We start from the raw sequence: 144,179 nt of genomic DNA, 5'->3' as shown, positions 1-144,179 counted from the left end.
TATATATATATATATATATATATATATATATATATTAGACATTAAGAGGAGATTATAGATAGATATATAAATTCCCGTCACTGATGAGGTGCAGTACATCGAAACCCACTTTGGGTCTGGCGTTGTCCGTTGTCGATGCAATTGCTCGATTCTATCTAATTCTGGGTTCTAGCTTTATCCTGTAAGGTGTATGTGAACGGGAATTTATATATCTATATATATACAGGGTGAACAGAAAGTCCTTGGACCAATTCAAAAGTGGTTTATTAATAGAAAATTACAAAAATATAAATTAAACATGAATGAAAATTATAAGTTAGGAAACCAAGAATAAATTCAAATTATCTATTTTCAATGTGATGTCCCTTCCTTTCGATTAGACGTTCAATTCTCTGTCTGAAGTTACACACCAAGGCACGCAGCGTTTCCTGAGGTATTTTAGCCCATTCACTCAGAAGAGATGTCTTCAAAGCATCAACACTTAGATGAGCAACAGAACAGACCTTTGCCTCCAACAAAGACCACACCGAAAAATCCATGGGATTCAAATCAGGCGATGCAGGAGGCCACATCTCTTTACTCCAGAATCTTGGAAAATGACGTTGGCACCAGTCCTGAGTTTTTCTGAAGGTGTGGGATGGTGCTCCATCTTGTTGGAAGGTGAAAGGCTGATCTTTGAAGTGTTTCTTCATCTCCTCAAATGCTGGAACCAAAATATCATTAATGTAGCGATTTGTGTTGATCTTAACCCCCTGCTCTACGAAAATCAGAGGCGACTTCCAAGATTTGGAGACTGCAGCCCACACCATGAGGGAAGACGGCTTTTGTCGGCGGAAAACTATTTTCACGGAGTCATCAATGTCTGCTGAAGATTTTGCGTAAACTCTGTCGTTCTGATTGTTAACAGTCGCTTCAATTGTGAAGAGTTTTTCATCAGAAAAAACGATCTCTCGTGCTGCCGTGCCAGCCTTCAGTTCTCCAAGAAGAAGCTTTGCTCTTTCAAGTCTCTTGTGCTTTTGGGCAGGTGTGAGGTACTGTCTTGTAGGGGGACAACTGGAGATCGTTTTTTACAATTGTTCTCATCGAGGTCACGCTCACATTCATGTCTTTAGCCATTTGTTTTGTAGATCTCTTCGGGTTCCTCCTTACCCTTTCTCGGACAGCTTTAATCACCTTCTTTGTTCGAGCAGTGCGAGGTCTTCCACTCCTGGGACGGTCTTCAGATGTACCAAGTTCCTTAAATCTGTTCACAAAAAGGTACACGATGGATTTAGCCACTTTCAAGAGCTTAATAATCTCTAAGTTTGTCCTTCCCGCGCAATGAAGCTGAATTATGGTCTCTCGTTTGCTCATTTTTCTGAAAGTTTAAACAAAATTATTTTAATATTTTTGTTGAAAATAATTAGATCAATAGTTAGACTAAATACTTACTTTATTCGAAAAGAGAAAAAGTGATTTTAACAATATTTAATTTTAAAACTAAAAATGGTCCAAGGACTTTCTGTTCACCCTGTATATATATATATATATAAAATATATTTTAGTCATCGACATACAGACCTGTTTCGTTGTTTCACAACTCGTCAGTGCCGCTAGACTAACACCTATCCCAAGCTGAGGATCGAACCTAGAACCGTCGTGATGACAGTCGGCAGTCCTACCCCCTGACTACGAAATCGGTGGCCGAAATTAACCTGTCCGAATGTCTATTTAAATAAACATCCGTCCGCCACTCGTAGAGGGCTCAAACGTTTGTTTGTAAACAAACCGCGAGCTTCGCATTTTTTCAGCTAAATTAAGTAGCGAGTAAGATAATTTACGATAGTGCTCTACCCAAGAGGGGGCTTTATAAAATATATTTTAGTCATCGACATACAGACCTGTTTCGTTGTTTCACAACTCATCAGTGCCGCTAGACTAACACCTATCCCAAGCCGAGGATCGAACCTAGAACCGTCGTGATGACAGTCGGCAGTCCTACCCCCTGACTACGGAATCGGTGGCCGAAATTAACCTGTCCGAATGTCTATTTAAATAAACATCTGTCCACCACTCGTAGAGGGCTCAAACGTTTGTTTGTAAACAAACCGCGAGCTTCGCATTTTTTCAGCTAAATTATATATATATATATATATATATATATATGCATATATATACACACACACACACGCATATATATACACACACACACACACACGCACATATATATTGTAGTTCTAACAGAAAGTGTTTTTTTATGAATAATTAGATGAAAAGAAACCGCACCCAAACTAGAAAATTGTTGGATCATCATGAAATGTTCAGTGTTTATTGATAAAATGAATTATTAAATTATATATATATATATATATATATATATATATATATATATATATATATATATATACTTCAGATTAAAATTATCTAGCAATCAACTGGCATGGAAACCTTTTTTGCCTCTGAAGAGATGGTAAACATCGAAATCCTATAGGATAAACAGTTAGAATATTTCAAATGTATTTTTGTCTTACATAGAATAATAAAAATCTTTGGATTTGAAATTTAACCATTTCACGTCATAAGTTTTTAAATTTATTGAATGACTGAAATTTTATATATATATATATATATATATATATATATATATATATATATATTATTTCCATGCCACTTAAAACAAGATAGGTATTAATATCTATAGTGAAACTAAAACATTCACGATAAACATGCAAATAGCGAAACTAGAATAGATGTCACCCCTGCGCTCGGTAGAAAATAATACTTAAACATAAGAAATTTAAATGCAATAAAAATGTCTTGAGATCTTTAAATATCAGGTTTTTATGGAAAATATATGAACATTAATTCTGTTTAAAAATGGTATATATGATATATGTTTAAAATGGGATTTTTGCATTTCTTCATTTTTCGATCTGAGCAATTTGTAAAGGTTGCAGCCATGGAAGAATGCAAGAAAAATTCTACAAGCATTAAAAATAGTTTTGTATTTTTGTTTTTCTCATATATTACTAAATGAGGAATCATTCCCATTAAAAATCCAGTTAGCATTATGCATCTAAAATTGAGAAAAGCATGCTAAAGAAGTGTTAGCATTATGTGAAAACGCCAAAGCAAAACAAAATGGCCACTAAATTTGATCTGATGTAATATTTATCTAAAAGCGAAACTCAAATTTTAATTCGAAATAATTCGACATTTAATAATATTTATTAACAGTAATCTAAATTAATAATATTTAACAAACACAGCAGCATTAAACCATTTTTAATGCCTAAACAGAGTTTTTGTTACATTCTTCCATGGTCCCAGCCTTTGTACATTGCTAAAAGATGTCAGTTCTTATTTATTTAAATAATATGTAATCATTGTAATATGTGACAAATGACCTATAAAGAAAATAAGTCTATGGAAGCACAGCCCAAAAGTTTTCATATCAAGCAATGACTGCAACGTTCTCTAATAACAATGAAAGCATAATAGGACATTTACTTGAAATAATATAATTGAACTAATTTAATTAGCGATATTTTTACTTGTTAATTGTACATTAAAAGAAAAATATTAACGCGCTTGATTTTCTTTATAATAATTTTTTTAAAAAGATACTGTACCATTCATACAATTTTCTACACTGAAAAAAAAATGTAGTTTTACATTTATGTGCATCCGTATTATGAAAAGATGGATGACAAGTTATTTATAGATGGAATTATTTTTTGAATTGTGAATGAAAATGAGAAAGTTCCTATTTGTTTCTTTTTTCTTGGTGCTTCTGCAGATTGGTGACCTTATAAACAAATGCATTTTTGGTGAAAGCATTATTGCATACTACTTCGTGTCATGTTGAAATTAGTAAAAATTCCAAACCAAAAATTACGGAAAATGATCCAGTAGAAAAATAATTCCAAGTAAAAATATCATTTATCAAATTTTCAAGTTTTATTGTATGTTTTAATGTGGAAGAGTCGTGTGATCAATTCAGTATGACAAACTGACTTATCTCCTTTGACTTAAATTAATTTAAATGAAACGTTCACCATTTTTGAACACAAGATTTAAGAACATAATTGTGGCTGATTTTATGTTTAAATTACTTCTAGCGCATCATCTACTGGATCGTTTTTCATACTTTTTGGATCGTATACTAATTTGGACATGACAAGTAAGTACGTAATAATGTTTTCACCTGAAATGCATTGGTCTAAAAGATCACCAATCTGCACAAGCACCTTTTTCTATTTTTGTTTTAAATTAATGGGTCACCACTTAAGAAAATCAAAAGCCAAGGATAAGAATTAATGAGATGGATGGATTGACAAATGAATGATGATGACTATTATGAGAAGATTGGAAATCTCCACATACCAGTCATTTAATATTTTAAGAGTTGACTAAATAAAACCACACTTTTTTATCGCTCATGAAAAGTGAGAAATAAAGGAGAATTCCCCTCTTGATTAGAGAACCAAAACTAGAATCAGACGACCAGGCCTTCATGCGTTTTAACATTCAACATAACATTAGCTACTTATATTTTCTCTACTGCTTTCCCTCAACCCAGGACTGTACCCTTATCAACCAAGTCTCTGACAGCATAAATACAACACTCTCCCTTGATACTAGTGCGCAAGTACATGTATTTTGGACTTTAATGTCCACCACATTAATTGGCTTGGTTTCTCTACTTACACAGACGCAGCTGGTAGCATAACACATAGCTTCTCCACATCTCATTCCCCATCACAGACAGTTACATTTCCGACCCGTCTCCTAGATCGACAGGACAAGCCTCATTCTAGATTTATCTCTAACCACAGTTCCCAATGATTCTGTAATGAAAGCCCATAGCCCAGTCGGGAATTCTGATCACATTGTGATAATGGTAGAAATCACCCTAAACTCTCGACCCAAAAGAAGCCATTGCCTAAAATGAGAAGGTACTATAAGAAAGCTGACTGGGAAGCCATCAGGGATCTCATCAGAGATGCCCCGTGAGGAAATATCTTTTCTCTTCCTGCAGAACAGTGTGCAAATGAGACCACTGAATGGTTCAAAGCGGCAATTGAAACACATGTTCCCACGGGGAAGTTCTATAACAAACCCCACTCTCCCCAATGGTTTACTTCTACTTGTGCAGCTGCCATTGCTCAAAGGCAGCATGCATACTGCAGATTTATCCAACATAAGTCCAGTATAAACATATAAAAATTTATAGAAGCTAGAAATAATTGTAAGAAAGAAATAGCGACAACTAAGAGAGAATATACTGAAACCACCAGAAAATGCATTGAAGCACAGAAATTAGGAACTCATGATTTCTTGAAAATCTACAACAGGGTAGTAAATAATGGGCAATCAACAATTCTCCCATTATCCAATAATCATGAGGTTGCTTGCACGGCAACCAAGAAAGCTCATATGCTTGCCTGTCAGTTTGTCTCAAACTCTACATTGGACCCAGCAAACCGTTCCTTCCCAGATTTTCCTTTGTGGACAGAAACAGCACTAGATGATCTGAAAATCACCCTTCTCAAGTACATGATATCATAAAAAACCTAGACACCTCAAAAGCATGTGGACCTGATCTCATCCCAGCTGTACTATTAAAAAAATGCTCCACTGGGGCTGCTCCAGTTCTCTCCAACATGCCTTAACGAATTTGCTTTCCTGGCTGTTGGAAAACTGCTTCTGTGTTACCAGTTTACAAGAATTACGGTGAAAGAATTGATCCATTAAATTATCGCTCCATTAGCCTCCTCCTTCTTTTCACCAAAATATTTGAGTTCATAATTAATCAATAGTCCACTACCTTACAGTTGCTAAACTTCTGTCCAACAAATAATATAGATTCAGGCAAGCCCGTTCTACTGTAATCTCTGAGCATATATACTATGCACTGGATAAAGCAGGGGAAGGTAGGACAATAGCCCTAGATATATCCAAGGCTTTTGACAGGGTATGGCACGATGGTCTTTTCAGGAAAATCAGACCATATGATATTACTGGACGAATACTTAACAATTAAATTCTTCTTAAATAAGAGAACAATCCAGGTAGTCCTCAATGGTCGTCGTCAAAACAATATGATATAAATGAGTGAGTACCTCAGAGGTCGATCCTTTGACCTTTATTATTCCTAATATTCATAACCTGATGAAATTGTCTCTGAGATGGATATATTTCCTGACGATAGCATGCTCTATAACAGGCATGAGGAAAAACGAATGAATACATATCCAAGGCAATGGCGGCAACTCTAGAGAAAGACCTCCAGTCTGTAGTGGAATGGGGACATAAATGTATGGTCACATTCAATGCTGCCAAGACTAAGCTTGTTTCCTTCAATAATTACAAGAAACCTTCTCAACCACTAATAGCTATGGTTAATAATTCATTACTTGAAAGTACTTTGTTCAAACTCCTCGGCTAGACGTTCACAGGGAACATGAATTGGAATAGATACATTGAGGGCATTGCCATGGTTACTGTGAAGAAGGTGGGCTCTCTCTACCATGCTAGAAGGTAACATGTCTGAAAGTATCATGTACCTCTATAAGGCTACCATTCGACCATGTATGGAGTATTGTTGTGACATTTGGGTTGGTGCATCTGCTACTAGTCTCTAACTCCTGGATAGGGTTCAAAACAGAGTTACTAACATAATAGAACCTGAACTGTCAGCTAGGCTTCAGTCTCATCTGCATCCCTCTGCCTATTTTACAAGTATTTTAATGGTAGATGCTCCAACAACCTATAAACCCTTGTTCTCCCTTGACATAAATACTCCCAACAAATCCGACAAGCAGCAAAATAGTAGAAATCCCCAGATGCCAGAAAACTCTAAAAGCTTCTTCCCCAGAACTGCTAGACTTTGGAATTCCCTTCCAGGTTCCTGCTTCCCCGACTGTACTTACATGCAGAAGTTCAAGTGTAATGTAAACAGATATCTTGCTGCTCAACTCCCTACATAGTATCCCTGAAATTTATTTCCCAGATAGTAGACTCATACATCAAAGTGGCACTGTGCCTTGTTTGGGGTGAAAATGCAATAAAAAAAAAAAATGGTAGCCACTTAACTCTCGCTTTCTCCTATTTTGTCCTTTAGTTTTCACAGTTCCTGAGCCCTGTTTCAATAAAAGAAAGAAGAACTGCTGTTTTATAAATTACTGTGTGTGTTTTTTAAGCTATCCTCATGGCATTTGTCATAATTTAACTTTTTATCTACCATCTCATTAACACTTATTCCTGAGTAACTTTTAAACTTGATAGTTTTTGACTCATTAGAAAAAAAAAAGGGCTCCTTGTGAAATCGCTTGATGTGCTTGTCATACAGTTTGAGAAACTGGGTATTTATTTCCCTCTCGCCGCGAGAAATGTGACACAAGGGTCGTAAAGTGGGATTGAAAAGAAAAGTCAGGCCTCCCAAGGAGGAACACTCTGACCTGTAAAAAATATCTGACCAGCTCTGTCGGCATTTTCCTGGTAGGGGCACCTTAGGCGATTATTGATGAACTAACTTCTTCTCAAAGAGACAAGATTAAGCCTAAAAGTGTGGACCTCCTAAAACTGCACAGGGCTGAATTATTCCACAATCAATAGGGGAAAAATGGTGGAAAATCATAAAGTGTGAAATTCAAAAGGATTTAAACAAGACAAACAATTAATTTCCAAGGTAATCTAAACTAAATTGTCATAAAAGTAAAATTCTCTAATAATCCAGAAATTATCTTAATGGCGACTGACAAGCAATTCTATTAGCAAAATGTACATATTTATCATGAAATCGTATAGTTATTCTGGGTTCAAATACATTAAAATATCTATTGATTGCCTAATTATTAGTGGATGAACTTTTGCTATTACTAACTAACAGAGCATTACCACTGCCAACAAAAGAAAGAGTCTCTCAAGATAAAAAAAAATAATAATAATAAAAACTACTTGATTGATTTACGTGATTTTTGGAATATGACATCTTCGTTCAGTGACAAGTATATACACCATAAAGATTTTCTGTGTATATGTTTTTTAATTAGGTTGAATTTCCGGCGCTGTTTTACACAAGTTCACTGTGCAGAGGGAGACAACTCCATTTTACTAAGAGATACGTTCATTTTTTTTCATCTCATAATTTAGGACGCTACACTAACGATATTTTTATTAAATCAAAACATAAAAAAGAAAGCTGCGACGAATTTTTATTTTAATCTAACAAAGTTGATAACATTAATAATATAAAATTTAGTCTTTACGCGACTATTAAGAGAACCGTTTTTGTTTTCATGTCAGTTTTTTTACGACTACATTACAAAAAATGAAAATGCAAAGATGATTGTAGAGGAATTATTTTTTCATCTCATAATTTAGGATCAGAAAACCAACGATATTTTATTAAGTCAAAACATTAAAAAAAAAAAAGAAGAAAACTGTGGCGTTTTTTTTATGGAACAAAGTTGATAACATTAATAATACAAAACGTAGTCTTCATGCGACTATAATTTCATATCACAATATATGACGCTAAAACCAACAATATTTTCATCAGATGAAAAGAAAGTTGCGGCAACTGTTTCTATTTTTTTTTTTTTTTTTTATTAAAAAGTAAATATTATGGTGAGGTAAGTTCTATATTAAAAAAATTAGTCTTTAAGCTTAAAACCCAAAGAATGAAAACATTACAAAAGAAATGGAATTTTTATGACTATGGTTTTTTGGGGGGTGTGGGGGGCGAGGGGGTATTACTTTTTTAAATTAACAAATAAATGTTATGGTAAGATTTTTTTTGGGGGGTATTACTTTTTTAAATTAACAAATAAGTGTTATGGTAAGATTTCTTTTTTTTTTTTTTTTTCGAAAATAAAGGAAAATGCAACGATAGTTGGAAGAGGAAATTGTGATTTTAACAAACAAACTCTTTAATAAAACAAGGATGAAACTTGTCTGTATTTTTGAGATGAGGTGTTTTCATTGATTGAGATTGTCGGACTGACTTCCTCATCTTGGTTGTTATTGTCACAACGTTTCGGCCGTTTTGCTCTCCGGCCTTCGTCAGGTGTTTTGTATCGAACTGGGGAACCGTTTGTTAGGAGTCTCGAACCCAACCCTTTATTATTATTACGGGGGTACCGTGTTCGGACTCCAGCTAGGCTTTGGGACATAGTTGCTGATTTGAAAACCGAAAGAAAGCTGTTACAAATCCTTACCAAAAACAAGGAACACATCGCTCCGATGAGATATAGACAGCTGGTCCAGCATTACAGTAAGCTACCACATATGTACGGTCTCCCCAAGATACACAAAGACGGTATTTCACTCAGACCCATAGTGAGCTGCCGAGGCTCAGCATGCCACCCACTGAGCAGGTACGTTGTGGATATAATAAACCCATTAGCAGGCAAGTCAGCACCACATGTAAAGAATTCTGCCCACTTCACGGAACTGATCAAGGGAGCACCCATCAGTACAAACCAAATGGTAAGCCTAGATGTGGTTAGCCTGTTCACTAAAGTCTCAACTAGTGAGGCACTAGCAGTAATTCAAGACAAACTAGCTGCGGACCTCTCCATAGAAGAGCACACATGTGTACCATTGCCAAACTTAATGGAAATGCTGACATTCTGCATAGAAACAGCCTACTTCAGAATGGGTACTGACCTATATCGACAAGAGGAGGGACTAGCTATGGGCTCGCCATTATCACCAGTGATGGCGAACATATACATGGAATACTTCGAAGACATGGCCTTAGGTTCAGCTCCCTTAAAGCCCACCATGTGACTAAGATACGTTGATGACACCTTCATACTCTGGCCCCATCAGGAAGACATCCAGGCTCTCCTAGACCATGTGAACTCAATAAGACCATCGATACAGTTCACAATGGAGAAAGAAAAAGATAACCAACTGGCCTTCCTTGGTATACACATATCACGCACAGAGCATGGGTTTAAGACATCCGTATATCGCAAGCCTACTTTCACCGGACAATACCTAAACTTCAACTCCCATAACCCATACAGTATCAAACATGGAATCGCACACTGCTTACAACATCGAGCAGCGACAATAAGTAGCGACACCATTACATATAGCATACTATCCACCAGACGTGTTAATAGTATAAGAGAGGAGAATGAAACCCAAAAACCTCCAATGGTCTGCCTACCATACATACGAGGCATCTCCAAAAAGATTCAGAGAATATGTACCCCCTACAACATCAGGACGGTATTCAAGAGTGAGTCAACACTCAGACGACACCTGGTACGTGTGAAGCCCCGCATGGAGGAGAACATGACAAAAAACTGCATATACTCCATCCCATGCAGTTGCAGAAAGGTTTACAAGGGTGAAACATGCCACCCCCTTAAAGTAAGGGTGGAAGAACACCGAAAAGCGGTAACTAAAGGGGAGACGGAAAAATCGGGTATAGCCAACCATGTCTGGATGGAGAAGGGGGACCATCTCCCCCTATGGGATGAAGTAAAAATAATAAACAGAGAGACCCACTGGAAAGTGAGAAAACTTAAAGAAACAGCTCACATGCTCGGACATAACAACCTACTGAGCAAGCCAAGCATAGAGCTGAATGCAATTTGGACACCTCTGATAGAGAGAGAAAACCTTGAATAACAACATAGGTTTAAGATTAACAAAAACCAACTAAGAATTGTCCTGGTGACATATGGCCGAGTGGTCCTAGACGTTGTATCAAAGTTTACAGTTACCCAAAGATGTCGAGTTCAATCTTGAACGAAGGCAGTGAAAAAGTAACATTCAAAACAGAGAATCCCAAAGCCTAGCTGGAGTCCGAACACGGTACCCCCGTAATAATAATAAAGGGTTGGGTTCGAGACTCCTAACAAACGGTTCCCCAGTTCGATACAAAACGGCCGAAACGTTGTGACAATAACAACTAAGATGAGGAAGTCAGTCCGACAATCTCAATCAAGGATGAAACTGTTTTTTAAAGCTCTGGCGACCTTTTTTTTTTTTTTTTTTTTTACTGTAATAAAGCTTATAATATTAATTAATAACACCAGCATTTAGTTTTTAAGATTACAAAAAAAATGAAAATGCGGCGATAGTTGTAGAGGAATTGTAATTTTTATTAAGCAAAATTGCGATTTATTTTATATGAAACATTTTTTTACATGAAGAATTTAAATTTCTCATCCTAAATTATGAGATGAAAAAATAATTCCTCTACAATTATCGTTGCATTTTCAGTTTTTAGTCGCGTAAAGACTAAATTTTATATTATTAATGTTATCAACTTTGTTAGATTAAAATAAAAATTCGTCGCAGCTTTTTTTTATGTTTTGATTTAAAAAAAAAAAAAAATATCGTTATGTAGCGTCCTAAATTATGAGATGAAAAAAAATGAACGTATCTCTTAGTAAAATGGAGTTGTCTCCCTCTACACAGTGAACTTGTGTAAAACAGCGCTGAATTTCCAAATAACCTTTTTATTATTATGTTATCTATGGTATTCCTATGCATGGGCAATGAGAAAGTCATTGATTTTATAAATGAAAAATAAACTAAAGGGCGATAACTCGCGGTCGTATAGAACTCTTCTATGTTGAGAGTCATTTAAGGTGAATGTGTATTCCACACCTCATTCTTGTTTATGTCGCCTTCTAAAAGGAGGTGGTTTATTTATCTATGCAGTCAGATGGGTAAATAATCTGATACTTTCATTCAAGTTTTATTTAGAAAACGGCTGACGAGCTGAAACAGAAAACAGCAATTATCTTAGATATATTTAAAAAAAAGTAACAACCTCAATTATAAAAAAAAAAAACAGTTGTTCTCCATCGATTTCTTTGTAAATTGATCATCGTAACAATAACATCGCAACAATTCCATGAAAAGGAAAAAATGTTGGATATAATGAAAGATTCACTTTTTAAAACTACCGTAGAGACGGGGGCCGCTTTAAACAGAGCAGATCCTGATCTCTTGGGCATGACCCGAAGCGGCGGTACCCCTATTTCGACGACTTTCTACAATCTAGTGGCCAAACTTGAAACGGCGACTGGTTTGAAGGCTGAGCGACTTTTGGCTAAAGTGTTGGCCACGTGCTGTTCATTCGCTGCCGTATATGTAACCTTCAACTGGCTGCTTAAAAAGATGGATCCGACCTACGAAGAAAAGAAGAAAGCTCACCTCCAAGCGAAAGTGATGCTGAAAAAATTGGGCATCGACGAACGATCCCTGGATGAATACGAAGTGGCTGTCGCTGCTAACCTCGTCGACCCGACCAGCTTCGATGTTAATTGGGAACAAATCGGCGGCTTAGAAGACATCAAAAGTGATCTCCAACAGACTGTGATCTTCCCTCTCAAGAACTTTGCGCTACTGGACAACTCTAGACTGATGAAACCCCCTCGCGGTGTCCTTCTGTATGGACCACCGGGTTGCGGGAAAACTATGATCGCAAAAGCTACCGCCAAAGCATCTGGGGCGAAATTCATTAACCTCGAACTGACGACAATGATGGATAAATGGTACGGCGAGTCGCAAAAACGGGTTGCGGCTATATTTAACCTGGCCCACAAAATTCAACCAGCTATCATCTTTATTGATGAGATTGACTCGTTGTTAAGAGTCCGAGACTCTCACGACCACGAGGCCACTAACATGATGAAAACCCAATTCATGAATTATTGGGACGGTTTATTGACGGACAACAAAAGCCAGGTGATCATCGTTGGGGCGACCAATAACCGTCAAGCCCTCGACCAGGCCATCTTGCGGCGCATGCCCTGCCAGTTCTACGTCGCCCCTCCCGACCAAAAACAGAGGCAGCACATCTTGGAGATTATCTTGTTCGACGAAGACGTGGACGAGGCTGTCAACTTGTCAGCTATCGCCGCTGGCACCGAGGGTTTCTCCGGGAGTGACCTACATGAAGCATGTCGGGTCGCCGCGTCCGTCCGAATCCGAGAATGTATAGACCTCATGAACAGTACTTCTTCAGACAGTAACTCGCCGACGCTAAGTGACGAAAAAATTGGCACGCTTCGACCCATCTCAATGAACGATTTGAAAATAGGAATTGAAAAAGTACAGGGTAACGCTATCCACAGTTTTTTGTCATAAAATCTGAGCAGATAATTTTTAAGCTTTAAGGGGTTAAAAAAAAAAAAAAAAAAAGAAATAGCACTTGCCACTTAGAAAAATTCTTTAGATTTTTCTAAGTACTCATTCCCCGCTTAAAAGACAAACAATTTTAATTATTTTTTAAAACAATTCTTAAAACCAAACTTGACTCAATATATTTATTACAAACTTGCAATGAATGCTGAATAATAACTCGTGTTTAATTCGTTAAAAAATATTTAAGTTTTTCGGGTTTGTTTTACGATCCACATATTCGAAAAAGTGGTAAAAATATCAACAACAAATAAATGTTACTAAAGGCAAGATAAGTTACTCTTCTACCTAGCTAGCAGGGTTTTTGGTGTCTCTCAATGTAAAATGTTTAATCGTTTCGAAAAACAAGCAATGTGAACCGATTATATTAACACAAGAAAAATAGCCGCAGGGTATTTGTTACGCAACCATTTTTTTTCTTGTGCTCGCGTTATAGGTTGACATTGCGTGTTTTTCAAGCCGAATAAACATTTTACATTAAGTAAAAATACTAAAAATCTACCGAGCTAGGTAGAAGAGTTACTTATCTTACCTTTGGTAACATTTATTTGTTGTTTGTGTTTTTTACCACTTTTTCAAGTCTCTGTGGATTGTAAAACAAACCCGGTTGTTCTTTAAACTTCTTTGTTTAATGTTTATTGGTATTTAGCCACTTTTGTTACCGTGCTGAAATAATGTTATTTTGAAAGCAATTCTTAACATGGAGAGGGGAGTGTGTTTTGTAACTGTTCTATATTTTCCTATAACCATTTAATAGAAAGGATAACGTGAAATTTTAACTTGAAAAACCTATTTAAAAAAGCACGGTAACATAAGTGCATTAGCACCTATTTGTTTTTAGACTCTTGTACAACGAAAGGCGACAGATCCAACTTTTAAAAACTCAGATTGCTTATTTTAGGAAGTATATTTTGGATTGTTTGATCTGTCGCCTCTTTGTGTACAGGCACAGTTTTTGACATATTGATTTTGTTTTTTCTTTGTTTGATTTTATTTGTTACGAAACTTTGTTTAAAAATATTCCTTCTGACACAGCGAAATTTGTATTTTTACCTTTTAAAAAAAATACTCTCTTTTTGGCGGACCTCCACGATAGTGTCCCCCCCCCTAAAATGCGTTTTTTTTTGTTTTGTTTTTTTTGTTGGTATTAGTGCACTTATTGGTCCGTGCTGAAATAATAACGTTATTATTTAAAAAGCCATTCTTAACATGGGGAGGGTGTTTTGTACCTTTTAACCTTACAATTGAAGAAAAAAAAACATAAAACTTTAATTAAACTTGGAAATACGATTTAAAAAAATAACGCCGATCAGTAAGTGCACTTTGCAACTTCACTAGTACCTTTTTTTGTTTTGTTTTTTCCACATTGACTTTTTTTCCGACGATTTTCATAAATTAGATTTACTAATCATATTAGTAGGAAAAAATTTGGGTGCTTTTACAGTTTATTGCCGAAAATGGAGACGCCATTTTTTTTTTCGGGCACCTGTCATTAAAATCAGAGGGAGAAATCAGTATTTTACACTATTTTAAACTATGACCGCAGTAGGAAATAAAAAAAAATACAAAATTGTTTTATTAAAATGATATTTTTTTACGTAGACTTTCAATAAATGCTTTTACAATTATATTTTGATACATTTTTATACAATAAATGTTTTGGATTTCAAATGGCGCTTGCCCAGTTTAAACAATTATGAATGTGTCGTTTTCAATTTCTGTTTTTAATAATAAAAAATATATATATACGTTTTATGAAAAACTTTTCCGTTTTCATTAATTAAAGCGAAACATTTCCAATTGAACAAGTATGGATATATGTTCTTTCACTTTCTTTATTTAGGCCTACTTTTTTCATAGTTCTTTCCCTTTCTTTATTTAGGCCTACTTTTTTCATAGTTCTTTCCCTAAGTCATTTAATATCTAGTTTAATTTTTTTTTGTTATTTATTTTCTACTTGGGCCATAGTTTAAAATATTGATTTCTCCCTCTGATTCTAATGGCAGGTGCCCGAAAAATATGGCGTCTCCATTTTCGGCAATAAGCTGTAGAACAGAAAATTATGTAAATAATTTTTAATGTGTTGTACATTACTCACCCTAGGCAAGGAATTTTTTTTTCCCACATACGTACTGTAAATTTCCTGTCCTAGGGAAGGTACAATTATTCCATACATATGTTGTGTAATACCCGTCCTAGGGTAGATAAAATATTATTTTACTCCAGATGCCAAATGATATATAGACATAAAAACTTCCTCTATTCTAAGAATAACAGGTATGTTCAAAATTTTTCTCATTGTCTTATACGATCCCGAGCAACGTTGGGTGGCCTTGCTAGTTAATAAAAATAACCTATTGGTCCCGTATTAAAAGACGCTTAAAATATATTTCGGGATCAGTAGGGGAATTTTTATTTTTTACCGTTTCTATGTACAGTAAGTCTGGGAGCAAGTAAGTAGAACGTTATAATGAGAAAGTGAACCCCCCTTCTTAAGTCATTAAATTTATTTTTTATCAATTTATTTTTTTTCATATGATAGTTAAGTTTGTAACCTACGATAATCGTTTGAAAAAAAAAAAACGCGTTTTTTGCGGGGGGTGGGGATGTACTCCCGTATAAGTCCGCCCCACTTTTTTAGTTAAGCTAGAGTAAACTGACTATATGAGATTTAAATATAGAAATTGTATGCATAAATAAATCGTATTAACCATCGTGTAAATTATTTGGAACGAAATGGGTTTCACTTTCCGCATAACTCCTATAATTTTCATTTTATTTATGTTTGAGCAAAATTGAACTTTAAGGATCCCTAAAAAGTTGAACGGTTACGAATGAAAATCGCTAACACACACTTGCATAGTTTTGGTGTTTCTACAGAATTTGAACGAATCGCACTAGGTTTTTATGAACTAAGCCTAAAACTTAGTTTAGGGTTTAAAAATATAAGTTTGGCTCAAATTCTATAAGAGTGAATGGCAGACCTGAAGAATCTTGCATCCTGGACTTAGGGTTAAGAAAGGGCTTTTTGTTTTTGTTTTTTAATTTCTTATGGAACTGACATTTTGAGGTGAATGTCAATGTCAGTCAATGTACCAGTCAAGAATGTGTAACAATGTTGAAGTATGCCTGTTTTGTTCCATTTGGTTAGTCTGATTTATGGAATCAGAACAAGAATAAAATTTAAATTTAGCTTTAAAGTCATGAAAACAAGTTTTTGCAATCGTCGTCATTGGGCTAAGAGGATAACTCCATTTTACTAAGATTCGTTCAGTTTTTCATACGAGAATTTAGGATGCTAATTACAGGAATTGTTAATTTTTCGACTACTGTTTTTATTTTATAAAAATTGAACTTCGAAGAATTGTAAAAAAGAAAAAATGCTACTATTTAAAAGTATGACGAAAATATTCAACAAGTGCGACGACTTATTAAAGGTTTGAGTACAACATTCAACTATAATGTAACAATTTTTTTTTGTTTGTTTCTTTTAATAACAAAACAAAAAATACAGCAATATTGTCTTTTTTACACAAAACTTATCCAGGTATGTAGAAGAGTAATTTATCTTGCCTTTGGTAACATTTATTTATGTATTTGAATTTTAGGCCCTTTTCTTCGAATATTTAAATATTTGTAAGATAACTTTATATTGTATATAATATTGTAAAAATATTTGTAAGATGTGTTCAGTTTTTAATGCAACGTTCTAGTAAATCGATCACACAATTTAGAACCGCGTGACGTTTTTAAGCCAAGTTTCGCGAATTTGGTCTTTTTTTTCTTTAATTTCAAATGAAATTAATCTCGTTTGTGGGTTAAAATCAAGTTTCGTATTTTGTGTATATTCTTCATCAGCTGATCTAGTGTGTGTGAATGGCCTGGAAAAGTCACTTCTGATTAATGTTTATCAGTTTTCAAATATTTTATTTTGAAAAAACAGCCAAGATCGTTTGCATATTTTATGATGGGGGTAAACATTAATCGGAAGTAACTTTTCCAGGGCAGTCAGCCAGATGAGGTCAGCTGACAAAGAATGTCAATGAAGAAGAACTTGATTTTAACCTTTTTGTGTTATTATTAATATTGAAATTTGAAAGTATAAAAACGTTTTTAAGTGGTTTGCCATTTTTTTAATTTCTTAATGCCCTGAGAACCCGGTTAAGGTTGATTTTTTTTTTTTTTTTTTTTTTTTTTTTTTTTTTTTCAATGTTGATATCGTTCTTGGGACATTCAACATCCCCCTCCCAAAATAAATAACAAATAAAGCAACAAAAGGAGGGTGGACCTGTAAATTCACCCTTGTTCGTTCGTCTGTCTGCATTCTTTTAAATTACTACGCCTTGGAATTTTTAAAATTTTGCACAAAAATTAAACATGATATAAGTAAAAAAAGTAACAGAACGGATTTTTCAGGAAAACTTCGGTTGCCCCCTTAGGGATACCTTTTTGGTTAAAATAGCTAAAGTTGACACTTTTGTGCTTATTAAAAAAATTGATGCCTTGGATTTTATGAAACTTTCTGAAAAGTAACTGATTTCTATATAATTTTGTTTGTCTATACTTCACAATAACTCTTGGGTGTGCCCCAGGGGCTCTCTTAGGACTAATAAAAACACTCCATTTTTGGGACTCTTTTACCATATTTGTCCAAAATTTTCTGTGTATGTCTATTTAGCAGTTTTCCGTCGTGCTGAACTCAAATTTAAATATGTTATGGCCTTGGAGGCTTTTGGGGCTAAATGGGGGGGGGGGGCAATGATGGGCTTAGTCATTTCTTTTTTTTGCATGGTGCAAAGCTCAAATTTACATATGTTGGCTGCAGCGTTTGTTCATTTTCACCAGAATTTGATGTCCCCTGGGGACTTTTGGGGCTAAATGGTGGGGTGGGGTGGGAATGCTGAACTTAGTCATTTTTTTTATGGCTTGTTCACTGTGCACTCATGGGGAACCATGTATGCTTCACTTGTTTTATTTTATTTTATTTTTTTTTTTAAAGAACACCTGATTAGAGACTGGACTGATTCTGTGAAATTACCAGTTTTACAATCAGAAGTTTTATTCGTTTAAAACATTTTCAAAATCTTGTATGTTACATGCTTCCTGAATGAAATCTATTTACAAAGAAAATCTTAATATTTATGCGTCGCTGCATTTGGTCAATAAAATTAAACTTTTGATGTAGACACCAATTTTCTTGGAAAGAGAGAAAAAAATTGTTTTCAAAGTATGTGTATGTATATACAGGGAGACCAAAAAAAACGGGCCCCAACTCTAATTAGGCCCCATTTTTTAGTGTTTTGTCCAAATGAAATGAAACTTTGGTCATAACTAGTTTATTATATTCAAAACATCACATCAAAACACTATGGTCTTTGGCCTTTTTTTTCTCCGTTCTACAGCATATATTCTAGATATACTTTCTATGTTTTTTGCTTTTTTTGGGTGAGGGTTACCCTGTATATATATATATATATATATATATATATATATGGGAAAATATTTCACTTTTTATTTATACCAATCCTTTAATTTATGAAGCTCAATATAACTGCAGAGCATATACAAATAAATGGCAAAAGTCTCCAAATTTCAAGATGTTTTCGATCTTACGTTTTTTTTTTTGTTTTTTTCTTTTTTTTTCTTTAAGTATATTGAAATACTGAAATTGGTACTAGTGCACTTATTGATCTGAAATAATAATGTTATTATTTAGAAAGACCTTCTTAACATGGGGAAGGGGTGTTTTGTACCTATGCTGTACTTTCACCTAACAATTTAATAAAAGCAGATATCATAAAACTTAAATAAAACTTGAAAATACTATTTAAAAATAAAAACAGTGCAGATCAATATGTGCACTAGCACCAAAATGTTCTTGACAGCACATTTCATAGCGCAGAATCATTTATGTAATTATGCCAATTTTTTTTTTTTTTATTATTCCACCTTTAAATCCTCAGAAGAAAAGAAACTCATTAACTTTAAAAGAAAATAAAGGAATATGAAAATGATTACAAAATTTGAAAATCGGAAGAGAAGTTGTAATTGTCACTTCACTTCCGATTTTTGGATTTTGTAATCAAGCCTATATTCCTTTATTTTCTTTTAAAGTGGAGGAGTTCCTTTTCTTCTGATGAATTAAAGATGGAATAAATTTTTAAAATCTACATAATTGCATGAATGATTCTGTGCTATGAAACAGGTACTGTCAAGAATTGAACATTTCAACATACTTTAAAAATAAATAAACAGTAAGATTGACAACATCTTGAAATTGGAATACAAACTTTTGTCATTCATATATATATATATTATTAAATATTATGTGCATAACCCTTGGACATGCATTTTTCTAGCTTCCAGCTGTCATCAGCATGGATTATAGCAAGGATTGAACTTATGAAACCAGCAATGAGCTACAATGGTTCACTACTTGAATGCACGGTTTTTTATCGCTTTTAAATTTAAGATTTGTTATTTACGGCTTTGAAACACTTATGTAATTTCGCTATGTATGAATAACAAAAATAGCTTATAGCTTTTTAAAAAAAATTAAAATAAATGTTTTGAAGCTGTTAATATCACTAAAAACAACAACAAATCTTATATACACACATATTTCCAATAAATATTAATATTTTATGCCTACAGTCACTAGTGTTTGATGATTACGCAATCAGCATTGCAGGAAGTGATAATTACTGCTGGTCAGGATATTTGAACACGATCAGGAAAGCCAATCTTAGCTTTGCAGGCTAGCATTTTTCCTCTCAACCACTAGCAATTAACCTTTAAATGGAAGTGAATTTAAATACTTCAAAGCCATATAAGCTGGTTGTGGTGATCAACAGCCTTGAGAGAATTCCATAAATGGAAAGCTCGAACTGATGCATGTATTGATCTAGTTTCTTTTTTCTTAAAGACTGCAAACTTTAAATTAAAATGAATTACAGAAATTTTTTTTATTTTATACAAATATGTGGTTCATTCCAATTATTAATTGTTAGCATTTACAACTGATAGTTGATAAATTTGCAATTAAAGGAAATATTTGTTCAATTTAAAGGCCATCACCTCTAAAGAAAAAAACGGTACTAGTGCACTAATTGATCCGTGCTGAAATAATGTTATTATGTAGAAACCTATTCTTGACAGGGGGAGGGGAGGATGTTTTGTACCTATTCTGTACTTAAACCCTACAATTTAATAAAAACAGATATAACATTTTAAACTTGAAAATGCCATCTAAAAAATCAATAAGTGCACTAGGACCGAAAAAAAAAAAAAACATCATACATACATACATACATATATATATATATATATATATATATATATATATATATATATGTTTCTGGCTGTTGATAAGTAATTTTGTTTTATGTGTTTATAATCATTTAATAGTACTATTTTTTTTTTATCTGAACCAGTAACAAAATCATAGATTTTTTTGTGCTATAGAAGGTATTTTTATGAAAATTTCTGAAACCTATGTAAACAAAAACATTATGGAATGTTTACATGATAAATTTTGTCTTTAGAGTTTATGGTACTTATGCAAAATAAGGACCATGCTGAAATAATATTGTTATTTAGAAACTCATTCTTAACATAGGGATGGTATTTTGTAACTATTCTGTACTTTTATCTAACAGTTTAATAAACAAGAGATATCATAAAAATTGAATTTAACTTGAAACTCCTATCTAAAAAAAAATAATAGAATAACAATAACAAAGACTTTCGCTGACGAGGACTACTATTGACCATAATCAGTCATACAGTCCTTTTGAAATTTTCATCTCTATTTTTCTCGTTATATACTGAATATTTGTTAATGAAACCTATATGAAATATGTTCCTTATTAAATTTTAAAGATTTTCTATTCTGAAAGAAGTTTAAAAAGATTTAATCTAAAAAAGTTATTTTAAAGTTTTTGTTAAAAAAAATTCAGATTTTCTCATTATTCAGACCTGTATTACAAAGAGGGGGTTGCAAAAATGAGTTGTGGTGTGAGGAGAAATACAAACTGAAATAGAGAGAAGGAGAGTTTTAAAATATAATCTTAAAAAGATAAGATACAAGTTAGAAAAGAATTTCACCCAAAGCATGAAAATTGTTAAACAAAATGTTTTTACTATAGGCTTTAAAAATAAAGGCACAAGATTCAATTTGAAATTTATCTTCAAAGTGCACTTTTATCAATTTTACAAAGTAAGGTATAAAAATTTAATTTAAATTGAATTAAAAAATTACCTTGAGTTTATTTTATGTAATGTACATTCTGTTGCACTTTTAAAAAAAATCATTGAAAATTTTATATCTATATCATTAATTGCTAGATGAAAGATAATATTTTAAATTGCAACAGAATGTACATTACATAAAATAAACTCAAGGTAATTTTTTTATTCAATTTAAATTAAATTTTTACACCTTACTCTGTAAAATTTATAAAAGTGCACTTTAAATAAATTTCAAATTGAATCTTGTACCTTTATTTTTAAAGCCTATAGTAAAAACATTTTGTTTAACAATTTTCATGCCTTGGATGAAATGTTTTTCTAACTTGTATAATAGCACAGCTCTTTATATGCTAATTTGCATAATTAGTCTTTAAACAGTTTATAATAAATTTATATTTGTGGTTATTCATTTGGAATTTGATTGTTTATATATATATATATATATATATATATATATATATATATGCAATTTTGTTGCTATGATTTCATAGAAAAAGGATAAATTACTAAAAAAACCATGTTCATTCATTTTCACGGAAAGTGCACAAAAATTAATTCTTCATAACTTAATTTGCATATCTATATCTTTTAAACAAGTTCAGTTTTAATCTTACACTACTCTATATGTACAATAGTTTTGTCAATAATTTAATTCTTATCAAGTCAAATAATTTAAAAACAAGGGATGGATTACTAAAACATGTTCCAACTTCTAAATTAGACTATACATACGTACACTCATTGGGGAAATTTATTTGACTTGTTTATTTGTAATTCGTACTCACCTCTTCCCACAACAATCGACAAGAAAAACGAGTTTTAGAGGAACACTTATTTTTAAAGCGTAGGTTTTCCTAGAAAAACACATTTTTAATTTTTGAAAGTTTTACATTTTCTGTGAAAAATGAATATAACTTTTTATAACTAGTGAATTAAATGGATTATTTGCAGAGTGTAATTAAAACTATATACTAATTTGCTAAATTTATTGTTTAATGTTTACATTATTAAAAGCTAAACTTACTTTTCACTATTCTAATTGACAAATAAAGACTAAAGTTGAGTAACTTCCTTCCACTGAGCTGTCAAAATTATAAAAGAAAAAAAAATCATATTTTGGTATCATTAAAAATTAGATTCTACATTTTTACATGATTATATGTTTAAAAAAAATCTTGGCAGAAAGTAAAGAAATTTAGAATTTAATGCATGATAATGAGCCATTTGCGGGCCATTCCAGCATTTTAAGTCAGTTAATCAAATTTATTTTTGCTGTGAGAAATAAATTCACTGCGTTTTTTTTTTGGGGGGGGACTCTTTACTTGTGGTTATATTACCTTAGTTATTAATAAAAAAATAACTAACTGTCCTAAAAGGTTGAATCGCCTGGTAATTGAAATATGAAACTGATCTCCTATTCTAAATTAAAAATAATTGTTTTTTTTTTTTTTTTGTTTTTTTCTTTCCATCAACATTTTCTGGGTGTTCATACGTAATTGCCTAAAAAGAAATGTTGAACCTCATTAGAGGGGAGGAGTAGATGAGGATGTTAAACTACAAACTTATTTACATTGTTTTAACACTCTGATATTTTTAAAACTGTTCCTACATTCTTTTTAGAAAATCGCCTTTATCTCTCTCCATATATATATATATTTTTAAGCTCTTGATTTGTTTAGTAGTGCTTAACTTTTTCCATGAGAAATAACTTGACTAATTAAATATTATATATTTTAAGACATAAATAGAAATCTTAAAAGTTTGTTGCTAAAATTACTGCTTTCAATATATTCCCAATTTGCCATTATTTCTGAAATGGAATTCACTGAATAAAAACATTGGGCTTTTTTCCAATAGCCAATAAAACAAATATACAATAAATGTTAACAAAGTCAAGATAAGTTACTCTTCTACCTACCTAGGTTGTTTTGTGTGTTTTAACTTATTTTAAAACGTTTTTTTTTTTAATTCAATACACAACTAATGTCAACTCTCTTAAGTCATAATGAAAAAATTGGCTGACATTAACCGGTTATGTGGAGTCTCGATGATTGTTAAAAAACTCGCAAATTACACAAAAATACTGATAATACAAATAAACAGTTCAGTTGGTGATGGTTATTAGCTGTGAGTTAGTTTTATTTTCGATTTTGAGTGATTATAGAGACTCCATGCGACTGCCTAATATCAGCCATTTTTTTTTTCTCGTTTTAACTTTCCTTTGCTAACATATTGTTGAATATTTGTTTTTGTTTTTCACCTTTTTTGTTTTTGTTGGCTTTTGTTAGAAATGCCCAAAACATTTTTTTTTAATTATAATCCCCATTTTTTGATTAATTTCTGTTTGTAGATGGGTAGACTTTTGCTAGTACACACACACACACACATATATATATATATATATATATATATATATTATACAAATCTGTAAAATTGTCCGGTGAACAGAGTAAATAAACTGTTACTCTTTTTTTTTTTTTCTATATTTAAAAAAAAAAATTGGGGGAAGGGGTTCTTGTCACATTATTACCACTACTATTCCCAGAATATTTGGTCAGTGTGTTTTTTTCAACAAAATTCCTTATTTTCTAAATAGTTCAACTTTTAATGTATGTTCTCCAGTAACCATGCACTCTTAGATTAAATTAGTTTTTATAAGAGGAAATTTATATAAGACAAAACAATGCAGAATTAAAATGGATAGATACAAATGTAAACAAATTAAGTGGAATAAGCTATGTAGATTCATCTTTTTATTAATATATATGTATTTTTTTTTATTTATTTATTTATTTTTTTTTTTTTAATATTTTATACTTATGTTATGATCTTGCTTGTGCCAGCATGGTCAGATGTATGATATTTCAGTAAAATTTTCCTTCCTCACTTATGTATTTGACTTTAGTTCAAGCGTACATATGTTATTGTAAATATAAGTTGTTTCATAGAAATTGAAAAAGGTCTGAAATTAGTTTTATTTCATTTTAAAAGTTATCATTCTTTCAACTTGATGTAGAGTTTTCACCAACACGAATTAGGATCTTCATTTTTAGTTTAATACACAGAATTCCACAGCACCCCAAGGAAATATAAAACACAAGTATAAAATATAAGGGAAAAAATACATTTATTGTATTAATAACGCTGAATTTGCATATATACCTTATATCTTTATTTGTTTTAGTTTGTGTTTATCCTTTTCAATTCTGCATTGTTTTGCCTTATATATATTTTCTTTCTATGCACATTAGATGATGCTTCAAACAAACTACATTAATCTCTTACATTAGATTTTATTTTAAAATTTCACAACGTAGTTGCATCATAATGTAAGTTTGTCTAGTAAAGTTATGGCAGTTAACTATGTTTAACATTCAGGCATCAAGACATTGAGAATGCTACTGCTATTGAGCAGTAACAACATTAAAATAGTGACTGTTTTGTGCTGCCATATTTTTTAAGTATTTAAAATATACTATATAAAGAAAATCCATGAAATTTCAAAAGAAAGTGTCAAATTTATGAAAAATAAAAACTGGCAATGGTGCATTATAGTTAACAAAAACAAATTTAAAAATAATTTTAGCCCCCCCCCCTCCCAAATACACTTAACTATTGATTTGCATAGCTTTTCAATGTTGACCATTTTAGTGTTTGTTTTTTCAGATTTTGTATCCTAGAAGACTTGTAAAAGGAAAACAAATTCAAGATGGCATGATGATGTGAGGTTGAAATCTTCATTACAGTGCAAAGAAGAACATAAAAAATAGTTTCAGTACGTTTTAAAACATATAAATCGAGAAAATAAAATTTTCGGCAGACTAGTAACAGTATTTTGTTAAATTTTCGATTTTTCAGTTATCATACATTAGAACTTCACATCAAATAAAATATGCCATCATCTTGAATCTATTCTTACAAGCTTCCACAGCAGTGATACAAAATCTATTTATTTCAAGTACCATTAATTCAATTCTTTTAATAGCAATCACATAGTCATGAATAATTAAATCCTTCAACTTACTTTTTACTTAAATATATAAGGAATAATATTTGGTTGATTGATACCAGATATATGCTAATTTCAAATGGATATACTTTTCATGCAATGACCATTTTGTTTTTTTTTTTGTTTTTTTTTCCTTTAGCAATGAGAGGAAATATTTTAAAAATATTTTATTGAATATGAAATAATTGAAAATGAAAATACAAAAATAAACTGACTGGAGTTGAAAAGGAGGATTATTTGTTCTATCTAACCTTTGTGTTAAGGATTAAAGTGTAGTATCTTTTTCTTATGCATTAATCCCGAGCTCATATGGCAGGGTCAGCAGTGATGGATTTTTGTTTCCATTTGGTTTCAGAGATCTTTGTGATGTTTGTTCATTGTCGGCCTATTCCTTGCTTATTTTCTGGCAAGTTTTGCAACAGTATCGTTATGACCCCCAGAACATATTCAAGCCATCTGAGTCACAATTTCCTCATCTTGCTAACAATTGGTGTAATACTGTAGCACCCTCGGATATCCTCATTGTAGACATGATTGAGCAGTGTAATGAAATTTGGAGTATGCAGCAAAAAAATGTTGTTTTCCATAACGGCAAATCTTCACTCGACTTTCCTTGTTGTCTGTAAGTACTTGGAGCTGTATAAAGCAACAGGTCTCAACAAACCAGTAGATCTTCAAACTTTAGATGGTCGCTAATCTGGCGGTCACAGGACTCCAGTGGTGGTGCAGCATTGATGTGTGCAGCAACTTCTCTGTGAATAATGCCCTCATCACTGAGTGACAAAGATATTTGAAGGTGTGTGTTCATGAAAGATCCTCTATCTCAACTTGGTTGATTAAAGTGTATCCTTTGTAGAAATTCATGACTAGAGGAAATTTTATACCATTCTGTGCACCTTTTAGTAGGAAAACTGATGTCCCCCTCCCCCATATTAAGCTAATGTTGTATCTGAATTTGTCCTTTATGGGGAGACTATAAATAAGGATAAATAAAATGTATGTCTTTAAATTCTTTTTAATACTGATGACTTCTTGTTCAAAGTCATTAAATAAATTTAATCAAATTTTAACTGATAAAATATTTTCACAAGATCCAATATTTTAAAATAATTTTCATTAGAATTTTTTTTAAAATACAGTTAAAGTTACATTGAATTGGAGTTTTTAATTTAATTTTGTTAAAATAAAAAAATTACTTGTGTATATGCACTAAGATTCTGAAAATTGGTAACTACCAGAATAGCCATTTCCAAAATTGGGCTACCTAAATGTTTTTTAAGGCAGATATTTTCCCGAAAAGTAGCTTCTCTTGGAAATTTCTTAAATTCTTATCTATTGAAAGGTTGAAATGATCAAATCATTTGAGAAATGATCATTGAAGCCAACTCTTATTTAAAATAAGCGATTCATACTTTAGTTAAATTACAAATCCGTCAATCTATAATTTATTGACACACTAGTAAAAAAAGTAAAAAAAAATTGTCTAAAATTTTAAGCAGATTATTTTGGAGAATAAATAACTATCCAAAAGGGGCTAAAAGTGAAATGTGAAGCATTTATGGTTCTAATGAGCAGCACTATTAATGGAGTGAAACTTACCCCTCCATTACAACTGCTTTTATTTTTAGTTGATAAACACAACCAAATTTTATTAATTTTTCGGAATCAAATTTAAAAACGTAAATTTCAATGCAAATGTTTTAATTTCGATATGACCATATTAATTTTTAAAATTTGTCAATAAAATGTGCTAAAGAAATGCAAAATGGATTATAATGATCAGTATATGATCTTTTTCTTTTGTGAATACATGATGAAAAAAAATATTTCAATGTTATCAATTTCTTAGATTAGTTCATGGTTTACAATCTAAATAAACCTAATACAGATGAAAACATCAATCCTAACCCTAAAATGCTAATAATAACATGGATAAAAATACTGGCCTTAACTTAAAAAAAAACGTTGTTCATTAACTCTAACACTAATCGTATATCAGGGGTGGTAATCACTAATCTTGTCTGAAAGATTTTAATTTCTAAATAAACTATTTACACAATTTATTTTTTTGTTCTGTTTTTATTTTTGTTGTTCCTATATATCTTTTCAAATTTTTGAAACAAGAAAAAAAATTATTTTTATGCAGTTTTGTTATTTAGTGTGCAAGTATCATTTCAAGGTTTAGTAGATACATTTTTTTAATTATTTTCTTTATTTTTACTTTTTTTTTTTTTTTTGCAAGATTTTCAAAAAATTATTGGGGACAAGTTTATAAATGACTATCATTTTGACACAGTCATTCTTTAGTATTCTGATTTCCACAAAAATTCAAAAGTTACTAATGACAGAATGAACCGAAAGCTTCATATTTACAGCTGATACAGTTGCAAACAAATGTCTGTTATTGTGTATAATACTCTCGCAACAAAATAACATGGACACTTGAGGTGTTCCATGTTCTTTGACAGGCAAAAATCAAGATGACATCACCTAGGTTTAATGATCAAAAATGTTGGAATGTAAAATGGTTAAGACAAAGGGAAAAGAACTAAAAAAATTTAGTGAGATATATAAAAATATTAAAAGAAATTCTTTTAACTTACTTTTCATTTCATTGTAATTATTCTACAAGCTAAGGTAACCTCCATCTTGCTTTTTGTCAAGAACAGCCAAGTGTTTGTTTTTGTTGGTCCGTCGACAAAAGGAGGGTGGACTTGTAAATTCACCCTTGTCCGTTCGTCTGTTTACACTTTTTTCAATAAGTACGCCTTGAAATTTTTTGAAATTTTGCACAAACATTAAACATGATATGAGTAAAAAAGTAACAATGGATTATCCGGGAAAACTTTGGTTGCCCCCCTAGAGGGTGCCTTTCAGGTTAAAATGGCTAACATTGACACTTTTGTGCGGCTTATTAAAATAAAAATTGATGCCTTAGATTTTTATAAAACTTTCTGAAAAGTTGTAACTAACTAATTTCTATATAATTTTGTTTGTCTATACTTCACGATAACTCTTGGGGGTGCCCCAGGGGCTCTTTTAGGGCTAATAAAAACACTCCATTTTTGGGATTATTTCACCATATTTGTCCAAAATTTGTGTATGTCTATTTATTAGCAGTTTTGCATCGTGCTGAACTCAAATTTAAATAAGTCTTGGAGACTTTTGGGGCTAAATGGGGGGGGGCAAATGATAGACTTAGTCATTTCTTTTTTTTTTTGTATGGTGCAGAACTCAAATTTACATATGTTAAGGCCTGAAACTGCAGCGTTTGTTTATTTTCACCAGGATTTGACGTCCCCTGGGGACTTTTGGAGCTAAATGAAGAGTGGGGGGGGGGTGCTGAGCTTAGTCATTTTTTTTTTTTGCCTTGTTCACTGTTCAGGGGGACCATCATGCTTCACTTGTTTGTTGTACTACATTTACCCTAGGTGGGTTGAACCGACTTCTTCCAGAGGAGGAAATGTCAAGGGAATATTAAATTCACAGCTGGTCTCCAGTTAATTTAAAAAGTTTTGTTTTATTTCCTATTTCATACAGAACATTGAATTGATTTTAACTCCTACAGCATATCATAATCTCAAAAACGAATACAATTTTTGAACTACTGCAAATAGTCTTTCCGTTAAAATTACACAGGGTGCAAACTAAGATTAACCATAAAGTTCGTTTTCATCATATATTCTGGAGGAATCGTAAAAATCCTATTAAGTGTTACTTAAGATTACTTAAGATAAGCAGTCACTCCTTTGCTTTGAAAGTTAAACAAATTTGAGAATCTGTCTGTAAGTCATTCAGGATTTTGATTGGCTTAGAGATAATGAAATCACTTCAGTATAACATCAATCCACAGAAAGAAAATAGTCACTGCTATAAGATAATACATAATACATCTCTACTACACAATAACAAGTCTACATAAAACTAGTATCTCATTTCCATTTTTTAGTAAAGATATGTCAAAAAGCACATTTTTTTTATAATTTAATTATCTAATGCTTTAAATTAAATTACAATAACTTTTTAATTATAATAGTTCAAGTTGTTACTGTTTATTTGTCTCCCAAAGAGGGCAAAGTTAGATGGGTTTTTTTTAATATGAAGGATATCCAGCTCCACAAAAAGGAGCACTCTGAGTGGGACATAAATAAAAATTGATAACTGATACTAATCCATCCAAAGATAGTCTAATATAACAAGTGTTGATAAAAAATAATGAATGGTTTCCTTTTGTTTAGGAGCACAAGTGAACCATAATACTTGACTATTGCCATGCCCACTTCAATTCAGGTCAGAAATTACTTTCTGTTCAACAATTTATAGGCTTCAAAATTGCTTTCGAATTTCGAAGTGTCATAATAGTATGCACAAGTCTGTCTTTTAAAACATGCCAGAAATTTTCCTTCTATATTTATACTAGTGGGGGGTACCCAGCCTTTCCCGGGTGTTTGGAAGTGTGTGTGTGTGTTAAAAAAAAACGTTGGTCGGGCGTTTGGAGGTGTAAAAGAAAAAAGTTTTAGTAGGAAGGTAGGATTGAACCCCAAAGCCTTGATGCGGAAGTGGAAACAAAAGGGGGAAAAAAGCCACCTCGGCCATGAGGAAAGAGGAATTGATAAGCGTGTTAAAATAAGGTTTATAAAGTAAAATACATAGGTGCGAGGAAGTGGTGTGATGTTTGACCTAGTTTTGCGCTGCAAGCCAGTTACTGTTTCCCCCGCTTTTCGAAGATGCGGCGAGCTGGCAAAAGTCGGGCAAATTAAATACACACGTAACTCCTGTTGTTAAGTCATAGATATTATCATTTAGATGTGATATAAAAAGTTTTAAGGAGCGACCCCCCCCCCTCCCGAGAAGACCTCGGAAAAAAGCCTTTTGCAGACATACACAAAAAGCGAACACACACACACACACATTTTGCCTTTTATATATATAGATCTATTACTAATGAAGATTTTGATATATGTCTGCCTGAAGCCTAAACTGTCTTCTACTTCTATTATTTTACTAGTGTAGTTTTTTAATATTCAATTCAGTTTACTATTTGTGACTAATGTACTTTCTATGCTCAATTTACGTTGCATTTGAGTAGGAAATAGTGTAATATATTTTTGTGAAACCATCCTCCCAGACATTACTACTCAGTTGGTTTGTTTGTTTAACCAGCATATCGACCTTCTTTGGGTCATTTAATGTTGTATATAAATTTGTTTGTTTTAATAATTTTTGTTGTTTTTGAAGTTGATGGTTTTCAAATTTTATTTAACTTCTAGGTTTGTTGTCTTCGGATGTTGAGTTGCTTTCAAGGTTGGTTGTCATTAGGAATATTCAAGTGATGTTTCCATGTTATTAGTTGCTTGAAAGGGATTTATATTTTGTGGTAAAGATTTGCTCTTTTTAAAAAGCTTAGGATATTATTTGGGTTTTCTTTTCAAAAGAGATCTTTTAGATTTTTGGCCTTGTAAAAATGTTTACAAATGTACGCGAGGTCATAACAATCCAGTATTCACCATATAGGGCTCAAGACATGTTACACATTTGGGAGGTTCTTCATTTTTTAACATAAAGGAGTGAGTTATATATGCATGTCCTATCATGTATTCAGATATGTCACTTAGGTGTTAATGAAATTTTGCAGCCATGTTGGCTTTTTCATTCCCACTGAATCTGTAGTGACTAAGAATCAAACAGAAGAGAAAAGTTTTATGTTGTGAAATAGAATGGATTCTTTGTAGAAGTTTAAGCAGTGAAGGATGATTCAAGAACTGGTAATGAGTCCACAAATGTTATGGATTTCTTGATTAATGGTGATACCCAGAGCTAAGTCTCTCTCTCTCTCTCTCTCTCTATATATATATATATATATATATATATATCCAAAATGTTTAGTTTTTCTCTATAGTTTGAGGGGTGAGTATTGGATTTAGTGTTTGTAGTCAGGTTTAGTATGATTTCAAGTTGGTTCAAAAACCAGGGTAGGAGTTCTGACAAATTTTCTTTATGGATGCCGTTCTGGTCTATTGGGCTGTCTATGAGTAGTTTCACTACTTCTTCCATGTAAAAACCAAAGGGTTTCATTGCATTTTCATTTTGTTTGAATAAATGTGTGTAGTTGGAATTAAAGGTACGTACGTAATAAGCAAATCTTTTGGATTTGATTTAAGTTTTAGATAATATTGTATGTCTTGGTTTTTGTGGAGGTTTGTAGGCTTCCGCATATAAGCTTTCTATGGAAGAGGTTTTGAATGCAACCAAGGCAAATTATAATCCTGTGTGATGAATGGGGTCCAGAATTTTAAGCTAAGATTTTCTGGTCGAACCGTATATAAAGCTTTCATAGTTCACTTTGGGTTTTATCAAGGCTTTATATCATTTTAGATTACTTCTCTTTTGTGAGAATTTTTTTTTTTTTTAATGGAAATCTCTCCAGACAAGGCAACTTGATATAAAAAAAATACTACTTCAAGGTCAAAAACTAGCCAATGATAAGTGTTAGATATATTCAGACTCAGAAAACAGCAATTCTTCATCCTTTGTCAGAAACATTGTTCATGTAAGGACAAAGGGAAGCAAAAGTTATAAGGCTGTTGAAAATAAACACAAGTTCCACTTTGCTGTTCATTAGTCATACCATTCTCCCAAGCATTACGCTCTGATTTTGGGGCGAGGGAGGGTGTAGTGTAATATCGTTTCTGTGGTTGATACCTTCTTCTCAACCTTCTATATTTTCGTTGCAGTTTTGCTAGTTGATTTAATTCCCTTATTGTATTTTTGTTTAAACAAATATTTTAAATAAAAAAAAGAAACAAAACATTGGGTTGTTATTATTTACTAAAAAATAAATGTAATTTAAGCTAAGCTTTCTTTTCAGCAACATTTTTTTTTTTTTTTTTTGCAAATTTTCTTAAAGATAAATATTCCATCTTATATCTAAACAGTTGTATTCATATAAACATTTTTATCCTTTTTTTCTATAAATAAAACTTTATGCTCTTTTTCCTAACAATTTTTGTTCTTTAAATAGTTGAATTTTCAAAGTCAGACCCAAATAGCAATCCATCTGACATATCAAAACTTGATTCAAACGGGCCTATTTTTTTTGTTTCTTCTTTCTAGTTAGCAAGCCACCTGGCATTGCCCGGTCGTAACGTACACTTAAGTATGATATTTTAATTTATGCAGGTTTTGTATTTATTATAATGTAAATTTTCTATTGATTATTATATTGTACCCAATATATGTATTAAGGATTTCAAAAGTTTAAAAAAAAATGAATTTAGTGCGATCAGCTGGAATCAAAACCAAAACATTCAGTGCTCCAGCTGTCGTTGTTACCGTCTGAGCTATCACTGTCACAAATATTTACGACTGAGTTTATTAAGTTCGTTTTAATAATTTTAGAAAAAATAGGCTTTTAATATCAACGGCAGAGTGAGAAAAATCTTAACTTTATAGGTTATAGATAGGCATAAATCTTAACTTTATAGGTTATAGATAGGCATAAATATTTAATTTTACATTGGTTCCTTTATGGGGAAAGCTGCAAGAAAAAAATATGTAGAATTTCAAAAACGAGAAAATGTGAATACACAATTTTATTTTTCATATGCTTAGATGAAAAAATGTTTGTTTTTTTTCGTAATACGGTTTTAGTACAGGAGTTGTTCACTGTTGACGACTTTCATGCGTACAACAACTCAAAATTCTTGGTGTGTGTGTGTGTTTATATATAATAATAAAATGATTTAGTTTTTTTTCCTCCCTTACTAAAGACTAGAAATAAGAAACTAACATGGCCATTCTTACGCTACCTTCTTTCACTCATCATTACCCTAACTGTTCAGCATATCTTCCAGCATCATTACTCACATTTCCTCAACTTTTCCTAAATGCTACATTTTTATCACCAACCATCACTCTCCCCACCACATAAGCCAACAGAGGCAGCAGCCAATATTTTCTTTCTTTATTTGCAGTCTTCTAACAAAACACTAAATCACCGGTTTGTAAAGGAACCTGAGCTCCAGTGAGACAGTCTCTAAGTGGGGATTCCCTCTAGATGGGATGAAATGGAGAAAAGAAAAATTGGTGGGTGAGGGGAGGGGTGTTAGTGATTGATTCTTTCTCCAAGATGAGTGAAATTTGAAAGGTGTGAAAAGAAAAATTACAGATAGGAGGGGGTGGGGATCTTGGAGGTTTCCTAGTTGAGGAAAGATGGAGCATTCACTCGGCTAGCTAAGAGGCTAATGATTATGTTACATTTAACAGAACTGCACATTCCACATCTAGGCAGAGAACACGTATTCAAATTTGGCTCCTTTTCGTACACACAGACTTGCTACATGTATCCATCTTCTGTCAAATGTTGATCTTCACCCGTAGTTGGTGTTTAAAGAAAGCGATCAGATCCTGATCAGAAAAAGACAACACCCTCCCCACCCCTGGCCACCTTGCAGTTGCAACATCCAAATCACCATTCTCTACTACATACTACTATATTGGTATAGATCTACATAATCAGTTTTCACATTACCTTTATACGGCTTTAGAGGTCAGTAGAGTGAGACTTGAAATTTCCTCCATCTGATGCGACAATTTCCACTCTCACAAAGTACCTAAAAACATTTTCTATAATTCTGTTACTCTTAATTTTTAAATAGTATTTTTGTTAGCATTTCTTATAGACTTCTTCTATCGATCAAATTTGGAAGAGCATTTTTGTTTGTTTACATTTCTTTAGCAGTTTAATTATACCATAGGTTAGATGCTTTATATATATATATATATATATATATATATAAAATAAAAATTACAATTAAATTTACCAAAATGATCTAAGATGGTAAAACTAAAGTATTTTATAAATATTAAAGACTTAATATTCATAAAGTAATCTCAACCAGATGTAAAAGCTCAATAAACATGTTTTTTTAACTGTTTTCTCTTATATATATACATATTATCCATGTATTCTTTTCACAAAAAATTCTCTCATTAGACATATTGATATGTTCAAAAATGTTAATTTTCTCATAAACACTTAATATAAAAAGAAAAAAATCAAAACATCATGCTAACTTACATAATACCAATATTCACACGAAAGGACACTGCTTATACCAGAAAACCCAACATTTATGCATTGAAATTGACCTTGCTTATTTCTGTCAAGGAAATTGTTTTTCAGTTGAATTTGTTGGTTGGTTTGTGTACAGCTTAGCATTCAATTATCACCAAACTTGGTCAAAATATCACTTACAGTCTAACTTAAAAACAGATTTCATTTTGGCGTCAAGGGTTAGAATGTCGGAAAGGTGAATATCACACATTTGGTAATACTTTGATTAGTTCATCATAGAGACTCATTACCTGACCAATATTGTAACCAATAAAGTCCCATACGACCTTGAAAAGAATTTTGATAAATGTTAAAGGTCACATCAAGAGCAGAATGCAAGAAAAAAATTCTGTATAAGCATTAAAAATGGTTTTATATTGTTTCGTTAGATATTATTAATTGCTACCAAAACAAATTTGGAATCATAAAAGTTTTAAATATCATGAAAGTAATAATTTTGGCTTGAGATACCTAAAGGGAGGTAAAAATGATAAAACAGGTAATGAAATAATAGATATAGTTTATTTTGTACTTTTCATTGTTTTCAAATTGTTAAACCTATTTTTAAAACTTACGAATTTCAGAAAAGTTTGCTTATAAATTATCTCACAAAACAGATAATTTAAGAGCTGAGAAGTTGTATGCATACTATCTGCAAACAAAGAAATCAAAAGAATTGGAGGGGGGAGGTCATTTCTATAAATTCATCACTTCAGACAATGCCAGGTACTTTTGCTTGTGTAGAAAGAAAAAAAAAAGACTAAAAGTCTAAAAACAAAAATATTTATTATCTGTATGTACATTTGGTGCATTATACAATAATCACAGATCAGTTTCTCCTTTTAATTCAGCAATGATATTTGACTTTTTGAATTTCTTTTTAGGAGTTTCTGAAAGAAAAAGAATTGAATTTTAAAGAATGAAATTAATTCACAGGTAATCGAAACTCATCAGTGGACATTAAAAATTAAAATCAAACATTAATTCCTCATTTAAATGAAGTTGGATTTGTTTTGATTTTATATGAAGAGGGTCGATTAGAACTAGTTCATTCAAAAGCATATCAACAATTGCATATTGACAGTGAAATAAACATAAAATTTGTTTGTTTTTAATGAAAATTTGGTGTTTGAAAACCCATTTTTAATCCTCTTAAACATTAATGTAGCTTTCATTAAGTGAAAATGATACTTGTTTTGTTTTTAATAAAAATCTACAAATCATTGATACAGGGTAAATTTGGAAGAAAATATTAACTCTTCGAATCTCAGTGCATATTAAATAACAAATGAATAATTTGTGTATTTCTTGTTTTTATATAACATACATCTGAACGTTATGATTTATTTTATTTCTTATTATTGATTGTTTATTGGGATAAATATTTGAGTTATGTAAATAAGATTGTTTTTGTAATTAAATTACATCTTGCAGGTTTGGCAGTCATAAATGCCTCTGCAGCAAAAAATTAACATTTCTTTTGTGATAGACAAGATGGTAACACCTGCAGTAATGAGGAGCATTTTAAATAAATTTTTTTTAATACATACACTGAACAAAAAACATTACGTTTAATTTATTATGTTGAAGTTTGAACTTCAAAGATTTTATTGTTTAAACAATTTAACTTTGTTTTATTAAAAAAAAAAAGTTAAAAAGATATTTTTCACTCAGTAGTTAGCTTTGGAAGATTGTCAGTGAAAGAAACACAATCACAGACTAGAAATAATGAAATACAAAAAGTGTTTCATTATTTCTAGTCACCACTTTGAAAAATCACTTGCAAATGTGACTGTTTCATTCACAATGTAGAGTCCTGTTCATGTTTATTTATAATGGACTATTTCAATCTTTTTTTCTTTCCTCTTATCACATTTGATTTAATAAAGACACAGAAAGGGTATAAAATTAAAAACGGGGGAGCAAACAAAGTGAGTGATAGATGGAAACTTTGTAAGAGACAAGTCACTCGGTGAATGAATGGCAACTTAAGGTTAATTAGCACTAGGAAAATGTCACTGAAAAGCAATATTTTATCATGTCTTTTGTAGAATTAAAACATAGAAAAACAAATGGCGATTAACTCCACTTTAGTATAATAATTAATGAAAGTCAGTTGTTTCATTTTGATTCATTTACTTTTTTACTCGTCTAATGGCAAGTTCTATAATAATGAGACACACTTGATACCATTCAGAGAACTTGAATGCCTATTAGACACTATCCTTGAGTGTCTAAGGTCTCTCTCTACAGAGGTTTGTCAGGTTTTTCTGACATGAGGATAATTTTTTCTACACGTAAACCCTGACTAAATATTCAAAATCACATAGTGTTCATGGCACAAATAAGATATCCTCGATATAGTTAATCCATACTATTTTTTTATGAGGAATGGTGCACCTTCCCCAAGTAATGTTATTTCAAGTAACAGCACAAAGCTGGATACTCCACCAGACTAGATAAATTCTTGTCTTGTAATCAAGTAAGACCAAGAGACCACAAGAAAAGTATACTACGACTTATTCAAATTGTCAAGTGAGGAGAGGAAAATTATATTCCCAACTTCTTTTACTAACTCATTGTTTGGTAGGTTAAGGAGAACTTTAATGGAATATTCAAATATATGTGTATCTCAAATAGAGATCAAGTGTTAGCCCCAGGATGGGGTCCATTCTACTGAAATAGAGTGAAACAAGAGAAAAATTCTTTGAAATACAGAAATTAAAGAAAGAATATATTTACGATTTTTAAGAAAAAACTTGCTTTGATTTGAAATTTACTGTTAAAACATGTAATTTAGTATTGTCACTTAAAAATGTATTTAACATTCTGTAACTATAAATGGATGACCTATGCAAAACAATTTAAGCTTTTTCTAAAAAAAAATCAGTTTTTAAGAATTTTATCACGTTTAACTTGCTTGAACAAAAAACAAAAATATTTTTATCATATGTGCACTTGTCACAGAACGAAGATGTCATATTCCAAAAATCACATAAATTGATCAAGTAGGATTTTTAAACTATGAAAATCGAAATTTATGACTAAGCCAAATGTGTTTTGATTGGCCAACTCAATTCGAACTACGACAGATGAAAATCATCCTCATAATGGATAAAATTTAGTCTCAAAATTGCTAAAAATCGTAAATTTTGATTTAAAAAAAAAAAAAAAAGAAGAATTTTTGGAATATCACATCTTTGTTTAACAAAAATTTTTCTGTATTTTTGTTTTTTAATTAAGCGTAATTCTAAATTAGCACCCATATTTCTTCCTAGGATTTTGATTAGCAAACACTATTTTTAAAATATTCATATTTTATCAATTTTAAATACATTTTCTTTCAATTTAAGTGAAAAATTAAAATACTTAACATTTCAAAATACAATAGTTATAAGAATGTGCTTATAAATCAAAAAAAGTTTTCCAACAAATTTACTCAGTTGAAATTAAAAAATTTTTTTTTTATTTTTATTCAATTTGCACCCCAAACAAGGCATATTGTAGGGGGCTACAATCGGAGACATAAGTTGCAGAGAAATTATGAAGGGAGATGATCACATTACACTTGAACTTCTGCATGTCAGTACAGTTGGGAAAACAGAATCCTGGAAGGGAGTTCCAAAGTCTAGCAGTTCTGGGGAAGAAACTATTGGAGTAAAAGGCTTTCTTACACTTAGGGATCTCTACTGAATAGGGGTGGGATTTAGCTGTTTGTCAGGTTTGTCGAAGGAGTACAAGTGCTTGTAGTTCGTCAGAGCATTCACCATTAAAATACTAGTAGAGCAGGTAGAGGGATGCAACATTTTGTTGATGGGACAGAGGCTGAAGCTTAGATGACAGTTCAGGACAAACAGGTTGGTGACTCTCTTTTGAACCCTGTCCACGAGTGAGACTAGTAGCAGATGCACCAATCCAAATGTGACAACAGTACTCCATACATGGGCAAATGGTGGCCTTATAGAGGTACAGGATACTTTGAACCAATTGTTCACTAAATATAGTTTTCAATATTGTGAACTATGAATTATATACAACAAAGTGAACCTCAGATTAACTCATTCAGGAAGTAATTATTTTCTGTCATGAATAGACTTTATTTTTAAAACAAAAAAAGTTCTTTTAAAAATATGTGACTTAGCAGCACAGCTTATGCTTCATCTACAGCGTTTATTACATCTAAAAATACTGAATGACATTAACTTTAAATTACTTTTGTAGAAAACTAATTTTTGTTTCTTTTATAGTAAACATTAAATTATTATTCAATATTTGTTTTGATCAAATAGTCTAACAACTATGACAATCTTCCCCACCTCACCCTCAAATATATTTTAAGCGTAGTACTGTCATAATACTTGATTGCCATGGAAAAAGAATTGGTGCTTCTACACTATTGAGACGAGATTTTGTAGTTGATAAATGGAGTTTTCAGATAAAACAATGGTTTCAACTGATTTTTTTGTCAATTCTAATAAGTTACAATGGTAGCTTCCTAATTATGCAGTTGAAATTACCTGAATATTACTGGATCATTAAAAAATAACTTTAACCGCGGTAGCAGATGAAAAATTGCTGCCATCTTGTTTAAATCGAAATGGAAAATGACCTCTCTTATGAACTTTCTTGTGTCTTACGATCGTTTTAATCAAATTCTATTTTTTTAATAAATCGATTTTTATAACTTTTGGATATAATCATTAACAGAATATTCTTTTTATTGTTACGACTCTTGAGTATATATCCAACACAAACACAGTTAATCAACCAAGAACCACACCACTATATAAAAGCATATAATATATTAACGGATACACACTCGAGAGTCAAAGCAATGAAAAGAATATGCTGTTGCCCTAGCCCTAATAATCATTTTAAAAATACGAGAAATAATGCCATTGTTTTCACGTGAAATTCAGGATTACAATTTCAAATAAAACATTTTGTTCTAATAGTGTAAGCGCCAAAGAATTACATTAATATTAATTTTTTTTTATATTGAACTAGCAAGGCTATCCAGCATTGTCTGCGGCTATATAAAACTAAATAGAAGTTAAATAATGTGTAACATCTTCATATTAAGACTTCTCTCTCTTTTTATCTTTTGATCATCTCTCTTATCAGTTAACGTGCCTAAAAATAATACTAGAGCTATTTTAAATGTAATGCTGTAATTTCATTTATTATTTCTGGACAACGCCGAGTAAAACAAAACACAATGACATTCTTGAATGGGTATGCCCTGATTAGTGATAATCTTTATGATAAATTTGGTGCAACTCTATCAAATAGTTTTGAACCCTATAACTGTTATAATAATACTAATAGTTGATAATTCCTTCCCACTCTGTTCTATGCAAAATTTTCTTTAATTTCAAAGAAAAAAACACAATTCAGTGATACTGAGTTGTTTTTTATAAGAAAAACTATGAAATAACATACAAATGGGAGGCTTATGTTCCTTTTATATCATCTTTTGCTCCCAGTAAAATTTTAATTTCATGGAAATTGGAGCTTTTTTTTCTTCTTTTTAGGATGGGAGGTATTTTTTTTAGACACAAGAGATCAGAGAAACAAAATAAAGCAATGTTTTCAAAATATCAACATTGTTTTTCGGGGTTTTTTAATCAACAATTAAAAAATAGATATAAAAAATAGAAAAACAGAAAATATATAATAATGAAGAAACAAACCTTCATAAAAATGATCAGCAGTTTTTTTTCGCAATTCATCAATACTTTGATCAGCTTCAGCCCATTCTAAAACCAAACGACGGCCATACAAATGAGTACTGTGACAAAGAGCTTTGAAAGCTCTCTGAAAAGAAAGAAACGGGAAAAAATGAAATCAGATGTAAAATAAATTTACTACTAGTAATTTGACCAAATGATCATATCTGCTTGAATGTTGGCATGTGTTAGACAGCTTCCAAACTAATCTATCTGTAGATATCTTTCATCTGTTTCGAACCTTTGTTATCATGTACACATTTTCCTTGGCTTCCCCTTTGCAACTGACATTGTATCTCAACTATTCTACATTTAACTCAAGCATGATCACCCAAAACTTTCCACATGAAAGTAAATTACGAAGAAACAAAAAAATTCCACTAGAAATCTAAAAATAGAATATAAGTTCAGTTGTACAAGTTGATTTAGCAAAGAGAATTTTTCCCTTTGGTATCAAATTTAACAAATATATTTTTCAGGCTCTTCCACCCACCCCAAGAAGGATGGTCTGGAAGAGATTAATATGATGAAAATCATCTAGATGAATTTGCTCTGTGATATTAAGTAACGTATTTGTATAAACAAAATAAATCAATGAGAATAATATGCAACCCAGTGTAAGTAATGGAGTTGTTGTCTTTTGTTAATTGTTTCAATTATCACAGATAGAGAAAGGCAGGTAGAATGCCAACTATCAAACTAACATCACTATGACAACTATGACTGCCACAGTTATCATTACAACTACTACTAACACCAACCATGTAGTATACAGCTATTTACAAGATTTCTGTTCACTAGATGATAACTGGTAATTTGTTGAGGAGTGAAAGAATTCATTAACAGATTACCTTCACCAAGGCGGTTATATTTTCGATTTATTGGTTTGTGTACAACCCAGAGTTCACATCGCTTAACCAATCGTCACTAAACTTGGTCAAAACACTGATTATGGTCTAACTTAGAACTGATTTAATTTGGAGATGTTTACGATAGGATCACAGAAAAAAATGGTCACACATCAGGTAATAATTCTGGTTCTTTTCAACATAGACTTGTTACTTGTTTTTTTGTCGTTATTTTTTTATTATAGTGACTTGCTACCACATCTTATATGACATATGTGTGTATATATATATATATATATATATATATATATATATATATATATATATATATATATATATATATAGTAAAAATTTTGGAGGCATTTCAACTTTTGATATTTTTTCAAATTTGATCTTTGGATATGATGCTCTTGATAAGTTATCACCATACAAAATTTCAGCCTGATAAGTTTTTTAGTTGTCGATATTTTCAGCGGCATAACTTTAGAAATACTTCATACTATATGGAGAAGATTCCAATCAAACCCATCAAACGAAAGTATGCAGTCTCATAACCAATGTATGCACTTGTCTATAATATGTATTGTTTTAGCATATAAAAGGGTTAATACATAAACAAAAATTAATAACTCACCTTAGCATCATGACGGCTAACAAAATCCACAAAGCCAAATCCTCGATGAGGCCCAGTTCCAACAATCTTTTTGGGTAAACGAACAATTTTCAGTTCTCCAAAAACACTAAATAAAAAAATGTAAAAAATTTTAAATGGCTTTTCAGGTTACAGAATCAATTAGAATTCTGTGATTTTAATTAATCATGAAAATTATTTGTATCTCAAATTCAAACGTTTCTTCACATCCATCACCTATCTAGGATCTTGCCAAATTTTCAAAGTCAGCCGCAAATAAGAATCTAACATATTGATACTAGATTTGAAATAGTGGAAGAAACAAATGGAAAATATTACTAGTACAAAAGTATTTTATTTTGCATCAGTTACTTATTTAAAATACTTTTTCTGGAAAAGATCATTTTTAAAATCTAACTTTATATCTAACTCTGCTCTCATGGGGAGGTAAGTAAATAGAAACTTGTTATGCAAGAAACTGAAATGCCTTGTGGTAGCTTTAATTTCATCATCAAACTATTTTTTAAATAGGATTTTTAAAGAGTTCTTGTTGGTATTTTTCTGATTTCAATAAATAATTTATTAACAATAAATAAAAAACATGTTTTATGTATTAATGAATTATCACAAATCAAGGCCCTAAGACTATTTGAGGATAACGGTTAATGAGTTTGCCAAATGGATGGTGAGAAATCTTAAGGATTCATAAAGATGGTTAAAATTGATAAGATCTTGATTATTTAAGATGGGTCAACAAGAATTTGTTAATATTGAACTTAAAAACAACCATGTTGTAGTCAGCTGAGAAGCAACCCTAGATATCGTGTGCCACAGACGGCATTGTCATCAGATGTGTTACATCAAGATAAGACAAACACACAGACACATGAGACAATTTTATTCATATAAAGATGAAAACATTTTTGAGAGTCAAATACTGGCATTTTTTTTTTTTCATGCCAGTTAAAATGTTTTTGTATGTTGGAGGTTGTTGATCTTTGATTTAGATTAACCTATTTAGCTGTAATTCTGGAATTAATCTGCAACCATATTATTGATTACTATTCAAATATTAATGATTGCTATCAAAATATAAATGGTGGCAATCATTTATATTTTGATAGCAATTAAAATATAAATGATTGCTATCAAAATATAATTGATTACTATCAAAATATAATTGATTACTATCAAATCTTAAATTGTTTTACTCTACTAGTTGTTTACCTGCTAGCAAGGATAGATGAAATAAGAAGCCAAATTAGCAAATAGAAAGTACACAGAAGCACCTATTATCCAATTTGTAGAAAGATGCAACACAAGTCTCGAGGCAAATGGTCGTCTCTACCAGTTTAAAAGAATACTTTTCAGAATAACTCCCTTCTGGGGTATTATTGCTATATCTGAGCTGGTGTATCAACACTTAATCTCTCCCTCTTAAAGGCTCTTTTTTAGACCCTGTCTAACTTAATAGGTTCCACACTGTCTACCAAACTCCAACTCATCATCATAATGTGATTTGATGAATTTGCTGCTCTGGTGTCCTTAGAACATAAATACCTCTTACCAACTTGACAAGCAACAAAATTCTACCTTTTCACTATAGAGGTCCCAAACACTGGAAAGATTTCTACTCTAAGAGCATCTTTCCTCAAACCACTTGCCTTTGGAACTCTCTTTGCTCCCTGTTTCCCTTAACATGCACAAATTTACATGTAATGTGAACAAACATCTCCTTGCACAAGTTTCCATTTAGAATGGCCTCTAACTGCATGTGTTTTTTTGTAGTAAATAAAAAAAAGAAAAGAAAAAAAATAGCAAATGATGTTGCCAGCTTCCAATAGATTATGGATAAAATAATTAGCAATGAAAAATTAGAAGCCACCTTTGCATCTATTGATAATCTAATTGTATGCAAAAATGATACAAATCATAATTATAATCTGAAATAATTTATGACATCCATTCTTATTTTTTCTTCTCCCTTTAAGTCTCTTAAGTAACTTTCTCCATTAAACAATTATTTACATTAATTTCCACGTGCCATTGCACAACATTATTTTTGAGTCATTCCAAGTCTTATTCATCTTCTCCTCCTTTACCTTTGATTAAAATGTGTGCACATCTGTTTACGCAACCAAAGCTTTGTTCACCATGTTCATACTACTTTTGGCCTTAATCATAGAGATTCAGAATTATTATCAAGATGTACACCACAAATTTAAAGAACCATAGTCGGGTTATTCCTCTGCATCCTCAGAAAGACCAAATTAATGGGAGCCAGCATTCACTCACATGTAATATAGTACTACAAACAAAGATGTAAACAACTGAGAGTGAATGGCAGATGAAGATAGAAGCACAGGAAACTTGCTCCATGCAGTATGTATACACAAGATCAAACTTAATCCATATAAATCACCAACACAGATCATACCCTCGATAGCAAAATGTACCCACAAATTCCAACCTCTGCCGACCATCTACAGAAAACACAGTAAAAGTTTGCCTTTAATTAGAGAAACACAATCTGATACTGACAAATAAATGCTTTTTTGGCATAGACACCATTAATTTACTGGGATACACTGTGATTAAAGATTTTGTCATAAGGCCCAGAACAATTAAAAATCATATTAAAATTGCGAATATATATATATATATATATATATATATATATATATATATATATATATATATATATATATATATACACACACACATACATACATACATTTTTTATTTATATTCAAATAAACATAATTTAATGTCACTACACGATCATGACAATGCTTTGGTCAATTAGTTATAAATAGCTAAAGACATTTTCAGGCAATGCAAATCGTCCCTTATTTTAGAATTTCCAATCTTCAATTAATAATATATAACTCAATTTTGTGTGTATGTGTGATTCCTATAGAAAGAAAGGTTTACAAAATCTACATAAACCCTTAAAGTGTATTCTTATGTAATATTTGATAGAGAAGACACGAGAAGTGTTCCCTAACCTTTAAGTGTATCCCTAAAGGGCCTACGAGAGTATAACCCCATTTCAAATATATCCTATTTTACTGAAATTTAAATCATATGTATTTTCTAAGCTAGACAATGGCAGTTCTTTCAAATCTGTAACCTATGTGCTGAATATTTAAAAACTCCAATATATATTTTATATATAAAACCCAATTTTAATGAAATTCAAACGATATGTATAAAACAGAAATTCAGAAAGTTTTGAAACATTTCTGCTTCTTCCAATTATATTATTTCTGCTTCTTCCAATTATATTATTTCTGCTTCTTCCAATTATATTATTTCTGCTTCTTCCAATTATATTATTTCTGCTTCTTCCAATTATATTATTTCTGCTTCTTCCAATTATATTATGGGCAAAACAGCAGTAAAAATAAAGTGTCATGTGAAAAAGTACATAGTAGTGATTGTCATTCAAGCACAAACAACATCAGATCTTCCTGCTAATCCATAATATATGTGCAAACTAAAACTCTGAACATGATTACACATTGCTTCTAGTGGATCGCTTCTTTTTTTTTTTTTTAAATAAAATATACCCATTGGAATAATTTAGTTAAATAGGAAAAATTTATTCAACAAAGATTTCTCTTCTTTTCTTTATAAAATATTAAAAACATAAATCTAATTTGGTCAGCATATAGGCAAATCGGTTATGCTGGTATGGTCATGTGAAACATTCATGCACCTAGATAATCTGTTGCAGAAACATAGATGCCTGAAATCACAAGAAGGTTGGTTGGCCAACGAAAATTTGAAAAGTGATTAGACAAGACCACAGATCGAAATTTGGAGACAGTTGACTTGGTGAACCATGAAAACTCAAGAGTGGATTTGTATATCAGAAAACGTCTGACCCTTGAAGAAAGGAAAGTAACATTAAATAAATTGAAGAAGTATTAAAACACTTAAAATTGTTCAGATTTATATAGAGTTACATTTTCTGATATACATTTGAACAAATTAACTGAAACACTTATGAACAAAATATTGAATTTAAATGGAAAACAAAAAATGAAATATTTCTGTTTTGATTGACTGTAATTTTTTAAATGCTGCAAAAATGGTTTCTTTATATTATTATACATTATTTATAGTAATTTTTCATTTTCAAAGTCCTTAAGCTCATAAACTTTGCAATGATAATTTTTTTTAATCAAACTTGACTAGAATGATGCCAAATTGGATTATGCAATGCTCGTATGCGTCTGGACACAAAAAATCAGATTTTCTTTTATTTCATAAACTGACATGATTATGCAGCATAGGCAAGACAAAAGTGCGAGTAATATCTTGTAAAACTTTTCTTTCTCTCTATTCTATCTCTTTCTGTTGATTCCCTCTCCCTATCACCTCCCTCTCTCTTTCTGTATGACTTCCTTTGCTTTCTCTGGAAACTGGAAAACATTGGTAATGAATTACTACATAACATTTGTTAAAAATTGCTTCAAATGTCTACCTCCCTCAATTGTTTCTGTTGACCTTCAAAGAAAGAATATATAAAAGAAAAAAAAATATACCAATATTTTGTCCAAAGCAATGCTAAAAGCAAAATGTATCAACTTGCAGATGTCTTGTATAGTTTTTGATTTTTAATATACAAACAATTGACCTTTAATAATTAAATAAACATGTTTTCACACATTTGTTTATTTTCTACAACCTGATTAGATGAGAAACTCCTGCAGGGACCAAAGTCATTTAAAGTTATATTAAGTATATTTCCTTGTAATAATATTTTGCATCTATACTGACAAAATTTACTCTTTTAAATTTGGCTAAAATAAATAACAAAAATTATTCAACAAAAAAAAATGAAGATTTTTCTTTTTTCTTTCATAACATCAAAAACACGAAAACAATATTACCAAAATCAAATAATAATAAAAAATGTGTTTTCATACGCAAATAATTCTTTGATTTCTTTCTTTGTTGCTTGGAAAGGGATGTTACGCACCAATATCTTGGAGGTTTTTTGTTTCTTCTTCTCTTGTTTCTTTCGACTAACAGTTTTGTTATCTCTGGTAAATAAAAAAAAAATAAAAGATCATTATAAAAATTGTTTGACCAATTTTTGACAAAATTAAAAAGAAATCTTCACAGAGATAATCCCTTTTTATATTAGAATCTCATAATAAAATTTTCAATTAAAAACTATAAATTAGCAAATGTTACATTCATTAATTTAATCGTTTCTATTTTGAAACGATTAAATTAATGAATGTAATATTTGATTCTTCCTCATTTCAAACAATTCACAATGTTGAATATCCATCCAGAGCAGTGTACCGAAAACGTCATCTGGTAGAAGTAAACATGCTTAAAATAGGTATGCATCAATCTGGAAGAAAAAAATATGACTGATTGTTGAAAATAAAATAATTGTTGATTGAAACTACTTGTACAGATTAGCTACAGACAGAAAATACTGGTCGCTAAAAAAATACCCTATGGTGGTGACATTTGAAAACATAGACGAAATTCCACAATAGGCATTGCATGTAGGTGTGTGTGTGTGTGTGTGCCACATATTATTATTAGGGCTAGGACAACAGAATATTCTTTTCATTGTTTTTACTCTTGAGTATATATCTGGCACAGTTAGGCACAATGGATATATACCTGAGAGTCAAAGTAAGGAAAAGAATATGCTGTTGTCCTAGCCTTAATTATTATATAATATCAATCTGAAACTGAGATAGTCAGTTGACTGGCAATTGTGACCTCAAGAGAATCCTGTCAAATTCTTGTGTATGCATTCTTCTTCCTCAATAACATGCACTTGTTCACTTCCACGGACATTAACAAAATATTAGATCTTTAGATATCAGTGTTGCTTTCTTTTGAGTGCAGCAGAGTTATTTAGTTTAGTGATTGTTTAACATTATATACTAACTCCTTTCACATTATATACTAACTCCTTTCACATTATATACTAACTCCTTTCACATTATATACTAACTCCTTTCACATTATATACTAACTCCTTTTTGGGTTATTTTTGCCAAATGCAGTAATTTTGGAAAAAGCTTTTGTACTTCAAGTTCTTTTGTAGTTTTGAATATTAATGTTTGGATTGGTTGTTTTGTAGTTTCGAATATTAATGTTTGGATTGGTTGTTTTGTAGTTTCGAATATTAATGTTTGGATTGGTTGTTTTGTAGTTTCGAATATTAATGTTTGGATTGGTTGTTTTGTAGTTTCGAATATTAATGTTTGGATTGGTTGTTTTGTAGTTTCGAATATTAATGTTTGGATTGGTTGTTTTGTAGTTTCGAATATTAATGTTTGGATTTGTTGTTTTGTAGTTTCGAATATTAATGTTTGGATTGGTTGTTTTGTAGTTTCGAATATTAATGTTTGGATTGGTTGTTTTGTAGTTTCGAATATTAATGTTTGGATTGGTTGTTTTGTAGTTTCGAATATTAATGTTTGGATTGGTTGTTTTGTAGTTTCGAATATTAATGTTTGGATTGGTTGTTTTGTAGTTTCGAATATTAATGTTTGGATTGGTTGTTTTGTAGTTTCGAATATTAATGTTTGGATTGGTTGTTTTGTAGTTTCGAATATTAATGTTTGGATTGGTTGTTTTGTAGTTTCGAATATTAATGTTTGGATTGGTTGTTTTGTAGTTTCGAATATTAATGTTTGGATTGGTTGTTTTGTAGTTTCGAATATTAATGTTTGGATTGGTTGTTTTGTAGTTTCGAATATTAATGTTTGGATTGGTTGTTTTGTAGTTTCGAATATTAATGTTTGGATTGGTTGTTTTGTAGTTTCGAATATTAATGTTTGGATTGGTTGTTTTGTAGTTTCGAATATTAATGTTTGGATTGGTTGTTTTGTAGTTTCGAATATTAATGTTTGGATTGGTTGTTTTGTAGTTTCGAATATTAATGTTTGGATTGGTTGTTTTGTAGTTTCGAATATTAATGTTTGGATTGGTTGTTTTGTAGTTTCGAATATTAATGTTTGGATTGGTTGTTTTGTAGTTTCGAATATTAATGTTTGGATTGGTTGTTTTGTAGTTTCGAATATTAATGTTTGGATTTGTTGTTTTGTAGTTTTGAATATTAATGTTTGGATTGGTTGTTTTGTAGTTTCGAATATTAATGTTTGGATTGGTTGTTTTGTAGTTTCGAATATTAATGTTTGGATTGGTTGTTTTGTAGTTTCGAATATTAATGTTTGGATTGGTTGTTTTGTAGTTTCGAATATTAATGTTTGGATTGGTTGTTTTGTAGTTTCGAATATTAATGTTTGGATTGGTTGTTTTGTAGTTTCGAATATTAATGTTTGGATTGGTTGTTTTGTAGTTTCGAATATTAATGTTTGGATTGGTTGTTTTGTAGTTTCGAATATTAATGTTTGGATTGGTTGTTTTGTAGTTTCGAATATTAATGTTTGGATTGGTTGTTTTGTAGTTTCGAATATTAATGTTTGGATTGGTTGTTTTGTAGTTTCGAATATTAATGTTTGGATTGGTTGTTTTGTAGTTTCGAATATTAATGTTTGGATTGGTTGTTTTGTAGTTTCGAATATTAATGTTTGGATTGGTTGTTTTGTAGTTTCGAATATTAATGTTTGGATTGGTTGTTTTGTAGTTTCGAATATTAATGTTTGGATTGGTTGTTTTGTAGTGGATTCTGTTTTTTGTTTGTTTTGTTTTTTTAAAGGAAAAGAACACTAATATATTAATGTTTGGTGCAGTTTAAGTCAAGAAGCAAATAAGGAAGTGGGGAGAAAGAAAAAGAGAGAACGAGGGGGGGGGATGTTTTTTTTTTTTCTTTACAGAATATGATTAAGTTTTGTAAAGACATTAGAAAAATTTTTTAATGAATAATGCATTCGAGTCAGGAAGCCAATATCTTCAGTCAGCCTGTTCTGGTAGCACCAGGAACACAGCAGAAATGCAACTAGAAATGCTTGATTAAACAGAACATACCATAAACTGGGAAGAAGTATTAATACCTTCCCACTGAGATTATATCACTGCAATAGATATCATTGATTTGAATTGGGTGTTGCGATCACGTTTTTGTTCCTTTATCAGTAGAGTCCCATATCATGTGATGATAAACCATCAAGCAAGTTAGCCACTTGGTCACCAATATAAAAAGGTGTGACAGAGTTCACTTTCTCTTTTTTTCTCTTTCAAGAGTGACCACTGAAAGGGAAACATATTTGCAAACCCTTCCCTTCCTTGCTGGGAACAAAGTGTAGTATCAGTTCTGATGCTACACTTAGTCTATTCATGTCTTTAATCAGTGAAGAAGTCCTTTCTTTGACTTAATTTTTGTTCCAATCCAGAGTGCCCATTTTTGAAGGAGAGATGGGTTTTCCCTATATTAAAAACTGACCTATGATCTATGCTCTATGCCCCCGTGGAGAAACATGTAAATAGGAATATTTGTTTGTCCATTGCTTGTTATTTTGTCCAGAATTAGTTTTGTAATATGTGGTCAATTGTCTCCTCACAAAGAGGTCCATTGTGTTGACATGCCTTTACACATATTAGGAAGTCCACTTTTTGTTTATATCTGTCTACATTAAACATGTGTTGCATACTTTGGTGTATTATTTGTGAGTGTAAGTAAATCCTGTTATATTTTAACAAGTTCAATCTTTCTGTTCTTTTTTGTTTACCTTTTTGCTTACATTGACACATGATAAACAGTCAATCGGGTCAAACCCGAGTTTTCTCAGCTTCTCCAAAGTTCCTATTTACTTTGCCTCAGAGTTAGACATGAGGTCGTTTTTTAAAATGGAGAAAAGGAACAAAAATAAAAATTGTCTCAGTCATGAAAGATTTCTCCTCCACTGACAGAGAACAAGAAATTGAAGTGCAGCATAAGAAAAATACTACACTTTGATCTTGGCCTGAAGGCGAAAAATGTCTGCTCTTATGAGTTGCATTGTTCCATCTAAGAATCTTTCGACGAAATCTATGTGTACTGCTAATATAACTGTTTTATGATTCTTTGCTAACAAAAGCAAATGCAACTTCTATTTGTTATTCAAGATGATCTTCCCTGAAGCTGATACACTTTTTTTCTGGCGAAACATGCATTTGTTGATGATTGCCACAGGTACTACAACTACTCTTAAAAGATAAAGAATTTGTGTTTTCTTATTATCAAAAATAAAGTTTAGATTCCTTAAGATCCGCCATATTGTTTTACAGGTCCTCCTAGCAATAGTATGTGAGTAATATTCAGTTGGCTTTCCACTAAGATATGACATAAGTTTAGCAAAGTGTGAGATGTCCAGCTCACCTAAAAGAGGAGCATTTTGGATCAAAAATGAAAATAACTCAGTTGAACATTTCAGTATTCCCTAGAGAAGACATGTCAGGCAATAGGTTGTAAACCAATTTTCCTCCTAACGGAAGAAACAATAGAAAGTACAGTAGAACCTCGGGATACGGTGGCTCTAGGATACATTTTTTTTCAGATTACGATGTGGAATACAATGTTTTTCTGACCCCTGGTTACAGTATTTGCCTCACCTTACGGTATTATTTATGTCATTTGATTATATACATGTGTATTATATGCTGTGCTGCATTTTGTTACTAATTTTTAATGCCGTATCCCCGGGTTCTACTGTAATCCCTTTACACTCACCCCCCCCCCCAAAAAAAAAGAGATATTACCTGGGAAGATGACCATCTGAAACTGAACTGGCAGATCATTATTTTCAACATAAAGACCAGTAGAAAAAGAAAATATGCACGTGCATGTCAACAAACAGGGTCCCAAATTCTATCCTCGCTTTCAGTTTAAGAAAAGTTAGATCATGTGGTACTCAGCGGGAAGTGTCACAGAAAATAACATATTGAATTAACATGGATATAAACAACAGGAGCCAATCTTGGAAAATGAAAGGTGAGGTGAAAGTATTTTTAAGAAAAAAATATTAAGAACTGAAAGTCCTTTGTGTCCAGTATGCTAAAAAGAAATGACAAAGGTGAAACAGTCAAAAACAACAATTTTTGTTTTTGTCCTGCATATAAAGCACATTTCCATAAAACAAGTTTTTGGAAAAAGCACAGCTTCCATTAGACTTTTATTCAACTTTTGTATTTTGGGCCATATAAGTTCCCCAATAACAAAATGCGCAAAATAGCAAGAAAAACAGCCATGTTGTAGTATGACTATTTTCTAGATATTTTCTCAGGGCAATTTTTAGAAAACCCTATCAAATTAAGAAGCAATGATGCAATTGTGGAGACAGATAAACGTCTAATTGCTAAAAGGAAATACCACAGAGAGCATACAATACAAAGATGAATTTTTGGAGGTATTGACACTATTGGTTTGTTTGAAACTAAAAGAAATTTGAGGGATTGTGCTTTTCTTTAAGGCATTAATGTGGAGAGAGAAAGACCACAGTATTTGTTGCGACACTGTCCACCAAGTATTACATGACTTAACTTTTCCCAAACTGAAAGCAGGGCTAGAATTTGAGATCCCATCCATCACCATGCACCAAGAAAGATTTTAAATAAATGTCAACATGTTTAAACCCTGTGGTCAATTTATTTTAGCAAGCGCCTACTTATCTCCCCATAACAATAGAGCTATTAAATTTGACAACCAGCACTTTAAAAAAAAATCTATGCAAATAATAAAAACATTCAAACTTACATAGAGACTCTGTTTGAAATCTTCAGTTCTATCTGATGTTCGTCCAGTTGGATGTGTTGTAACTTTTTCATAGCTTCATGAGCTGACTTGCTGCGCTTGTATTCAACAAAGCCATAGCCCATAGAAAGCATTTGACCTGCATGAACAAGAAATGAATATTAAAACAGTTTAAAAAAATTGTTGCAAAAATACTTTCAGAAAATATACAAATATAAATTACAAGCTGTACCTCAAACTCAAAAACAACACAACAGAATTTCAAATTTGCTATGACAAATCCTTACATTACCAATTATGCCATCGAGTGGGTAATAAAAAGATAAATGATATGATACAATGCGTGTGTAATACAAGTCTTGAAGACAGGTTTGGTTCTGATAAGCTTAGAGGAAGATTACATCTGGAGAGTATAGGGAAATGTGTGCAGAAGAATAGACTTCAATGTTATGGTCATGTTGAATTGGGTTAGTAGATGTAAAACTGCTGAGCTAGCAGGTTCGGTTTACAAGGGAATATCAATGAAAAACTTGAGAAGTGATAAGTATGAACTTGACAGAAAGCAGGATAATATATCACCAAGACATCCTTCTTAATAGATAGAAGAATTCTCCTGAGCAGTTCAACATCCAGTGATCATATATCTAATCCTCATGAAATTGCTTATATCACCCTGAATATTACCTTAAATTTTCATTCTATCCCTAAGCTAAGTAGAACACCTAATAATACTCTAGTCAACTACTTTTAAAATTAGATAAAGCCAGTTGCAATATTAGAAGTGCTTCGTCCCTCACCTAGACTACGGACTTGTACAATAAACCATGAAACTATTGTACCTAAAATTCCTCTCAAAACTGCAAAATACTGCTGCTTGTATACTAAGTACCTCCTATAGATACTTTACCTCCAAGATGACTGCCTTGTCTGTTTTGCATGACAAACCTTTTTATTTTTTACCTAAATTCTCTTTCTCCTGATCACTAACAAATCAAACTGCTCTATTTCCTAAGTTGCCACTAAACCTAATCCGTCTCACGTAACTTAGAGGGGTCCTTGCTCTCCACCCTTGACCCTAACTGACTCGTAAATCGATACCCATTAACACCTAAAATTTCCGAGGCATGCTCTTGATTATAACTCCTAACCAAGTTTCTAAGTAAATACTCACTAGACATAGTCCTATACATTGACTTAAAGTAATCTATAATGAACAGCAACCATTAATAGCTCTTTGTTAAGAGATAGTATTGCAATAATTATTACACAAACTAAACCGGTACTCATTGAAATAAAAACTTCCGGATATTAAGAGAAAGGTGAAGTCATTCTCCTTCGTTGTAGTCTAAAGGCAACTTACTCAAATTACTCAAATTGTCTAAAATTCCATGCATTCGTATATAATACTACTTATCCATCCATCTATATTTTAACTATACTTACAGAATATGCAATAACCTATATCTATCAGGTATAACTGTACTCCATATCAAATGCTCTCTTGTATCTATACTGAGCATATCTTATCTTTCAGTCTTACTAAATATCCGGTTTGGGCACCAAATCAGAATTTCTAATAGCAAGTAAATCATACTCTAACACTTTATCCTAATCTAAACCTACTAAACCATATCTAACCATACATTCCTAAACCTACTAAACCATATCTAACCATACATTCCTAAACTTACAAAACTATATCTAACCATACATTAACTCGTCTCTCTCGATCCAATATTGTAGCAAATTTAGCTGCTTCCACTGCATGAATTTTTACCTATACCCTCTCCCAGTAAAAATGAAAATGGAAAGCATAATAATGCCCCTTTTTAACCATGTTTGAGAAGTGAAAATTTTCTGTAGAAGCTAACCTAAATGCCCGATTTTTTCAGGAGATATTAACCTAAATAACCAATAAATATTAACTACCCATGCGGGGTCGCAGAAATACCTGGATTAGGACCCAGGCGCGGGGCGAACCCCCTCGGAGATGATGGACCCGTAGGTCTTCCCAGGTCATCCGTCTAGGAGAAGGAAAACTCTGAAACTAAACCTAGGGGAGGGAGGCCTCTTCAGTCCTGGACGGCAACCTTCCTAGAGCTGGTGACTCAAACAAATCACCGGTTGGCAAACCTAAACTGCTTAAGGAGGAGATAGGCTCTGTCTATCGCCCGGCTTTCATACTCCTTCTTTGCCTATTGGCCAGGCGTAGAGGTACTATCACAGGGACTCGTCTGAATCACCCAGTGGTTGACCTTGTTTCCTAGCTAGGGCAATGAACGCCGCTTTTCCCCTCTCCCGCCACATCCCATCCCCCTAAACTGGACACAGTGGGGTGCTTCAGTGCCATATATGTCGGTGCAGTTGGACTGGGCTGGCTTTGCCTAATGGATTGAGGGTACCGGATTGACAGTTCCTGGCTGCTGTTTCCGACTGATAGTACAGGGGCCCTAACTCTTTGGTAGCGCTTAGAGCGGCTGCTCCATCAACAGTTGTAAAATATCGGGATGCTTGTAGTGCCATGTCGCACATGGAAAGGGACCCTGCACTCATCCCCGGTGGGCTTTCCTGAGGCCACAATCCTGTGGGTGAGGACAGCTGATGGTCTACTTGTATTGCATGTCTGGTATTCTGCACAACTACTTATCCAGCACCCCCTCACTCATCCACCCTAACTGAAACTTTTAAATAAAATAAAATGAAATGACAGCTCAAGCAAAAGTTACATTTAAACCAGGACCAAACTCAAAGAAAACCAACCTGCCTCCTCCCTTGAGGCTTGCATTTACTAATATTCGCGGGCTTAGAACTAACTTAGATGACGTTGAGTCATTTCTCCTTGTAAACACCCCGGATATCTTAGCATTAAGTGAAACTAACCTTCACTCCTCCATTCCCTCTAACCACTTTAACATGCCTGGTTATCTCCCGCTCTACCGTAAGGACTCGGACAGACATATGCATGGACTTGGAGTCTATATTCGAAATACCCTCCCCCTAACTAGAGAAATAAAACTAGAATCAGAGGGCCAGGCCTTTATGTGCTTCAGACTAAATATGCAACACAATATTAGCTACTTGTATTTTCTCTACCGCTCTCCCTCAAACCAAGACTGTACCTTAATAAACAAAGTCTCAGACAGCATAGATATAGCACTCTCCCTCGATACTAGCGCACAAATACATGTATTTGGTGACTTCAATGTCCACCACAGTAACTGGCTAGGATTCTCTAATCACACAGACGTAGCTGGTAGCGCAACACACAGCTTCTCTATATCCCATTCCCTATCTCAGTTGGTTACATTTCCGACACGTTTCCCAGCCCAGCACGATCAACATGCCTCACTTCTAGATCTCTTTCTGACAACGGTTCCCAATGACTGTACAACAAATGCCCACAGCCCACTCGGGAATGCTGATCACGCTGTGATAATGGTAGAAATCAGCCTAAATTCTCGCCCTAAAACTGAAGACCCATTACTCAAAACAACGAGGTATTACAAAAAGGCTGATTGGGAAGCCATCAGGGAGCTCATCAGAGATGTCCCATGGCAAAATATCTTTATTCTTCCAGCGGAACAGTGTGCAAATGAGACAACTGAATGGTTCAGAACTGCTATTGAAGCACATGTTCCCGCACGGAAATTCTATAGCAAGCCCCACTCTCCCCAATGGTTTACTTCTGCTTGTGCAGCTGCCATTTGTCAAAGGCAGCATGCGTTCCGCAGATTCAACCGACATAAGTCCAGCTCAAATAAACAGAAGTTTATAGAAGTTAGAAATAATTGTAAGAGAGTGATAGACACAGCTAAGACAGATTACTCTGAAACCACCAGAAAGCACATCGAAGCACAGAAATTAGGAACCCGGGATTTTTGGAAAATCTACAACAGCGTAGTTAATAATGGACAGTCAACTATTCCCCCACTAACAAACAATCATGAGGTTGCTTGCACGGCAGCTGACAAGGCTAATCTGCTTGCCAGTCGGTTTGCCTCAAACTCCACACTGAACTCGGTACACCACTCACTCCCTGATTTTCCTCTGCGAACAGACGCCACACTTGACGATTTGAAAATCACCCCTTCTCAGGTACATGCTATTATAAAAAACCTAGACACCTCAAAAGCATGTGGACCAGATCTCATCCCGGCTGTGCTATTAAAAAAATGCTCTGCCGAGGTTGCTCCAGTTCTCTCCAAACTTTACAATAAATGTCTCAATGAATCTTGTTTTCCTGACTGCTGGAAAACCGCCTCTGTGGTACCAGTCTTCAAGAATTCTGGTGAAAGAACTGACCAACTAAATTATCGCCCCATTAGCCTCCTCCTGCTTTTCGCCAAGATATTTGAGTCCTTGGTTAATCAAGCCCTAGTCCAGCACCTAACAGCTGTTAAACTCCTGACTGACAAACAATATGGATTCAGGCAAGCCCGTTCAACAGCAGATATCTTAACTGTAGTTTCTGAACGTATATACCGTTCATTGGATAAAACAGGGGAGGGTAGAGCGGTGGCCCTCGATATATCTAAGGCTTTTGACAGGGTATGGCACGATGGTCTTCTAAGGAAAATTAGATCATATGGAATCACTGGAAGAATTCATAATGTAATTAAATCCTTCTTAAGCAATAGAAAAATCAAAGTTGTCCTCGACGGACGTACATCCAAACAATATGACATAAATGCGGGAGTACCTCAGGGGTCTATCCTTGGACCTCTATTATTCCTGATATTCATAAACGACCTCCCTGATAAAATTGTTTCGGAGATGGGTATATTTGCCGATGACACCACTCTCTATAACAGATATGAGGGGAAAACAAATGAACACATATCCAAGGAAATGGCAGAAACACTAGAGGATGACCTCCAACCATAGTGGAATGGGGACATAAATGGTGGTCACATTCAATGCTGCTAAGACTAAGCTTGTTTCCTTCAATAACTACAAGAAACCTTCTCTACCACCAATAGCAATGGCCAAGAACACATTGCCTGAAAGTACTTCTTTTAAACTCCTCGGCCTAACGTTTACAGGGAATATGAACTGGAATAGATACATTGAGAGCATTGCCAAGGCTGCTGCAAGGAAGGTTGGCTCCCTCTACCGTGCTAGAAAACTACTTACGCCTGACAGTATCCTATACCTCTATAAGGCAACCATTCGCCCATGTATGGAGTACTGTTGTCACATCTGGGCTGGTGCATCTGCTGCTTGTCTCTCGCTCCTGGACAGGGTTCAAAAGAGAGTCGCCAACCTGATAGGTCCTGAACTGTCATCTAGGCTTCAACCTCTGTCCCATCGACGAGATGTTGCATCCCTCTGCCTGTTCTACAAATACTTTAATGGTGAATGCTCTGACGAACTGCAAACACTTGTACCTCCCCGACGTAACTACCCCCGACAAGCTACTAAGTCTCATCCCTTTACAGTAGAGATCCCTAGGTGCAAGAAAGCCTTTTACTCCAATAGTTTCTTCCGCAGAACTGCGGGTCTTTGGAACTCCCTTCCGGGATTCTGCTTTCCCAACTGCAATGATATGCAGAAGTTCAAGTGTAATGTCAACAAACATCTTTCTACTCTTCTCCCTTCATAATGACCCCGCTAATTAAGTCCCTAATAGTAGCCCCCTGCTTCAAAGTGGCACTGTGCCTTGTTTGGGGTGAAAATTGAATAAAAAAAAATTTTTTAAAAAAAAGGATAAATAATGACCTGGCCAGAGACAGGTTAATTTGAAAGTCAATTTCTTAAAGCTGTTTAAAATAGATAATCAAACAGTTCAAAACAGCACTGGATACATCAGAACCAATGATTTTTCGATAATTACCTCTCATCTGAAATGCGGCGGATGTGTTTCCAATATAAAACATCAAATACAATTCAAATATACAAATTTTCAAGGAGTTTTTCCACACCAACACAAAGTTATGATCGCCAAAAGATGTACTATAATTGATTTCATAAGAAAAGAAACAATCTCTCTCTGTGATTCTACTTCATGAAACAGCCAACCAAAGGTAATGGTGATATCCTATCCAAGATTACCTCATTAATTAGCCAAAAGGACAACAGGTGATTTACAAAATTATTTGATAATGTATAATAAATAGGTCAAAATATTTGTCATGCCATCTTTTTAACTTTGTTACTAGGGCCAATATATCAGCCATGCAGAATTTAAAAGGTTAAAATAACCTTCAATAAAGCATTCAGACTATCAACCTACCCTAATATCAACCTACCCACATTTTCTCTTTATTTACATGGCTTGTTGCACTTTTGCCAATAAATGCCATAAAGAAATGTTTGTATACATTTTCTATACAAAATATGCTTACCTTTATTCTTTAGATCTTTTTTTCGGGCCACAATAACATTTCTGACTGAACCACATTTTTCAAATACCTAAAACACAAAATTATTTCCATAATAAAAACCAGTTAAATAAAGAGATTAGATTAAAATGTTAAATGATAAACTGTCTTTCCCATTGTAGACAGATTTTCATGGCTTGCACGGGTCTGCCTTTTGGCAGCTGCTCATATGTCTGTTCACCATTTATCTTTCAAACTTACTTAGAATAACCAAAGTTTGTTTGCGGCCACAATTTTACAGTAACCCAATATATATGGCTTGAGGTAGTTGCCTGTCTAGCCGCACTGATGAGCTGTGAAACAGCGAAACAGTACTGTATGTGGATGACTATATATATATATAAATATATATATATATATATAAAATTGTAAACTATGCCTAACAGATGTTTAGAATTCGGTCATCACTGATAATCTGGCTGCAATTTTCAAGTTTTAAATTATCAGATCCACTCCAGCAATAACCAAGCATTTGTCAAAAGAATAATGCCTCATCAATACATCATAAACTAAATGGCCTGACAAAAAAGACATTATATATATATATATATATATATATATATATATATATATATATATATGTGTGTGTGTGTGTGTGTGTGTGTGTATGTATACATTTTTAAAAAGAAAAATTAACCAGAATGCTTGATTACCAAAGTAAAAGTTCAACACGTTTAAATAAAGAGATACAAAATATTGTAAAATAAAATATATATTGTAAAAAATAAAGAAACAGTTGAAGAAATTAAATAGTCATCTGAGATATTCAAAATAAATTATAATTAAAATATAAGCAATAAACTAGAAAGAAAAATCAAACTATTTTTTATGATATTCAATTTAAATACTCACTTCTTTCAATGTTGCTTCAGTTGTATCAAAATTCAAGTTCTTCACAAAAAGAACACTTTCTGGTTCAATGTCACTGTCACTATTTGAAGAGTCTGCATTTTTTTCCTATGCAAATCAAACAAAATATAGAAAAATTGATGGTAAGAAACTTTTAAAAAATGATCTCATATCAGTATAGAATAAACTTAAAAGATGAAGGGGGTTAATTTAACTTTAATTGTCCCCCTTTATCACTTGGTTAGATTAAAAACTTGTTGGGGACTTGATTAAGAAAATAAAAAGTTCAGAAAAATGTGTAACATCTTTCTGTTAAAATCTCTTACTCTTTCTGTGTGTGTGTGTGTGTGTGTGTGTGTGTGTGTGTGTGTGTGTGTGTGTGTGTGCGTGTGTATGTGTGGTGAGGAAGTGTTTTTTCAAATAGTCCTTCTCCCAACTGCCTCTCTCGTAAGTAAAAAAATAGAACAGTTAAAAAGAAGTTTTAAAATTCTTTTACTCTACAATACCACAAATTACATTTAAAAATATCCTCCCTCTCTCTATTCATTATCCTTTATCAATAGACCTCTCCCTGGCTTCTTAAATGTCATAAAACGAAAGAATATATATAATCAGCAGTCTGACCAATATTTCTATTTAGAAAAAGTAAGATGGGATATTTTTATGAAGTAACCATACCAAAAATAATTTTTTTGTTTTCATTTTACTAAATGTTTCTGTCCCTCTTTACAGTTGGGGTAAATTGTATAGTAGTTGTGTCAGAAGTGTTATGATAACTCTCACTTAACTGCAGTGCAATAACCAATCTATGATTTGATTGAGCTACAATGTGAAAAATATGACAAAACCAAACAGAGGATTTGATAGAAGTACTATACTGTCTCAGCATAGAGATTACCCTGTCCACAAATCGGTTATGCTGGTATGGTCATGTGAAACATTCATGCACCTAGATAATCTGTTGCAGAAACATGGATGCCTGAAATCACAAGAAGGTTGGTTGGCCAACAAAAATTTGAAAAGTGATTAGACAAGACCACAGATCGAAATTTGGAGACAGTTGACTTGGTGAACCATGAGAACTCAAGGGTGGATTTGTATATCAGAAAACATCTGGCCCTTGAAGAAAGGAAAGTAACATTAAATGAATTGAAGAAGTATTAAAACACTTAAAATTGTTCAGATTTATATAGAGTTACATTTTCTGATATACATTTGAACAAATTAACTGAAACACTTGTGAACAAAATATTGAATTCAAATGAAAAACAAAAAATTAAATATTTCTGTTTTTGTCGACTGCAATTTTTGAAATGCTATTAAAATGGTTTCTTTATATTAGTATACATTATTTACAGCAATTTTTCATTTGCAAAGTCCTTAAGCTCATAAACTTTATGGTGATAATTAAAAAAAAATTTTTTTTAACTAAACTTGACTAGAATCAAACTGAAATATGCAATACTTGTATGCATCTGAACACAAAAAATCAGATTTTCTTTTATTTCCTAAACTAACATGATTATGCTGTATCGACAACAAGATAGAAGTGTGAATAATATCTTTTCTTGTAAAATTTTTCTTTCTATTCCCACTATCGATTTATGTTCTTTCACTCTTCCCCGCTCTCTTTCTCTATGACTCCCCTCGCTTTCTCTGGAAACTGAAAAAAATTGTTAATCGATTACTACATAATAGAATTTTTTTTAAATTGCTCTAAATGTGCATCCTGCTTAATTAATTATGCTCCTTTCGATCCTCAAAGAAAAAAAGATATAAAAGAAAAAAAAATGTACATGTATTTTGTTCAAGGCAATGCTGAAAAAAAAATGTATCAACTTGCAGGTGTTTTGTATAGCTTTTGATTTTTAATATACAAACAATTAACCTTTAATAATTAAATAAACATGTTTTCACATATTTGTTTATTTTCTACAACCTGATTACATGACAAACTCATGCAGGGACCAAAGTCATTTAAAGTTACGTAAAGTATATTTTCCCGTAATAATACTATGCATTTATATTGACAAAATTTGCTCTTAAATTTAACTAAATAAATAACAAAAATTTATTCAATACCAAGTAATAATTAATTAAAAAAGTGTCCTTTTTTCAAAAACAATATGCAAATATCAAGTTTCAACTGATGTCCTGCTACCTTGGTAAACTAAGAGCAAGTTTACAGCATTGGATAGTGACAATGTAAAGCCAAGTCAATTTATGATGGTGCATCGTTAAAAGGTGAAATATGTTAAGTTCTGCATGGTGAAGACTTGCTCCACAGAGAACAGTTGTAATACAGCTTGATTGTTTGCGATCATTTATAGATGCTGATTCTGTTACTGATTAGGGCACAAATGATGACACATCATAATCCAATATTAGTAACTTATCGTTGGCAAAAGGGAACACTGTCAAGCCATCGGGCCATTTGCCATTCCCTTTGTCAAAACCCACTGGCTCGATTGATTGATTGTTTTGTTTAGTGGCATTTCAACCTTGCTAGTCATTTTATGCCGAAAATAATTTTTTAGGTGACTAAAGTTAGATGTGCTTCTTGGTTTGGTTAAAAATCTTGAAGTATTTTTAGTGTCTTAATGTAGGCAGCTACATAGAGGAGCGTGGCTTGTTATATTTGTGATAACTGGCTTGAATATCAACAGGAAGCGAAATGGATTTATATTTTGTTTGTTGTTATTTTGCAGAAAGTTAGATAAGTTAATGTTTTGAATTTTAATTTATTTGAATTGTAAAGTAGAAGAAGCAAGCATCAAACAGGCAGACAAAGTACTGAGAGCTTCAAACATCGACTTTTATAAATGAGCCATGTCAGAATGTCAGAAACATATATCAAACAAGACTGACCTCAACAAATCATTTACAACAAGTTTGTCTTTGAAACATTCCAAGTAAAACCAAATTGAAGCATGACAAATCTAGGTAACAAGTCACCATCAGTGCACTGCAGTGGATTGTTGACATTCATAAGGACACAGAACTTGTATAGTAACAAAGATCTGCTGATATTGAAGCTGAGAAAAGAAAGCTTAAGTGTTGTACAAAGTTTTCCTTCCCATGAAGCAATGGCCAAAACAACTAACTGACTATCCAGTTTCTATGGCTTGCACAGGTCTTGCATTTTGCAATTGCTCATGTCTTGTCTTGCAAACTTACTTAAAACAACCATAATTTGTTTTCAGCAAAAATTTTATGGCTAGATGCCTTTCATAACACTAAGCTAACCAAAATGATAAAAAAATATGTGAAGTAAACCTATATAAAGTATTGCAAAATAAATAAATAAAAAGTAAAATGGTCAAAAGCTTTTTTTTCTCATAGCTACTACAACCTACCCTTAATCTTCACCTTATAATGTTGAGTGCTTAACTAAAGGGCATCAGGTACAATTTTATTTATCTTTGGCATGACTCTAAGATTGAACTCTGGTTTCTTTGCACACTAGCAAACCCTAATCATTATGCTAAATGAATCAGCTTAAGTAATGTAAGAAGTGCAATGTTTTTTCTATTTTTCTTTTTTCAATCATAATTTTGCACCCAACAATTAAAAGACACTTCTTACCTCTGAAGGTTTCTCTTTTGTGGTTTTAGATTCTACAGATTTTTCTTTAGTTGGAGCTGGGCTGGTGAAGGTGTCCATTGGAGCCCATTCTAAATAAAGCGGGACATGTAAAAACTAAAAAGAGAAAGAAAAGTTCACAGGAAATTAGAAAAGTTACCCCCCATAAAATGTATATAAATAAAACAGTAGATGTGTGTGTGTGTGTGAAAATATTCAACCGATAAATTCCCAAATCACTGATCACATAATGACATTGAAATTAACAGGAAATAGTAATCATACATCAAGGATGGTTTATAGCAAGTAAAATCTTTGTTTGGATGAATGAATAATATGTACAGAAATATGTCAGCAAGTTGAAATGCAAAATGTTCATTTCAACTTGCCGACACATTTCTGTTGCTTCTGCACATACGCAAATTCATTCATAGCTTGAAGTGATCTAATTAAGAAAGTTTCTTATTTATCTGTCGATGGCTCAATTGGTAGGGAATGCGTAAGATTTATTGCTGAAGAAAAATACATAGAAAATCACTTGTTTTTGTCTTACTTCTCAACAGCGAAAAATTTCTATTTTTTGCATTGTGATAATCTAATACTGCTCTATATAGAATTGCTTTTTTGTTTTGTTTTACAGCATATCAACCGTTTCTAAATTATTTAATGCTGAATAATGTTGGAGTTTTTGAAAATATTTTTTGTTTGTTTTATGGCATATTTTTTTTCAGACCATTTAATGCCGAATCAAGCTGAGAGAAGTGTAATAAGAGGGGAAATCATCTTAAAAAAAACAAAAAAAAACATGGATTTCAATCAAAAAGTCGAGAATTCACATCTACGAGGAGTTTCTGAGATTTAAATAGAAATCCGCCTTTTTGAATTTAAAAAACAGAGAAGTCCCATCCGTGGTATATGAATTATTTTCGCAGAGTTTATCAACTTATCTGCTACATGTCACATGACAGTTCCTGTCTGTGACACTGTGATACTAATGACAGACCTCCCCCCCCCTTAGAAAATAGGGAAGAAAGAAAAAGAGAAATATAACAGAAAAAAAGAAAGCAGAACAACGGAGAGGAAGTTGTTACAATTGTTAATCACAGTGTGGTAGAGGTCAGTATGCCTAGGGTAGGTTTGCGGTCAGTTTTGTGGGTGGCAATGAGTTTTCTAACAAATGGGAATGGTTTGCTCACGGTCTTGGGTTTGTGACAGTTAAGGGCTATGAGGGCCCTAGAAAGAGAGCAAAAAGATTGGAATTGAAGCCAAGTGGATGTAGACGGGGCCCTGAGAAGAATATGGTTTGGCACTGATGCGACCAGACAGCTAGCAACGGAAAACGTTTGAGGTTCTTTCTTCTACACTACATAATGGTATCACACACATGCAGCTTAACTGATTTACATCACGCATTTATCCCATGTTGTTTTATTGCAATGCAATCACAAATGTGATCGGGTCACAACACAACATCCTGAACACAACTGAATTGTAATCTTTAACTTCTTGCATGCTTTTCTGCTTAATCTAACCTTGTGTGGAAATTTACAATTTCAGCAGTATTTTCACACACCTATATCAAATATTTGTAACAAAATCAAAAAATAATAAAAGCTTACCTTTGTATAAGCCAGATTAGTGAAGGCCTTTTTAGCTTCCGATTGTGAAAGAAACTCTACAATTGCTGTAATTCCAGAAGGCGGGAGAACGACTCGGCCAAGAGTGCCATAATTTGAAAATACTTTACAAATTTCTGAAGGTTTGGTTGCAGCAGGAAGATTTTTGACTAATATCACATTTTTACTCCGAACTGCTGCAGCCTGAAATCATTAGAAACATTTTTGAGAAATTACAAAAATTTAATCCTAACAAAATCAGACAATATATTTGATTAAATATTACATGGTCTCTGAGGAGCATCTTTCTATGATATCAAATTCTTAGAAAAGTTTTCACCTGAGATTTGGGATCTTGGTTTTTGATAACTACAGATTGAAACATTGTCATATTAGTGTCACATTTGTGCATGTCTACAAAAATAAAAACATGCCACTTATACAGATAGAGACACAGACGAAAATCACATAACACAAGTAAAAATCACAGTTTCAAATAAATTAACAAGAAAACTCTTTGATATACTTATGTATCAGGCAAAAATAGACATCTACACGATAAATTAGGTAAAAATTATAGAGGAAAATTTTAATTAAAAATAAGAATCAGTTTGATCGCATTTTGTCGATCTGCCATTGATAAGAGTGTAAATCCCCTAAAGCGTGGAGGCATATAAATATACATTGCTCTTTATTATAGAGCAGAGTATCTCGAGTTTCTCACTAAATTACTTTCCTAATATTGTGTTGACTCATGAGTTGACAAAAACTAAAGTAAAAAAAAAACAGCCAGGAAGTAATTTTTATTTAAGAGAGAAAACTCATGGTAAATACATAAAACTTGTCACCTTTGATTATAAGCAAAAAAGGATTACTATAAGATTTGTCTTACCTGACTAAAGCTGTCCAAACAAACACCATTCTCAATAAGGAATTCTCGTGTTTCATTCACAATCTGAGTCTCACCCAGCGCCATGCGCACACCAAGACTTTCTCTGCTCTCCTAAAATAAAAAAAAAAATGAATGCATCAAATACGAGTGAAACATTTCAATTATGGTAAAAACTACACTTGTTAGGTAATTTTGAGGCTCAAACTAATTATGATTAAAAATAATAGTCTAAAAAATGAAGAGAAAAAAGAAAATGAGAAAATAGAAAACAAGTGGAAAGTAATCCCATATAATGCTTGATTTTTTCAAAATTTTACATCACATAGATAAAAAGAATTTCTTTAAGATTTCAAAAGAAGCAAAAGAAAATTTTAGCTTTCGATAAAAGTGAAAGTTATGTTAGATGATAAACAAGGGACTGGTTAAAACTAACAGAAGAAACAAAGCTTATCATGTGACTTATTCTAATGAAGTTCATATTGTTTAGTCAAGTGTTATTTTTTGAGAAACTTTATCATTTTGGAACAGTGGATTTTCTTGAAAAATCTTCTCAAATTGTTTACTCACAGGATCAAGAATTTCAGTTTTGTCAACGCCATATTTTTCTGCCATCAAATCAGCGACAACATTAGGAGACAGAAATAAACTGTTCCAATTATGAGAACTGGAGAAAGTTGAAAAAAAAAAAAAATGTATCTCAGAATTTTAGCGAAAAGACATTTTAAAACATTTAAAAACAAAAAAAATTAAATGATTATGAAAAATAAATATGTGGAAAACAGTAAATATCTTTGAAATTAATTATTTTAGCAAAACTTGGATTATTTGAACAACTGTTCTCACCTTGGATGATATTTGCACGTTTTGGCTGATGTAATCTCTGACCATAACATGGCATAACAAATAAAGAACTAAGTAAAATTTAAGTTGTGATACTCTTCTGGAGTTTGAATATTCATTGCAGGCAATATGAAAAATAGAATTATGAATTACTTAACACGTCTACCCGGTCATGGCTGATGGAATGAGAGCATGTTACCCCATAGATTAAATAAAGGGTTCGATTTGAAATTTCATGCAGACTCCCAAGTTAAACAGAAAGATCCCAGAGTTTGACAAGATGTACCTTAAGAAGGTCAAAAGTTTATACGAATCACACTCAAGATGAGAACAGTAATTTGAATAAACTTATTTTAGCATAAGTTAATTTATACTGATATGAGAATAGGAACTATTGTAAGGGTATCATAATGTTTTGCTTATAAATGGGTATCTCATAATGACCAGCCCAGCAAAGCTAAACCTTCATCGGGATAGTAGAGATGCTTGGGAGCTCGGCATGAGTGAGGACTTTTGTATCTGGTATCCTCTTGCCAGCCTATGTTAAGCAGTTTCCTCAGTTTGGTGGTGTGGAAGTGATTTAATTTTCTAGCGTGCCATTGGTAGACAGTCCACAACTCAGATCCATAGAGTAGGGTGGTGAGTATGACAGCTTTATAGACTTTGATCTTTATGACCTTGTTATAAGAACTATTGTAAGGGTGTCATATCATTTTGCTTATAAATGGGTATCTCAACACATAATCCCTCCTACATTAACCTACTGTGGAAATCTCCATTTTTAACATTATTTTTTTAATTTTATTTTTTATATACACCCGCCTTTAATCTTGCTACAATAATATCATCATATATCATAGCCAGAAATACTAAATGGTGGATATCAACCAGAAAAGTGTTCCTCCAACGAGTGATGAGGATCTGGTCTGTGATTAGGATATTTTGTTGAGATTTATTTGAATAAATTATTTTTATGTTTTGCACTATACAATATTATTTTTTACAACATGGAATATTTCACCAGAATATTCCTTACCTGCTGGACTGTTCTTTTTGTTTTTGCAATTTGCTCAATTTGTAAGAAGAACCTTTAATTCTTCCTGAAAATAAAATTGTAAAGAAAAATATAGCAAAAATATAGCTTTAAAAAAATTAATTGCATAACAATTTTTTTATTTTTCACCATATTCAGTTTAATACTTGTTTTAATGGCTTTTTACATGATGGCAATTTGTTGGACGCTTTTAAAAATCAACTTCCAAACAAAACTATCTCTGGCCAGGTCTTTATATTTCTATCTTTCACATCCATCGTTATCACTTCTATGTTTTCCTTAATTTTCTCCTGCCAACTGACCCTACTAACCCAAGCACTCTTATTTACTTTCTCAATGGAACCAAACCAACAGTCTCCTGTTCTGTACACATCCCCTTATACTTCCTGGGAAATAAACAATCATTTTAATTCAAACTAAAAATTTTTTTATTTGCAATGTACGAAACAATTTTTCTCATAATTAAATTTTAAAAGATATCTTTGTTCAAGAGACGCTAGTGATTGATGCACTTGGCCAAATGCGACAATATTTTATGCACAGGTGAATGTTTCTTAATTTTCTTTTTTTTTCACGTTAAACAAGGTATATTGCCACTTGAACATAAGTGGTTACTATTTGAGATCATGTCTAACAGGGGACTGAAGGGAGTTGAGCAGCAAAATGTCTATTCACATTACATTTAAACTTCTACAAGTTAATACGGTTAAGGAAACAAAACGGGGGGGGGAATTGCAAAGTCTAGTAGTCGAAGAAACTATTAGGGATGTTAACAGTGAAAGGATGGGGCTTTGCTACTTATCAAGAGTACGTTGAGGGGGCACAAGTGCTATAAGATCATCAGAGCACATTCTATTAAAGTACTTGTAAAACAGGCACAGGAATGCAACATTGTAGTGATGTGACATCAAAGCTTAGCCAATAGTGCAGGAGCTATTAGATTTGAGACGCTTTTTTGAACCGTGTCTAAGAGTGAAAGACTAGTGATAGAAGCACGAGTTCAGATGTGGCAACAACACTCCATGCATGGGCGAACTGTGGCTTTGTGAATATATAGGACACTCTCGAGTGCAAGTAATTCTCTAGCACAGTAGATGGAGCTCACCTTCTTTGCAGAAGACTTGGCAATGTCCTCAATGCATTTGTTCCAATTCATGTTGCCTATGAATGTTAAACTGAGAAGTTTGAATGATGAACTCTCAGATAGGGTGTTGTCATGACAATCAGTGGTTGAGAAGGGTTTTTCTTTTGCAGTTATTAAAGGAAAGATGCTCAGTCTTAATAGCATTAAATGTTACCATCCATTTCCAACCACATTTTACTATAGACTGAAGGTAGTTTTCTACGGTTTCTGCCATTACTTTGGATATGTGTACATTCATATTTCTCTCATGTTTATTATAAAGTGTGGTGTCATCAGCAAATATACCCATCTCGGATACAATTTTATAGTTTTCTAGCCTGATAGAGGGAAACTATCTTCTTTATTTTGCTTTTATTGTTTTTTCTGAAAATTCTTATTCTGTTTAAAAAAATTGTTAGAGTGAAGAGTTCTCCTTTATTCAACAAGTAATGAGATACTCACCCCTGCCGTTATTTTCAGACTCTTTCTTCATCATACTTGGAATTAAATGAACCAGCCTTCCCTAGAAAAATAAAATGAAAAATTCAGAATTAAATAGGGGAAAAACAAAAATTGTATATTTGACTCTTCAAACTAAAAAAAAAAAAAAAAAAAAAAAAAAAAAAAGATTGAACTTCACTCTAACTCTTCAAATTTCTTTCAAGTGTCACTAAACTCATCAGCTACTTTTTTTTTTTTTTTACAAAGGTGTCACCACTTATCAAGGCCTGGAGGCCACTCAAGGATAAGGGTAAATGAGTGTAAATTAGTCAATGGGACAATATTGTAGTAATCATTAGAAGTGAAAATTTGGTAAATTGGATTATTTAAGGGGACGGTTCATCCAGGTACGTCCAAGGATGGAGTACTGTTGCCACATCTGGGCAGGAGCTGCTAGAAATGACTTATCCTGCCTTGATAGAGTTCAAAATAGACTTCATAGCCTCATAAGAGATGTCCTTTTTTTCTTCCTTGCAACCTCTTTCTCACAGAAGAGATGTTGCGAGTTTGTCTTTGCTTTATCGTTATTTTCATGGCAGGTGCTCGACTGAGCTCACATCTATGGTCCCCTCTCGCCAAACTTTCACAAGAAACACCCGTCTAGCAGAAAACACTATCAATAATTACCCCCACTCTTTATCTGTGCCTAAACCTAAACGTAGAATCAATGAGCAAAGCTTCTTTCTTAGAACTGCATACCTATGGAATTACTTTCCGTTTTCCTGCTTTCCAGCTGACTACAATATGGTTGTGTTCAAGTCATAACATAAACAAGTTCTTGATGAGCCGTTCCATATAAGTTAACAACTTTACCAAATTTCCATTACTAACGGTTACTATATTGTCCAATTTCTACTGTACACTCTTAAACCCTTATCCTCGAGTGGCCTCTTGGTCTTAATAAGTGGTGATGCCTATGTAAAAAAAAAAAAAAAAATCAAGAACTTGTTTACGTTGGACTTGAAGACGACCATATTGTAGTCAGCTGGAAACCAGGTAAACGGAAGAGAGTTCCACAGGCATGTAGTTCTAAGAAAGAATCTTTGTTCATGGAATCTAAGTTTAGGTTTAGGCACAGATAAAAAGTGGAGAAAATAGTGGTTTCAACTAGATGATTGTTTTTCATGAAAGGTTGGCAAGGGGGGAACCATAGATTGGAGTTCAGCTGCTAACTTGGAAATAAAGAAAAAAAAATGGGTTTCACATAAAATGGAGGCATTTGTAATGTAACAAGGTTATCGTTTAGATTTTCAAAGATAGATCCAAACAGCAATCCATTTGACATATTGATATTTGATTCGAACTAGCCTATTTTTAATTTTAGCCTTTTCTTTCTCCACTATGTTATTGACATAATTATACTTTATTTCACTTAAATTTTTTCTGAAAATGCTTATTCCAGCTAAGAAAACTGTTAGAGTGAAAACATTTTCAGACATCATTTTTATTCCTAAGGGAAAACATTTCAGATTGAGATTCTGACAATATTTTTAAAATGATATATTACATGATTTCAATTGACAAATATTGGTCTATGTTCGTAAAAATAAAAATTTAATTTTTTTTTTTATTTGGGGGGGGGGGGGCACCACTTATCAAGGCCTGGAAGCCGCCCTGGGATAATGGCTAAGGAGTATTAGGTAGACGGTGAGACAACACCATGATGATCAGTAATGGTGGAACTTGGATAGGATTTGATATTATAAAAGGCTGGCTCAACAAGAACTTATTTACATTAGACTTAAAAAACAACTATATCATAGTTAGTTGGGAAGCAGTCCCAAGGTATTGCGTTGCACAGATGGCAGTTCTAGGAGAGAAATTCTTCTCATGGAATTTTCATTTAGTTTAGGTCCAGATAGAGAGTAAAGGAAATTGTCGATGGTTGTTGTAACCAAATGAGTATTTATTGTGATAGTTTGAAGTTCAGTCGACCATCTACTATAAAAGTAACAACAGAGCAGATATAGACTTGCAATATCTCTTCTGCAAGAAAGAGAAAGTAAGGAGGCTAACTAGATTTCGAAGACGGTTTTGTACCTGTCAAGGCAGGAAAGGCTATTCTTAGGAGCTCCTCCCCAGAGGTGGCAACAGTAGTCAGTCTTAGAACGTATTTGGCTTTTGTACTGGTACAGGATTGCATTAGGAGTAAGATTTTCTGGAGCGATATAATGATTTCATCATTTTTTCAGTGATTTAGGCAACAGATGTGATGTAAGTCTTCCATTTTAGGTCAGTTCTAGAAGTTTGTCAAAGTAGATTGCTTCCTCAAAACAGCCATTCATTTCAATTGAGGTCAAGAGGGGATTTAGACGTTGATGATGAAAAGATAGAAGTTTGGTTTTGGATGCATTAAAGCCATTTTTCATCCGACTGTATACTGCAATCAAGGTCAGAGGAGAAAGAATCAGTGTTGTCATAGATGGTGGTGTTATAGAATGGATCAAGAGAGAGAGAGAGAGAGAGGGGGAGGAGTGTGAGTTATAGGGTAGACACAGCTGATCGGATTGCGTGCGAGTCATGTGATCAGGTTAGCTGAATCGGGGAGATTTGGTTGGGACTTGGAAGAGAGCGGACAGCTTCGCCGTTGTCTCCTGTCCTTGGGGGGGGGGCGAACACTGACATGGTAGAAATAAGACCTAGAAGAAGAAACCACACAGGCCAAATTCACTTTTCATTCTTCTGCGATCGATCTGGAAGGTGAATACAAAACTATAGAACCAATTTCTTGTCTTGGAGTGAAATAAATCTTCATCCCCAAAAACAAGTACCAGTCTCCCTCCCAGACGAGATGTTCCAGATGGACCAACAAGTCGCAGAAGGTATGTTGAAAATGCATGTCACACACACAACGACATTACCACTGATAAGATAATCAAACACTCAATCCTTTATGATACGACAACGTAATAGTAGTATCATTTGCATAATTGTTGGCGAATAATCATAGAACACGATCTGGGAGATATTGATTTGTTGATGAAGATCAGGAAAAGAGTTGGGCCCAAGGTGGATCCTTGAAGCACAGTGAGTTTTGGATTTCTGCCCAACAAGGACTACTTTAACAAAACTATCAGAAAGAAAGGATTTAATGGTTGAGAGGATATTTCTGGCTTTTCCATAGCTGGAAATCTATAAAGTAAACGTTTATGACAAGAATGAAGATCATTTGTAATATGATCTATGTTGAAATTATAAAATAACTTCAAAAAGATTAAGAATATTTAAAAAAAAACGTTTATCAAATCACATATATGACATTTTTAAAAAATTCTTCAGTCAGTTTGTACACTGCTCAAAAAAATTAAAGGAACACTTTGAAAACACATCAGATTTAAAACAGGGAAAAAATGATCTTGAATAGCTTTCCATTACCTCCTCTGCTAAAATCTTAATTCCTAGAATTCCATGAAAACTCAGAATATTTTCATTGTTATATAAGGCAAGTCAAAATAAAATTTTACAATTAGAAGAATGAAATCTACCTGGAAAGCTGATCCATCCAACGCAGAATATGCAGTGACAGCATTTTCAGGAAACATATAAGTAATGAAGGCAAAACCTTTTGGTTTTTTGGTCAAAGAATCTATTGGGAGATTTACTTCAGTCAAGTTGCCTGGAGAAAGAAAAAAAAAGATTATGAAAGGCAAAGAAAAATAGATGTGGTACAAATGAGAATTCCATTCCAAATAAAAATGCAATATACTTACGTATCTGGCAAAAATAAGTATCTACACCAAAAATTAGGAAAAAAAAAATCATTTTCATATTATGCTGATCTTTTTTTTTTTTTTTTTTATTACATTTTCACCCCAAACAAGGCAAATTGCCACTTTGGTGTAGGGGGCTACTATCAGGGGCAACAACTACTGGGGTACTATGTAGGGATTTGGGCAGCAAGGTGTCGGTTCACGTTACACTTGAACTTCTGCACGTCAGTACTGTTGGGGAAGCAGGGACCTGGAATGGAATTCCAGAGTCTAGCGGTTCTGGGGAAGAAACTATTGGAGTAAAAAGATCTTTTACATCTAGGGATCTTTACAGTGTGGGGGTGGGATTTAGCAGCCTGTCGGGTTTGTCGAGGGTGCTCACGTCGTGGGGGCACAAGTGATTGCAGTTCGTCAGAGCATTCACCACTAAAATACTTGTAGAAAAGGCAGAGGGATCTGTCATACATAATTACTTGGTTAAATGAGTCATCTTTTCCTGCTTCATGGGATTTTCGCTCTTAACAATGGCAGATTGGCAAATTATGAAAACTTAACTTCTACTCGATAATTTTTTCTAAGTTTTGGTGAAAATTATTATTTTTACCAGATACGTAAGTATATCGAAAAAATTTGATTCTCATAAGTGTCTCATACATTATAAACATAAAAAATTTCATAATTTTTAAGTTATTAATTACTAGCGGGGGGTACCCGGTGTTGCCTGGGTGTGTCCAAGTGGTGTAGTAAGGAACCCCGAAAAAAAAAGTGGCAGTGGAAGAGGGGGGAATCAAAGCAACAGTAGGCAGTTTGGGTGGAGAGAGGTGTTTAAAAAAAAAACGAAGAAGTGGTAGTAAGTAGGCAGGCTCGAACTCGTAACGCAAAGGAGAAAAAGAAGGTTAAAAAACGTGACGTCTTAACCGATGACTCCATGGCAAAACCGGAAGTCACAAGCGTTGAAATTAAGGTTAGTCAATCGAAAGGAGACGATGACTTGTGAAAATGTCGGCAAAAAAAACGACCCCTCCTTATAGAAAACTGCCCAGTTGCGGGTGAAGGAATTAATGTTTTTGGCCAATTTTTCGATATTTGTCATTCGAAAGACTGAGGTATAAAACAGTACCAGTTTTGTCACATTCCAAAACATCTGCCAGAAGTTTTTGCGAAACATACAAACACACACACACATTTCGCAAAAAATGCAAACAAACGACGGGATGGAGGGAATTTTTTAAAAGTTGATCAAAATAAAGACAGAGACGAAATCCATTTGCAAATTGGAGATATCATAATCTAGGGAGTATAAGGAAACTTCTCCATCATAGTAACCTTGTTGAGAACCCCCATGAAAAGAGCCTTTCTTGGACATACAAAAACGCTTGCGGCTGTTTTGCTTTTTATATATATATATATATATATAGAAGACTAGCGGGGTACCTGGTATTGCCCAGGTGTGTGAAGGTATAGTAAGGAAACCTGGAGGGGGAGGGGTAAAGGTGTTTTAAAAAAGTGGTATAGTAGAGGTGTTCCCCGGCGTTGCCTGGGTCAGATAAAGAAACCCCGAGGAAGTGACCGATCGGGTTAGGGTTAGGTTTCATCTAAAAAACAAATTAGATGGAAAAAAAAAAAAAGGGAGAAATGAAAATTACCATATTTTCCAAAAAGTTTCTCCAGATCTTCTTCTGTACAGCTGTAGGACAGGTTTCGTACAAATAACCTTCCAGACTTAAAAATAAAAACAAAAATTTTAACTATTAAAAGTTATTAATGTTTTTTTATTAACTATCAACACGGGCTTAAAATATGTGGTTATTTTCTTCAAAAGTTTTTTTTTGTTGCATTTTTTTTTCTTAGAAATAATTATCAAGATAAACACTTGCATTTCATTTTTTTAAAGTAGGACATAAAGGAAACAGAAATACAAAAGAAAGCACACATGTCAGATAGAAAAAGAAACTGGAAGGAAATACAACAGAGAGTGGAAAGACACCACAGGCTTACAAGGTGATCGGATGGAGATGGAAAGAAGAGAGGTAAAGTGTGGCACACAAAGAAGGAGAGAGTTATGATCACTTTATGAGCGTCATAAAAGAAGGTTACGGTAATTAAAAAATACAACAAAAAAATCTTTAAAGTTGGAATGTCTACCTCAGAAAGCTCCTCTTCTTCTTCACCTGGTTGGAAACTCTGAAACGAAAAGAAGAAATATTACATTTGGCAACTTTTTATCAAGTAAATATTTCAAAACAAAAGTTACAAACTTCATTAAGCAAGAATATATTTCATAAGAATGGGTCAAAGTCTTATCCGAGTCCGACTTTATCATATTGTATGAAGTATTCTAGAATTTGATGTTGGAAAAGTTGATGTCAAAAGCTCTTTGATCAGAGTGAAGTTTGTATGTGGTTACTGTTACCAAAGAGCACCAAATCCATAACATTTAGGAAAAAAAAAAATCAATAGTTGAAATTCTATTAAAAACTTGTCAATGTCATGCAAGATGCAAGACTTCATTGGCTACATTATGGGTCAAGTAGCAAATGTCTACTATGAGCAAAACTGTTTCAGAACTTTTCAGATAACGACTGAGTATTTGGATTATTCAGACTATAACATCTAAGATGAGGACAATATAATCCAAATAATCCAAAATCCAAATAATATAAATAATTCGAAGAAGCAAAATTATTGCCATGACTTTCACCTTTTGTGATCCTTATTTAAATATTGGCCTATCACAAATATGTCCTCACTGAACAGTTTAATACTGTCAGAAACTCTCCTCATAAATAATCAAATCTTGTCCATTTCATTCATCAATCCTCCCATTATATTCATCATTTAACTGACAATCTATTCAACTTATTAACCGTTATTTTTGAGTGGCTTTTGCATTGCATAAGTGGTGATTCATTTTAGTATGAAAAATAGCATTAGATTTTAGGAAGTTCAATGAGAGGTTAGTCAAATTTGAAGTAAAATATATGAATCAATAATTACATTTTGACAAAAAACAATAAAAATTATAGGAAAAAATAAAAAAGTACATGATTTAAAACAAAGCAGAAAAAGTATGCTCTTTCTTTTCTAAAAAGAAAAAAGAGAGAAAACTTCATGATTCATTTGCTAAATATTGACAAAACACAGAATAAGTTTTTTCAGAAAATTTGAGATGAAATCAAGTATGTCTAATTTTTGTTTTTAGTTTTGTTTAAATTTCAACACATAATGAAAATAACTAAATAAAGTGACTAATGTAAATATGATTATGCTTGTTTATGGATTTAAAACGTTTCAGAGTGAAAACAAAAAAGGGGATTATTAATGTTCCACTTAAGTTAACAAATTTACCGAACTTCCATTACTATCGATTACTATATTGTCCTTTTGACTACTCTACACTCTTTAACCCTTGTCCTTGAGTGGCCTATCGGCCTTGATAAGTGGTGACGCCTATGTAAAAAAAAAAAAAAAAAAACTCCAATTGATTTATTAATAAAAACTGAAGAAAATACAGAATTTTGGATGAAGAATCCCCAAATTAATGATAAAAATAGCCCAAGATAAGAAAAAATGAAAAATTATAGGACAAATAGGACTTCTGCAACCCTGGAACTATTTAATTTTTTTTATTCAACGTGAATGCGAATTTTATATCATTTTACCAATTGCTGCTACCCAGTGTCACTCGGTAATGTATTTGTTTGCGAGTTTTTTTTTTTTTTTTTTTTTTTTTTTTAAATATTATTTTCTTGTCTTAATCAAAGGGAAGTAACTCGGTATGCCAAATACAGAATTATTATTTTTTTTTAAGATAGCGGTGATTTGAAATTAATTCCGGTTTGGGCAAAGTATTTCCTGGATGGCATTAAATCAAATTACATTTTATTCTTCTGAACAACATGCTACAATGATCCAAAAGAAAAGCTGATAAAAAAATCAATTATTTATTTTGTTGGAATAAAGTTATTGATGATAAAGAAATAATAAAGTAACAGATTTACTTCATATTGAATTACTAACATCGAATAACATGGTGGGGATGGGGGAGGGATTAGAAAATTAGTAATGATATCTCCTCTTCTCTCTTCAAAATTTTGGGATAAATACATTATTTTTTTAAATTATACAAAAATGTAGAAATATTAAGTGGTTCAGGTTATGTAATGTTTTTACATTATGTTATGTTTTTTGTAAATTCTATTTCTATATACAAAAATCAACGTCTGTGTGCATGTGTGGGGTGATGTTTGTATGTTTGCTATAAAAAGATTAGATTAGACATTGCTAGTTATTCCTATAGAAAGTGTTCTGGTTTGTCATTATAAAAACGTTCATGGCACAAACTCTTCTCTCTACCATCACTACAAAAGAACTTCCCTTTCTTCATGTGCATAGCATCAAGTACAATTTCCATGAACAGAGCTTGTTTCCAAGAACTTCCCATCTTTGACATGTTATCACTGGACTTCTTCCTGTAGACTACAATATGACTATCTTTAAATTTAATGACAATAAATATTTGTCAAGCCCCTGCCTTTTTTTTTTTTTTTTTTTACAAGGTGGTCACCACTTATCAAGGCCCGGAGGCCACTCAGGGATAAGGGTTATTGTAAGTACAGTACGTTAGTGTGGATATTTAAAGTGTCTACTTAAGGGGGCGGTTCATCAGGAATTTGTTTACATTGGATTTGAAGACATCCAAGTTGTAGTCAGGAGGGAAGCAGGCAGACGGAACAGAGTTCCACAGGCGTGCAGTTCTAAGAAAGAAGCTTTGTTCATGGAATCTACGTTTTGATTTAGGCATAGATAAAGAGTGGGGAAAGTTTTTGACAGTGGATTCAGCTAGACGGGTGTTTTTCGTAAAAGATTGTCAAGGGGGGGGGGCAGAGATTGGAGTTCAGACAAGCACCTGCCATGGAAATAACGATAAAACAAAGATAGGCTTGCAACGTCTCTTCTGTGGGAGAGAGGTTGCAGGGAAGAGAAAAGGGCATCCCCCACTAAGCCATGTCTATTTTGTACTCTGTCAAGGCAGGATAGGCTGTTTTTAGCAGCTCCTGCCCAGATATGGCAGCAGTATTCCATCCTTGGGCATACTTGGCTTTTATATAGATAGAGAATTGCATCAGTAGTGAGACAGCTTCTGGAGCGGTAGAAGGATCCCACCATCTTTCCAGCGACCTTGGCAACAGACTTGATGTACGTGTTCCATTTCAGATCAGGAGTAAAGGTCAAGCCCAGAAGCTTGTCAAAACATGGGGCTTCTCCTAGACGAGAGCCATCCATTTCAATTGATGCCAGATGGGGATCAGAGCATTGATGATGTAAAGATAGGAGTTTGGTTTTAGATGCATTAAAGGTAACCAGCCACATCTTCCCCCACTGAACCACTCGTTCGAGATCAGAGGAGAGAGAATCAGAGAGAACTTTGTCATTTACAGCCTTTGATGTGTTGCCGTAGATGGTCGTGTCATCAGCATAGATGTCAACGAATGATTTAAGTATGTGTTTAGGGAGATAATTAATGTAGATCAGGAAGAGAGTTGGGCCCAAGATGGACCCTTGAGGGACTCCAGCATTAATACTGCAGGCCTCTGATTTTTGTCCATCAACCACTACTCTTATAAGCCTATCAGAGAGAAGTGATTTAATGATAGAGTAAGAAATCAAATTTTGTCCATTCAATCCATAATTTTTAATTCTTTTGCAGATTGTTCATCATCTATGTCATTGACCCCTCAAAATCTTAAGTGACCTTTTGCTTTGACTTAGTTTTAACAAGAAATACCAAACTGATATTGACTGGTTCAAGTAAAAAAAAAAAAAGAAAAAAAAAAAAGAAAGAAAACTCCAGTTTTCAAAATGTCAAGATCATGGTGGGAAGAGCCCACTGAAGGGAGATGATGTGGCACCACGCTTGGACCACCATGTTCAGCAGGAGGTGTTGCCAGGGAACACGCAGAATGTGACGCTGACAGAAATGATCAAAAACCTCCAGGTTGCAAGGCATAGTGCCATATCACCTCCCTCCAGTTGGCTTTACTCACAAGACACCTTCGCTGGGCTGGTTATGCCCTCCGTTGTCAACAAGGCGATCTCATCAGAGAAGCCATCGATCTGGTTTCTCTTCAAGACACGAAGAAGCGATGCAGCAGCCAGTTAAAAATGTGGCTCAGAACGTTTAAGCAAGATAATGAACCAATTCAGACAACCTACGGTGTTCGCTATTGGACCTGTTACTGGCTGTTGATAATGTTAATGTTGATGATGGATCAGCTTGGTCAGCTTTTGTGTAAAATTCGATGAATTCATTGGAAAGGGCCGGCTTAACTGATCCAAGGTGAATACCACCTCAAGGCAAGATCATGCAATGCCCCCCAAAATCAGGCAAGTATAAAAAAAGCACTTGAAAATCCACTGACACGTAGATACAGGCAATCCTTTTTTCTCTTATACATAATGCACAGTTCTAGCATCAGGTACCCAGCTGTAATGCAGAAGTTTTTTTGGATTAAATATATTTTTATAAAATCTAATGTTCCAAACAACAATGGTGCTGAGGTAGGTGTTATACAAAAACTGAATGAATTATATAAAATTACTAACTTTTCTTTCCCAAGGTCTAGAATTTTCGTCGTCGCCAAAAGCTTTACATTTCTTGACACTCACTTTTTTTCCATCTGTAAAGAATAAAATTTTCATTTGATGAAAAAATGCTAATAATGAAAATAACTTGGATGATGTGCTAGTAATAAGTAGAAAAAAACACATTTATAATAAAATAATTTAATTAATGGAACATAAATTTTAGGAAACAAAAAAAACATTTAGAATAAAATAATTTAATTAATGGAACATAAATTTTAGGAAACAAAAAAAAACACAGGGAAATTTACAAATTAGATTAATTGGATTGGCAGATCAATTTTTCTGATTATTTGTTTTTACTTAAATTTCCCCCTCCCAAAAATTAATCAGTTTCAATTTTTTTTTAAAAAATTCAAAATTAGAAAAAGAAACCAAGTGTATATGTGGAAGAAGACAAAAAAGTCATTCTTTGATAAAACTACTTCATGAATCATTTGAAATCTTTCCTATTTTCAGAACTGCCATAAGAGGGCAAAGGGAGACAAAGTAAAATGAAGAAAGGAAGTGAGAAAAAGAGAAAGAGAGAGGAAGAGGGAAAAAAAATAAAATTCATCCAAATAGCAACAGAAAAATAAGGAAGTAAAACTGTAGCAAAATGTGGCAAAGATAATTTTTTAAAAATTTTTTGTTTAAAAAGAAAAAAAGCAAAGAACTCATATCCACACCATTTTTGAATCTATATATATAAAAGTGAACGTGTCTGTGTACATTTCCCTACGCAATAACTCAGTCAATATTTAGTCTACAGATTCGAAATTTGATATACAGAGTACTGAGATTTGGGAAAATCGATGTGATCGGTTTTTGGCTAGAAAATTGGCGATTAAGGGGTCAAAGTTCAACGATTTGACCTTTGAGAACTCTACCAAATTCCTCCGAGAATTTTGGGTCTATGCACTTGAAATTTTAGATATAGGTTCCTTGGACATGGATCTAACTTAATAACTTGATTTGAGCCCAAAACAATAAATTTTAAGGGGTCATAATAGGGGTCAAAGTTTTAAATAATTGACCTCTGTGGTCTCTTCCAAATTACTCAGACAATTTCTGATTTAAATATTTGAAATTTTACATAAAGGGTATCCAGAGATAGGGCAAGCTTTTTCATCAGTTTGGGTCGAAAATTTTTAGTTACCAATATATAAATGTATGTATGTATGTCTGTTTGCATGTCTGCCTTAAACTTTCAATAGAGGCGACGGATTTTATCAAGATCAGTATCGTTTTAAAGTTCAACCTTTCATACGACAAATATCGAAAACTTGGCTAAAAACAGAAATATCTTCACCTTCAACTAGGCACTTTTCTACAGGGGTGGGGGGGGGGCACTTTTTTCGATACTTTTGAAAGTTATCCTCTCCTTTTGATTGTCTAGCCTTAATTTTACAAAATGTTGCTTCCGGTTTGGCGGTGGTCGTAACAGCATAAACGTTAGGTTTTACCCCGTTCTTTTCCTCTTTTGCAGTACGGGTTCAAGCCTGCCTTCCTACTACCACTTTTTTTTTTTTTTTTTGCTCAACATACACATCCAAACACCCAGGCAATGCCGGGCTGAAATGCTAGTTTATAAAAAAAAAAAATTTTTAAATATGGGGAACTCCCATCTCTTGTATAACCTCTGAGAGGAATGAAACGTATTAATCGGAAACTTTATTTTGCATTTTTTTTACTTATCCTAATTTTCTAGCATTTAAGGATAGATATTCGATATCAATATAATTATCTATAAATATAAAAGCGAAAATGTATGTATGTATGTATGCTTTTCCTCAATGTCCACAAAAGGCTTCTTTCAGAGAAGCGCTCGCACGCTTCACAACTTCTTAAAACTTTTTATATCATCTATAAATTGTAATATCTCACAGTTAACCACGGAGCTCGCCTGTCTATTTAATTTTATTGACTTTCAAACGTTAATTATTCCACATTTCCCGCATCAGCACGTGTTACATTCGGTTTTCGGTATAAACAAAAAGCAAAACTCGATTCTAATCTCTAGAGAGCCAAGTAATGTTTGGTCCATGTCGACTTCGTCATATCAGATGGTAGCTTTCATTTCGAGATGAGGGAGCGGGTTTTTAAAAACAAACAAACCGATTTATTGACCTCATTAAAAACTGTCCCGCACAAAATGCTAACTGCTGAATAGCTATCGCCGTCACATCAATCAAAAACGCGCACCTGCTTTTTTTTTTCACACTTTACTATTTTCCAACTGCACGTCGTCAAGGCTTTGTTTTTTGTTTTCACGGGCACCTGTTTTTTTTTCACATTTCGGGTTTTTTTCACACACACCTACAAACGCCCGGGCAACGCCGGGTACCCCTCGCTAGTATTTATATAAAACTCAAATAAATAACAAAAATGTATTATCTAGATTTCATCAAATTAGGATTGTCAAGTTTTTAGATTGATAACTTTTGTGCTACAAAAGTAATGTCAATTTGAATAGCCATTTTATTTTGTTGATCATCATGTTAAGAAAAATAAAATGTAATCAGAGTGAATTCGTTCCAGAAAATTTATCCAATTGTATTTATTTTCACATTTGTTTTAAATGGAGGCAAATCTATATTCATCCAATTCAGACTTTTTTCTTTTTATTTCAAACTAGCAGTGTTTGCAAACTTCATGAAATTAGCAATTTGAAACATTTTAAATAAATATTTCATTCATAAGTTTCTTTGTTTTTTTTTTTTACATAGGCATCACCACATATCAAGGCCGATAGGCCACTCAAGGATAAGGGTTAAAGAGTAGTCAAAAGGACAATATAGTAATCGATAGTAATGTAAATTCGATAAATTTGTTAACTTAAGTGGAACGGCTCATCAGAAACTTGTTCACGTTGGACTTAAAGACAACCATATTATAGACAGCTGGAAAGCAGGAAAACGGAAGACAATTCCACAGGCGTGCAGTTCTAAGAAAGAAGCTTTGATCATGGAATCTATGTTTAGGTTTAGGCACAGATAAAGAGTGGGGGGAATTATTGATAGTGTTTTCAGCTAGACGGGTGTTTCTTGTGAAAGTTTGGCGAGGGGGGACCATAGATTGAAGCTCAGTCGAACACTTTCCCTGAAAATAACGATAAAGCAGAGACAAACTCGCAACATCTCTTCTGTGAGATAGAGGTTGCAGCGAAGAGAAAAGGACATCTCCCACCAGGCCACGAAGTCTATTTTGAACCATATCAAGGCAGGACAAGTCTTTTCTAGCAGCTCCTTCCCATATGTGGCAACAGTATTCCATCCTTGGATGTATCTGGCTCTTATATAGATAGAGAATTGCATCAGCAGTGAGATATCTACTGGATCGATAGAAGGATCCGACCATTTTTCCAGTGGCCTTGGCAAGAGATTTGATGTACGTATTCCATTTAAGATCAGGAGTAAAGGTCAAGCCCAGAAGCTTGTCAAAACTTGAGGCCTCCCCAAGACGAGAGCCATTCATTTTAATAATGCCAGATGGGGATCAGAACATTGATGATGTAAATGCAAGATACATATAAATAGATAAATATTAACATTTTGGTAATTTTGATTATTTGTTCATCTTTAAATAAGACCAGAGAAATGAAAAGGAATTAATTCGCCTGAGCAGTGGTGTATATGTATGAAAGAGGAGAGAGGGGTCTCTTTTAAAAACAATTGTTGCTGAGGAAGATGGAGAGAGAGAGAGAGAAAAGGAAAGAGAGTGAGAATAATGTCAAATTTTCCTTCTTTTTTAAAGCATCCCCTCCACCCACACTCACTCATTCACACACAAGTCATCTACCTCTCTCTGTAAACTTTTATGTCTCATCAATATATTTTTCATGTTAGCTAAAACATGTTACATTGAAATTATCTCCCTTGATAATTAATAAGTATAATTAAGAAAGGTTTTAATTCTCGTTAATATCAAAAAAACAAATCTATTGCAGTTATATAGGAAAATAACACAATAAAATTACAAATGAATACCATCAAGCATTAATTTTTTACAGACTGTTTAAAAAGTAGTTCTGCAAATTAGGCAGATATATGAATGGCTATGGGTGTTTTGTCAGTATCATATAAACAGTATTTCAAGCTATTGTGTTATTGATTTAAATAACATTAAACCGTTTTGATAGTAATATGGGAGTGATGAAAGAAAAAGACATTTGTATTTATTTAAATAAAACATTTAAAAATAAAGAATGTAACTCTGTTTTTGTCCATTACAGACTTACTTTCTTTTGTTGAAAAAAATAAAATAAAATTTAGAAAAAATAAACACAATAGTTTCAAAATAAAGAAAAAAGTCAATGCAAAATAAAATTGTAAGTAAATGCAGTACAGGGTAACCCCAGATAGGGACAACTAATATATGTATATATATATATATATATATATATATATATATATATATATATGCAAGAGGTTATTCATTCAATGACAAGTTAGGCTGGTACGGTCATGAGGAATGTTCATCCTCCTGGATAGACCATTGTAGAAGTATGGACTTCTTGAATCACAGGAAGTTTGGCTAGTCAAGAAAAAATTGCAGACAAGTAATTAGACAAAACTATACAAAGTGAAATATTGAGTCAGTTGAAGTTGGAAGACTGAGAGGTGAACTTAGGAAATGTTAAAATACACCTGACCCCTTAACAAAGGAAAAGTGACAGTAAATGTATATAAGAGAGTGTGGGGAAAGATAATGAATCATAGTTAAGTGGTTAACAATATTGACTGAAAAGCTAGGTGTGTCAAGTTTGAATCGTGATTGTTCCACATAAACACTTTCATTACACCCGCACTTGACCTTGAGTCTAACTTCATGGAAAGGGACAAATAAAATATCACATAAATATTTGATATCTGATTTGCAGCTGACAATACATTTTAAAAGATGAAGAATGCATAAGTATAAAAAGTTAAATTTTACTTACTAATAAATCCTTCATGTTTTTCCAGAGCTTTTTTGACATCATCTTTTGAATAGAATTCCACAAAAGCAATTCCTGCAAAGAAAAAAAATCAATTACAATAGAACCCCAGGATACGGCATGAATTCATTCCAAGGTTGGGGCCGTAAGGTGAAATCGCCATATGGCGGGGCCTAAACAAATTTTATACAGTGTATATTAATAATTAGTAACAAAATACAGTGCAGTATATAATACACATGTATATAATCAAATAACATTATAAATAATACCGTAAGGCGGGGCAAATACCAGGGTCCAGAAAAACATCATATTCCACATTGTAACCAGAAAAAAAATGTATCCTAGAGCCACTATATCCTGGGGTTCTACTATACAATAAACTTAAAAATGATTGCATTGACTGAAGCTTTAGAACACAAATCATATTGGATAGCTTTTTGAACAACACAATGAGAAAATGGAAGTTTATAAACAGCATGTGCCTAGTAAAGACCAAACAGGGCATAACAGTAACAGACCCTAATTTTTCCAACGATTCTGGCATATGGTGGAATTATCATTTATAATCATCATCAATAGATATTTTAAAATCAATATTATATAAAGGAAAGTTATCTATGTGACCTAGTAAAAAGTAAAAAACTACATAAGACACAAAACTGATAATGTTCTTTTTCACCATTGCTCTGGACATTTTTTTATATTCATTCTTTTGAGAATTAGGAGTAGAATTACTAGGTCTACATGTTTAAATACCATGGAGTAATTTGTCATCAATTTTTTTTAGTGAAAGAAAGAAAAGGAGGTTGATAGAGAGTGAGAGAGGAGGTTTGATAGAGAGAAGGGACAGTGATAGAAACTGGGGTGAGAGAGGGAGATAGAGGAGAGATATAAAAGAGGGTAGTGTGGTTGTTTAGTTGTTTTATGGCGTATCAACCTTTTTGGGGTTATTTAATGCTGAATTCAGTAATTTTCAAAAAAACGTTTTTATGCTACAAGGAATTTACATTTTCAAATATTCATGAATATTGTTTGGTTTTATTATTTTCTAGTGGAAAATTGTTGCTTTTGACTTTGAAAAACGTGATTGAGTTTTGAAAAGATAAAGGAAAAAATAATAACATGCATTTTAGGTCATGAAATCAGTATCTTAAGACAGCCTGATCTAGTAGCACTAGCAATAAGAGAGGAGAAAAAAGATAGGTATGGGGATAGAGTGAGAAAGATAGCGAATGGGATGGAGTGAGAAGTTTTAAAAGAAAGATGTTACACAAACGTCTTAACTCTTTTATTTCATTGTTCAAATCCCCCGAGCAACACCAGGTAACTCTGTTAGTAAGAACTACGATAAATAGATTTTAAATATTAACTCATTCTGGAAAACAGTCAATCGAGATCAAAAGTTGTTAAATATAAATTTAGATAATATATATTATATAAACAAATAACTTGTCATCAGTAAAATTACATACACAAAATAATGGATACAAGTATAAGCTTTATCCTCGAGTGGTTACCATAAGCAGTGATCCATCAGTAAAAAAAAAAAAGTATTTGATTGGTTTTAATAGATTGCAAATACATGTTGAGTTTAATAAACTAATACAACTCAAGGCCTATTTATAAAAACTTTCTTCACCATTTGATGAAAAATACCGAAATATACATGTCTTTATTCAATTAGTTTTGTCTTATTTTTATTTGGTTTTATTGTTAATATTTAATTTTTTTATTTCTACTATAGTGCTCGTATATGTTGATGTCCTTAGTTTTATTAGCGTGTTAGTAGTACTATTATTATTGTTTTATATAGTGGAATGTGTTGGCAAAGAGCAAGGGAGGGAAGCATGGATCGTGAAAAGTTTTTTTGTTTAACATTAACATACTCACCTAACATTCTATGATTTGGTCCATGTGGAATGTTTACTACCTTTACTTTTAAAGGATGGAAAAATTCTGTTAGAGTAACCTGGATGTCAAGAAAGAAAAAAAAAGTAATTGAAAATTTTAACTTGTTAACTTCACAAAAGAGGTTATTTTTTTGGTTGAATTGATTTTTCTTTATGTTTGTTTGTGAAGAGCCTAGTGTCACATTGCTTGATCAATCATCAAACTTGATCAAAATATTAATTTAATTTTAGAATATCTAGGTCAAAGGTCGTAGAAAAGGCAACAGTTACACTTTTGACAATGACTTTGATTCTGCATGTCTATTAGCATGTCATAGCTCTCTACTCAGTCCATATTGCAACCAATGAAGTCCAGCATTTTATATGACCTTGACCTTTGAAAAGTTAGTGCTTAATCAAATGGACACTTATGACGGCAATTAAAAGAAAAGTAAATACAGAAAAGTCTTATGATGTATGTACGAATCATGGAATGAATATGAAATATTCTAAAAATCACATAATTTGATCAAGTTTTTTTTTTTAAGAAAATATTTTCAAATTAGGAAAACATTTTTTTAGAAGGATCATTTTATATAAATAAAAAAACAAAATTTGAAGAATATTAAAATGGTTTCTAAATTTTTGAGATGATGATTGGGTACTCATATTATTTGGATTCTTCAGATTACTGTTCTCATCTTGAGTGTCATTTTCACGTTTCAGTCGATGTAACCTAAGTAATTCGCCATTGTATTTTTTAGTCACCCACACTGAGAATTAAACCTTTAACTTTCAGGAGAATATCATTTTTACAATTGATTTTTTCAAGTATTATAACCACTGAACCATGGGTAAAAGTGATGTTGAAGGGTTAATTCTCAATGTGGCTGATCAAATTACTTAGGACCTTTATCCAGTCATGGCTGCCAAAAAAAAAAGAAGAGCATGCTAACCCTATAAAGGGATCTGTTTGAAATTCCGTCCAAATTGTCGAGTTCAAAAAGATACACCTGAAGAAGGTTGGAAGTTACATCAACCAAAATGTTGTGGAAATGACATTCAAGATGAAAACAAGTTTGAAGAATCCAAATAATACGAATATTAAAATAGCTTTGGCCTTCACTTATCGATAAAAAAAATGGCAAATTTATTTCTCGAAAATAGAATAAAAAATAACTACTTAATCAATTTTTAAAATAAACCATATTCGATCCATTACAAGTAGGTACACAATAAAAGTTTTTCTTCAGTTTTGTTTATCGCCATAATTGCCAATCTGAATCATGGTTAAAATTTAGATGGAATTTCAACTTCCAATTTTTCCAAATTTGATGTCTAGATCTGATGTTCTTTGATAACAGTAGCCACCATGCAATATTTAAGCCAAAGCAGATAGTTTTTTGAGTTATCAACATTTCCATAGCATAGCTATGGGAATTTTATTTATTTTTTTTTTTTATTACATTTTTCACCCCAAACAAGGCAAATTGCCACTTTGGTGTAGGGGGCTACTATCCGGGGCAACAACTACTGGGGTGCTATGTAGGGATTTGGGCAGCAAGATGTCGGTTCACGTTACACTTGAACTTCTGCACGTCAGTACAGTTGGGGAAGCAGGGACCTGGAATGGAATTCCAGAGTCTAGCGGTTCTGGGGAAGAAACTATTGGAGTAAAAAGATCTTTTACATCTAGGGATCTCTACAGTGTGGGGGTGGGATTTAGCAGCCTGTCGGGTTTGTCGAGGGTGCTCACGTAGTGGGGGCACAAGTGATTGCAGTTCGTCAGAGCATTCACCACTAAAATACTTGTAGAAAAGGCAGAGGGATGCAACATTTCGTCGATGGGACAGAGGCTGAAGCTTAGATGCCAGTTCAGGGCCTATCAGGTTTGCGACTCTCTTTTGGACCTTGTCAAGGAGCGAGAGACTAGTAGCAGATGCACCAGCCCAGATGTGGCAGCAATACTCCATACATGGGCGAATGGTGGCCTTATAGAGGTACAGGATACTTTCGGGTGTTAGTAGTTTTCTAGCACGGTAGAGAGAGCCCACCTTTCTTGCAGTGGCCCTGGCAATGCCTTCAATGTAATTGTTCCAACTCATGTTTCCTGTGAATGTTAAGCCAAGGAGTTTGAAAGATGGACTCTCAGATAAAGAGTCGTCGGTCATTGCTATGGGTGGTAGAGAGGGTTTCTTGTAATTATTGAATGAAACTAGTTTAGTCTTGGCAGCATTGAACGCGACCAACCACTTTTGACCCCATTCCACTACAGATTGGAGGTCTTCCTCTAGTGTTTCTGCCATTTCTTTAGAAATGTGTTCATTCGTCTTCCTGTCGTGCCTGCCATAGAGTGTAGTGTCATCAGCATATATACCCATCTCAGAGGCAATGTTGTCGGGGAGGTCATTTATGAATATCAGGAACAATAGAGGTCCAAGGATAGAACCCTGGGGCACCCCCGCATTTATATCATATTGTTTAGATGTACGACCGTCGAGGACAACCTGGATTTTTCTCTTGTCCAAGAAGGATTTAATTATGTTAAGTATTCTACCAGTGATACCGTATGATCTGATTTTCCTGAGGAGACCCTCATGCCATACCCTGTCAAAAGCCTTAGATATATCTAGAGCTACCGCTCTGCCCTCCCCAGCTTTGTCCAGTGAATGGTATATACGTTCAGAGATCACAGTTAGGATGTCTGCTGTGGAACGGGCTTGTCTAAATCCATATTGTTTGTCAGTCAGTAGTTTAGCATCTGTAAGATGATGGACTAGAGCATGGTTAATTATGGTCTCAAATATTTTGGCAAAAAGTGGGAGGAGGCTAATGGGGCGATAATTTGATGGGTCTGTCCTTTCGCCAGAATTCTTGAATACTGGTACAACAGAAGCAGTTTTCCAACAGCCCGGAAAGCAAGCTTCATTAAGGCATTTGTTGTAGAGTTTGGAGAGAACTGGAGCTACTTCGGCTGAGCACTTTTTTAATAGCACAGCTGGGATAAGATCGGGTCCACAAGCTTTTGAAGTGTCAAGGTTTTTTATGATAGCATGCACCTGGGCAGGGGTGGTTTTCAGATCGTCTAGCGTGGCGTCTGTCCGCATAGGAAAGTCAGGTAGTGGGTGGTTGGAAGGGTCCAGTGTGGAGTTGGAGGCAAACCGACTGGCAAGCATGTTAGCCTTGTCGGTTGCTGAGGAGACAACTTCGTGATTGTTGGTTAGTGGGGGAATTGTGGATTGCCCATTATTTACTACACTGTTGTAGATTTTCCAGAAGTCTCGAGTTCCTAGTTTTTGTGCTTCGATGCGCTTTTTAGTTGTTTCCGTAAATTCTCTCTTAGCTGTCGCTATTTCTTTCTTAACGTTATTTCTAGCTTCTATATACTTCAGTCTGTTTGAACTGGACTTACGGCCAAGGATGGAATACTGTTGCCATATCTGGGCAGGAGCTGCCAAAAACAGCCTATCATGCCTTGACAGAGTACAAAATAGACTTCGTGGTTTAGTGGGGGATGCCCTTTTCTCTACCCTGCAACCCCTCTCCCACAGAAGAGACGTTGCGAGCCTATCCTTGTTTTATCGTTATTTTCATGGCAGGTGCTCGTCTGAACTCTAATCCCTGGTCCCCCCTCGCCAATCTTTCACGAAAAACACCCGTCTAGCTGAATCCACTGTGAAAAATTTCCCCCACTCTATATCTGTGCCTAAATCAAAACGCGGATTTCATGAGCAAAGCTTCTTTCTTAGAACTGCACGCCTGTGGAACTCTGTTCCGTCTGCCTGCTTCCCTCCGGACTACAACTTGGATGTCTTCAAGTCTAATGTTAACAAATTCCTAATGAACCGCCCCCCCTAATTAAACACTTCATAAAATCTCCTCACTAACGTGATGTACTTACAATAACCCTTATCCCTGAGTGGCTTCCGGGCCTTGATAAGTGGTGATCACTGTGTAAAAAAAAAAAAAAAAAAACCTACGGTATGCATGCTGCTTTTGAGCAATGGCAGTTGCACAAGTCGACGTAAACCATTGGGGAGAGTGGGGCTTACTATAGAATTTCCGCATGGGAACATGCGCTTCGATTGCGGTTTTGAACCAGTCAGTGGTCTCGTTTGCACATTGTTCAGTTGGGAGAGAGAAAATATTTCTCCATGAGGCATCTCTAATTAGTTCCCTGATGGCTTCCCAGTCAGCCTTTTTATAATATCTCGTTGTTTTGAGCACTGGCTCTTCAGTTTTGGCTCTAGAGTCAAGGGCGATTTCAACTATTATCACTGCATGATCAGCGTTCCCGAGTGGGCTGTGGGCCTTCGTTATGCAATCATCGGGAACTGTGGTCAAAAACAGATCTAGAAGTGATGCGTGTTGTTCTTCCTGGTCAGGTTTGGAAACGTAACAATTTGTGATAGGGAGTGAGATATAGTGAAACTATGAGTTGTGCTGCCCGCTGCATCTGTGTAAGTAGAGAATCCGAGCCAGTTTTTGTGGTGGACATTGAAGTCACCAAATACATGTATTTGTGCGCTAGTGTCGAGGGACAGTGCCGTGTCTATGCTGTCAGATACTTTGTTTATTATGGAGCAGTCCTGAGTCGAGGGAGAGCGGTAGAGAAAATAATAGTAGCTAATATTGTGTTGCATGATTAGTCTAAAGCACAAAGGCTTGATCATCCAATTCTAGGTTTGTTTCTCTAGTCAAGGGAAGGGTATTACGAATGTAAACTCCAAGTCCGTGCATGTGTCTGTCGGAGTCCTTACGGCAGAGTGGGAGATATCCAGGCATGTTAAAGTGGTTAGAGGGAATGGAGGAGTGTAGGTTAGTCTCACTTAGTGCTAAGATATCCGGGGTATTTGTTAATAGAAATGCTTCAACATCAGCTAAGTTAGTTCTAAGCCCACGGATATTTGTGAATGAGAGCCTCAAGGGAGGAGGCAAGTTTAATTTGTTTGTCCCTAATCCTGATTTAAGCTTATTTTTAGATTGTACTGTCGTCATATTTTTTTAAGAGTTTCGGTTTAGGTAAGGGGGAGCTAAACAAGAGGTTATGCAGAGCTTCAGACATGCATCACAAGTAGACCATCAGCTGACCTTTCTCCAATTAGGATTGTGGCCTCAGGAAAGCCCACTGGGAATGAGTGCAGGGTCCCTTTCCATGCGCGCCATGGCACTACAAACAACCCGATATTATTCAACTGTTGATGGAGCAGCCGCTCTAAGCGCTACCAAAGAGTTAGGGCCCCTGTACTACCAGTCGGGAACAGCAGCCAGGAACTGTCAATCCGGTACCCTCAACCCATTAGAAGAAGATCAACCCAATCTAATTGCTCAGGCATGTCTCATACTCAAGCACTCCCAAATGTTCAGTTTTAGGGATGGGGCGTGTTGGGAATGGGGAAAAAACGGCGTTCGTTGCCCTAGCCAGGAAACAAGATCTACCGCTGGGTGTTTCTGTCGAATCTTCTCCATATTGTTTATACAATATGGAGAAGTAAGGTTCAGATTTTGGCTCATCCTTACATTGCCAGACAAAGGTATGAAATTTCACAATAGACTTATGTTCTTGTATTAACTTTAATAAAGATTATATTTTGTTTGTCAGATTTTTACATTTTCACACTGCTTTTAGGAAGGATATTAGTACTGTTTTTTGTTTTTTAAACAATTCTTTCATATTGCTTGTGCTGTGGGATGATTCAAATAAGATTTTAGTTGGAGTTTAAGTTAGGTGATTCAGATCTTATGAGAAAAAGATCATTTAAGATTTATACAATCATACACAAGTATTTTTAGGACATAAATGAACAAACAGGATTTAAAATAATGTAGAATTAGGAATGACACAACTTCATCATTTTTTTTTTAAATTTTTTTCTATGCTTTTAATGTTTTTTTTCTGACTTTCTGTTTTATCCAATTCCTTTTATTTTGTTAACATGTGCTATTGCAATATTTTTTATATAAAAGGAGGGTATGATCACCGAAAGTTGGAAGGTTCTACTTATAGACACTGGCGATAGGAACTGACTGACAAATCAAATGGAGTCACGTTCTGCTAGCAACCAATCAGAAACCAGAATTGCTTCATAAAAATATTGAATCTTTTAGTATTCCAGCAGATAATTTTCTTCATGTCAACGTAATAAAGATCTTTTGCTCTTTAACTGCAAAATAATAAAGTTTCAATTCAAGATGCATTGTGCAACATGTTTTGTTGGTACATGTGGATCGCAGATGCTGCAGGTGATATATGGTGAGTCAAAGGATGAAGGAGTGGAGGCACAGAGAACTGAAAATATTTTGGTTCTGAGCTTGACCACCCAGGCGATATTCTGTTTGAAACAATAAATGCCCCATTGAATGTCAAAATCATTTAATTTTTTCTTTCTTTCTTTTTTTTCTATCCAACTTGTCTTTTATTCTTTTTATTCTATAAACAAGTCTTCTTTTTTCCTTTCTTTCGTTTCTATCCAATCTGTTTGATAGAAAAGAAATAGAGACAAAAATCTTTTTTCCAGAGTCAGAGTTCTTTTCCAAGGTTGGGGAAAGTAACACTGGGATCGGGCTTTGTGAGAAAAACAATGTTCAGGCTATCTGCAGATAATGGAGACAGACTATCTCTGATGGACATCTCAAATAGCCATCATGGGGGAGAGAGGTAACGGTCAGACAATGATCACCAATAAATGGTCAGGGGTAAAGAGACCTCAGAAGAGGAGCAAGAATGGTAGGAGTTGATTTTAGTGAGAATTACCAGGCACTTGAGCCAGTACACCTCTCTGGGAGAACTTGGCTGAAGGACTATATCAAGGGACCTTGTTGGTTTCAATCTGGTCAGATAAAACATCTGCTTCTGCAGGACCGAAAGAGTGAGTGCCACCTGTAACCTTCAAGAAATAAATATGTTATTAGAGTTGTGGTTTTTGTCTTGTTTGGGATTCAAATTCTTTGTTGCAGTACTGACAGAGTTGAACAATCACCTTGGAAGAGTACAGTGAGTGAAACCAGTGTATTGAACAACAAGAACATGTTCACAATTTTATTTACTTTGAATTTATTCTTTTACCACACATTTTTGATTTTCACATAACGGGGAAATGAGGAAATTGGAATTTTATGATCATAATTTAGTATGTCCCTTACCCCTTCCCATCAGGGCGAGTATTTAAAAGAATGTTGCTTGTTTACAAAGTTGAAATATAATTGATGACCATGAAATAAAGTATTTATTAATGAACAAAAATAAATATACTTACACTGTGATATCGACCAACCAAACCTTTCACTCGTACCGAATACCGGATAGGTGCAGGCTCCGCCTAAAAACAAAAAAAAAATTTTTTTTTTTTTTTTTTTTTTTAAATTTAAAAAAAATTAAATTGCTTGCAAATTACATTTAATACTAGGGGTTGCGTACACTCAACATCGTCTTACCATCAACGCTTACCTTGTGAACTTGAGTATGGGAAATTCCCATATGTAAACAAAATCCCTGAAAAAACAAAAATACCCTAACTCAGGGTAAGGATAATGAGTAAACGGATAAAATGATGATTAAAATTATTACGAACTTGCCAGGATTCGAACCTGGAATCTTCTGATCCATAGTCAGACGTGTTATCCATTGCACCACAAGTCCTGTCCATATGCCGAAAGATGTTACCGCGACTGTAAATTCCGTTGACATGCTAAATTCCGTTGACATAGGCAGATAACTTTTTCAACAATTGCACGAAATGGCCCAAAAACCCTTATTTCGGACTTTGTGTGTGACTCGGCGTTGTTCCTTACAAACCATATATAGATAAAGACAATTTAGGGACTTACACCTTTCAGAGAAAATAAGAATTTTTCAATTTGGTGCATCAGTTTGAAAGTTTTATTAATATATATATATATATATATATATATATATATATATATATATACACACACATAAATAAATAAACATTTAGAATTTTATTAATATTATAGATTACTAACTTATTAATAGTATAGATAACTAAGTAGATACACATCCTCCAGTGTCAAGTTATTAATAAAAACAATAGTAATTCATAGTAATAATGATTATTATAATTAATAACAAATAAAGAATAAGTTTAGCATGGCTGTTATGCTCAAACCATGTTCGTTACAGTTCAAACCTCACCCAGACCCCCACACCGTCTGGTACTGTCAAAAAGGAACAAACAAACAATAATATAAATAAATCCGACCCATTTTTGTTTTTTGTTTTTTTTTTCATTTTTAGCAAAAGTCATTTATTACCATTACTTTCCAACAATGTCTACGTCTTGTTTTTTTTTTTTTAACTGTTTATTTCGTCTACCATGAAATTAACAACTCCCTGCCATCTTGACACCAGCTCAAAAGTCTCTTGCCACAACCACAGGGCCACACGTCCATCACACCCGGTCGTGTTTTTCTTTATCTCTGCCAACCACATGGAGTCCTTTTTTTTTCTTTTTTTGTGACGCACACTTGCTAATTTGCATAGTGCTCAAACGGCTGCTGCTGCTATGTTCATACGCACGCACATAAGGTTACAATCCTAATCTTTTTAGCTAATCTCTTCTCATTGTCTTAGTTGGTAGGGACTGGGAGCAGTCTACAGTATCACACATCGATACACCTTTAAACTACTAATTATGTTGTCACATCTGTGAACCAGCAAAAATTACTAAAAACTTGAGCAAATATTCAACTTTTTCTTTGATAGAAATAAACCATTGTTTATCACAACATCACAACTGCCATTTGAATTTGTTCTTGTGAAACTTTAACAGAGGTTAAATTTAAGCAAAATAAGATCATTTCAAAGGAAGACTACCACCAGCAAGTACAGTAGTGCATCACAAACAGAGTTACCTGTTGGCTGACAGCAAGGTTTTGTGATTTTGTTAGGTATAAAAGCACTGCCGAACCATCAGTTACCAGAAAATGCATTTGTAGTATTATTTGCAATCATTGGACAATAATGTCTACCTCCTTAACAATACATAAGTAAGCAGGTTATAAATTCATTTGATTATTTAAAACACAAAAATCAAAAAACTTATCTCTTACCTTCTTGTTGTAACTAATACTCTGATAATCATCACAGTCAGCATCTGCATCTGAAAAGTAAATAAGTCGTCTATTATAATAATAAAATATCTTAAGGTTTGTAACATCGGTTTGAATAGGTGACAGAGGCACTTTTCAAAAAATCTTAATGTTTTGTATTGATATTAAAAGTGATTTTCTGAAATTTACCAAACAATTTGACATAAAATAAAAAAAACTGGTGATATTTGAACTTCTAACTTTACATGAATTTCAATTGAAAAACAGTTTTGTTCATTTTTTCGTAAAACTGCATAATTGTGAAATAAGCACATATATATAACCATATATAATCAAAAATGAAGATCTATGTTGAAACTAAAAAGCAACTTCAAAAAGGCACAAAATAACATATTTCCTTGCCAATTGAGTCAGAGATGGCTTCATGGCCAGGTTTGAATCTTTCGACCGGCTGTAATCATGACAACCTGCACTAATGATTCCCAAAAGGATGAAACACTAGGGTCTGTAGGTATTTAAAAATTATTATAGCAATAATTATGTCAGCCTCTTTAAGAACCTGGTTCTTACTGTTGAGCACTTTTAAGTTGAAATGCAAGTCAGTCACTTAGCCTAACAATTAAAGAATTAAAGACTGCAAATTATAATTTACAATAATTTATTGTTCGACAGGATACTCAAAAAGAAATAATTGTCCTCTTTTACAACAAGTTCCATTTCCTATTTTTGTTATATTCAGCTTCTTTATTTTGTTGGGATTATTATATAAATATTAATATTTATATTCGCTTTAAGCTTACAGGAGGTTTTGGCTTCTAAACTAAATTTTTATTTCTTGATTTTTTATATATATATATATATATATATATAATTATTTTTTACTACTAGTAGGGTGACCCAACGTTGCCCAGAATTGAATGATGATCAACGAATGTTTCACTCCCATATTGTTATTGTCATTGAAATCGATTAAATAGTCCATTTTTCAATCAAATCAATTGATGCTCTAATTTGAATCCCATCGTGATGCACCTAGAGGAAGCTTTACATGCCTCTCTTACTGACTAATAATACACAATATTTTGTAGTCTACATTGCACTGTAGAAAACCTACTGTTGATTTTATAAAAAAAAAATGTATATATAATGGCTTGCATTAAAGTTTAAAATTCAAAATCAAATATCATGCTTCAATTGTGCTCTAAACAGAAACATTCATTTCAAACGCGCTCATCATATCAAAGAACCTGCTGTTGATTTTATATGCCAGGCATTACTGGTTGCGCAGAGATAATGGCTTGAATTTAAGTTTAAAATGAAAAAGTCAAGTATCATGGTGCAATTCTGTTTTAAACAGAAACAGTCATTTCAAATGCATCCCTGTCATATAAAAGAACCTACTGTTGATTTTATATGTTGGGCCTTTCAGTTTGTGTGGTAATAAAACTTCTCAAATGCACTTGTGATGTTAGTTTGTGTAAGATGTTAACTTTGGTCAAAATCCTGTTCCTTCTTTCATTGGATTATTTCAATTATTGATTATTAATATTTATTGAAGACATTCTGACATAAAACCTATCTACGAACACTGCCAGGTATATAAAGTACCTTCATGTGAAATTTCATAAAAATTGACCCAGCTGTTTTCAAGTTCATAGAAACGAACACAGACATACAAAGTTTGTTTTATATAATAGAGTAGAGATATATACTCGCAGGCCACCCAGCATTGCCCGGCTGTAAAATACGCTTAAATATATTTTAATTTATGCAGATTTCATATTTATTATTATAGAATCAATTCTCTATTGATTATTATATTGCACCAAATATAATAGTGATTTCAAAAATTAAAAAAAGAAATATATATTTCCCGATTTCGAATCTCATTAGATTCAGTCACTCTGCGATGATGAAACACGTGTCAGTGGATAATTATAAAAAAAAACAATATGTGAGGGTACCAAGTTGGTTAAAGGGAAAATTATTCCCAATTCGTATTTAGGCAAAAATGCACTTTCGTAAATAATTGAATTCATTCAAATCATATCGCAAAAACAAAAATAACATCTATATATATATATATATATATATATATATATATATATATATATATATATATATATATATATATATATATATAGAGAGAGAGAGAGAGAGAGAGAGAGAGGTTATTTTCGTTTTTGTTATTTTTTATATATATATATATATATATATGATGAGAATAATGGAAATAGTATTCCAACGAAATAGAGAAATAAAAAAAGGAATAAACCAAATTATGTGTTCATCAACGTTTTGTCTTTATTTCAAGACTTCCTCTGGATGAATGAAATTAAGAAAATGAAACACCAGTATCTGAAAATATGTTTTTGATGTAATGAAATGTATGACACTGTTCCATTTCAGAAACGAAAAAGTCATTGGAAATTCAAAAAAAAGAAAGGGTATTAAAAAATAAATTTTCCTCTCTTTCACAACGCTAAAGTAATCAGCCTTAACATATAAATGCATATTTACGCATCTGTACAAGACGTTTGACTTATATCTGCCAAGTTCCATTTCCTTTGATTTTGACTCGTAAGCAACTATTTTTACCAGCTAAAAACCAAATCGAATTTGTTCCACAGGTCCAAATCCCCTATATATCAAGTTTCAATATGTAGACTAAAAATTGACAGAATAGTTTGGTAGAGACAGTTCCTCACACAGACAAACACGGTCACATATATATATTTGTGTTGGGATGATTAATCAGAATCAGAAAAATTTTAGCTTAATTTTTTATTCTAAAAACGATTCTTTTACTTCACTTATTTATTTTTGTCTAAAACTGAATTTTCTATTGTGTATGTTATGCTGGCCAAAGTAAAAAAACATATATGAAAATCTCACAATTAGTCTATTAAAACGTTGATAAAGGGAAAACATTAAGTTTATCAAATTAAAAATGAAATTATATCTACATTTCAAAGTAGATTAGGATTCTCCTCCCACCCACCACCACCCCACCCCACAAAAAATAAAAATTAAATTCTATTTTTAAGTGATTTTAGAATTGAAATCAATAATTGTATTTGGATTGGGAATAGAGAAAAGAATTAGCAATCAGGGAAAAATATTGAAATGGTTTCATAACTAATATATATTAATAGATACTGAGCTATAGTGATAAGTAGTAAGATTGTACACCCTTTTTTTTTTTTTTTTACTGCAATTTCATCCCAATCAAGACATAGTGCCACTTCGATGTATGGGGGTTACTATCTGGGACATAATTGCAGGGAAACTATTTAGAGAGTTTAGTAGCAAGATGTCTAGTCACATTACACTTGAATTTCTGCATGTCAGTACAGTCTGGGAAACAGGAACCCAGAAGTGAATTCCAAAGTCTGGCAATTCTGGGGAATAACCTATTAGAGTAGAAGGCATTCTGGCATCTGGGGATCTCTACTGTGTAGAGGTGGAATTTTGCTGCTTGTCGGATTTATTGGGGGTATTTATGTTGAGGGGTACAAGGGCTTGTAGCTTGCCGGAGCATCTACCATTAAAATACTTGTAAATCAGGCAGAGGGATGCAATATTTCATCGATGGGACAGAGGTTGAAGCTAAGCTACAATTAGGTTAGCAACTTTCTTTTGAATCCTATCCAGGATTGGTTGGTTGTTTTTGTTTTACGGCATATCAACCCTTTTCGAGTTATTTAATGCCGAATCCAAAGATTTTGAAGAAAAAATTTTTTTAATAGAATATATTTGTTGTTTTCACGTCGGTTTCTATTTAACCGATAGTTGGGACCCTAACAGGTACTACCACTCCGGGTCAGAGTGGACCTGGGAGCAATCGTAATTAAAGGGTGGCTCCACACTCCCCAAAGCCCACAAGCTGGGGCCTCACCACTGGATATAGTTTAAGGTCATATCCAGGACCCCCATTGAGGGACTTTTACCCTCTGCAGGGGGGCAATCGGCGTATTCTAATGCCCCACCGACAGGGCCTCCTGTTCAGGAGAGACTTAATAGCAGGTGCACCAACCCAAATGTGACAACAATACTCCATACATCGTTGAATAGTTGCCTTGTAGAGGTACAGGATACTCTCAGGCATAAGTAAGTTTCTAACACAGTAGAGAGAGCCTACCTTCTTCGCAGCAGCCTTGGCAATGCCCTCGATGTATCTGTTCCAACTAATGTTCCTTGTGAACATTAAGCCGAGGAGTTTGAACAAAGTATTTCAGGTAATTTATTATTAGCCATAGCTATTGGTGGCCGAGAAGGTTTCTTGTAATTATTAAAGGAAACAAGCTTAGTTTTGGCAGCATTGAATATGGCCATCCATTTTTGTCCCCATTCCACTACAGATTGGAGGTTTTCTCTAGTGGTTCCTTAGATACTTGCCTGGATATTTGGAGGTGTGTGTTGAGCAAAAAAAAAAAAAAAAAGTGGTAGTTCGCAGGAAGGCTCAAACCCGTACCGTGAAGGAGGAAAAGAATGTGAAAAAAAAGTGATGTCTTTGTTGTTGCATCTATTGCCAGTCAATCGAAAAGAGAACTTTCGAAATAGTGGCAAAAAAACCGACCCCCTGTAGAAAAGTGCCCAGTTGAGGATGAAGGAATTAATGTTTTTTGGTCAATTTTTCGATATTTGTCGTCTGAAGGATCGTGTTTCAAAACGATACTGATCTCATGAAAATCTGTCGCCTCTGTCGAAAGTTTTAGGCAAATATGCAAACATATATAAATTTAAACAGACAGGTGTGATTTATGTAATAGATGTGTTCATTTGTTTTCCCTTCGTGCCTGTTATAGAGCGTGGTAACTCATCTCAGAGACAATTTCATCAAGGAGGTATTCATGAATATTAGGAATAATAAAGGTCCAAGGATAAACTTTTGATTAATTAATTATTGGTTATCAACAAATCATGTGTTAATAATGATGATCTTAATAATTGTAATTGAGTAACAATTTAGGTTTCAACTGCCAACCGTAAACCATAGTTGTATGATGTGTTATGGGTATCATCATAATCATATTTTTTTTTTTACATGCTGGCATGTGTTGGATGGCTTTTAGAAATTGACTTCAAAACTACCCTATCTCTGGTCGGACCTTTATTCTTTTTATATTAAATTTATCTATATCACTTGTTCTCGTATTTTTCTTGGCATTCCTCTGCCAACTGACCTTACTAACTCAACTTTTACATCTACTAAGCCAGTTATTTTTTCAATATAACCAAACTAATGAAGTCTGTATATATCACTCAATATTTTCCAGATTTAATCTTCCTCTGAGGTCACCAGATCTAAGCTTGTTTTATAGATTCACATTACACATAATTTCTCTACATACAAAACATATCCTCAACACTTGTGCATTGCATGGAGAGAAAAGACATGAGAATGATATAATGGATGAGAAATGTGAAATTTCTTTTTTAATATACTTTTATATACAAGATAATTTCCTCAGTTAACCCTTCTGGTATTTATATATAACATTGTATAACTGATTGTTCACAAATAGGCTTTTAGAGATACACTCCATAAACATACATATTCTGAAACTACTTTACCCAAGGTACTTGGATAAGTATGTTTCATTTTGATCAAAGTGACGCATTATCGTGAGGTCTGCATTTACAATTAACATCAATAAAAAATAAAAATACATTTACATTATTTATAAATTAAAAATTATTAAAATTTAAAAAAATGTTAACAAGGAGTTCAGGGCTTGGAGTAAGAGTGTACAGAGATACTCATTGATTGCCACAAAGACTAAATATTCATCAAAGTTTATTTCAATTGATATCAAGCATTTATGGCCCTTATCATCCTATCAATGATAAGTAGATCCTTCCGTCCCAAACCAAAAATTGAATTCAAACTACTGTTCTCATCTTGAGTGTTATTTTCACATCTCAGTCAATGTAATGTCTGACCTTCTTTGGGCATATCTTTGTGGAAATCAGGAATCTTTCTGTTGAACTCAGGAATCTGTATGGAATTTGAAATGGAACTCTTTATTTAATCCATAGAAGTAGCATACTCTCATTCCGTCAACCATGACTGGGTAGAAGTCCTAAGTAATTCACAATTGTATTTTGAATGTCACCCATACCAAGGACTGAACCTTCAACCTCCAAAAGAGTAACTTTACAACTGAATTACACTATGGGTCTTCATCTCAAAAACTCAGAAATGGTAATGTAATGGAATGGATACAAAAAGACGTAAGGTTCTTCATTCAATTCTAGAAAACACTGGATATTTCTTATACAGGGTGAGTCACGGGAAACGAATGTTTTTTAAGGAAAACAAAACTGTGAATATTTCAAGAAAAATTTTATAATGTACATCAAAACCTTTACTAAACTATGCCATGATGGAATATTTAGAAGCGAAAAATTACGTCTGACAGATGATGGCTATTTTCACAAGCACAAATTTGAAGCCAGTTTCTAAAGTTAGCCTCCATTTTAACTAAAGTTTTTTAACCTATTTTTTGGATATTTTCACATATTGCAGTCTTCAATTCTCTAAGTGTGTAAGGTTTCCCAGCATAGACGCGTGATTTAAAAAATCCCCTTAGATGAAAATCGCACGTGGAAAGATCGGATGAGTGCGGAGTTCACTGGAGATCTCCAGAGCATGAAATGATTTGGTTAGGGAATGCAGCTCGAACAGCAGTCATGGACGCTATCGCTGTATGAGCAGTGGCTCCATCTGTGTTTTCAAACATTTGAATATACATCCATTTCTTGTGACTCACCCTGTGTTACAGAGAGAGAGAGAGAGAGAGGTGAGTAAACGTGGAGGTAGACACGTTTACCAGAACCAAAGGTCAGCTGATCAAATTACGTATGTGTGACGTGGTTGGCTAGATCTGTGAGATTTGATTTGAGCTTTGAAGAAGACGGACGTTTTTCCGTGGTCTCCCCCTCTTAACTGGGGAGGGGGGAGACTAACGCTGACGTGTGTGAAGAAGAGCCCACACAAGCGATTTCACTTCCACTTCTGCAGAACCTCTGGGGAAAGTGAAATAAAAAACTATAAAACCATTTCATCGTTTTGGAGTGATAAATCTTCGTCAAACAGGTATCAAGTCTCCCTCCAGGATGAGAAATTTCCAGATTGTTCGTTTTGAAGAAGCAGAGGTAGGTTCAGAAATTACATGTCACACACACGATTCCCTTTATGATAATCAAACACACAACCATTTATATTAGAGACAATCACACGGAATCTTTGATGTTATATAGTGTATACACCCAAACGTAAAAAGTGTCCCTAAATGAAGAACTCTATATAACACATTCAAATGTAACGAAAGCTCAATTTGGTACCCCTCAAGGATAACCTCGATGATAACGAATATATAACACCTGTACTTCTGAAAAATATATTTCATGCCATGCAGTTTGAATGTTGGAAGCTTCCTGCGAGGATGATCAGGGATAAATTGCTGATTTTCATAATAGACAATGTATTGCTCCCTCAATGGAGGTGTAAATCCATCAGAATGATTGTGGAAAAGAATGCAATATATAAACTGTTTTGGATTTGAAATGAAAACAGAAGGACATCCAGCCTATAAAAATTGATATTTATACTCGTTATAGAACAAAGACGTCATATTCCAAAAATTACGTAATTAGAACAAGTAATTTTATTTATTCAAAAAAAAATCAAATTTTACAACTAAGTGAGTCATAGTGGTTTCAGTGGGCATGATGAAATCCAATATAATAAATAAGGACGAGACATCTTAAATAGAAGTGTCAAGATCAAAAATCAGTCTTATATTCAATACAGTTTAGTAGTAAAATACTAAAAATTGTAAATTTGTTTTTGTTTTTTTAGTTTTAAAAAACTACTTGATCGATTTACATAATTTTTGGAATATGACATCTTCATTCTTTAACGAATACATACATCATACAAACTTTTCTGTATTTTCGTTATTTTTAATTGCCACCATAAGTGCCAATCTGAATGAGTTTAGATCAAGCAGCCAGTATCTTCAGACAGTCTGATCTGGTAGCACTAAATATGAAAACTGAAAAATCCAACACACGTTAACATATGAAACAGGTAATGAACTGACATAATAAACTGAAAATAGATGACTTAATTTGAAGAATGAAAAAAAGCAAACAAAATTATAATAGCAATAAATAAAAAAAATGGAAGACTCAACAAACCAGTTTTTATGTCTTGATAGTCTTCATCAGCAGAATCATTACCAGAATCATCAAAGACAACATCTGAATTCTTGGACTTATTTGATTGGGAATTATAAGTTTTCTTCAGCTCCTCAATGGCATCATTACTCCAGACTTGTTTGTTACCAGATCCTGAGATTTTCTGTGCTTCAAGAAATTCTAAGAATCCTGGATCCTCTGATAGCTGTTCAAAAAAAACAAAAAAAAAAAAAAAAAAAAAACATAATAAATCTTGAATAAACATATGCGGAAAATTTTAATGTTTTATCGTATTCAAACTAGTTCAGTAGACAAGACTCTCAAGCATTGTTAGGTCAACTAATCTAGGAGAAAGAAAACACTGAAACAACACCTTTTATGTAGTATTGGTGAATGTAGACAATATTAGTCATCCAAAGACTATGAGCACTCAATTATGTTTGAGGCTGCCCAGTTAGGTTTAGTTTGGCTAAATAGAAAAAAGGTTTTTACAGCAGATAAAAATTTTCTTTTCAATAAATTCCTTCGACAATAAACATTTAAAGATAATTCTACACCAGGAGTGGCCAACTGTCATGTTTTGTAACAAGTACTCTTCGTTATCAGGGACAAATTCACTCTTCACTGTTTCCCTTGTTTATATTTACTTCTTGTCTCACTGCAACATTATTTTGATTTCCTTCTGTTCTTTAATTTTTCCATCCCATTTCTTCTTTGTTTATTAAAGCTTCATAATGCTACTTTGAGTTTTCCTTTCTGGCATTTTTAGTCCAGCAATACCTTTATCCATTTCTCAACAATGCGATAGCTATGAGACTTGGGTCTTCTTAGTTGGTTTTTCAACCATTTTTATGCCCAACTACTAAATGATGTCCGTCTATTCTCTCCACTTTCCTAACTTTGGTATGTGCTATTTTAGTTATTTAATTGCTTGTTTAAAACCAAATTCACTTGCCTAGCCCCTTGTGTCTTCCTTTGACTACATCATCTTGTAACACAAAAAAATATGTTTGTATTTCCATACAATTTAAGACTAGGTAGGTTTGCTACAACTTTCTTTCAGTGGTCACTTAGATGGTTGTTGCAGTACATCTTACTCTTTCAACCATTCTAGTCTTCTAACCCTAACCCTTCACTAGTTTTTGCCTTCCTTCACCTTATAGTTGTAGATTAGGTTTATTTATTTGTTGCATTTGCTTTCCCTTCTTTTTTTTTGTGCCTGTCTTCTTCTCTCCTTAATGTCTATTCATTTCTTTTTCCTTCATCACACACTAAACTTTTTTTACTCAATGCACCATTTTTTTTCACTTTTCATTTAGATTAACCACACAAATTTGTATTACCTTTTAGTTCTTTCAAATATGGTAATTATTTCACTTATTTATACTTGTATGGCATTTACTCAAGCCAGATTTAGCTAGCTTCCCTCAAAAAAGGAAGTTTCTAGGAAAACATGTATATTCTTGTCAGGGGAGAAGAAGACGTTAGCTTTTGCAGTCTTTCTTTGCCAGGAGATGTCTTCATCCTCCCACACACAGTACTAGCTATTCCCAAATGGTTACGTCAATTATTTTCATTGTTTCTTACTGTTGGGGGTACCTCTCTTTCCCAAAGAAAAAATGCCAAAATAAGGAATTAAAGAAATTTAAAAAAAAGAATGAAAATTTAAATTTGATTCTTCATGAAATCTTTGACGAAATCTATCATTTTAACCAGTGTTTTAAGAAGAGGAACTTCAACAGTAAACTAAATTGACAAACTCCTTATTGCAATCTTAGCATAATTCAATGTAGTGTTTTTCCTCTTCAGTTTTGTTTTTTAATTTTATTTAGGAGTTTTCTTTGTAAGGAAGCTGTTCATTCTTTTGAGTGATGATTAGTTATCATTATCTAAATTATTAGAAAAGAAAAAACAATACTAAAACAAAAATTTATATAATTTTTCAAGTTACAGTAAATAAAAAGATACCTGTAAATCATTTACCAACAGAAAATGGTTTTGTTTTCTATACTAAAGGGAGGAACAATTTAGTTGTTTAAGAGACTGAGTTATAAATAATAACTAGACTGTCCCGGGACAAGTACAATTAATTCTAGGACAGAACAATTTCAAACAGATTTTATGTCTCCTTGGTTATTCTTTTTCAAATAATTTATTTAAAAACAAATTTTACTGCATTCAGACCCAAACTCCAACAGTTGGCCAAGAGCCACCCTATACCCTTCTCTCCCTCCTCCTCTCTCTGCCTCCTTAACCCATTCAAGCGAGTGACTCGCTTGACCTACATAGACCAAGTTGTTTCACTGAAGTAAACTAAACCATTGAACCAATAAATTAAAAAGAAAAAAAAGGAATAAAATAAAATAAAAAATTATGTAAAAAACAAATTATAAAATAAAAAATTATGTAAAAAACAAATTATAAAATAAAACTATAAAACAAAAAAAAATCTAACAATAATAACAATAATGTTAATTACTCAAAACATGCTACACATACCCCCTGCCTCCATGTTTGCTGCAGTATACCACACAGCCATTTTTTTTTTTTATTTCTTCTTTCATCTAGCATGCTTTGAATAGATCTGTAACATCCACTATTTGACAAAGAGGCTTCCCCAAAATATATCATGGAACATTGTCACACACAGTAGATCTTTTCAAGTAAGCCATATCAATACATAACACAATTGAATAAATATATATATGCACACACACATATTGATTTACAAATTGTCGCTTGTTTTCGTCTTTCTTCCAACAACTACATTCCATTCCTCACATTGTGATAGTCTTCTAAGTCTCTTCTATATACCAGGGTTGCGGAGTCGGAGGTTTCAGCTGGAGTTGGATTTCTAAAAGTACTAGGAGTCGGAGTCGGAATTTTTTTATCCGACTCCGACTCTTTAAGTCCAAAAAAAAAATTTTTTTTAAATGGTTTTCCTGTTTGGTTTTACCAGTTGCACAATTTAGCAGTTTTTGTAATGTCTTGTTCTTATTTTTTTAGATATATAATATTTTGTACTGTCCTGCAATGCTTCTACTTCATCAAGATATTTTGGTTTATCGGATCACTGCAAATCTTGTCTGGACAGCTTTTTTCACTTTGGTTGTGACGTCACATATGATCAATAAAAATTCTGTCTTTGAGTGAGATCACTGTGGATAACAATCAGATTGTAATCCGAAAGTTATCCAGTTCCTGAATGGAATTTCGCAATTTGATTAGTTCAGGATCAATCCGGAATTACAATCTTATCAAAAAAAAAAATGGGCATAAATCAATTTGTGCTGCCACCATGTGACAACATTGTATATGATTAACTAATCTAAACAAAAATAGCTGATTATCGCTGAAACAGTGTATCCCAGTGATTTTTCTTTTCCTTCATTTTCGGTAGTTTATCACATTTTTCGTTAATAGAAATATGCTAGATTATGATAAAGCTACTTCAGAATATGAAAATCATACATTTATCAAATTTAGTGGTTTGAAATAACGAAATTGAAAACAGGGGTTACTAATGAATATAATAGACCTACAAGTGAACCAATGAAAAATAGGAATCAGAGTAAAGAAATTTACGAAGCATTTTAATCTAATTAAAAACTCATTATGTTACAAAAACAATTGCAAATTAGACCTAAGTGAATCAGATATTTATGCATTCACCCATAACCATAATAGTAAAAAAATGTCTTGGCCAAATCTTGTAAATTGTGTAATGTGACTTTGGTAAAAACAAATAGTGATAGACTGGTTAGGGTAGGTCGATGTTGGAATAGTAACAGGGCTAGGGTGGAGAGTTGCAAATTACCAGAAAAAAGTGACCACATAATATATTTTTCCCTTTAATATTGTCAATATTTGAGGAAATAACTTTAAATTGTGAAAGAATTTATGATACTGCTAAGATAAAGGTATTATCGTACAATGTCAGCCTGTAAAATTAGACAAGGTATGACTGCCAGCAGATACATCTTTTCATAGAATAGACGGACTTTGGTATTTTGGCCCTTTGCATCTCACAATGGCAAATATCAAAGCCAAATAGATCCTAGCTAAAATTTGTCTCCATAAAATAGGTCCCAAAGATAAGGTAAAAAGGTTAGGAAAAATACTACTCTAGCTAGAGTAATAGCATAATGATGGCATAAACATATATAAGATAATTAGTACTTGTTTTATGTTCTATATAACTTGCAAATTAAAGTAAGGTAGATAGCCATACACTCAAGTAGTGATTCGAACCTAGGTGAAAGGGATATTATGAAACAGGTGCCAATTTAGCGGTTTTCTGCTAGATCTGGAAATTTCGTTTGCAATCTAGCAAGGAAAATTTTGATCTAGTGGCTAGTGGGTTTTTTCTAGAAAATCTGGAGATATTTGGCATCCACACACCCACAATTTTAAATGACAAAATAAAGAAAAGCGCTTGAAAACACTTTAAAACATAAACTAATTCATGTAGGTAGAAAATTAGCATTTATTGCCTTTGGTAACAATAATTTATTGACTATTTGTTTTATTTTTCACCATATTTTTCACCTAACCATTCTTAAAACTCTTATAAAATCGCTTTTTCCAAGTACATGGGGGGGGGGGGGCGTTCAGCCTCTGTAGTTTAAAATACGATCCAAGCATCCCCTTTAATTTAGAGGTATTTATTCACTTGGTTAAAAAAGTTAACAGTTGAAAATTGCAAAAAGCAAAAATAACAGCAAAAAAAAAAAAATAAATAAAAAACTCGTACCAAACACTTAATTATCTACCAACCTGTATACTTTTAACATGCCAAAACAATCGCTTAACGGGATTAATTTCTCAAAGGTTGTAAACAAATGACTTATTCTACCACTAACACTAAGTTCAAGTTGCACTCCCAAATGTAAAGTTAGTGATAATCATAGATTTTTTTAATACAATTTTTCAAGAATGAAGTCCCCAATGGTTAAACGACAAGCAATCTTGTTGTAAAGACAACTAAAAGAAATGAAATAAAAAAAAATTAAACACAGTTTCAGCACGTATAAAAGATACTTGAATTTTACTGCATTTGGTATCAGGTATTTGTTGATTTTTGTTATTGTTTACAATTTTCGACTGTTAATTATTCTACACTTTAACAAATGATTGTTGTTCTTACTTACTTGCCCCCCCCCCCCCACTCAAAGCCAACATTCATAATTTTACTTATTTTTATTAATTTTTTCAATGTTTATTATTCCATTTAATTGTCAGCGTGAACCACCTTTTTTTAAAATGCAGCATATGTTAACACTACAGCAAAGTTTATTGCGTTTATTTTTTAGTAAACATTAACAACAGAAAGTTTTCCACCTGTAAAAAAAAAAAAATTTCCTACGATGGCAAAGGTCAGTTTTTAATGTAGTGAAAATCCTGGAGTATATGTAGACCCAATGAATAGAGTGTTGTTATCTGACTCAGAAAGATAAAGCGAAATCGGCTCTTTGTGATCTTGTTGTGAGGATTTCAGGCTTAAATTCAAAGGCATCTACTGAAGATCCAGACACTATTTCAACCACAGACTCAGAGGGAACCTGCGATGAAGAAGATTTTGAAAAGCTTTTGGATCAAGAAGATCATAAAGCAAGCTCAAAGCGGCGTAAGCTACAGGAAATAGCTAAAACGCTATCTTCAGTGAATAAAGCCTTAGCAAGTTTCAAGCTAGACTTTCATGCTGCATTACAGCAAGTAAAACAACTAGATAGAAAGTCTAAGTTAAATGTTCATGAAGCTATAAAGCAGTACCCTGCGATAGTGAAAGAATCTGCAATGTTGGCAGCAGCACTTCCTCCAACACAAGTGAGTGTTGAACATTTGTTTTCAGCGCTAAGGCTAATCAGGACAGACCAAAGGGCTGCAATGAAAGAGAAGCTTACTGAAGCCATCTTGTTTTTAAGAGTAAATTATTAAATTCTTATTTTCAACTTTCAATTCTATAATAATAAATAAAGCCTATTTTTTATGTTTACAAATAAGACATTTTTATAGATTGATTTTTTTTTTTTTTTTCCTAATATTGTGATAGAAGATTTATGAGAATGGACAAATGCAATAACAGATGAGTTTTTCGGGAGAGGAGAGGGTACAAAGGAAAAAGAAAATATATAGCTTGAAGTGCAACTCTGCTATGACAGATTTGAATATGCTGATAGGCTGGTAAATGACCATGAGCATAAATAATACCATTGTGTATTTTATATATATATATGTATATATATGTGTATGTGTATATATATGTATGTGTGTATATGTGTATATATATATATATATATGTATATATGTATATGTATATGTATGTGTGCATATATATATATGTATATGTATATGCTATTTCAATAATAAGCGATCCATGCTACTATAGCCCTTATGGCTTTTTCCTGTTTTACCTTTGATCCTCATTCCATAAAGGCAATATTATCTTTTAAAATATTATTCTCTGTATAATGTCTTTATCCCCCTCTTCTGATGAGAAGCGTTTGGCTTCGAAATGCCATGGCCTAAAGAAGTTTCCCTATCCCTAAATATTGTATTCTATTTTGAACTGATTGCATGATAAAATTTAATTGTAAACTTTTTATCCCTTTGTTATCTAAACTTATTCTATAAAGCTGGTTGAGTTTATGTGTGAGTATATTTATCATGCAAGTGAATGTTAAACATAAAAAATGATATACATGAAAAGTAATTATAAAATGCTGAATAGATGTGGGAGGCTGGTATATGGATCTGCAAAATAGATTTTCACATAGGGTCAAGGAGTCGGGAGTCGGAGTTGAAGATATTAAAGGAGTCGGAGTCGGCATCCTAGTAATTCTAGGAATCGGAGTCGGACTTTTACCATCCGACTCTGCAACCCTTACTATATACATCATTTTTTTTCTTTTCATTATCAAAAACTTAGATTTTCCAAATAACAAAAACAATAAATTTTACATTTAACTTTAATTCAAATGATTATGTAAAAATAATTTAATGATATCAACAATTGGTTCTTTGATAAGACAGGAGCGCGTTCAAAATTAATGTTTCTGTTTAGATCACAACTGAACCATGATACTTGACTTTTGCATGTTAAAATTTAAGTGAAGCCATTATTTACAGATAATTTCATAAAATCAACAATAAATTCTGTACAGTGCAATATAGACTACAATGTATTGTGGACTTCCTGAACTAAGTCACTGCGGGGAGGCATGTGAAGCTTTCTCCTGGTGCACGGCGATGGGTTTCCAACTAGAGCAGGCGACCAATGGATTTGCTTACAATTTTGATGACAATAAAAGTATGGGAGGATAGAAAATTTGTTGATCCTCATTCAATTCCGGACAACATCAGGTCTCTCTGCTAGCATATGTATAAATGTACATATATACCATGCAGGTATTGAATCACGTTGATACACCGGTTCCCACTGGATCACTAAAGTTAAGCAATGTTGAGCCTGGTCAGTACTAAATGGGTGACCATTTGGGACTTCCAGGTGCTGTATGTGCTCTCTGCTTATCTCAGCATTGTTTCCAGTTATCCTGGTCTTCTCCTTGCCACTGGACCCAAACAGTGTTAATTCAGGAGAGGTGTGGGGTTAGGGGTTGCGCAACTCTTGCCTCACAATTACAAGGGTATCCTTTGTCTTTCGAGACTGAACGGAGGCATCGATCGATTGAATCAATAAAGGTGAAACTGCATAGCTTGTCCTACGATTATATCTTAAGTTGCTTCAGTTTGAGCCTGTTACATCTCCGCATTATTCTGTCTCATATAAACCTAAACCTCTTTTAGATAATAAATAATATATCTTTATTTAATAGTTTTACCAAATATATACATCAACAATAGAAGAGGGACTTGACTTCAAGATAGTCTTCTGCCAAACTCCCTAATTTATTCTTCATACCAACAGAATGTAGTAAAGAAAAAAATATACAAAAGACAATAAAAGCAAAGTAATAATCACTATAAAACAATAATTTATTTATTCATTTATTTAATGATTTTATTTATGTATTTTTTATTTTAAATTTATTGTTTATTTGTCTTTCTTTTTTCTATCCTATTCGATATGAGTGTGTCTTAACTTAATGAATATGTTAGACGCAGCCATTGAACATTTAAATGACACACACAAAGTTATTGTCTGTGACAGGAAATGTTAAATTATTAGATAATCGGGTCTCGCATCAGTAAGGGGGAGGAGGAGCGATATGTAATGCAAAGAAGCTGTAAAGTTTAAGGCCCCAAAACGGTGCATATTCTCTCCTGACAACCCAATATTATCTTGAGAACAAAATGAAATACCCCACGGAAAAAAAACAAAACATGATTATATACAAGTCTACGAGAAAATAAACTAAGAAGAGGAAGATCCTGAAACAGCCTGTTTTTTCCTGGTAACTGACATTAACTGGAAGCTGAATTGGATTACTTCACAAGTGAAAACAGCTGAAAAACATCATTATATGCAAACTTACAAAGCCGTTTCTTTCAAAACGCAATATCTTCTGTTGTCCGCTTGCTTCATGGCGAGTTTCTGCTACTGTTCTGGTAGAAATTTTTATTTAACATGTGGAAATTGCACACTCTTCACCAAATACAAAATACTAAACAGATTCATATATACTGTAGACATACTTATATTCATTTTGAAAAAAATAACTGTCAGAAGCAAACACAAATAAATCAAATATAATTGTAATTTAAAATTACTTACGTCTCCAATGATGGCCTTCATTTTTTCTCTTTTATCTTTTTTCTTTTTCTCCTTTTGCTGAAAAATAAATCAATGAGAAGCGATGAAATTTAGACTTTATCCATTCTAAAATGAATTGTTCCAAAATTGAATATAACATCATAAATCATGTTGTCCCTTTGCATTCTTTTTATTTTAACATATTTTATTGTTACAATTTGAAAGAAATACATTTTTTTAAAGTTAGTTTTATTTATTTAAAAAAAATATATAATGGGAAATTATTTTTACTGTAAAAAGAAGATTTAAATTTTTCAACAAATAAAATAAAACAAAATGTTTTATTTGTTTTTAAAAATATTTACCAAGGAGTTATTTTTATGGTGAGAAGAGAATATTTACATTTTTAAGATTTTAATTGTTACAATTCTAAATAAATAAATAGGAGACATTTTCATTTATTTAAAGAATATTTGGTGCTTATGCATAATAGGGACTGCAAAATTGTTGACATATTCCTGACGGGTTATGTAAATGAAAGTGCTGAATGAATACTGTTTTTCACTGAAAACAATGGTCAATGTTTAAAATGCTAGCAAAATGTTAAACATTAAGAAAAAAAAATGATCAAGAACAATCATTGTAGGATAATTTTAATGAAAAAAAAAACGTTCTTAACATTTTAATGAACAAAAGATACCATTTGCCAATGAGTGGCTGCTGCTATTTCACTGGCTTACATAACGCAGTCCCTATTCTACATAAGTACCAAATATTTAGCTGATAATGACAACTATTTTCACAGAAGAGACAATCTTTTCTCAATATTAATGCTACAAATTATACATAAAATGTGGAAAGCAACCATAGAATTTCCACAGGTTCACAATTAATAAAAAAAAAAATAAAATAAATAAACCAAGGAGTATGAACAAATGATTCTTACCTTTTCCTCAGGCCCGGGCAACATCGCATCTTTTGATAACTGAGTTTGTTGGTACGATGAACTGTCTTTGGAATATTTACTCCATGAGCGCGGTTTATTATCATCTCCAAAATCGAAAGCTCGGCTCACCTCAAATGAAAATTAGAAAAATTTTATTATACATAAATACCTACTCATTCAATAATATTTTGCATGCACATATTTTATTTGTGAAAAGTTATGGATGCAAAGGTTGCTACCCCAAACTATCTTGATGTGGAGGAGTCATGGAGTTAGGTACTGAAAGGGCACCTGATTAATGTTGCGGATCTGCTAAGAATTTTAAAGAAGCTAACAATTAAAAAAAAATGCGAGACAAAAATGGTTTACAAGGTCCATTCGTTGCGGTGGATACTCAGATAGCATGTGTTGTTTGCCTTTTAGACGTCAACCGGTTTTATGCTCTTTGCTCTTTGTGTGAGTTGATTTATAAGTAAATTAGCTTAACTCTCGCAGGGAGATCTCTTCTCTGCTACAATGGTGTTTACATGTTAAATGCTTCTATATTCGTTTATTTTAAAATAGGAATTTAAAATATTTTTGTTGTAGTTTATATTTTTCATTTTTGATTTGAATAAATAATCGATTAATTACAATTAATCGATTATTTATTCAAATCAAAGATAAAAAAAAAAAACAGTTTAAGAGACCAGAAACATGCAAGAAGTGATAACTTACTTTTGTCGCTAGAGAGAAGAGATTCCAGCCTGTGTAAAAAAATTAAACGAGTAAAAATAAAATAGCAATTTTTCTCCTTCCACCATAAAAACTAATTTTTAAAGTCTCAAAGTAACAATTTATTTTACAACAGGTATGAATAAAAAAATTAGCATTAATTTTAAATTTTACTCTTTCTTGTCTTTGGGCGATATGGTACGGTTTCAGTGTCACCCTCCTAAATCGTGAAGTTTACAAAAAAATAAAATAAAAATAATAATGTGCCTGAAATACTCAATTAGAATACATATTTGATAATTCATAATAAGTTTAATAGTTTAGGATTTCACTATATATATATATATATATATATATTTCTGTGGAAATATTCTTTATTCACTTATTTCCTTTTTAAATATACCAATCCTTATTTAAGAAGCTCAATGTAATTACAGAGCATATAATGAATAAATGACAAAAATCTATATTCCAAATTTCATGATGTTGACCATCTTACAAGTTATTTCTTTAATTCAGTTGACAGGATCTGAAACAGATACTGTCAAGAATTGTAAATGTCAACTGAATTAAAGGAATAACTTGGTCAACATTATGAAATTTGGAATATAGACTTTTGTCATTCATTCATTATATACAAATATATATATATATATATATATATATATATATATATATATATATATATATATATATATAAAATAAAAATTACAATTAAATTTACCAAAATGGTCCAAGATGGTAAAATTAAAGTATATTATAAATATTAAAGAATTAATATTTATAAAGTTATCTCAGCCAGATGTAAAAGCTCGATAAAACCAAATAGGAGATAGAGCTTATAATACGAGCAAACAGTTAATAAAACATGTTAAAAAACACTTTGAAATGCAATGGTTAACGTCGCACATTTTTTTTTCACACTTTAATTTACAACTTTGCCTCTAGGGTTCGGGTTCGATCCTCATATTTACCTACCAAAACATTTTTTTTTTTATTTTACCCCACAAGATACGAAACAACCGAAGCTATAACTATAATTACTTCCCCTCAAAGTAACAATATAAATTCTAAAAATGAACTGATCTCTTTCTGTAAACATAAGTCCAAATTTAATTATGGCAATTTTGAAATTACATTGTTATTACTTTTACCTTTTATATAGATATAACTTTATTGTTTTTCTACATACTTCTAAATACTTTATAATTTAATAATCCTTTATTTTAATTCTTTATCTCTTCTTTGCATGGCCGGTTTTTTATCTGCATTTTCTGCTTTATTCTTTAAACTTTCCTATCTATCTAATATATCAATCTACCCACACTTTCATATCTTGTATGTATATTTACTTATATTTTACTATATGCTTTTACTTACTTTTTTTCTTGCTTTTTCCTGAATTTGCAGATACCGGCCATCCTCTCCCCTTAAATAATTTTTATTCTTTGTATTTTATATTTTATTTTTTATTTATTTATTTTCTATTTATTTATTTATTTATTTTCCATTTAGTGTCTTCTAACAACTCTTGCTGACCTTTTTTTTAAGTGATGACCTGTACATTTCAGGTGACCTATATTATTTTGCCCTATATATTTTTTTCGCGCCTTTAACATTTCCTGTCTGGGTCATTTTGACATTTGTTTCTCTATTTTATATACATTTTTTTTCCTCCTCTTTTTCTTCCTTGATCTTTCTTATTTATATTTATATCTTGGCAGTAGAATGAAAAGCATATCTTATTTTTCTTTTATTAATTTTATTGGAATTTTTCCTTTTTTCCTTGTACACATTTTTGTGAATTTTTCCATGGATTTTTGCCTTTGGATTATTATGGACCATCCTCTTCCAATTACGGGGTTTCCTTGGATTTTACTTGTGCAATTGGAAATTCAATTAACTTTTCTTTTTTTTTTTTTTTTTTTTTAATTAGATTTTCACCCCAAACAAGGCAAATTGCCACTTTGGTGTAGGGGGGCTACTATCAGGGGCAACAACTACTGGGGTACTATGTAGGGATTTGGGCAGCAAGGTGTCGGTTCACGTTACACTTGAACTTCTGCACGTCAGTACTGTTGGGGAAGCAGGGACCTGGAATGGAATTCCAGAGTCTAGCGGTTCTGGGGAAGAAACTATTGGAGTAAAAAGATCTTTTACATCTAGGGATCTCTACAGTGTGGGGGTGGGATTTAGCAGCCTGTCGGGTTTGTCGAGGGTGCACACGTCGTGGGGGCACAAGTGATTGCAGTTCGTCAGAGCATTTACCACTAAAATACTTGTAAAAAAGGCAGAGGGATGCAACATTTCATCGATGGGACAGAGGCTGAAGCTTAGATGCCAGTTCAGGGCCTATCAGGTTTGCGACTCTCTTTTGGACCTTGTCAAGGAGCGAGAGACTAGTAGCAGATGCACCAGCCCAGATGTGGCAGCAATACTCCATACATGGGCGAATGGTGGCCTTATAGAGGTACAGGATACTTTCGGGTGTTAGTAGTTTTCTAGCACGGTAGAAGTTATATATTTGGATTTTACCGTCACTGGATTATTTATCTTCCACCAGACTATCCATTCATGTGTAATCACCTTTTTATTCACCATATTCCCTCTGCTTCACATTTTTTGTTTTCAAGTAAGATCTTTGACTTACTTGTTGTTTCATCAAATACTTTTGCATGCAAAACCCGATCCCGCATTTTGCTAACTCCTACCCTCTGATGAGAAGGAAAGTATTTCTTTGAAACTCCGCTGATTAAGAACTATCCATTTATCTAGTGTTTCCTTTTCAGATTAAATATGTTTTTAACTCATTTCAAAGTGTTTTTTAACATGTTTTATTAACTGTTTGCTCGTATATATATATATATATATATATATATATATATATATATATATACTAGCGAGGGGTACCCGGCGTTGCCCGGGTGTTTGGAGGTGTGTGTGGAAACTCCAGGGGGGGGGTAAAATTTTTAAAAAATGTTTTGGTAGGTAAGTATGAGGATCGAACCCGAACCCTTGAGGCAGAGTTGTAAATTAAAGTGTGAAAAAAAAATGTGCGACGTTAACCATTGCACCACCGCGAGATGCTAACGGAAACACGTTTGAATTTATTTAATTACTTAAATTAGCAGGTGCACGTTTTAATGACTTAATGAGATCAACTTTTGACTGCGGGGTAGCATTTCATTTAGTGCGGGAATGCTTTTTTTTTTTTTTTTTTCCCCCAAGACGTTGGGGGTAGGGGGAAACATTATAGGAAAAGGCCTAACCTACATGCGGCGAGCGAAAACTGTTGAATATTTATCTTCCCGAAGTCGAGCAAATTAAATAGACAGGCGAGCTCCATTGTTAACTGTGAGATATTACGATTTACATGTGATATAAAAAGTTGTGAACCGACTGACCGCTTCTCTGAATAAAGCCTTTCTTGGACATACACAAAAAGCGAACATACATTTTCGCTTTTATATATATAGATAATTAATGCTCATGCATCAATTTTATTAAAAATGTATTACTTAATGTAGCATGTAGAGCAATTTTTTCCTGTTAAATTTTTTGTATCTAATTTATTTTAAAAACTTTTTGTTGGCACGAGATGTTGTCAATAATATATATTCCAAAATTCATAATAATCTGTTAATTAGTTTATCATTTCATGTCTTCATATAAAATTTATAAAATTTTGAGGCGATATAATTTTTGTATTGATTTTCAGTATTTACTCAACAGTGCTTAATATGTGAGTGGAGCTAGATAGTAAGTTATAAAAGTATATATGGCAATTAAGCTACACAGAATTAGCATGCGAGTCCTTGAAACACACAAAATTTTATGTAGCTTAATTGCTATATATATATATAAGTAATGGGACAATTCTAATATTTTTCCCAATTCCAATACAATTATCAATTCTGTACTAAATTCACGATTCTTTATAAATCTCCAAATATCCTAACAATAGAGTTGTTATTTATTCCCGATTAATGTCAAAAAAACACATTAAATGTGCAGATATTTTCTCAAACGTAAAAATACATTTGTGGGGGATGATCTATAGATATTAGTTTTACTGCCAGTTTAAAAATTAATAAATATTTAATATTTTATCATTACTACCAGGAATGGAATATATTGCTTTAAACAAAACTAAATAAAAAAGACAATGAAAAGAATTGTTTTTGACATTGGAAAATAGGTACAAATTTTTCCAATTCCGATACCCACAAAAGTTCCGATTTTTCCAATTCTGATTAATCATCTCAACACTAATATTTTTGGTAACCAGAGTGCCCCCTTTTTGCTTACTTTTAGGGGAGCTGGTTTTTACCCACATTAAAAACAGCATTGTGCCTAATTTGCTTTGATGGGGAAGCAAATAAATACACTAATATGCACATTTATAACTTTATATATAGAGCTTAAGGATCCATACTTTACAAAAGGTTTATTTAAAAGATATATATTTTTTATGATAATCAAGATCTTTAATTTCAAATCCAAAGTAAACAGGAGAAACATTTTGAAAAGAATTTGTAAATGAAGATTTTGAAGGATGATTGATGTAAAGTTCCTCACAGAAATCTTATTAAACCTGGCTCATCACATTATCATTCAAGAACATTCCCTCATTCAAGAACATTTTTTATGACGCATTAAATAAATACCTGTATCTTTGACGTGTTGATGAATGTGTTGTTGTAATAATTGATGGCTGCTGTGCAATCTTCTTCATTCCGGTAACCAATGAATGCAAACTTACGGAAGACACCATCTTTGGTATATTTCAAGCTGCAATCTGTAATGTGACCCTTGACACTGAAAGTTTGACGAAGACGTTCTTCAGTGATCTGAAATTATATATATAAATTACATATATTATATCATTATAAATATTTGGAACATGAGGAAGAAGAATTAAATTGTGTATATAAAGTCAGTGAACATTTTTTAAAAGACAATGAGTTTTTATTTAATAAAACAAAATTGTTTGATATTGAAACCATTACTATTAGCAACAAAAATTATTTTTAAAATACAGTTGAGAAATTAGTCAAAAAATTTATTTTTGCTTTAATTACACATTTGTGACCTATTTACATTCAAAATTTGGTACTTATACAAAATACCGACCATGTTATCATTAACATATTTCAGGTGGGCTACATAAACCACTCAAAGGTGGTGAAACACTTAGCTAATGAAATTGCAGCAGCCAACAATTAGCAAAATTAGCATTATGTGTTTATTAAATTGTTAGATGAAAGTACAGAATAGTTGGTACGTGTACAGTTTAATCAAGACATGAAAAAATGAAAATGTAAAAAAAATTATATTGTACGTACTCGTTATGGAATAAAGTTTTCATACAAAAAAAATCACTTAATTTGATCAAATAGTCTTTTTTTTTTACGGAAGGAAGTCAAATTTTAATGAGATCGATCGTGTCACGACCATCTCGCTTATTGTGCGAACCAGGAAAGGGGTGCCTTTAAACGAAAAAGTGATAACAAAGGAAAAAGGGATTAAAAAAGGACAAAGAAACTTAAAATAAGTGAAAAAAAAAAAAACTAAAATATTTATCTAGGTATTTTTTCTGCCCAAGCTTCAAAATAATCTCGTCAAATTTTGACAAACGTTAAGCGGTGATTGGAGTTTTCTCCACTGGTGCCCTGCTTCTCATCTGCAAAAAAAAAAACAAGATGGTAGCGACATGATCGATCTCAATCAAGTTTGATTTAACTCTGTAAAAAAACAAACAAAAAAAAAAAACTACTTGATCAAATTAAGCGATTTTTTGTATGATAACTTTATTCAATAATGAGTACGTATAATATAATTTTTTTAATATTTTCATTTTTGAATGTCTTGATTAGACTAAACAAGTACTGAATAGTTAACCTCTCTTCCTCATGTTAAGAATGGCTTTCTAAATAATAACATTATAGGTTTGTTTTACTATACACATAGATTCGGAAAAGGTGTCAAAAAACAAATATATAACAAATAAATGTTATCAAAGGCAAGATAAGTTACTCTTCTACCTACCTGGAAAAGTTTTTAGTGGTTTTACTCACTTTAAAACGTGCAATCGGTTTGAAAATCATTCAGTGTTTATCGATATATTTGAAAAAGACAAATGGCAGCAAGCTCTTAGTTTGATACGTTAAGTTTGGGAAAATAAGTTCAAACTAAAAGATTAAACAAAATACTGTTAGAAACTCACTCAATATATGTTAACGTGACATAGGCTGACATATATTCGGTGGGTTTCTAACAGGATTTTGTATAATTTTTTAGTTTGAACTCATTTTCCCAAACTTAACATATTCAACTAAGAGCTCGCCACCATTAGCACCTTTTTTCCTCGAAATTACTGTATCATGATCGTTTTCGATTATGATTTTTTTTTTTTCTTAAATGTTAACTGTTTGCAAGGGTTTTAAACATAGGGCATCATTTTCGTTAAAAAAAAAAAATTTTTGTTCGGCACTTCTATAGTGAAAGAGTGGGATTTTGCTGCTTGTTTGGGTCATATGTTACCGTGACATATATTGAGTGGGTTTCTAACAATATTTCGTATAATTTTTTAGTTTTAACTCATTTTTCCAAACTCCACATATTTAACAATCAGCTCCCCGCTATTTCTCTTGTTCGCATTTACAAATAAATACTGTATGATTTTCGAACCGATTAAACGTTTTAAAGTGAGTAAAACCACTAAAATCTTTTCCATTGTGAGAAATTATGTAAGCATCTGCCTCTCTGGGCATCTGCTGTGCCATCTTCTAATTCTTAGGCATTCGTGATTCACGTGTGAACGTAATTTCACATTATGCCCCCCCCTACTTCGTATTTAAAGCGGCATAGGGGGTGTGTCTGCTTTTTTTAGGCATTGGCATTCGGGCAGTGGAAGAGGTTGGATGCACATTAGTGCTTCCTGCTTCCATACCTTAGAGATCGCAACAGGGCAACCTGTTGCAACTTTCTCCCTGTTTCATGCCCAGCACAAGGAAAATTCGCCACACCATATAGGTAGAAGTAATAACATCTTGTCTTTGATGATATTTATTTGTTATATCTTTTCATTTTTTAACACTCTTTCGCACCTCTGTAGATTGTAATACAAACCCAAAGTGGTTTTCTGTAGTTTTAAGTCTAATAATTTAGGCACCTGAAATGCGATATATTTTGGCAAATTTCCCAACTGTTATTTCATTTAAAAATAATGGTTTGTATTACTGTACACATACATTCGAAAAAGTTGTCAAAAAACAAATATATAACAAATAAATGTTATCAAAGGCAAGGTGAGTTACTTTGCTACCTAACTGCAAACTGGATATGTTCTTAGTGTTTTTATTTAATGTAACATGTTTATTCAGCTCGAAAAACATACAGTGTTTACTGATATATTGTAAAATTTGAAATGGCGCCCAACTCTCTCTTTCACACGGTAAGTTTGGGAAAAGGAGTTAAAAATAAAAAAATATGCCAAATACTGTTAAAAACCCACCGAATATATGTCCACTTATGTTACGGTAACATATATTAAGTGAATTTCTAACAGTATTTTGTCTAGTTTTTTATTTATAACTCCTTTTCCCAAACTTACCGTGTCCGGACGCCATTTTAAATTTTCCAATATATCGGTAAACACTGTATGTTTTTCGAGCTGAATAAACATGTTACATTAAATAAAAACACTAAAAACATATCCAGTTATGGAGAAAAGTAACTTATCTTGCTTTTGATAACATTTATTTGTTATATATTTGTTTTTTGACAACTTTTTAGTACCCACTCAACAAACATTAATTTATTTTCCAAAAATCGCATTTATTTTTTTACTAAGCAGTATCAGAATTTTTGTAGGAATTTTCTGACACACCTGTTGAATGTATCATTTACAATATTCCGATATATTTTTATTGGCCTTCGGGACAAGATCAAAGTGTAGTATCTGTTCCGGCAGATACTGCAAGCTATGACTAGCTATGACTAGCAAAGACCAGATGTGGGGGCAACCCCACATGCCTGACCATTAACCAGCTCCCATTTCCCACCTCTCGGGAGCTGGTCCCCTTTTTCCCTTCCCCCTCCCTTCACTCCTCACATTAAAAATCGGCCTTGTGCCTAATTTGCTCGGTGGGGGAGCAAATAAATACCATCTGTTCTTCAGATGCTGCACTTCTATTTCTTGTTCTCTTTCGGTGGAGGAGAAATCCTTCACGACTGAGACAATTTTTATTTTTGTACCTTTTCTCCACGTTAAAAAACGACCCTGGTGTCTAACTCTGTCCCGTGGGGAGGCATAGTAAATAGGTACAATATTCTGATCACATGCAACGTAAACAATAACCATCTCGTTTACCGACTACTTATATGATTAAAATAAAAATCTTTTGTGGCCATTTAATATTGACATTTTAGTAAAACAATAAATTAAAAATGTGAAAAAATAAAAGAAATGTTTACCTTAAGGGGTAAATTTTTTACAATTAAACGCGACATCGCGAACACGTGTTATTAAATTTTGTAATTCTTAACATCTACTTCCGGTTTGTGTACCGGAAGTAAACGTAACAATATCAAATTTTGATATCGTAAAAAATGTGGAACGTACAACTGAAAAGCGAAACGATAATAAATAAATAAGAATAGTCCTATTTATTTATTTATTTATTTATTTATTTAAAGAAAAATTTTAATAATTTCACAATTTTTATACTAAGCTAGTTGTAATTACCCAGCGTTGACCTAGAGTTTTTCTTTTCCCTTTCATTTTTTTCTTTTATTTTTCATTTTTATTTAATATGCCGTTTATTTAACAATTTATATTAGTATTAAAATCAAATTTAATTACTACGGTACAATTTAGTTGTTCAATTATTAATTGAACCAAATTATTTTTAAACTGTAAGTAATTTTGTTAAGATAATATTGTTTTTATGAGAGTATTGGTGATAAATAACTTTTAAAATAGGAAATCGATTAATGTTCGAGTTAGTTATTATTAGAGAATTTCCGGGGATGGTGACGTCATATGACGTAATAACTTCGGCGGTTTCCCATGTGAAATCTTCCTTAAACCACAATGACTCCCTTCCCTTAAAAAAAGTCGGAAATGATTCTATAAAATATTGGATTGTGTAGTGGACTTTCGGTCAGCGTTCAAGTTGTGGATAACTTGACAAAGACTAAAGTAGGTATTTAGGTATTTATTTGCTTCCCCACGAAAGCAAAATATGACACAAGGTCTATTTTTATGTGAGGTGAAAGGGGAGGGAGGGGAAGTGGATGGTACATATAGGGATGCCCCTACATGTGCCAATAACCAATTGCCACAAAGGCAATGGTCACAAAGTGCAACATCTGCCGGAACAGATACTACACTTTGCTCCTTAAAGTTACCTCTCATGAAAGAGGAGAACTATTTATGGCACAATGGGAGATTCCATTGTGCACACATGGGCCAGTCTATTCTTCGGATTGTGATTGGCTGAATCACCTGATTGGATATGCTTGTACATAAATACAAACCCTCAGTCCAGCTCAATCTGGTGTCTGTCTTGTGCATAAGCCGAGTCTTTATCGTCACGTTGGTTTGTTATTTTTTCCTGCGATTGTTTCACATATTGTTATTATTATTGTTATTGCCGTATTAAATTTGTTTTATTTGTTAAAGTTGTTATTGCTGTTATCTTCCTGCTGTTATTTTTGAACGGGACTTTTACTCTATTTTTTTATTTATTTTTTTTCCCCTCTCTAACCCGTCGGCCATGGCGTCCGCCAGCAATGTGCCGTCGGAAGAGGACAAAAGTGGCGAACAAAAGAATGGGTGGGCGAAACCACCCAAAGTTAAAATTGACGTTAACAACTTTTTAGCGGAAGCAAGGAAATGTCTGCAATATGTTACAGACACAGGAGTTACTTTGGAAGCACCACGGCTACAGGAATTTGCCAAGAAAACGATTTCACTTTTTGTGATTGATCGCAAGACCAAAAAATTGATCAGGTCAACTAAGGAAACGGTAACCAAATTACTGGCAACGGCAAGAATGCGTGCGGATCGTGTAACGAAATGCAGAGGCTACAATACCTGGGCTGCCCTGTTTAAAACAGAGGAAGAATGCGTCGCACTAACCAAAAAGGAAATCATTACACAAGACTACATATTAAGAATGGAGTACCTAGGACGGAGGAGAACGACTGTTTCCATTTTCGAAGTTCCAGGGGCGGTCCCAGGTGAATATCTAGCTGCCTACCTCCTGAAATTCGGTGATATCACTGGTATAGAGGTGGACCAGTACAACGGAGTCTGGTCCTTCGATATCCTATTAAACAAAGAAGCTTTCCTCGAAATACCCTACTTCCTGGAAGCGGGAGCTGAAAAACTTCCCATTGTGGTCACAGGGAGGAGGCCGACCTGCTGGATTTGTAGTGAAGTAGGTCACTTAACTTACACCTGTCGGAAAAAGATAAAAACCAATGTGACAAACACAACAAACCCTAAAGAGGTGGTTGTTGGGCACCTCGAACCTGAGGCTAGAACGCCAAATACAAGCAAAACAATTGAAGTGATTAAAGAAATAACAACAGAAGAATTCGAGGAAAAATTCAACTCCGAGATGGAATCGCCCAAAAAGAGAGAATGGACACTGGTACCGTTTACTAAATCGCCTCGTAAAACGTACGCGGATAAACTGACCAAAGAGCAGATATTAGACATTAGGACCAGTAAAGACCCGGGGGGCAACAAGTTTAAGGCCCTGCTTAAACTAAAGGACTTGCTTGATGAAAAGCGCAAGCAAAGCGAGAAGAAAAAAGAAAAAGAAAAAAAGATATTAGATTTCCCCGAATCTCTCTTCCCCGAAAAGCCTGCCCCTCCTCCAAAAGAGAAAAGATCACCCTGTAAAGCGCCACCCCTCTCTCCCGCAAACGTACCAAAAAGAGACCCAAAGTTGACAACCCTTGGCTCCCCATCCAAAAAGACCCCTAAACCGTCCCCTAAACCGTCTCCATTCTGCTCCCCAAACAATACACCCAAAAATTCCCCCCCCCCGCTTCCCCTATGAAAATTGACATGCCCCCTCCTCCATCACCTCGCCCTTCTACTTCTGAAAAGAAAAGACAAAGAAGTCCCTCCCTGGAAAAAGACCAAAAAAAGAAAAGACCCCCTTTTTTTCAGGGCAAAGACATGTGTAAGATCACGGCTGATATAGAGGCCATATCAAAAAATCATGGTAGAAAAGACTACCGAAACCTCTACGCGGTGAAGCAGATAAACAAACTGGACATTACAAACCCAGAAAATTTTCCCAATGCCAAAAGGCTTTTAACTGTGGTTAGAAGTCATGAAGAGGCCAAAGGAGTTTGGACTATGCTGGAGGAAGCAAACTCTGCTTTTAATATCATTCCTCCAGCAGCCTTTTTTAGCGACTCCGACATACTTAAAATGGAGAAACTATGTGTTGGACGGGTCCCCATAAAAATCCACCCTTCACTTTATAGAGCGATTAAGTTAACATTTCCTCTAGACATCGGTGGTCTGTCCCCTGATGGGGCCATCACTAATGAGATGACCTCTGGATCATTGGGGACAGCTGTCGGTGTCTTGGCACCGGCCATGTTTGTTAAGGATACCCAACCCTAAATAGATCACAATGGCTTTAAGGTTAGCTACTTTGAATGTCCGAGGGTTGAGGGACGCCTCTCGTAAACTTCGAATTGCACGCGACCTTCAACGCCTCGGGGTGGATATATGCTGTGTACAGGAAACGCACTTCATTCCCAGTGATTATCAGGATGTACTGCTTAGGGACTTTCAGCTCTATTCAGCACATTTTGATTCCCACTCGAGGGATGTTTCCTGGCTAGTTAGACGCGCTCTTGATGCTTCGTGTGACCCAGTCTATGCTGATCCAGAGGGAAAAGTGCATGTGCTGGATGTTACCGTAAAGGATGTGGCATTCCGATTTATTGGTGTTTATGCTCCCAATAGCCATAGCGAGAGGGTTTCCTTTTTCCGGGGGATCGAGCCCTTCATGAATTCGTCTCGGCGGATAGTTTTAGCGGGAGACTGGAACGCGGTAATGATCCCGATTTAGATCACGGGGGTAATACTTCAAGGGCTACTAACCAGAACCGGGATGCTAAGGCGTTTCGAGACTTTATCGACAAGTTTGATCTTGTCGATAAATTTCGAAACGAAAAGCCTGGGGATGTAGTTTGGACTTGGACAGCTAGACGCGGCTCTGATCCGGTGCAATTTCGAGTTACATCGATCGGTTCTTAGTTAGGAGAGTCGACTTAGGGCTTTTAGACTGTCCAAGTTTTCATAACATAGTTTATTCGGACCATAGGTTAGTCCGGGTTCGGGTAAACTTAGATAGCGTTAAACCTAGGATGGCTAGTTACTGGAAGTTCAACACGTCGTTGTTTGACGTGAAGGGCTTATGGGAACAGCTTTTACTAACAATACAGAGGGAATTGACGGGAGCCATTATCGGGAATAAGTGGTGGGGAAAACTTAAACAAGTAATTAGGTCCTTCGCTGCTGATTTTAGTCATCGACTCAATCTTAGTTCTAGAGCAGCGAAAGCGGCACTAGATGATAGATTAAAAAGGGCGGTGGAGGAGGGGGATAGTGATAGTTATACTTTAATTAAGGCTGAACTGGACTCCCTGGATAACAGGAAGGACCAGGGTCTAGTAGTTAGGGCTAGGTTAAAAAGAGTGCCGAACGAGGCAACAAACATGGCCGCGTCAATGCGTGCGGAGGAGCGTCAACGTGCGACTGATCGACACATCGCCAGTGTCACATTGCCGGACGGACGAACCGTAACATCAAATGATGGAATCCTGGAGGGTTTTCGAGCTCATTTGCAGGAGCTTTTTACCATGGAGCCCGGTCTGGAGATTGAACAGTTTGACACGTATTTAGCTGACTTTTCTCACCTTGAAGCGACCGAAGCAGCTACGTGTGAAGGTAGCATAAAAGAGGAAGAAGTCCTTGAGGCTCTGAAACAAGTCGGGCTAGACAGGACCCCTGGGATTGATGGTCTGCTTTACGAGGTGTACTTGAGGCTGTCGCCCATTTTTATTCCTTTGCTGGCCACACTCTTCAACTCCTGGTTTAGGAACGGGTCTATACCGCAGTACTTTACCAGGGGGATCATTAAATTGCTTCGCAAAGATAAAAATGGAGGGGATGGGATTAGCAATTTTCGGCCCTTAACGATGTTAAACACAGAGTTAAAAATTTTGGCCAAGATCTTAGCAAATCATCTGCAGATTGTTTTACATCGTCTCATAAGTCCCGAACAGACGTGTTCTGTTAAGGGCCGGACGATCCAAGATAATTTGCACACGATACGCTTGATCATAGAGAAAGTCGACACAGAAGCCGCGCTGATCAATTTAGATCAGTCCAAAGCATTCGATAGGGTGGACCATCGTTACCTAGGGGCTGTTCTTTGCTCGGCTGGGTTTGGACCCCAGTTTCGCTCATGGATTCGCTCTTGTATGCTAACCCCGGTGCTATGGTGGAGGTGAATGGGGTGAGATCGAAGCCCTTCAGGTTAACAAGATCTATCCGTCAAGGTTGTCCGTTATCACCCATGCTGTATGTCATCGCGCTTGAGCCCTTTTTGCGCCAGCTTAAGGTGAATGCGGTCCTTCGCGGGATTACTTTGCCAGGTGGTTCTACCCCAGTAAAGTATACCGCCTATGCCGATGACGTGACTGTGCTTGTAACGAGCAATGCCGAGATTAGAGTCGTCGACATGGAAACAAGACGGTATGCACAGGTAACAGGGGCCATAATCAACCACGTTAAGTCTATTGGCTTACGTGTTGGTGCCTGGAGTGGAACACCCCTTCAGGGGCCCTTTGGCTGGACTGATGGGCCCTGCAAGCTACTCGGCGTCTGGTTTGGCCCCGACCTCCAGCTGGAGAAAAATTGGTCGGAAGTGTTGAAAGCGGTCAAGACCACAGCTCATTTGTGGTCTTTGAGAAATCTAACTTTAAAGGGTCGGGCGGAGGTATGCAATACTCATATCTACCCCCTGATCCTAAACCGTTAATCAGTGCTTCCACTCCCGGAGTCCTCACTACTTGAACTAGTGCGTGCTCTTTTCGCGTTCTTATGGCGCGGAAAGCAAGCCATGGTTGCTCGGGAGATCTGTTACCTGCATCCGTCTGAAGGCGGTCTGGGTATGCCTAATATCAAAATACGTAGACACACTCTAAGGCTGATATACCTGGACCGAATGTGTACACCTGACTTAGGGAACGGTGTCTTCTGGATGGAAGACACTAAGAAAGCCTTTCCGGCTTTGGAGAGTGTGCATTCGGCTGAGGGGGAGGCACGCAGGAGGCCCCGAAACGAATGCCATTTCTATTACGAGTGTCGACAGGCGTTGAGGTTCCTTCAATGGGTGAATGAAAGCCTCTCTGACACCCGGCTGTTGTCTCGCAAAGCACTATATAGGGTTTTAGTGAGGGGATCTGTCCGAGACGAAAAGATTGAGGAGTTCGGTTTCACGAATGAGGAGCGTCGCTCGATATGGCTTTGGGCGCCCGGGATGAGCTGTTTCGATAACTACGAGGCATCGCTCACCTGGCTGGTAATCCGAGATGCCCTCTGGGTTCACAAAAAACTTTTCATAGCGGGTTTTACAATGACACCTAGTTGTGTCCGATGCGGAGATTGGGAGGAAGACCTAAGCCATGCTTTCTTCCGCTGCGCTATCGTTCGACCGTTATGTGAGTTAGTTGAGAGCTTCACGGTTCGCATACTAAACGGGCGTTTTTTTGTACTGGATGCGGTTTCCCCGTGCTGCAATTGGGCGCCGAGTATGAAGAAAGAGGAACGTTATGTTTTTCTGTGTTTGCTAGCTGTTATGAGAGGCGTGATTTGGTCGACACGACAGAAGGAGGTTTACAGAGATGAGACCTTCACTGCTCCCCAGCTTGTTCTCATGTTCAAGCATCGGTTGAAAATGCGAATTAAGCTGGAGAAGGTGAAACTCACTCCTGTGAATTTCAACGAAAGGTGGGTGAAAACTTCGCGACTGTGTAGAGTGACTGGAGCTGGCCTTGAATTCGTTTCTGATTTGCTTTAGGTCAAAAAGGATTTTGGGTGTCCTGAACTAACAAGACATCAGTATCGGACCGATTAGTTTAGTATAGGTTCGATAATCCCCATTCCCGACCCCAATTAGGTGACGGATGGACTGCTTTGTCAGTGATGCAGGTCGTTTTTGTGGTGTTTATTCAATAAAGTCAGTTTTCGTGTGGACCTGCGTCTTTTCGACTGACAAAGCTTTCTATCTGCCACAGTTAGTAGTGGGGGGCTCTTTTACTAACTACTATTTTTTCATTGTAAATATTTCATTCTTTTTTGTATATAAAAGTTTTAGCCCCAACCCCCCACATCATGTATATATCATTTTTCGGGTTATAATTAGGATTCCCATAGAGTGATTCTGGTATTCTGGTGAAAGAGTCTAGTTAAGTTAACTTTATGTTAGATAGGTCCACATTAACCCCCCCCCCTATTTTTGGCCTTGTGCCACATTTTGTATATATATTTATGCAAATAAATATTGTCTTGTGCATAAGCTGGATCCTTGGTAAGTGTTGCTGCTATTATTATTATTATTATTATTGTTGTTGTTGTTGCTGTTGTGTGTTATTGACTACTACAGTTCTTTTGATTATTCTAAATCTCCCCCCCCCCCACGAGTAGGCTGGGTTGTATGAGAGGTGTATCTCTCTTTTAGGCCTAGTTTGTTGTGTGGTAGTAACCAAGAAAGAACTCGGGGAATCCTTGATCGAAAGCGTGGGGATATATGTGTGGTTTGTTGTTGGGGTTTGGTTGCTGTGTATGTGCTATTACAGGGAGACAGTGGGAGATGCAAGAATGTAGTATCGCTTGAGGGAATTGTTGGTCCTAGTGCTGCACTTGGTATTGGGGTTGGTGCAGGCTTGAGTTCGCATTTTCTGAGGAAATGGCGGTTCCTAAGTGTGATCCTTCTGGATCCGTTAACCCTGATTCGGTATTGTCGATCTGGTAGGGAACTGATGATTTTGCCCATTGTGTTCCATCTGCGATTGACTGGATTTTGGATGGCTACGGTGTCACCAGCTTGTAACGGTGGAAGGTTGTGGGTATATTTATTGTATCTTTCTACTATTTTTGCATTGCGGTGGTGGAGCATTTCCTCGCGGTGTTGTGCCGCTGACACCCATTCAGGATGAGGCTTGTAGAGGATTGGCTGTGAAGGGATGGAGTCACGTAGTCGACGGTGAAGTAATAATTGAGCCGGTGATAGGCCAATGCTTTGGATTGGGGTATTCCGATACTGCAAGATGGCCCGGGCAACACTGTCATTGTCCAAGGAACCCTGGGGGCCTGTGTTTCCTTTCACAATCCTCTTTGCAGTTTTTACTGCGAGCTCTGCCCTGCCTTTGGATTGGGGATACGCAACAGAAGATAATCTGTGCCTAACACACCATGTTTTCAGAAATTCTTGAAACGTGCTGGAAGTGAAAGGTGGGCCGCCATCGATGCTGAGATCTTCTGGGGCACCATATGTTTGGAACAGTTGTCAGCATATGGACATCAATTTGGTTGTAGTAGTGTGACCTGATTCTAGGCGGTATAAAATTAGCCAACCAGTTAGCCTATCTGCGCAGGCAAGGTATGTGTGATCTCCAATATAAAAAATATCCATGACGATTTGCTGGAATGGCCACTCTGGGGATCGTGTTAGAATGATAGGCTCCCTTGGTTGACTAGGTGCGATGGTTGAGCATACCATGCAATTCGCCCTAATACTGCGGATTGATGCATCCATCCCTGGCCAGTACACCGATTCGTTGGCACGTGCTTTCATGCTGACTACTCCTTGGTACGCAAAATGCAGGCAGTGTAGGACCTTTTTTCGTTGTGTTTTGGGAATGATGATCCTTCGATCCAACAGTACTAGACCATTGTCAGTGCTAAGGCGGTGCCTCACCTCCCAATACTCACGGACTTCGGGCGCAGTGAGATTACATGTTTTTGGGAAGCCTTGCTGTATTGTGTCTATTAATTTGTTATATTGTTGATCGCCACGACCTGCTGAACGAATTAGGTCTGGTGATATCATGGCTATATTACTGCTGTCTGCAAATGTTGCTATTAAGGCTGTTGACTCTGTTATGTTGCTTATGTTGTTCGACTCCAGTATATCCATTTGAGAGGGTTTTGTTGGAAATACATCGAGGAGGGCTTGCACCATCGCCACTGGGTGGCGGGAGACTGCATCAGGGCCTCTGTGCCACTTCCCGGGGCAATGCTGTATGGTAAATCTATATCTCAGGGTCTTTTCCTTTAGTCTAAAGAGCCGGGGGTTTTGGATCTTGCTCAGATCACGATCGCCAAATATCCCCTTCAGAGGTTCATGGTCTGTGACCACTATGATGTTTGGAGAACCCATGACGAACATACGGCATTTCTCCAATGCCCATGCTATAGCTGCTGCCTCACCCTCTATTGGTGCATATCTGCGTTCAGCATCCGTGCTAAATCTGCTGCTGGCATATATCAGATGCCAACCTTCGGAACAGCAGATTGGGGCTTTTTTCATGGTACATTGGCAATGTTTTTGTAGGAGTAGGAAGCCCATTCCTTCTTTGCTCCAATCTGGAGCAAGGCAAGTTGCTCTGTCTTTGTCAAATGTTGCTACCCCCTTCTGGACTAGGTGAATTATAACTCACTTGGAATCTTTGAATGCGTCTTCAAGGTTTTGATTCCAAGCAAATTTGGAGTTTTGTTTGACGAGGTCCCGAAAAGGCACCATAACTGGACCCAGTGAATATGCCCAGGCTACTTGGTTGACAAGCTCAAACCATGATCTGGCGTCAGTAATTGTCCTTGGGACTGGAAAATCCTGTATCGCTTGTATCATGGACTCAGAAGGGGTCACTCCTGAAGAAGTTATCTGGAGGCCTCCAAATTGTACGACATCCTGACAGAATTGGAATTTGTCGGTGTTGAGCACAATTCCATTCTTAGCACATTGGAGCAGGAAATCGAAGGTATGATAAAAGGCTCCCTCAATGCTAGAGTCATATGGCAGGGTATCGTCTACTATCTTCACCTTGCGTGGGATATCTTTTATTATCTCATCGTATCTGCGAGTGTAAGCATCCCCAGATGCGACATATCCTTGAGGCATCCTAAGATACATGTATCTTCCCCACTCAGTTATGAAGGTGGTTAATGGTTGAGATTCTTTGTCTAGGAGAATCGAGTGGTATCCATCAACAGCGTCTAGGACTGTTTTCTTTGTTCTAGGTGGCACTTGCAGTGCCAACTGGAATGGCGACCCAGTATGGTGGGTTTCTCGCTTGCATTGAGAGTTAAGGTGTTGGTAATCTACTGTTCTCCATGGATTACCATTCTTTTTGGCAGTTATTACCATAGTACTGCACCAATCAGTAGGCATACCCACAGGTACTGGAGCTATGATACCTTTTTCTACATCCTTCCAAAGGGCTTGTCTTACTGGTTCCTTGAAGTGGAAGGGTACAGGAATTGGGTTATACCTGGCTTTAGGGATTGCTCCCTCTTTGAGGTGAATGTGAGCAGCTGGGCCGGACATAGCTGGAAATATCCCATCTTTGTTGAATGTTGTTTTGGCAAACTTTTCTAGGAGCCAGCTCTTAACTTTGCCTATGTTATCTTCTGTTGCGGGAAAAGGGAGGTTTTTGGGGCAATTTGGCAATTGATCAACACACTTTTTAGACTCGGTGTCTACCTCTTCATGTTCGTCTGCTAAAGGGTTTGGAAAATGTTTGTGCAATATTCCTACATCGATGCAGGCTGCTCTGCTGAGATAAAGCCGTTGTATGCCCTTGCATATGTAGAGGGCTTGTTTAGTTGTTTTCCCTCTGACCACAAACTCGACTGGTAGCCAACCCTGACACATGAGTGTGAAACCTCCAACTGTTCGTATGATCTTTCTTGATTGGACAAGACTAATCTCTGTGAGGCCCATTTTGATTAAATGCTTTGGTCCCCCAAGACAAATGGCGGCACCACTGTCGGGAAAAACCTTTAGCATTGTACTACGATTCCTAGGGATATTGACAGCTTGTCTGGGATCTGGTTTTGGTGAGAATGGGATTACTAATGCATTTATTTCAGTTAACAGATCACCTTCTGTAGTCATAATGGTGCCCCTTATTTGATCGAATGTGATATGGGCCATGAGTGTATTCATGGGAGCTTCTTGGTCTTCAAAACTTTTTATCACTGCCGGGCGATATTTCTTTGTCCGGCACACTGCTGAGAAATGGTTAAGTTTCCTACAAGTGTTGCACATTTGATTCCATGCCGGACATGTTAAATGGCGGGTACTTGTCCTTTGAGTACCGTGTTGGTGACTACCGCAACCTATGCAGGTTTGACGGGGTTCTTTATCAGCAATGTTATCGTTGTGAGTAGCAGTAGAGCTAGTGCGAATATTGCCTCTGCTAGTCCGTACAGTACTGTTTTTTTTTTTGCCTGCGATATATTGACATCCGGACTGTAGCTATGTCTGAGGTATCAGTCATTGCGGTTTGGTCCCGTAGTGCAGACTCAAATGCCTCAGCATGACAAATATTTTGGTTGAGAGTTCTTAGCAACCCGGCTTTTGCCAGTAGATCGGTCTGAAGCATATCATTCAATATCCCTTTGATAAATTGGTCCTTGATGTAAATGTCGGACAGGTCGTGATCGCAGTTGGGGCATGAGAAATTACAGTCTATGGCCGTGGACCTAAGACGAACAAGGTATTGTTGGATGGGTTCATCTTCATGCTGTGATATAGCTGCAAATGTCATCCGATGGACCATGGGATTTGATTTTTGAGTTACCAATGCTTCTGTCATCTCTAGCAGCTTGTCTGGGTTGGTGGTGAAGAACTTAGGGTACGTATTTATGATTGCGTTTTGGACGGATTCATCAGCGCAACTGTATAACTGGGTATTGGCCTGAGAAGTTGGCATGTCCGTTATTCTGGTGAATACTTCCCAGTCAATCCGAAATTTTCTGAATTGTTGAGGGGTCATTTCGAGATGAAGTTGGGGAGGCCTGGCAGCTGGTGCCTTAGCATAGGTGGTCTGGGTAGCAGGCTCCTTGGCTTGTCGAAGGATAGACAGAGCTTTTCCCATTGTTATGATTCCCAATTCTCTTAGCATGGCTCGATCCATTACTTGAAGGTTTTCTTTCCTCAGTTTTTCCTTCACAAAAGTTGCAGCGTAGCTCTTGGCGGAATCGGTAGCAATGCCTGCTTTGAGGAAATAGTCTTCCCAATCTTCTGTCTTGAATCCTGTTCGTTGCGCCATATTGGATTGTGTAGTGGACTTTCAGTCAGCGTTCAAGTTGTGGATAACTTGACAAAGACTAAAGTTACCTCTCATGAAAGAGGAGAACTATTTATGGCACAATGGGAGATTCCATTGTGCACACATGGGCCAGTCTATTCTTTGGATTGTGATTGGCTGAATCACCTGATTGGATATGCTTGTACATAAATACAAACCCTCAGTCCAGCTCAATCAGGTGTCTGTCTTGTGCATAAGCTGGACCCTTGGTAAATGTTGCTGCTATTATTATTATTGTTGTTGTTGTTGTTGTGTGTTATTGACTACTACAGTTCTTTTGATTATTCTACATAAAATTACGAAAATTTTGTATTCTTTATAGTATTCACTCGTGAAGGGTGTATATGGCACGAAAATAAATAACTGGACACATGTGTATTATGGTACAAAGATGGGGTCCGTAAATCTAGCTTCGTTCTGAGTTTGGGAAAGGTGGGTCTTTCACCGGTGTTGAGGGAGAAGCAAAACGCGGCAAAACATTAACCCTTTCAACATTGATAGCAAGTTTTGGGGTTGCTATAACGAGGCGAAAGTGTTTTTAAGAGAGAATGCGCTTAATTTGTCAAAGACAAATGACAAATGTAGCTGTTTATTCTTTACTTTTATTTAACGATTTTTATTAAAAAAAAAAAGATATCGTAACTTGAAAAACTATTAAAAAATAAATAGCGCAGTGACAAAAGAGCATCAATACCAAAGGGTTGCCTTTTTTCTTTCTTGGCCTTCTAGTCAAGATCATATCATTTTAGAATATGTCCGGTTTTGTCTCCTGTAATTGTGTTTCAACCTCTGGAAGGTTGGAACATAGACCCCTGATGTTGGAGAAGGAGACATGGTAGTAGGGGTCAATGTTGGAGGATGGGGTTCTAGGTTTATTCGTGTTTCTTTTTTGGAGATTTGTCGGAGCAGGTCGGTAGACTTGGTTGGAGCAGGACAGAGAGGGAAAATAAGAGAGAAAAAGACAAGAAAATTTTTTTGTTTTTTTTGTGGCACATGATAAGGTAAAGCCGTAACAATTACCCACTAGTATGGCATCGAGAGGCCCTACCAGAAACTACTGTATGGTCTAGAATCCATTCACCAAATGGCAATACAGCAGCCCCGGTACTTTGCACCTACTGATAGGACAGCCTCCTTAGTGGTTAATCCAAGGTTCGGGTTCCTGACTATCAGGCGGGTAACGTCAGCCCAGATGAAACGTTTACCTCCAGCATCCTTACTAGTGACATGACCACAAGGATAGACAAAGAAACAGAAATTTTCCGACATCTCAGGCTACTCTTTACAAAGTACTACCGACCTGGAAAGTAGCCTTTTCTTCACCCTTTGTCAGAAAAATCACTCATTGGAAATGAGGACTGAAGGACAAAAAAGGAGAAGCAAGAGTTACTGGAGCTGCCGATAACACATCCACATGCATTATCTACTCTCCATTGAGAGAAAAAAACTAAAATAAATAAAATTAAAAAAAATAAAAAAGGTGAGAAGGACTAATTAATATCTACTTGGTATAAGTCTGTTACCCCATTCCTGGCTTAGGATAGTATGTGAAGATAGTCTCCCCTCCCATGTTAATGCATGGATACTTTTTGCCTTTATCTAGGTCGAGCTGGGATGTTAAACAGTTCCAGGTCCACCCCTAAATAAATATGCTATAATGGAACTTTTATCAAATTTAAAAAGCTGGTTAAGAAGTAATACCTTTACAGTTATATATTAACTTTAGCTAGAAGTAATGCATACTTTAGAAGAAAAGAAAAAAAAAGCTGCGTGTTTTTGAGTTCAGATAATATGCAAATATAATTTGGGAAATGTTCCATTTCATGGGAGACTTTTTTTTTTCTCGTTTTAAATATAAGAAAAAATATTGGTTAATAATAGTATTTTTAACAAAAAAGATTTAGGAGAAAGATAAGAAAACAAGACAAATATTCAGGATTAATCCTGGGCCCAACTCTCTTCCTGATCTACATCAATGTCCTCCCTAAACACATACTTAAATCATTCGTTGACATCTATGCTGATGACAAGACCATCTACGGCAACACATCAAAGGCTGTAAATGACAAAGTTCTCTCTGATTCTCTCTCCTCTGATCTCGAGCGCGTGGTTCAGTGGGGGAAGATGTGGCGGGTTACCTTTAATGCATCCAAAACCAAACTCCTATCCTTACATCATCAATGCTCTGATCCCCATCTGGCATCAATTGTGATGGATGGCTCTCGTCTGGGTGAGGCTCCATGTTTTGACAAGCTTCTGGGTTTGACCTTTACTCCTGATCTGAAATGGAACACGTACATCAAGTCTGTTGCCAAGGTCGCTGGAAAGATGGTGGGATCCTTCTACCGCTCCAGAAGATATCTCACTACTGATGCAATTCTCTATCTATATAAAAGCCAAGTACGTCCAAGGAATACTGTCTATATAAAAGCCAAGTACGTCCATGGAATACTGTTGCCATATCTGGGCAGGAGCTGCTAAAAACAGCCTATCCTGCCTTGACAGAGTACAAAATAGACTTCGTGGCTTAGTGGGGGATGCCCTTTTCTCTACCCTGCAACCTCTCTCCCACAGAAGAGACGTTGCGAGCCTGTCCTTGTTTTATCGTTATTTCCATGGCAGATGCTCGTCTGAACTCCAATCTCTGGCCCCCCCTCGCCAATCTTTCACGAAAAACACCCGTCTAGCTGAATCCACTGTGAAAAATTTTCCCCACTCTATATCTGTGCCTTAATCAAAACGCGGATTCCATGAACAAAGCTTCTTTCTTAGAACTGCACGCCTGTAGAACTCTGTTCCGTCTGCCTGCTTCCCTCTGGACTACAACTTGGTTGTCTTCAAGTCCAATGTTAACAAATTCCTAATGAACTGCCCTCTTAAGTAAACATTTCAGCAAATCTCCTCACTAAAGTAATGTACTTGCAATAACCCTTATCCCTGAGTGGCTTCCGGGCCTTGATAAGTGGTGATCACTGTGTAAAAAACAAAGTCAAACCTGTGATAAGGAAAAAGAGAAAAAATAGAAAATAAAAAACTGAACATGTTAGTGTTCCTAGATTAGTAGGCTGCAAAAGTTACGAACAGGAAAGTTTCTTAGCTTTTGGGACCGTAGGGTTCGACTTAGCTTGGAGTCGATGTCTTAACTTGGAGTCAACTTAAAATCAAAATCCGATGTGATAGGAGGTTATCTCACTCACAGTTTAGACATAGATGGATACATACCGCTAGTTTGTGTGCATTTGTACAAAACGGGCTCAAGTACATATTCCCTCCCTAGGAATGACACACACTGACTATAGAAGCAGTCCAGTCAATCCTATTATGGTTGATAAGTCCCTTAGCTAGTTGGTATAAATGAGTTCCATGTCCCTACTCTTTATTTTCAGGTGTTAGAATACCTCCAAGAAGCCCACTCCCAAGAATTTATTTTTGACCCCGACCAGCCCTTACGGTACATATCTTGGAGGTCACCGAACATCTCTACAAGCCCCATCCCTTTGTTTTGTCTTTACACTGTCCACTCCCATTTAGAAAATGTTTCCTTTGTTTTCCGGTTTTCCGCCAAAAATAGGAAGTATTTCGAAACTAGACAGAAAGGGAAGGTCCACACTAAAATATCATCATTAACATTTTATTTGGAGGTGTTTTTAAGGCTTTCATTATCCCCCCGCCCCCAATCATTTCATATATCATACATATCACAATTCATCCTTCATATTTCATGCACATCACACTTTCTTTTTGCCATCCCATTAAAAGTCACTGTTTTTTTAAAAAAAATATATACATATATTCATCACTCTCGCCGTCTTGACATTTACCCTTTATATAAATGTTAATTTCATCCGTATTTCTTGCAGTTAACATTGGCCGTGTGGTTTGTTCCTTGCTAATGGAGTCAGAAATGTCTTTGTGGCTGGGTTTAAATCTCACAACCAGCTGTAATCATAACTCCCTGCACTGATGATTCCCGAAAGTATGAAACACTAGTGTTTATAGATATCAAAAAAATAATTATAATAATAATTATATTCATTTATATATATATATATATATATATATATTATTACTGTAAATAATTTTTCATCTTATCTGAGGATATGTTAAATAGTTTAAGTCCATAGAGTGAATGCGGTATTGTGGTAAATCTAGTTGTAAGGAATAGGCCAAGTGGACAACCTCCGACCCATTCCCTTTTGACTTCATGCCTAATCATGAAATTCCATCATCATTTTCATATACATTTTTTCACATTTAAAATTGTTTTTTGTGACGTCAGAGAAAAACGAACATTCAATCTCTCTACCTCTCTATCTATCTGACATTAATACTTACTCTCTATATATCTCGCTATCTCTCTCTCTTCCCAAGACCTAATCAGCCAGACAACCTCCTCTCTTTGTGAAGATATGTCGTGGCAGTCACTTGGCTGGGGGAAGTGGGGCAGAGGTTGGGTGTGACAATCGCCGTAACGAACGGAAATACGTCGTCATGGCAACCAGACAGCGAACATTTGAGGTGGGAAAGCTGAACACGAGGGGATTTGAAAATAGGAAGATGTACGGCAGTTGGCATAAAGAAAGCGGCACAGCCCGGTGTGTAAACATTATCTCTGAGAATCAAACTTCATCGAAGATTGAGATTTGAATTAATTGAATTGCGGGTTATTATTCAAATATGATCGTATTGTCGATTGAACTCACATTTATTCTTCTTTGGAATTAAGATTCGAGGAAGAGATAGACTTTCGTCATCTCAACTTTTTTTTTTTTTTGGTTATCGTGGTTGTGAACTTATGATCCGTTTTTACCCTAACGGACAAAACAGCTAAGTTTGGCCTATCTCATGCCAATATCTTTTCTTATCCACAAACTTTTCTACATATTATATTGTAATTGCATGTCGCATACATCTGGCAAACATTCCAAAGATACGTCTATCTCACTCATTCTTTTTATCGTGGCTTCTTCTTCTTCCTTTTTGTATATAAAAGTATTTATTGAATTTTAAACTTTGATTGAGTGTTTGTTTCGTCATTCATTGCTCTGTTGTTCCATTCCCCTTAATGATTTATTTCGCTGGTTGATCCGACATCTGACGATTAACCGAAGATAAGTGATGAGCCATTGGATATCAAATAAAATAAATTTATGTGTCCCGATCTGATTGCCAATCAATTCAGTCATCCATTAACCGGGTCGTGACAATATTAACAACATAAAAAAATTTTAATGATAAATAAATCCTTAAATTGGTTAGGGATTTTTATCCTTGGCCCCCAAAATCAACAGAAATTAGAGCATTCCTGTATGATCTGGTCCCTGTTCATTACAGTGTAATGTTGGTTCTGTGCAGTCCTCCCAGGCTTTGTCCTCTTTCTTTTAGAAGTGGTTAGTTTATTGCTAATCGCTTGAGGCACCAGGCTGGGAATGCTGACGAGGCTGCGCAGGCATCTTTTGTAGAGTCAAAGGGATTCTTCTCTTGAAGACAGACTTTTTTCAATCCCACTTTCTGACCTTGGTGTCACAGTTCTTGCAGTAGGAAAGAACTATAAACGCCTTAAATCGGTTAGGGAGTAGGAAGCCTCCCAAAATGCTACTTTGATGCACCCAGTCCAATTGATTGAACCCAGCAGCCAAAGGATCTCAGCAGCAGTAGTAGCAGCAGTTGTTCAAATAGCTCTCTTCAGGGCTATATACAACAGCTTACTTATTGCAAATCAAACAACCCTTTTGAGGGCTAACTACTACAAACTATTACTACTTGTATACAAACTACTCTGCCTGCCTTCTGAGACTACTCTATACAACCAGCAAACTCCAACTCACTCCAGTGCCTCCTGCAGCTTCCAGCACCTTCTGCAGCCTCCAGCACCTGCTGACCCATTCTAGAGTTCACTGACGTCTGGCTACCTGCTCTAGTGTCCACTAATGTTTAGTTACCAGTTATCAGCGACTGATCGTGGCTCACTTGGAATTGATTCTGAATATACGATATCCATTGCGTACAATTTGCCATTCTGATTCTCAGTAAGTAAAATATGATATCTCACAGAATATCAATGTCTGTCATACTTCTTTGCTATTGCTGTTATCAATACTTCGTTCCTTAAATATTTTTAAAAATGTAAACTCGTTAATAATTTGATATGCAGTGTAATTTTAATGTATTAATATAACTTCTTTTCAATGAGTGATTCATAACTGAAAATAAAATAATAAATATGATAAAAACATGAAACATAGATTGTTTTTAGATTTTTTTTTACTGTAACGTTGTATAAAAATTTAGCAAAATATAATTTAAAAATATGAAACATTTATAGAGGTTTAAGAATAATTTGTTTTTTGCTGTTTTTTTTTTTGTATAGAAAGATTTTCTAAAAATGTATCAAAATATAATTTTAGTTTGCACGCAGAAAAAGAGTTATTGTTGACAAGCGACATCTGTCGGCGGTTCTTGAAATTAAAATAAACACATTCGCCTCATGTTACTGACATACAAAAGTGATACATCATAAGAGGCTATGGTTGTAGAAGACGAAGGCTTCACTAATTGAAACATCTTTTCTTGACGCTTACGCAGGTCTGATTTGAGATCATTGAATAGGGCTCGCCGCGCCTCACCAGTGTATTTATCATAGCCAGTGACATGAAGAGTGCTGTAGTGTCGTTGTACATTGTACTCTTTCATAACAGATATCATTTCATTACAAATTAAACATAAAACTCGACCACTTTGTTCTTTCACCAGAAACCTCAATTCCCAACTATCCTTGAATTGACGCTTTTCATCAGAGATTTTTCTTTTCTGAGCCATCATAAAAAATGTGGCACTAAGTCTGAAAAGAAAAAAATAGAACAGAATGTAATGGAGGATTAAGTAAAACTGAAATTATAAAGAATAATAATAAATGTTTATTATTTCATCAAAATGAAAATCACAATTTAAAACAATTGTATGCTTATGATGGTGTACTACAACTATTAAAATTCTGTATAGAGTATGGAATAAAGGTGTTTGAGTTGAATTATTCCAATTCAAACTCAAATAAAGTTTAGTAAAAAACAACTTTTTTCGAAATAACTCAATAGATGTCTAAATAATACTAATTTTTAAAAGTTTTCTAGAAGAGGCTGCGGGCCGCATTGAAGGAGGCCGCGGGCCGCATGCGGCCCGCGGACTAGGCTTTGGACAACCCTGTTGTAGAATATGGATGCTAAACCCAGACATGTCACCTGATCAGGGATGATATGAGCTGTGACCTCGCTGACATGTCCAGTATTCTTCGAGTTTGGAGCAGTTGAAAAGTACGTGTTCTACAGTTTTTATGAGATTTTCCTCACACCGTGGACAAAATGTATTGATATCTGCACTAATACTGAAACACCTATCATTGAGGATAAGTATGTTCCTAACCAGCCGCCAGGTCAGGTCAGGAAAAATTCCAAATTATTAAAGTAACCCCAGCCTGGTGACCAATTCCACAGACAGTGAACCTACTGTTCTGACTGCTGTAACTGTAGCAGGTTTCAAATGGTTCTCACCACTAATTCCCTGTAAAATGCCCTTCTAAGCTAGGCAAGGTCACTGGGCCTCTAAGCACATCTTGGCGTCATCATAGAATTGTGGTTGACCCCTTGGTCTATGTTTGCATTCAACTAACTATATATTTTAAATGCCTTCTTCTTGCTGGCAAATCAAACCATCTAATATAGTTAGCGTTATGTTCTAGTACATTCGAAATATAATACAGTGCAAAGAAACAGTTACTCATTAAAACGAACCACCTAAAGTAAAACCTTGAATAATTATCTAAACTCGAATGTAAATTAATATTAAGCCGACTTTACAAACTGATAATAGTTAATTATTGGATTTGAATTAATTATAAGATGAAACTCTAATAATTTAAACTCGATAGATAACGACAAACTTCCACCCATTAATATGGGAGGGGAGATTATCATCAAAAGTGTCCTGAATTGTTAACTTTGCACCGGACTTACTACTTAGATATTAAGTAAGTCACTTGTCCCCATTCCCCCCCCTTTTTTTTTTTTTTAATGGAGAGTAGATAATACAGTGGATGTGTTATCGGCAGCTCCAGTAACTCTCGCTTCTCCTATTTTGTCATCCAGTCCTCATTCAATGAGTGATTTTTCTGACAAAGGGTGAAGAAAAAGCTGCTTAAAGGTCGGTAGTACTTGGTGACCAGTAGTCTGAGATGTCGGAAATTTTTCTGTCTCTATCTGTCCTTGTGGCCATGTCACTAGTAAGGGTGCTGGAGGTAAACGTTTGTCTGGGCTGACGTTATCCGCCTGATAGTCAGGGACCCGAACCTTGGATTAACCACTAAGGAGGCTGTCCTATCAGCAGGCGCAAAGTACTGGGACTGCTGTATTGCCATTTGGTGAGTGGATCTGGACCATGCAGTAGTCTCTGGTGGGGCCTCTCGATGCCATACTAGTGGGTAATTGTTACGGCTTTACCTTTTCGTGTGCCACAAAAAAAAAAAAAAAAATTTCCTGTCTTTTTCTCTCTTACTTTCCCTCTCTGTACTCCTCTAAACAAGTATGCCGACCTATTCCACAAATCCCCAAACCTCAACATGAAATATCTCCAGAATAAAAACTCGATTAAACCTAGAACCCCATCTTCCAACGTAGACCCCTACTACCAGGTCTCCTTCTCCAACATCAGGGGTCTACGTTCCAACCTTCCAGAGGTTGAAACCCAATTACAGGAGACGAAACCGGACATATTCTTTCTAAGTGAAACTGGAATAGGGCTGACCACTTCCCTAGATGAGTTCATAATTAACGGATACTCAAATTTAACAGCTAAATCTGATCCCCAAGATCGCCATGGGCATGGAATATGTGCCTACATTAAGGATGGCTTCCCGTGTGGCAGGGATATCTCTAGAGAAGATCCTAATTTACCCTATATGTGCTTCAGGGTTGCACTTGCTAACACCACTGCATTTATATTTGCCCTCTATAGGCCCCACAACAGCGGAGTTACTATCTTTAAGAGCATATCTGAGAAAATAGACCACATACTGTCTTCACATCCCTCGGCTAACATCCACATATGTGGTGACTTCAACGTCCATAACGTGGAATGGCTGACCCATTCAAATAAGACAGATGATGAGGGGAGGTTTTGTCATGATTTTGCCATTGCTTATGATCTCACTCAGATTGTTCGCGAACCCACCCATGTGCCCGATACACCCGGTCAATATGCAAGCCTCTTAGACCTTTTTCTCTCAACTTCCCCTGAGCTATGTTCATATTCCGTTCATTCTCCTCTAGGATCCTCCGACCACTCTGTCGTATCAGTTAAGATAAAAACGAAATGTAAGAAGCCCCCAGACGTACCCCTCCACCGTACTGTATACCGATACTCTATGGCTGACTGGGATAGCTTCCGTACATTCATATCTGATTTACCTCTGCACTCCATGTTTAAAAAGGATGTGTCCTCTATAGTATCAGATCTGACCGAATGGTTAATTGCAGGCATAGACCAATTCATACCATCTAAAAAATTCCAACAAAAACCTAACAGCCAGCCATGGTTCTCCCCAGAATGTGCTGCTGCTATCGCGCACAGAAATCACTTTTTCCATAGCTACCAACGTAATAGATGCACTGAGACAAAAGCTGCTTTTAGG

General features: G+C 34.3%; 2 protein-coding genes and 1 non-coding gene across 3 annotated transcripts; 1 reads left to right on the top strand and 2 right to left on the bottom strand.

The window, feature by feature from the left end:
• Positions 1–11,467: 11,467 nt before the first annotated feature.
• On the top strand, positions 11,468–14,191 carry LOC145269072 (outer mitochondrial transmembrane helix translocase-like). The gene has a single exon (XM_080124696.1). The coding sequence runs from the start codon at positions 11,884–11,886 to the stop codon at positions 13,105–13,107; it is 1,224 nt and encodes a 407-aa protein (XP_079980822.1). The 5' UTR covers positions 11,468–11,883; the 3' UTR covers positions 13,108–14,191.
• A 21,111-nt stretch (positions 14,192–35,302) lies between these two features.
• Positions 35,303–122,703, bottom strand: LOC145268999 (putative RNA-binding protein 19). Its single transcript, XM_080124623.1, has 26 exons — positions 122,552–122,703; positions 118,741–118,923; positions 113,360–113,488; positions 112,435–112,491; positions 103,701–103,905; positions 95,493–95,542; positions 93,680–93,742; positions 86,425–86,503; positions 84,535–84,606; positions 79,575–79,648; positions 75,114–75,152; positions 74,615–74,690; positions 72,744–72,874; positions 69,220–69,280; positions 67,617–67,680; positions 66,308–66,404; positions 65,741–65,851; positions 64,852–65,052; positions 63,236–63,349; positions 59,654–59,758; positions 58,766–58,832; positions 52,425–52,560; positions 46,681–46,797; positions 41,747–41,852; positions 40,229–40,352; positions 35,303–35,425 (listed from the first exon to the last, which is right to left on the bottom strand). Exons 1-26 carry the CDS (start codon positions 122,585–122,587, stop codon positions 35,358–35,360), a joined length of 2,565 nt encoding a protein of 854 aa, XP_079980749.1. The 5' UTR covers positions 122,588–122,703; the 3' UTR covers positions 35,303–35,357.
• On the bottom strand, positions 93,990–94,062 carry Trnah-aug (transfer RNA histidin (anticodon AUG)). The gene has a single exon. It is a non-coding gene; the product is annotated as a tRNA-His (tRNA).
• Positions 122,704–144,179: the final 21,476 nt, after the last annotated feature.

This window comes from Euprymna scolopes, chromosome 1, assembly GCF_053919585.1.
Source record: "Euprymna scolopes isolate OS-2025 chromosome 1, ASM5391958v1, whole genome shotgun sequence".
NCBI classification, from domain to species: Eukaryota; Metazoa; Mollusca; class Cephalopoda; order Sepiida; family Sepiolidae; genus Euprymna; species Euprymna scolopes.
Note: the sequence above shows the minus strand (reverse complement) of the source record. Positions and strands in the feature narration are given on the sequence as shown.

Bases quoted from the DNA above. Each gene is read 5' to 3' on its own strand.
- LOC145269072 (XM_080124696.1), top strand. From the start codon at position 11,884: ATGTTGGATATAATGAAAGATTCACTTTTTAAAACTACCGTAGAGACG.
- LOC145268999 (XM_080124623.1), bottom strand. From the start codon at position 122,587: ATGTCGCGTTTAATTGTAAAAAATTTACCCCTTAAG. The intron at 84,607-86,424 runs GTGAGTATGTTA...TTTTCTTTGCAG, and splicing joins ACCAAATCATAGAATGTTAG to GAATTGCTTTTGTGGAATTC. The intron at 63,350-64,851 runs GTAAGCTTTTAT...TTCTCTTTTTAG, and splicing joins CTAATCTGGCTTATACAAAG to TTTTTACATGTCCCGCTTTA.